General features: G+C 39.3%; 1 long non-coding RNA gene across 1 annotated transcript; it reads right to left on the bottom strand.

The window, feature by feature from the left end:
• Positions 1-3835: 3835 nt before the first annotated feature.
• On the bottom strand, positions 3836-98304 carry LOC118674269. The gene is made up of 5 exons (XR_004973610.1): positions 98261-98304; positions 17645-17748; positions 14245-14323; positions 5345-5393; positions 3836-3888 (listed from the first exon to the last, which is right to left on the bottom strand). It is a non-coding gene; the product is annotated as an uncharacterized LOC118674269 (long non-coding RNA).
• Between the last annotated feature and the right edge of the window lie 45875 nt (positions 98305-144179).

A 144179-nucleotide genomic window follows, 5' to 3' on the forward strand; every position in this document is an offset into this window, starting at 1 on the left:
CCTTTCAAAATGAAAATACTATTGCTTCACTTTTAGTGTAAAACTCACTACAATTCCCACTCACAATGGAAAGCAATGGCATTTTTTACGGCATCAGCCAACTTGTATTGTCCTAACTTGGACAAGAAATATATTTTCCCACCTATCGCCTGAACTCTGGATATGATTGTGTTGTGGAATTGTGCACCTGAAACCTGTATAAATGTGTTAACCAGTGTCACCCCAATAACTTCAATTAAAATAAATAAATGAGCTCAACAACGAGGACAAAAACAATTTAAGCTCTAATAAAACCTGCCATAATTGTGAAAGTTTATGTATAAATAATGCTTTTATTTTTTCACAAGAATCCTAAAAGCTGTGTAATACTTTTTTCATTTTAATATTGAAAATGTTACTACTAATTAAATATTAGGATTTGAACCCAAAACTATCACTTTCAGAATTTCAATGTGTGTGTGTGGTTTTTTTGTTTGTTTGTTTGTTTGTTTTTTGCAGCATCACTCTCTTCAGCAGAAGGCCAATATGCATACATTACAAGAAATGTATGCAGCTTCATTAGAGATATACATCTTGAGACATATTCATAGACTCGAACACACATCCTATATAATGAAAGGCTAATATGCAAATCGACTGAATAAAAGAACGACCAGTCCCTATGATGCACACTGACCACCAGGGGCAGACACTCAACGCAGGAGCTGCCCCCTGGTGGTCAGTGCGCTCCATTGGGGGAGTGCTGCTTAACCAGAAGCCGGGCTCACAACTGGTGAGCACAGCAGCGGTGAAGGAACTGCAAGAGGGCGCAGGCCAGGCTGAGGGACGCCCCCCACCCCCAAGTGTACAAATTTCGTGCACCGGGCCTCTAGTATGAAAATAAAAATCACCTTATTTAGGAAAACTGCCTTGTATTTAAAAAGAATGTTTTTTGTGTCCGTGCCAAAGGATGGGACTTTGCCACATCCAGAGAACTGAAGGCAGGTCTAGGAGCTTATTTTCCTCAATCTGGAAATTCTGACTACTTCAGGAAGGCCCCGTACCCATTTCTCACTTTGGCTTAATGCGCCTCTTAGAATGCTTTGAAAGATATACAGGGCTTTCAATTGCAACCTTGGTCCTTTTTACATCTTCATAGTAGAAATAAACCTTAGCAATTTTTCTTTCTGTCTGCCTCTTCCTGTTACCTGAGAGCTCCTCTTGTCCAAGGCTATTCTATTCTCACCTAAAGAATAGTCCCTATTACTTCCTCAAATGGCTCTGGTAAGGGGCAAATCTGAAAGATATACAGGAACAATTCCAACCAACAGTGCATGTATAGACGAGTAGATAAACAGATATATACCTACATGCCTACATACATACACGGGGTAGGCTGTTTGTGTGTGCCTGGGTTTGTGTATTTGCATAACGTTAAAAATCTTAAACTCCAAGGTAAGATGAACTGAAATTAGAATCGCAACTCTGCTCTCATTTTAGCAGCGTGGACATCAGCAAGCTCCTTAAAACTCAGTCTTCATATCAGTAAAACAGAAATAATGTTGCCATCTGCCATCTTTAGAAGTTATTGCAAGGGTATAATGATACTATAAAATTAAAAGCAGTAGTGGAAGCTGATAGTACTCATTGAATACTAGTAGCTCTGTAGCACTTAATGTCTAACTAGAACCTATGTGTTAATATCTAGTATGTTCATGTATAACTTGCATGAACTCCAGTAAGCTTGAAAACATAGGAAGGGGTCAATATCAGATCAGTTTTCATGATGTAGCACTGTAATACAATCATGTATGCCAACAGGGTGCAGAATTCTTTTGTTTTATAAAATCTCTGCTATAATCTGAAAGTCCACAAGCACTGTATGGCCATTTTAAGAGAACTTGCTTTCTCCACCACCCCTCTTGGCAGCTGACTATTCTTTCCAATTTCCTGTGATTCACACGTCTGTCCACTGTGATGGGAAGCCATGCCCATAGGTGGGCAGAGGTGGGCCAGGCATCGATCTCTGTGACATGCCATTACCCATCTTCTTTCACTTAATACTATCTGACGAGTCTTGACCAGTTCAATTTTCCCACTGAAGACACTGTGCTTAATAGAATTAGAACTCTTCGGCTCGCATGGCATGTTTTATGCTGAGGCAGATTCAGACTCTTCCTCACTCTATTTTAGGTCATTTTAGCAAATTCCCACTTCCTTTTTTAAAAAATATATTTTATTGATTTTTTACAGAGAGGAAGGGAGAGGGATAGAGAGCTAGAAACATCAATCAGCTGCCTCCTGCACACCCCCTACTGGGGATGTGCCCACAACCAAGGTACATGCCCTTGACCGGAATTGAACCTGGGACCCTTCGGTCTGCAGGCCAATGCTCTATCTACTTAGCCAAACCAGTTAGGGCCTCACTTCCTTTTTAATCCATAAATGTAATGGAAAGCAAAACATCCCCACTAGCCTGGATAAATGTATCAGTCATTCTTTTGGAAAAGTCAGAGTGCTCACTAAACCATTGTGTAGAATTTCTCAGAACTATAGCTTTGGAACTTTGAGCTTCGTTGTTTGCAACAGAATTATGAATTTATATTTTAAAAAATCACTCTAGTTCCATCAATGGGGAAACAATTCTGTTCATTTTGAACTTTTTATTTTTCTCCAAAATCAATATATGTCAGGGAGAAGGAAGTTGTAAGGACCTGGGATCAACTCTTTCCAACAGAAAAACTGCAACTTTTTGTTTCCATTGGCTCTTTTCTGCTTACTAAAATAGTGTTTCGGTCATAACATTAAACATGCATTTATAAATATATATCAACAAGCCACTAACCGCCCATTTTGTCATTTTTCAGAACTTCTGAGTAGAAAGTTTATTAGGGATATAGGAGATTAATTTTATCAAAAATATATGCCATTGAGAAATAAACACAGCATAACTCATAGCATTAATAGATATCTAATAAATACTAGAATTTTATTTTTTTCACTCTTTCTTCGTCCCTCTTCTTTTCCCCCCTAGGTATTATGAGTGCACTGGTGCTTTAAAACTTTTTTTACTTATTGATTGACGAGAGAGAGAGAGAGAGAGAGAGAGAGAGAGAGAGAGAGAGAGAGAGAGAGAGAGAGAGATTATTCCACTTATTTATGAAAGCATATCTGGACAATGCTTTAACCATGTGAGCTACCCAGCCAGGACCTGCACTTTATTTTGTATTGTCAACAATAAGCATTGGAGGTAGCATTTCCTAGCACATTCTATTCATGAGGAAAATAAGGCAGAAAACAACAGCAACAAATAACTTAGCAATGCTATATACATAAAATAGTTTGACTTTTGCCTGTTTCCTTCCCATAAGGCCCCAGGATATTGAAAGAAATTGTTAGAATTTGGTTCATCATTTTCAGGTGCCTTTTGTTATCATTGCCTAAAAGGGCTCATTTGCAAAATGAGCAATGGAACCCATAACAACAAGAAAATAACCAGCAGTGCTGAGTGACTTATAAGCACACCAAGGGAGATCTATGCCATTAATTAGGTTATGTGACAATTTGCCTATGTGTGTGTGGTGGTGGGGGTTAGTGTGGGTGTGTGGGTGTGTCTATTTGTGTGTAAGTGTGTACGTCCTAGTCTACAATGGCTTTCTATTGAATAAGTGGAAGTGAAAACATTTTGAACCCTAGACACTGCCCTAGAAATTCCTCTCAGTCTTTACCACCATTCACATTGTACTGTCTGGGACTGATTAAACATCTCTTCCTTCGGTATCAACAATGATGGTCCTCTCCAACCCTTGTGGCAGACCTTCCCCAGCATCCTACCCATGGGAAACTTACCCTAAACTCCACGTTCTCTTTGAAGTTTCTCTTGAATTGTGTATTCATTTCCTCTTGCTGCTGCAACAAATGAACACAAATTTACTGGCTCAGAACCATGTAAATTGATTATCTGAGAGTTCTGCAGGTCAGAAGTCTCACTGGGCTAAAATCAAGGTGGTGGGGCTGCATTCCTTCTGGGAGTTTTAAGGGAGAATTTGTTTCCGGGACTTTTTACGTACTCTCAGAGTGTGCCTGCATCCCGTGACCTGTGTCCATTTCCTCCCTGTTCACTCTCAGCTGGGCAGCATCTTCAGCTCTCTCTCTGACTCTGACCCTCTTAGAAAACCCACTGTAATTAGGTTAGAGCTTCCAAAATAGGCATGGCTTCTCTTCCCATCTCAATATCCTTGGTTTAATCATATCTGCCAAGTGCAAAGTCCTTTTTGACATGTAAGGTAATATATTCACAGGTACTGCGGATTAGGAAGTAAACATTTTTTTTTTGGGGGGGGGTCAGTATTCTACCTAGCACAGATGGAAATCAATCTCCTCTCATATTTCCTTAAGTATTCAAATTGCTTTTATGTAATACAGATGTATGCATTTTTTAATATTTTTATTCATTTCAGAGTGTAAGGGAGAGAAAGAGGTAGAAACATAAATGATGAGAGAGAATCATTGATCAGCCACCACCTGAGCCTGCAACCCAGGCATATGCCCTGACCAGGAATCGAACTGTGACCTCCTGGTTCATAGGTCAAGGCTCGACCGACCAGTGGGCCACACTGGGCAATTTATGCATTTTTTAAATGATATCATTTCAACTCTCCCCTTAGCAGTTAGAATCCCAGAGGACATTGAAATCTTATTACTTCAATTCTGTTGGACACCTTTGGATTCCTACAACAGTCAACATGGGTTCAGTTTATTAAATTAAACTTAAAGGTTGTGAGAGAGACTCTCAGGCAGAGCAGTAGAAGCAACTGATAACGGAGTTACTTTGTTAAGTGATGTTTGTTTTTGTTGTTACCAGGAAGGGCAAGGTTGGCAATTACATGAGCCTAATCCGTGGTCTTTCACCAAAATTAGGTCCACAAAACAAGTTTTGGGGGTTGGAATCTTTTCTAGAATGGGTGATTTTCTAGAATAAGATGCATTCAAATTTTGACAGGCAAGTGCCTATCATAGTTGTTGAGAAAAAATTAGAAAGGAGTAATTTAAATCCCCTATCTTTAGTCCTGCTTGTCTTCAAAGGTCATTCCTGTGATTAGAGGGGGATAATTGTGCTTCTGTTAGATTTAAACTATCTTTAGACTATAGTTCAAACCATAGACAACAATAAACTTGTTTGATGTCTATCTTTAGAATTAAAGGGGGGATTAACCATTATGATAATAATATCCCTGTTATTAATCACTGGAAGGGTGGAGAGTTGTATTCACTCAGAGACTATGGCTGGGAGAGATAACACAGAATACAGTAAATGGTTTGTGCAAATTCAGAAAAAAAATAGACATTGAGTTTTTCCACTGACCCTGATTATCACCATGAGCATTTCAAAGACATACATAAATATCTTGGATCTGAAAAAACAAAGCCAAAAAAAATAAATAAATAAATATATCCTGTTTTGAGGAAATAAGACACAACATTTTGGGGTCTAAAGCCTTGTACTATTTGTTTCAAAGACTAACCCTCATAACCTCCCTAAGAGATATCCATGAATATCCTGAATTTTCAAATAGAGGTATTAGAAAACAGAGGTTAATAACATGGTAAATGCACAGAAACAAATTAAATATTTATTTAAATGTTAAAAAACACAACACTATGAAAACGCATTGATTTTTTAAGTAAATAAATAAATTGTTGAATTAGCTATCACAAAATACCCAGGACATCGAAGACATATTGTAGGTTAAGGTTTTCGATCTTGCAGTAACTGTTAAATGGGCACTCTGTTTGCTAAGAAGGCATACTTGATTTTAAAGAACTTAACCATAGCCAAATTATTCAAAAATCAAACTACAAAGTCTTCCATTTTTATGTAAAAACTGGTGTTTTAAAGTTTTTTAAATATGTGATATGATGTATATTTAGACCTCTGAAAATAAAGTGTCTGACTAGTGCCTTTAAAGATGAAGGGATTAAGAAAAAAGAAGGAAAAGAAGAATAACCCAACCAACCAACCAAAACACCTCATAGACAGACAACATTATGGTGATTACCAGAGGGAAAGGGGGTGGGAGGAGGTAGAAGAGGGTATAGGGTAAAGAGGGAATAAATGGTGATGGAAGTAGACTTGACTTGAGGCGGTAAACACACAATACAATATACAGATGATGTAGTATTAAAGAATTATACACTTGGTATATAATTTTATTAGTCAGTGTCCCCAAATAAATGCAATAACAAATACAATAATAATAGCCCTGGCTGGGTGGCTCAGATGGTTGGAATGTCATCCAGTATACCAGAGGTGGCAGTTTCTATTCCCAGTCAGGGCACATGCCTAGGTTGTGCAGTCAATCCTCAGTTGGGACATCTACAGGAGACAGCTGCATCTCTTTCTCTCTCTCTCCCTTCCTCTCTCTTTCAAATCAATAAAAACATATCCTGGGGTGAAGGTGAAAAAATTACAATAATAATAATAAAAAAGTACATACTGAGAAAAATAAAACCGACCTCTTTCCTAGTAAATGTGTTTCTTCTCATATTATTCTTTAATGACTACTTTATAATCTGATATTCATCAGTTAACAAAATCTAGGAAGGTTGATGCTCAATTGCCAAGGAGTAGAATTCTGGACAAAGAACAATGCTTGCCCAGGAGGCACAAGGATAGGTGTCTTTATAAAAAGGTGTGACAGTGAAGTTTACCTGTCAACTTGGCTGGGCTATGATACCAGGTATTTAGTAAAACATTATGCTCAATGTTTCTGTGAGGTGTTTCCAGATGAGATTAACACTAAATGGTGGACTCTGAGTAAAGGAGATTATCTTCTAATGTGGTGGGCCTTATCCAATCAGTTCACAGCCTTAAGTACGCAGAGAATGGTCTCCCTTGAGCAAGAGATTATTCTGCCAGCAGACAACCTTTGGGTTTGAACTGCAGATTTTGAATTTACCAGCCTTTATAATCGTGTGAGCCAGTTTCTTAGAATAAATCTCCAAAACATATATACATATTGTATTGTTTCTATTTCTCTAAAGAATTCTGATTAGTACAAAGGGAGAAGGGAATGACTCATGTTCCAGAAATAAATGGAACAGAAGAGAAAATACTGAGTCACAAATAAGACATACTATCAAGTGGTGAAGGCCTGGGGAGGGGGGGCGGGAGTAAGGTGGAGGGGGTCAAAGAGAGGGGGTGGAGAAAAGGGGCCTTTTGCAATACTTTCAACAATAAAGATCAATTTAAAAAAAACAATAAAGATAATCAGACTCCAAAAAAAAAAACAAAAAAAACACACAACAAAAAACACAAGGAGACATACTATCAAGAATAGTCTGTGTCATGAGGGTGAAAAGTCACCTGTGTGAGGGAGGCAAGGAAACCAACATCTCTTAGCTACCAAGGGTGGTGTTATTTGTTTCAAAACTTAATCCCATAGCCTCCCTAGGCAACAGTCATTATCCTCCTCAATTTTCAAGTAATGATATTGAAGCCTAAAAAGTTAAGTAACATACAGTCTCGAGCAAACCCAACAGGTTTGGGAAATGAATACCTTGGAAGTCTAGTGTTCCAGGCTTTTAGCACCTCAGACCTAATTTGATTACACCTCACTCACCCACCTAAAGCTACCATTACCAGCCAACCAGATAAACAGGTACGAAACTCGTATGTCATGGACAAACCGTTACATTAAACTCATGCGTATGTTTCACAGTTGACGGCCCCTAATGGATTTACACATCACCACTAGTTTATGTCATATAATTCATGTCAGGTGTCATAAATATAAGTGGTGAATATAACATGCAGGCATAATTTATATGTAGTTCTAAATCACTGCACATAACAAAGTTAGGTATTGAAGATTAACATTCTGGGGGTATTTCATAAGTACAGTCATCATGCTGGGCTCTTGTAATGAAGAGAAACCTCTGTGACTGTGGTTTATTACCTCGATGATTTTGTTGCTTGTTGTAACCCAATATATATGTTAGTATACCTTAAGGAATAAGTTGTCGTTCGATTTATTAGTTGGAGTATCTTACATCTTTCAATGGTAGGGAAAATTTTATATTGACATATCCAGAGTTTTTATTGAAGTTATATTAGTCCTATCTATCAGAGATATGCTAGAAAATCTATAACTTCCACCAGAATGTTGCCCATGTGAGCAATTCAGTTTATGAAGTGCAATCTTCTAAGGCAGGCTTAGGGCCTCGTGAATCATTTTTCAACCTATGTGATGTTTAATGATTTTGTCAAAATAAAAACTAATACACAGTTCTATGTCCATCATCAAATTACGCCATTCAATTTATAGTTTATGCTATGAAAAAAGACATCCAGATATGGAGGTCGAGGAGCAGAAAATTGCTCCAGTTTATACAATTCTCCCTCTTTTGATACAGATATTTGTAGCGGGTAACAAGTTATTTGGTTTATTATTACACTGGGAGTTTTTTATTTAAAAAAAAACACAGAGTAATGACATTGTTTCATTATGTCAAACATGTAGATATCTATCTAGGGTATACTGTTGGGCCAAAAGCATGATTATTAAAAAAATGAAAGCATATCAAACAAGAGGGAAAAGGGCTGAAAGGTCTTTATTACCTTGTTTAAACCAATTTTACATCCCATTTTCTAGATTACTAAACAGTAATTCCCAAAGACATTCATTTTCCGTAACCATCACAGTCCGAATATTAAGGAGCATTCTTGCAAATTACATATGTGTGTGTTTGTGTATGTGTCTGGTGTAAGAGATAAAAACTTAGTAAGAAAAACAAGAAAGATAATAAGGCCTTTTGTTTGGGGGATATGCTTTCTGCAAATAAAGTTTACCTTGGTTACCCAGATAGCACTCCACATGAAACAGCTCTTAGGATAAGTCAATTTCAGAATTGATGAAAAGCAACTTCACTTTTCATGTAGGGTTAATCTTCTGAGATTCCTTCATTTCCTCTTCACACAGGTTGAGGCACTGAATAGTTGCCAATAATCCTTCCAAGGTCCTTTCTGTCAGTCTTTTTGTATATCCCCCTGACATATACAGGGTTTTAGACCTACTATGTAACCTCCTATAGGTATTAAACAAGGGTCACTTGAAAGGCATTGAGATGCCTCACGACCAGGCAGGAAGACATTTTTATTTTAATATTCTGAGACAGCAAATATAGCTCGGAATGATTCGAAGACTAGCCCACAACCACACAGTTCATTAGTCAGGAGTTTAGACTCATACTCAGGCTTGTCAGAAGCATAGACCTATGTTCTTTATGGAATATCCCTCAGCCCCTGGAAGTTGCAGAATGCCAACTACAATGGGGTAAAATCACAGACACGTGCCAGATTTAGCATTTATCACTAGAATGTTCAGCACAGGGAATTGACCTCTTTCTGCATGCAAGACCCTGCCATTAATCATTTTGCCTTCTTCTCACGCACAGCACAATGACTCAAAAAACGTGGCTCACATAAGAATGGATTCCACATTTTCAATGATGGGTCTGTTCCTAAATTGTATAGACGATTCATTCCCAATGCCATCCTAACCAAATCTTGTCATTACCTGTCAAGAGTTTATCTAGAGAGAGGAGATAAGTATTAAAAACAGAATCTCAGGATTCTGTCATTGATAGTGTGTCTTAATGGAATGAAATGTTGGGGACTCTGGAATATAAAAGCTTCCACACAGCCCTGGCCAGTTTGGTTCAGTGGTTGAAGTGTTGGCTTGTGGAACTAAGGGTATAGTCAAGGGCATGTACCTTGGTTGCAGATTCATCCCTGGCCCCAGCCAGGGTGCACTCGGGAGGCAACCAATCAATGTGTCTCTCCCGCATCAATGTTTCTCTCTCTATCCTCCTCCTCCTCCCTCCCTTTACTGTCCCTGAAAAATCAATGGAAAAGATAACCTCAGTGAGGATTTTTTTAAAAAGCAGCCGCAAAAATTAATTAATGGGCTGACAGAAGAAAAAGCAAAACAAACAAACAAACAAAAAAAAGAATCACCAGTTCAAGTGAAATACTATTACAGTCAGAGGCATGAGGCAAATGGATGCTAATATACTAGTATAGTAGGCAGAGGATAATACCAGAGGAGTTTGGTATGAAATGGAAAGGCTACAGAATGTAAGTTAGAGCAAAACTTCTGCACTAGACCTCAATCCAAAAATTTCAGCTCAATGTATTTCAAAGACATACTCAATATAGATCATTCCACTGGAAGTGTAATAGTCACAATTATTTTAGGTGAGCCCGGCCAGCATGGCTCCGTGGTTGAGCGTCCACCTATGAACCAGGAGGTCACAGTTTAATTCCTGGTCAGGGTACATGCCTGGGTTGCAGGCTCAGCCCCTAGTGTGGGGCATACAGGAAGCAGCCAATCAATGATTCTCTCTCATCATTGAAGTTTTTATCTCTCTCTTCCTCTCTGAAATCAATAAAAATATATTGTAAAAAATTATTTTAGATGGTAGACAGATACTGAAAGCAAATGCTATTGAACTGTGGAGAAAGTGACTTCGTTTCCCATTCTTTCTCACAGATCCTCATTACATTAATAAAGAAGTCTCAGTTTTATATTAATGTGTCTTTAGCACTTTATTATACTTGTTAATTTATCTTGTATAGTAATATACAGTTACTTTTCAAGATACATTTATTTACATTAAAAAGGAAGTCAGTTTAAAGGAAAATAAGTAGAGACTTTATGCAGATACAGGAAAATCATGATAGTGTAATGTAATTATTTAACTTGAGAAGTGGTGCACATTGAGAGAAAGGGAAGGTACAATAGTGAGCAGAGTCCATTAGCGAAATTTAAAGACTAGTCTGTCTCTAGTCATCTCTGAGATCTGTGAGAGGAAATGATACTGGAGAGACAAACAGAAGGGCAGGTCAGGCAAGACAGAACAGGTTTGCATTTGCATTTGCAAAATCCCCTTCGAGGAAGAGCAAGCCCTGGACACAGAGATAAATGAGACTGGGTTCCTAACTAATTCTCTCCCCAGCATCCCAGTATGTTGGTTCTTGTGTCTTTGTCTCCCACTGAAACTTTCTGCAGCAAGAAACTTCCTTGGATAGTTCTAATTATTAGCCAGATTTCTTTTATTCGACAAAAGAAGCCACGGGCATGAGTCTGCAGGAGCTGAGCAGGGCTGTGAGGACAGGGCACTGTGGAAGTCACTCATTCATAGGGTCACCAGGAGTCAGAGCCAACTCAAAGGCATGTCACACACTTAGAGCTCCAGGAATACAGGGGACCCCCCATGCTGTGGGTGAAATGCTGTGGAAGTGCAAACCTCAGCAGGCAAAGGGTGGTCCTAGTATCAGAGGGCCACGTTAGAAAGAGGAAAGGAGAGACACAGAAGAGGTCCTGTCATCAGAACAGGGAAATAGAACACTTGGCTCTCAGATTCTTCCGAGAGTCCAGTTGCTGACCTACCAAGTCACCAGCTTGAGGATCCCGACTTGGACCCAGGATCTGAGGAAATAGGATCTAAGGCAGTGGTTCTCAACTTTGGGTGCGCATTAGAATCACCTGGGAATCTTTTTAAAATCCTGCTTTCTGGGCCTCATCATGATCTAAGGGGAGGAATGAATAGTGAAGGAATCTGGCCCAAGCTGCAGTGCTCAATAGTTATGCAAACTGACTATTTGAATAAAGAAGCACCTACTTGTTGCCTGCTTGCATGAGACATGCTCTCATTTTAGGGGTTATTAAAATGCCATAGTGTTTAGATTATGGGGAGAGAAATATGTGGTCAGACCAAAGCAAGGGAAGATAATGTAAGAAGATGAGTCAAAAGCAATGTCCACTTATTATTTCAGAGCAAAGTTAGAAATATCGGTCTGGGGACAAGAGCTGTGATAACTTCACATAATTCTGAAATCATTGTTACTTGTCCATCTGGATGGCCACAGCAAGAGAGAGCTGAGGACTGTTTTGATGTAAGACCAGACTCGAAGGGTAGGAAGAGATGATGCAAGTGTGAACGACCAAAAGAACAGATAGGTAAACTTTAGGGGGAAATCATCAATCATGTTAAACGCTTGAAGACAGTAGGGAGAAACCCAGAAGTCATCTTTGTCCAGAGAAAGGACTTAGCCGGAGAGAACCTTCATTGTTTTGAAATCTGCTTTACTGAGGAGCTTGATGCATTAGCAATAAGAAGGCCAAGCATTTTTGACAACAGCAACCTGAATTCCACAAGCTAGACTAGGAAAGATGAATTTGTCAGAAGAATGAACTTCGGTTCTCTTCCCCATTTGCCTTTCTTTTTCTTTTAGAATATATTTTTATTGACTTTAGAGAGGGAGAGAGAGATAGAAACATCAATGATGAGAGAGAATCATTAATCAACTGCCTCCTGCACGCCCCACACTGGGGATTGAGCCTGCAACCTGGGCATGTGCCCTGACTGGGAATCGAACTGTGACCTCCTGGTTCATAGGTGGACACTCAACCACTGAGCCACGGCGGCCAGGCCCATTTGCCTTTCTGATTGGACAGTTGAATACTGCACAGGAGGAGTGGAGGAGACTGTGCCCACTTGGTAAAATGGCAGAGCACGTGGCAACTCTTCCTACTTGAAGAGTGCTTCTCCCCCAGGCTCATTAATCCTGCACTACACTGCATTATCTTGTGTCCACTGGTGTTTGGGAAACTTCCACATTACTCCTTTCTGATAATCATCCAAAGTAAATCACTGTTCCCTACTGTGACCTTTCCCTGTTTTCTTTTCCTGCAACCAACATGAAGTGGGTGGAAAAATGGAAAAGGCGGCTCTGAAATATTTTTGGACTCTTCTGAAAATGTCATGTCCTCAGTTGGAAATATCAGAGGTCATTTTGCTTCCTACCTCCATACACTATACCACATCCATCTTTTTATTTTTTAATATCTGCCTTTTTTCAGGGTTTCATTTGGACTTGATCCAAGCGGAGGGAGAGACATTGCCTTCATAGTGAATGGAGGTCCAGAGAAGACATGCGAATAGATAAAACGAGGTCCAGTAAAGACATGTAAATTGCTCCATGGAATGCACTAAACACACTCTGTAAGAACTGCCTCTCTTTCCTTCCTCAGTGTTTACAATCTACATTTTTAAAGCACCACCAAAGAAAATGTCACCCTCATTATAAAACAGAAAGGGACCATCTAGCTAGGATGCCTGAAATGCAACTACATTAATGCATAAACAACTGTGTTTTATTTCTTTTACTGCCTGCACTTTAAAATTTTATTTCTGTCCTCCAGGCAGATTCTCTCTGAAAGAGGTAAAAAATACAGTAGGAGTGACCTAGTGGCTCACCTGGGCTCTATAATCACAACCTATGGGAACAAAATGTCAAAGTCAGGAACAACTTCTTCCATCAGGAATTTGGTTCATTTTGATTGACTTCACAAATTCAAAACTCCTTTTTCTATCTTTTCAGCCCTCTCAATGACGGACACACAAGCCCAAATCTTCACTGATATTTCTAACATTTATACTCATAAACTTAATAGCCATAATGTGTTATCGATTTAAAACATGATAATTATTGTTTCTAGAGAAGATAGTGGAAAATGACAGGAAACTGTTTTTGAGGGGATTTTTGTATAAGATATGAGAATTACCATTTTTTGATTATGCATCTAGTTGTGTTAACGCCATTTGTTGAAAACTATCTTTTCCATATTGTGTGTTTTAGCACCCTTGTTGAGAATCAGCTGACTTTAAATGTATAGATTTATTTCTGGGTTTTTAATTGTTTCATTGGTCTATTTATCTATTTTTATGCCAGTACCATACATTTTTGATTACTGTAGTTTTGTAATATAATTTAAAGTGGTTCCTCCAGCTTTGATCTTCTTGATTAAGGTTGCTTTTGGCTATTTAGGTTCATATAAATTTTAAAGTTTTTCTTTTTCAATTTATGTAAAAAAACTGAAGCTTTTTTAAAAAAGAGACATGAAACTTTTTGTAATAAACAACAACACACCCATATGAATATGTAGCTTTTTGGGCTTAGACCTTGCCTGTGACTTCCAGTCACCATAGTTTAAACAAAACGTTTTTTATTTAAGTTTCTGGTTCTTTTTCTTTTTAAGCAAATGGTTCTTTTCCTTTTTTTCTTCCTTTTTATTCTGTTTTTTTTTTTCTCCCCATCACCATTTATCCTTGTTTTAAACTTAATTCCGTCTATTTTCCTTCTGATGCTAACATTCTAAGACTGGGCAATTAATAAGGTTTATAGTTGCTTAAACTTACCAGGTCATTTCACGTAGGTATCAGATCTTTGTTCATGGTGCTCCTTACCTATTTGATGTCTTTCTCCCACTTAGTACACCTAAAAAAAATGAGGATATATTGAAAGTCTAGCTTAGCATTCAAATGTTCTGTAAATAGACTGTCTACCCACCAAAAATATTATATTCTTTTTCTATAATACCAATCGATTTTTTGAACTCATTGTCATATTGCCTCTATTTTCCCATACAAGCTTTCCCCTATATTAAAATTTTTTTAGGGGCATCAACCATATACATTCTGTGTTCATAGTGTTAACATTGAGCTTCATCCACAGTCAGTGCACATTTAATGCTAACTGACTTATACTCTGCTAATAGGATATTTTTAGCAGCCATCTCCCTGTGCCTGAAGGACCAGATAGCTCATTGTAAAAAGTTTTTCATAACAAACTTTATACAAATGCATCAGACAAGCCATATTTTAAACAATTGAACAGGGAAACAAGTAAATGTCTCTGACTATAGGCCATTTTGATGTTGGAATTCTCTTGCCAGCAATGTTCCCAATTAATGTTCAAGAAAAGCCATTTGTTTTGGACAATCATGTCAATGATATGGTTTGTTTTGTAAAATAATAACATTTGACTCTGAAGAGATAGAAGAAGACAGACAGAAGACAGCAGAATGAAAGCTGTTTTTTCTGTCTAGTTTTGAATATGAAATATACATCAAGGGTAGTTTTTGAGGTCGGTTTGTTTTCCTGAATAGCTATGCCTCTTAGGCAACTGTGGAAACAAACAGGATAGACAACCAAAACATTGCAGAGAAAAGGACAAGACCAAGTCCAAGAATCTAGCAAACCTATGTTACTTAAATAATATATACTAGTACTATTATTAATATATTTTATAAATATGAATATATTTATACACACACACACACACACACACACACACACGTTTCCATGCGACAGGCATGAGATTAATTAGTGTGAATATAAAAGCTCAGTTATTTCTTGCAACAATCCTGTATGGTTGACATTATTATTTTACAGCTGTAAAATTTCAAACTCAGAGAGAGACAAAAAAGATTTAAATGTTGATTTTCTTGATTCCAAAGCCCATGTTATTGGTCTACTAATAACCACAATGGTAATATCAAAAACAATCATGAAGCACAACAGCAATCATTACTGTAACTTCAAAAGCTTCTACCCATTGGCCTCTCATCATACACTCAATTCTTAGGGCCATGGATATGAAATATAATTAAATCCTCACCTCTGTCCTATAAACTTGTATTCCCATTGGATAGAGGCCCAGAGAACACATGGACAGTACCTAACTTCCTTTACATCATGGAATTGGGGTTGCAAGAACTCTAGCACTTAATATCTATGTTTCAGTGTAATTTGTTCTGTGTGATAGCACACATGTAACATATATAAGCTTACATATACCCAGGTAAATATCAATTAACACTTAAATTTAAGTTACTACTATGACAAAAAAGCAGGACAGGACATCAGTCGTACAAAGTTTCACTAGATCCCTCTAACAACCTACAATGCCTTTACTCCATAATGTCATGTCCCCAGTGCCATGTTCTCTTTGAAAGTGAGAAGTTCCACATACTTTTTTGACATGAGGTTACATGGATTTCCTTATCTTTTAAAATAAGACCTTCTTTCTTGGCATGATGTCAGTACATATATGGATGTGGTTGAGTGGATGTGTGTAGGGAGTAGCAGGAGGGATGTTATAGCTGGGTTTGAACTTGATTTACTATACTAGGCACATTATATGCATTATGGCTTTATTTCTTGAAGACTGTGTCAATGAGTTAGAAATGAGTATTCCCATTTTAAAGATAAAGAGCTCAATTCTTGGTAAGGTTAATTAACTTCCAAGATCAGTCAGCTATTGAGCTCTACAGATTAAAAAGAACAGAAATATATAACTCTCATATCTCTGCTCATAACTAGCAGGCTATATTATCCATCTTCCTTCCTGTGTATCTGACATACGAGGGTCATTTGTTCATATGAATGCACCCAGAACAGTACTGGGCCAAAATACAAATAATGTCAGGCAAGTGTAGGAGATGATGTATTATATCTGTAACTCTTTCCCCAAAATGAATGTTATTTGTATCTTAGATAAGAAAAAGCCACAAGGAGAATTTCCTGGTGTTGATGGTGCCATTAGAATCAGAACAATTCATTTTGGGATTATTAACAACATTCAATTTTTATTTCTATACTTGTGTTTATTAAGATGTGACTGCAATTTTGATGCTGAAATAAATGATATCTCTCTTAAAAAAGAAAACATATCCAACCCGACACTGGATAACTAAGTTGGACATAATCATCTCTTTGAAGCTATACTGTCCTCTTGCTAATTATCATTCATACCTGATGGTAGGTTTTTTTTTGTGGGGGAAAAAGATAATGTCAATGAATAGCTGAGGGATAAAATTGAGAGAATAAGTGATTGAATTAGTTCAAGCACTTTGGTATGGAACAAAAACTATTACTGAGGAATGATTTGGGGTTTGTATCAAACACCTTTTCCTATGTTTGAAAGAGACACTAAACATAGTTCTTGCATCATCATTTGCTTAATTTTCCCTGCCCAAAAGTAGTTTAGAAAATAGATACCTCTTTCTCTCTGTGTCGGTGCACACACACACACACACAAACACATGCACACACACAACTTTTACAAAGACCTTAACTGTTTGTCCCATATTCTGCTTGTCTACCATGATGAGTGATACACAAAATGAATTAAGGGAAGACTTAATCACGCACAGCTATTTATTCCTATGACTGTAAGGCTAAAGGCTTCAGTTACACATTCCTGTTTGATTTCTACTTTTGTTATTTTGGATCTCAAGTTAGCTCTTTTCTGGTTTGCCTAGCTGTTTCCTTCCCATCAGCCATCTTCCTCATCATTAAAAAATATGATAAGAGTCTATCAATGTTCTCTTGGATTAGCTCTAGGTTTGGAAATCAGAAAATCAATCCTGCCCTTTTAACCTATTGAAGAGATACTTACTGTATAGTTCCCATGTGACAACATACAGGAGACCTAATGTAGACCTAAAAGCAACAGGTCATAGTTCTATCCCCATCAGGGCACATGCCCCAGCTACTGGCTTGAACCCCTGTAGGGGGTGTTCAGGAGACAGCTAAACAATGATTCTCTCTCATCATTGATGCTTCTATCTCTCTGAAATCAATAAACATATATTTTAAAAAACACATCATGTGGTCTCAAGGGAACAGAAATACTGTCAATGTAGACGACTCTCCAACAAATGGCCTTTTTTCATAGGATACAGATTCCCAACGCTTCCGAATTACATGCACAGAAAGCTGCAAAGGAAAAGATTTGATTGTGAAACGTATTTACCTGGGAGATTTGAGCACGTGCCTTTGTTTTGGGTTTCCTCACTTTGCAATCTGCATTGTTTGTGCTGACAATTCCTTCTGAGAGGGGCTGTAAGTGACTTCCAGCTGGAAGAGAAAGACAAACAAACTGCTTGCAAGCAAATGCACACAGAGATCTGGGCATCTTCTTAATTGGTGTGCACATGCTTGGGACTATTTTAAGTCTTGACGTCTCAATGTGAAAGTCTTCCCTGCTATCAATAATAGATTTTTTAATCACAAAAATCTAATCTTTGTTTATTAGAATCTATGTTCTCTAGTCTCTATTATAAAAACCTCAGAGATGGAATGGACCTCATAAGACAGTGAAGTCCAAAATTTTTTTAAGTAATTGTGCATTCTAGATATACCACATATATCAATGATGTAAGGAAGCAAATTCTTGAGAAATAAAATAGAGAAGAAGCAAGAAGGAGGAAAGGCCAACCATGTCCAGACTAGATCAGCAAATGACCAGGCAATCTACAGACTGAAGAGAAAGAATAAATAATTGTAGTTTTAAACTACCTATGTTGGCGGGAGTTGATTACACAGCAAAGGGAACCAAAACACCTCAAAATTCTTTGGGCCATTTATCACAGTTAGCAGATTGCTTCTCATCAAGTAACAAGGCAAGTATGTCTTGTCCTTTTCCATTTTGTACTTTGAATTTTGGGCAATTTCCACTCAGGCACAAACTCCTGGCCTATCTTACATCATGTGTGTGCTGCAGTCCTAGAAAGTCTTTCTTATAGTTGACTTAAGTTCTGAAATAGAATCAATGTCTACAGAGTATAGATTTGGGGGTAACTGGAATAACTTAAGAGCAGGCGTCCTTTCATATCTCCCATTGTACTTCTAGTCTCCTCCTTTATACACTTAATGTTAAATAAGTTATCTTACAATAATATCTCAAATTCTTTTTTTTTAAAATATATTTTATTGATTTTTCACAGAGAGGAAGGGAGAGAGATAGAAAGTTAGAAACATCGATGAGAGAGAAACATCGATCAGCTGCCTCCTGCACATCTCCCATTGGGGATGTGCCTGCAACCCAGGTACATGCCCTTGACCGGAATCGAACCTGGGACCTTTCAGTCCACAGGCCGACACTCTATCCACTGAGCCAAACCGGTTTCGGCATATCTCAAATTCTTTAAGCACTCTTTTATAAGCCTTCACTGTGCTTCCCTTTAAAGGAAAAGGCTTCCCGGCAAGTGTTGCCCAGTGGTTGAGTGTCAACCTATGAACCAGGAGCTCATGGTTCAATTCCCGGTCAGGTCACATGCCAGGTTGCAGGCTCCATCCCCAGTAGGGGGTATGTAGGAGACAGCTAATGGATGATTCTCTCTCATCATTGATGTTTCTCTCCCTCTTCCTTCCTCTCTCTGAAATCAGTAAAAAAACATATATTTTTAAAAATAAAGGCAAAGGCTATCTTTCTCCCAATGACATCCTGTTCACTTAAGCCAAAATATGTACAGATGCACAGCATGGTTCTAAATGCACCCATCCCCCCCACGATGGGAGCATTGCAGGATTATTTCCCCTGCCATCTGTTCCTCAGAAAATGATGGAGACTACAAAGTTCAGGCTCTACACACATGTGGGCTGATGGCATCACTATTTCTTGCTCACATACAGCCCCCCAAAGCTCAAAATCACATTTGCCAGTAAATTCCAACTGCATATGCCAGATGGAGAACTGAAATGTGATGGAGCAAGATGGTTAATTCCATTTCAAATGTTTAATGACTTGCCATTTGTATATAAGAGATTAGAAAATTAACGTAAGGTACAGAAGTCAGAATATATGGGAACATTAGGCTAGAATCAGTAGAATAAAATTTTATAAATGCCTAGAGCATCTGAAAGAAATATCACCAACATGATAAAATGGAAATCCTGGAGAAGATCTTTAGGAATACCTATTGAGTTTTATAGATGATGAAACAGACTCAACGTTTAAATGCTGCATAGCTCTATTCAGTTCCACCGTGTGGCAAAGGTAGGGCTTGATCTGAAGTCGACATCGTCTGACTTTTGTTTCTAAATTCCTCTAGTAAGAGGTGAAAAGAAAAAGAAAAAGAAGAAGGAGTGGTATAGACAGCAGAAAAGAGGATAGTGATGAATAAAGTGGAAAAAGAATACTGTCAATCAAAGGAGAAAAGAAAATGGACGAGGGGCCCTCTCCCTTAAGAGAAGGAGTGCAGGAGCCAAAAGAACTGAACTTTAAAATGCATATATATTTTTATTGATTTCAGAGAGAAAGGGAGAGGGAGAGGAAGAGAGAAACATCAATGATGAGAGAGAGCCATTGATCAGCTCTCTCCTGTACACCCCAACCAGGGGATCGAGCTCGAAAACCAGTCATGTGCCCAGATTGAGAGGGAATAGAACCATGACGGCCTGGTTCATAGGTCGACACTCAACAACTGAGCCAGGCCGGCTGGGCTGAACTTTTTTCTCCTCTAAAGAGTTTCCACATCAATTTACATACTTTTTTTTTTTTTTTTTTTTGCCTGACGCCTGGGTGTCTCATTTTATTCTCCAAGAATTTCCTACAAATGAAGATGATTAACTTAAGCTACCATGGGTATGGAATCCTGTAAGACATAAATTACTTTTCCAGAATCTTAATTGCCGGGGTCCAACCCCAGCAGGTCCAGGGGTCCCCAAAGGTGTGGACGGAGTCGGCGAAGAAGAAGGAATGACACGGAGACAGTGTTCAGTTGATCAGCAGCCTAGCCAGGATCTCCAGCCAAGTTCTGGTCTGGATCTCCAGAGAGGTTCTGCTTAGGATCTCCAGCCAGGTTCTGTGTCCATGTTCTCTTGCTAGGATCTCCAGGTTCTCCAGCCAGGTTCTGTAGCCATGTTCCCTCGCTAGTTTCTCCAGCCAGGTTCTGTCCAGGTTCTCCAGCCAGGTTCAGTCACCAGGTTCTAGTCAGGTTCTCTTGCCAATTTCTGTAGTCAGGTTCAGTCCAGGATCTTTGGCCATGTTCTCTCCAGCGAAGTTCTTCTGTCTCTAGGTTCTGTGTAGGTTCTGTCTTCTAAGTTCTGTGTTCTAAGTTCTGTGTTCTAAGTTCTGAGTCTTGCTGTCTTGTTGCATCTGTATTTATACCAGTTGATTCAATCCTATCAATCTCTATTACAAAGGTTAGGGCGTTTCTTATCTCCATTCCAGGGAGTAAAGATTATGTAGCTTAAGCATGATTGTTCGTAGTTAAAGTGATTAATTACCCACCTGGCACTAGTTAAGAGGTTTTATTCCCTCCCTAACTTCAGGGGAAAATCCCTACCTCGGGAAACAACCTTTCTCAGAGACCTTGGTTAAAACACATAGTGCCAAGAAGGTGAGCAAACATATTAAGAACAGTATGCCATGTCCTTTGAAACAGCAAGGATGGACCGGCTCCCGGCACTTAATTCTAAACTAGACCACTCAGATGCTAAAATTCATGGTTTTCTCTTTTCTGTGCCATACCAGCACTAGAGAACAGAAAAAGGGCAAGGGAGGGCCTGGTGGAATTGTGTTAAAAGCATACTAGTACATATGCAGGTCAACAAAGCGGAATTCAATGTTGTGCTTTACCATGTACCCGCTGTTTTTCCTTGAGCAACTTATTTCACTACTCTGTGCCTCAGAAGCGTTACTGTAAGGACTGAAAGGTGTAATTTTGTTAAAGCAACTGGCATGTCTTAAATACTTTTTAGATGTATATATGCTTGGATAATTTTAAATGTTAAACAAGAGTAGAATGGAAACAGAGAAAGCTTTGCTCAAAAGCAGAAAAAGTCAACCAACTAACCAAACAAAAAGAATATTTTTTAAAGCACCCGTTGCCCTAGTACCACTAGCAATTCCTAAAAAACCCACCTGTGGTGCTGACGCTAGCATCTGTGGCAGTTATAGAAAGCTTTGATTCTTCTATAATTCTGTAATTGTTCTATAAATCCCAAAGCTTGTTATGCCACAGCTAGGGAACTTTGGGCCCGGTAGTTAATAGAGGCTTTATTCTTGCCTGCATGATGCCAGGCTGCTGCAGTCCCAGAGAATAACACTTAAAACAAAACGGGCTTTATGCAATAGAGTTCCTCACACCATGGAACTCTATGTATGCAAAATGCAAGAGTGTTTAAGAAAATCTCAGTCATTTGTGGGTATGGTCAACTGGGATTTCACTACTTGGCATTCATGAGAATATTTGCATCTGCAATTTGTAAGTTTCGACACTTCTTAGTGTCTAGAAGAGGACATGACACATAACAGGGGGTAGATGCATCCTTTTTTGAAAGGTTCTACTGCTTGTGGTATTCCTTTACTAACTTCACGACTGAACAGGCTAATAGCGAAGGAAATGTGGGGAGAAGAACAATAAGATTTGAGGTTTGTATTTAGCGTGGTCTCTCCTCCTAATGAGTTAGCTACAGACTCTGAATTTCTGACTCTTCTGAAGCTGCTACTTCATGGGCTGGGGTCCAGGGACTTACATACTCCAGTCCCTATGTGAGGCAACGCGAGTATCATCATCTGATTGCCTGCCTTTGGAACTGGTCTACTTGGTTTCCAATACCAACTCCGCCACTGTATTGAGTGCATGATCTTGAGAAAGTTGTCCGGCCCCTCATCTAAATCACGTGTCATGGTCAGGGGAGGTGAGAATAACGCTGCCTCATGAGATTGCTTAGAGAATTAAAAGAGGTAATCTACACCACCAAATGGAACCACGTCTGGCACAAAGTAAAGCACTCAATATATGTTAGGCGTTCTTGGTCTTATTCTAAGAAAAATGGGAAGCCATCGAAGAGTTTTAGGTACAGTGGGGGTGAAAGAGGTGTGACATGATTTGTAAGTAAAACAACATGGGTGTCTGGAGAGAAGCTTGTTAATCGTGCAGTGTGTGGACAGCCCAAGAGCATGGTTACCGTAGGGGGCAAATAATGGCAGGAAACTGACTTCCACTAGAGAGATGGCTCATATCATTTCATGAAGTGGAGACCCCCAATGGAGACCCTACAGAGTTTATGTGCATGGAGACCAATCCACCCCATAAGAATACTCTCTCCCACAGAGATCCAAATCCAAAATAGGAAGGTGAGCTCTCATTAAGTTGACTCCTCTGTGTGAAGTCGTTTTGCATTAAATAGGAGCAGAAGCCTCCTGAATACACGAAAGAAGACAGTACAAGCACACAGCAGGCATGCAGGAAGAACAGTATGTGTAGAGGGAGGGAGAGTACTACGGAAAGTCTACAGCAGCACTGACGGATACAACTTTCTGTGATTATATAAATGTCCTAGATCTGCACATGGGACTAGTCAGCACTTGAAATGCAACTTGAGTATGTGAAGAACTAAATTTTAAATGTAACATAATTTAATTAAAAATGTAATTGTCTATGTGGCGAAGGGCTACTATATTGGGCAGTGCAAGTTTATAGAATGTGGATAAAGGGCTATGATACCTCCACATCTAAGCAAAGTAGGATGTATCAATGTTTTCTCGTTTTATGACTTAACTAGTCATTGGCATTTCTGCAAATGATGTTAAGAGACTTGAAATTCACACCTGCTATAAGTATAGAAGCATGTTGGTGCTCCTAACTCTATCAGGCACCTTCTTTGCCAGCATCAGGATAGAACAGAGGATAAAGTGTTGCTATAAACTCCCTTCCTGAAGTTATAAGCAGTGACTGCTGCTCTTTCCTCCTGGGGTCTCCATTACTTGTACAGCAGGCCCAATAGATTGCAAGAGTTGCAAATCTGTTATAAAAAATGCCTGAGTTCTTATCTGAAATCACCCAGAACCAGCGCACCCATTAAACTCATAAAAATACTGCCTTTCATTGGAAGCCACAGTTGAGAAAGAACATGGTAATATGGTAAAATAATGACAGTTGCTACTTATTTTTCAGATGCAACATACTTCAGCTATTATAGTGCCCTTATTCCTGCTCTTAAAGAATCTCAGCCAGAAGATAAAACAAAACCAATGTCACCCCAATAAATTCAATAAAAAAAAACACAAAGAAAATGAGCCAGTTTGTGTTTAGAAGTGAATGCACAATTTGGATTTCTGCAAAAAGAGCAGTAATCAGGCATCCCACACTTTAGGTATCCAATGTTTTAAAGTCATCGTTTTCCAGACAATTCTTACACTTAAAACGTGTTGTCAAATCTCAACCAAGGTGTCCCATGACACTTGATTCCCTTCTCCAAGCTTGAGAATTAGTACGTTCTTTTGTCTTTCCTTGGATTTCTCTTCCTGAAACTCGCTGGACTGTTCCCCTCCCACGAAAATATAAAAAGCCTCCAATTTACTTAAGTTACTATTGCGACTGTCACAAAATCCTAATCTAGTCAGAAGATGATTATGCTCTATTTCCAAGTAATGTGAGTTGAAAATCAGTTCCAAACTCTATTATATGGTATGAGGACCCAGGCCATATCTCCTCCTATAACTGATGGAATTTTCTTTCTTTCCACCACCAATAACAGCTAACTTCCACTAAATCCATACTATATGTCATGCACTGTTCTAAGTGCTTCCACAATAAATTCATGAAACCTTCACAAGAACAACACTATGGGTTAGTTATAATCTGCTCCCAATGTACATTAGAAAGTCCTAATCACAGAGAATTTAACTGGTTTTCCAAAGGTCAAGGGCTATTAAACATTGAGACTGGTGTGAACCATGTGGATTCATGAGGCGACAGCCCATCCTCTTCACCAGGAATACCTACTGGTTAAAACATGACAAGTATGACACTACTTATGCGGGACAGTGGGTTCAGAGAGGCATTGAGCTCTGCTCAATAAAGTCGGATTCTGCTGGATTTCTGTCCTTCAAAGCCAAGTTTTCAATACCCGTGCATCTCAAAATTTATTTTTAATATAGTTCAGTCTTTTAATTTATTGCATTTATACATTCATGGACTTTCCATGTGTCCTATCTGAATCTGCTATTTGCATATCTACTGACTACTTGTTTGGACTTTGTTAGAACTATCATTGTCAACATCATGGTATGTATTCAGCACTTCCCATGTATCAGATCCTAATTTAAAACTTTATAATAATTACCATATTTAATATTATTACAACCTGAATTGATAGGTACAATTATTCATACTTTACAAATGAAGGAATTGAAGCTCAGAGGGATAGTATATATACCCTTTCTTAAATTGTCACAGTTGCCAAGGAACAACCAGTGAATTAGCCCGGATCTGCCTTAGTCCCCTAATTCTAGTGAGGAACCACACACGTAGAGCCCAGGATGCAATTTTGCCTGCAGAAAAGGCTGATCACTCTGTTCAACTCTGGTTCTCAACCTGCCAACATGCAATTTCCTGTTTGTCATAATAAGTATGCCCGCTATGCAGAACACATGGCATTCGCTCCCTGTCTCCAAGTGTGTTTACTGCATTTTCCTCTAGGCAGGTAAGAGCCACGCATTTAACTCTCCTTCTGCCAGATGAGTCATAAAGCAGCACTGAGTCCTGCTTTCCCTGCGCCCCTCACATAAACAGCTGCAGTGAACGAGGGAAGTAGCAACAGACTACAGACCGGCGCTGAATAAAGAGAGAGGAAAATGAGAGTGAGGAATAGTCTTTGCGAGTGATGGCAATTGCAAAGGCTAAATCGGAATTTAAACTCCCTCTTCCCTCCCAGTGAACAAATGCACCACTTTTATCACTCTTCCTTAACATCTTAAATCTTAGAAGCTTGGTATCATTAAGGGACCCCGTGCAATAGTCCTTCAAGAGAAATGATACGCTATCTACGAAATAGTGACAAACACCAGATATAGTACTCTCGGCCTCGTCACCCCAGCGCCTGGGAAAGCAATAACATGGCCCGCTTGGACTCCGGCTGTGTTTCTCTGCATCACACGAGCAGATTGTTTATCTTCCTCAATGGCAGCTCAGTATAAGACGGAGAGCTATAAAGAATTTATTCTACACGTCCTCCCCCAAATCTTTCCTGGTAAAAACGTTAGCGCCTTGTTTTATTTAACTTCAGGACTCCTGCTCTGTCTCGCTGCTCATTCCTCTTGTCTGATGACTGTTCTATTTCCTCCATGCTGAGGAAGGAAAGGATTTCCAAGGTGACAGCCATTGGGGAGAAAGTCCAAGATGGAAATGTCTTAATAATCATCCCTTAAATTACTATAAAATTGTGATCGATTCATAGCAAGTATGTATTCTCTTCTAGTAGGAATTATTGACCTAACCATAGTCATTTGCCTTCCTCTTCCTTCCTTTCTGGCAGAAACTGACTCCCACCCTTGAGACTAAAATGTTGAATACCTCCGTTAGAAGCTGTTTCTGCAGTTAAGAGCCATCAGGCATCAAAAGTCTGCTGAGGCTTTGGGTGGAAGAGTTCCTCCCCTAATAAAGACGTAGCTCCAGGAAGTATCCCACCACCTCCCTTCCTGTCCCGGGAGGAGATGTGTATGGCTGTGAGGCAGCCACCTTGTCACCAGGAGTTTATGAGACTGAGAATGAGCCACCCACAGTGGAGCTTTAATAGAGACCAAAGGAGAGAAACGTAAAACCTGATGGCATTAGGGAGCCACTGCTCCAATGCTAGAGTTGCCTCTCTCCAGACGTCTCACTGGGGGAATAATTAGCCATCTTTCCTATAAGCCATTTCCAGCAATGTTTTCCCCTTTCCAGGTAAGAGCATGGGAAACTGAGGCACGTGTATGTTCCAGGTGCTGTAACTGCATCAGGAAGATGATGGAAATATCCTCTCAGTCATGAAGTTCCAGGCATATCATTCTGTTCAGAAAGACAAGTGGTCAATAAGCCTTAATCAACATTAATCTTTGATCATGACCATTTTGGCTTCCAAAAATTAAATATATGGAAAAAAGGGAACAGTAATAATTAGCTCTTGGGTTGGCACATGCATAGGTTTTGGAGATCAGACTGTGGCCATCTTTTGGGACTATCATTCTTCCTACTATAATCATTTATGCCCAAATAATAACAGTATACTTTTACATAAATTATAAACTTATAAATGATAGACAATAAATAAGTTATAAACAATACAAATAAAACAATAAAATGTATTCCAATTGCAACAAATAAATGACAGTCCTTCCATTGTTTTAATGAGAACTCGCTTGGATTTGCAAGTAGCTGGGTTATAACTGAGAATTACAGCAAGTGGTTCCTCGTTATGCTGTCACTTATCTATGGAATGAGATAACGATTATTCAAATGTCAAGATAAAATGGGTGTAAATAAAGGAAGCCGGAGGCAATGGACCCCTTCAAGTAATTGCCTGTGGGACCCAGACATACAAGGGCATTTTGATTTTGTGCATCCCTGTTCCAATACTTGGTTTGTTCCTGTCTTGGGGCTTAGCCCACTACCCCCAAGTTCAGCTGTCATTATGCTCACACTGAAGAAGAATATTGATGAGGGCCCTGGGAGACAGAGATTCAGTCCCACTTCTACCGCCGGTCCATTGCAATCTCCGGTGCAGTTTCCTCTCCATGAGACTCAGTCTCTTCCTATGTTAGAATCGATTAATGAGACAAGACCAGCCTCTTAGCAAATAAGAACCGCAGTGGTAGATGCAGGACATGACACACGTCTAAAACAGAGGTTCATCTTCAATAATTCTATAATTGCTATCTCTATTTTAAAGATAAAGATCTGAGGCTCAGAAAAGGTAGAGAGCATAAGCCAGCTTGTACATAATCAAAGAACCCAATATATTACCTTCTATATAAAATACTGCCATGTAATACATAAAGCATAAAATTCTTTCATTTAATAACCATCGTGTCATTCCGCCATTCAAATGAAAATAGGTGTGCATATTTATAAACATAAACTTACACACAATACATAATTCATGTCCCTGCAATAAAGTCATTCTAATGCCATAAATTCCGAATGCTGTGTTCACAAGGGAGGGGAGCAGAAGGCTCCATTCCCACGCTGCTGAGCCCTGGCTGCAGGCAAACTGTAGCTCTGGTTAAATTCATATCTGCCCAAATGCAGGAGCAGAGGCAACCTGAGATTCAATGTCAGTTAAAGTGTTCAGCTCTTTGGGTAACTTTTATTTTTTTTTTTCACAAAGAATACAGTAGAGTTCTTTTCATCTCTGTAGAAAGTTAATAGGAGCACTTGGATCAAACACATCCATGGTAAAGACTAAAGTGTTCAGAAAATGTAGCTACAAGAATAAAAGAATCTGAAGAAAACCACTTCTGAACGTCTACATCACAAGTTGCTGGTTACAATTAAATTACTAAAGGCACAGCGCCGGCCAGTGTGGCTCAGTGGGTTGGAGCATGGTCCCCTGCATTGAAGGGTCATGGGTTCCATTCTCAGTCAGGGCACATTACTCCGGTTGTGTGTTCGAATTCCAGACAGGGTGTGTGCAGGAGGCAACCAATCTATGTTTCACTCTCACATTTATGTTTCTCTCTCCCTCTCCCTTCCTCTCTCTCTAAAATCAATTTAAAAAATAGATAAATTACTAGAGGCACAACTGGGCATTCTTAGCTCTTGCAGGCTTTCTGTTCATGCTTATCTCATTCTACCATGCCCATATCACTTCACCTGGGTCAGAGCCCATTTGTCTGTTATTTAAATACTAATCAGAGCTAATAATTACAGAGCATTGTGGGTACCAGACACTACGTTAAGTGGGTCTATATTGGCTTTCTCATTTTTCTTAACAAGCTTATAAAGTAGGTACTATTAGTAAACAAAGTTTGCCTGTGAAGGGACAGAGGCTGAGAGAAGGTAAGTCACTTCCCATCATTGCACAGCTACCAAGATGTGGGGTAGCCATTTGAAAGCTCATGCTGTGTATAGCTTCACGTTAGCAGGAATATGTCATGCCACTGAATGGAAATGTACTGTTTTCTTTATTATTTCTTTCTCCAGCACAGTGAGTCCTTTGCGAAAACGACACCATTTCTTTATCTCTTTCTCCCCACTTCATCTTTCACTGACCATGGCAGAAACTTTTTTATAGCAGGCGATCAATAAGCCATTTTAAAATTAATAAATCATTCTAGATGGAAAAGGAAATTCCATCTGGAGACTTATCTCAGCATGTTTGCCATCATCGTCATTGATTATCAGCATCACCCCCTCCCAGCAAGTAACAATCCTAACAGTGCACAGCATATTCTCACACTTATTAACACACAATTTGAAACAGGTAAGAGAGCAATTCTATTTGCAAGACTTGCCATGTTTTTCCTAGCCAAATATTGATTTTCAAAATCCACTGGCTAAGTATTTAATTCCTGTGTGTGTGTGTGTGTTGTTGTTTTTTTTTAAAGGAACATACCTTTGACTTTTCCCATGTCTACACAGCCCAAATATCTGGATCATGGGGCACAGCCAGGGTTCTACATTTTTTGAAATGTGTTTTTATTGATTTTAGAGTGAAGTGAAGGAAGAGGAAGAGAGAGACAGAAACATCAATGAGACAGAAACATTGACCGGCTGCCTCCTGCACGCTCCCACACTGGGAATCGAGCCTGCAGCCCAGGGATGTGCCCTGACCCGAAATTGAACCGGTGACCTCCTGGTTCATAGGTTGGTGCTCAACCATGAGCAACACTGCCTGGGCTGTCTGCAGTATCTTAGTCACAGGAATGACTGCTGCCCTTCCTTCAACAGTTTTCCATTAATCAGGTTTCCAATACGCTTGGTCCTTCCAAGGAGTTGTTGTTTTACTGGAAGTCTGAGAAGATGGCACCCTAAGATGTAACATTTACCACTTTAGGACATATTTAGGAGATCTTTTTATAAACTGCTAAAATGCTTTGATTTAAACATGAGTCTCTCATATAAAGATGACATCCAAAGTATTCTGAACTCACGATAAATACAGCAGCTAAATCTCTTCAGACAGGCCTGGAGAAATGAATATAAATGCGTAAGGACAGGAAGATCAGCAGGAGGGTGGTCAATAAAAGTTCTTAATAGTGATGGGAATAGAAAGAAATTTCTCAGACTTCAATGAAAACTGAAGTTGGGCGTTTTTGTGTGTGATATTTCTCTATTAGCTATTCCTCCCTGAATAGGCAGTAAAGCTAATCAGCTACAGCTTTGAATTTAACTCTTTGTTACTCAGGTGACAAAAGAAGACTATGGTTTTGTGGGGAAATACTAATATGAATCCCTCCTTTTCTGATTGGCAATCAGTAGCAAAACGAAAAATTATGAATTTCTAAGTCACCGCACATTAATTTGATTATGAGTATTGCTTTTAATCAGTGTTGTCATTATTAGTCCCCATGGCGTCAAGAACTTTCCATGCATTATTCATTTAGTTTGGGAACGCACAAAAGATTTGCCATGACTATTTCCATTTGACTTTTGGGGCTACTAAGTTTAAAAGAGGTAAAATAATTCACCTAAGGTCACATAGTTCATTTATACCTCTTTCTAACTACACCCTAGATTGCTGTCTCTTTTGCCACTGGCTCTACCTTTGATATTTTGAGTTAGGGGAAAATGGGTGGATGAGCTCAAATCTTGAATCTGTTGCTCCCCATCAGTTTGGAAAAATAACATAGCCTCTCAGAACCTCATTTTTGTTCCCTTAAAAATAATGTTAACACTGGATTTAAGATGTCTGTGAAGTTAATTTTTTAAGACATGTAACAATAATCTCTAATCAAGAAGTCCCAGCCCGGCTGACATGGCTCAGTGGTTGAGCATCAACCTATGAACCAGGAGATCAGGATTCGATTCCCAACCAGGGCACATGCCTGGGTTGGGGGCTCGATCCCCAGTGTGAGGCATGCAGGAGGCAGCGGGTCAATGATTCTCTCTCATCATTGATGTTTCTATCTGTCTCTCCCTTTCCATTCCTTTCTGAAATCATATAAAAATAAAAGTCCCAAACACAGTAAATGAACAGAAGCAATAGTTCATTATTTCTTCATCTACATGTTCAGCAAAAATTTATTTAATTGGTCATCCATTCACCTGTACTAATTAATATCAGGTGTACATGTATTGCAAACTAATCTATGCTAAGCACAGAGCATATACTGATACATAAAACAGAAAATGGTGCTGCCTGGTAGAACTTGAATCTCATTGATAGATTAATTAATGTTACGTATAGAAAATTCAAAGAAGAAACTAACCAGACTCGATGGCAAGAGTTAAAGAAACTGGCTCCTATGTGATAAACAGAGCCAGGGTCATTGAGGAAGAAGAATAAAACAGAATTTTTGGTTGATGAGCTTTAGGATTTCCTGCTCTTCTCTGAGTCTATCCACTTAGATTTTATTTCCATAACATCAAATAATTCTGTGGCATGAGCCAATTTAATTCAAAAGTCTTTCATATTGTTTATGTTGCCTTGCATACTATTTGAATAAATCTCCCCAGAAAAATAAAATAGTCTCAGACCTGGCCAATGTATTTTGCACTAAAAAAAAAGAAAAGTCCATTTTAACTTTTCTTCTTCCAAATATTGTTCCATTTTCTCTGCTTTAAAGTCAATGCCATAGATATTGACATTTGTCCTTTCAAACTAACCATCAGATATATGTTCTCACCATGATGGCCCTGGCTTTGCTTTTATTTATTGGCTTCCAGATTCCACTTGACTGATTATAGATTGTTTGTCCCCTACCGGTTATTTAAAAGCACATATTTCTACATAGTAGATTTCCTAAGTGACAGTTGATTTCAATCAATTTTATTTAGCTCACTTTTAATTTCCTTCATGCTTAGCATTTAAAAAAAATCCAATACAATATTTTGTGCTGTGTCGCTTGAAAACTTGCACACTGATTAAGCTGTGACCACACAGCCACGTGCACAATTTCCACTTTCCTTCAGGCATAGGATAGTAAGGGGACAGTACACGTTGCTAGTTCTAAAGTGGAGACGCTCTTTATATATAAAAGCCCAGTGACCAGAACAGCAGAATGACCAGAGCGACCGGAATGACTGGTGGCTACGATGCGCACTGCGGCAGCCAACTGGCCTGATCTGGGGCCCTGATGAGCCCCCACCCCTGGCCAACCCAGCCCCCGATTGGCCCCCCAACACCCCAATCGGGGGTGGGACTGGCTGGCCAACCACCCGCGGCCCTCCCCCCTGCCAGCCCAGCCCGATGGGCCCCCATCAGGGAGGGCTGGCTGGACCCCACTCGTGCACGAATTCGTGCACCCTACCTCTAGTATGATATATTAAAAGGAGAAAAGGACAAGGAACTCAAATGATCCAGATGCACCCTAATCATGCCACTTCTCAGCCAATACCCTTCCAAGACTTCACTATGGACCACCAAGTAAAGCCCTACCTCCTTAGTAGTGCAGATAAGACCATCAGGAGCTCTATTTCAGGACCATCTTCCCTGGCTCTCAATCTTGGCAATCTTCCTCCAGCCACACTGCAGGTCTTCATGTTCACTCACCCTGTCCCTTTTATACTTGCTCCTACCTCTCTGGAAATCTCCTCCCAGGATAATTCATACTCAGTCTTTAAGCTTTCCTTTAGCAGTCATTTTCCTCTTAGTGACTTATGTCCACCACAGGATTTCCCAAACTCGTGTGAAAAAAATACCTTGAGAAAACTGTAAACCACCTGACCGGTGTGACTCAGTGGTTGAATGTCCACCTATGAACCAGGAGGTCACAGTTCAATTCCCGGTCAGGGCAGGTTGCAGGCTCGATCCCCAGGGTGGGGGGTGTAGGAGGCAGCCGATCAATGATACTCTCTCATCAATGATGTTTCTCTCTTTCTCTCCCTCTCCCTTTCTCTCTGAAATCAATAATTTTTTTTTTTTAAATAAAGAAAAGGGAAGGGAAGGAAGGAAAGGAAGGGAAGGAAAGGGAAGGGAAAGGAAGGGAAGGGAAGGGAAGGGAAGGGAAGGGAAGGGAAGGGAAGGGAAGGGAAGGGAAAAGAAAATTGTAAACCTACAGATTTTCAGGTCTACTAAATGAGTATTTAAAGCATGCCCAAGATTTGTTTGAATCACGTATGGTAAGACATGCTGGTATGGAAATGACTGGCATTAAGGAAGAGTCTTTATACTCACAGATTCCCCAGAAAGAGAAGGCAGGGCCACGTCACCCAGTGTCAGATAGGGAGGCACCAGAGTCATGCAGGAGGTAGATGGAATTAAGGGAATATGGGAGCAAGAGTCTTTGTTGTGACTCTCATGGGAAGGAATGGGACAGGCAGGTTCATCAGGTTGAGGACTGGCTGGTTTGAACAGTTGTAGTGAGTGCTGAAGGTATAGGGCCTGTCTCTAGTTGTCTGGCATCTGGCCTCCTGTGATTAGCAGGGGGAATAGTGACCAGGAGTGAGAGCTTCATAGAGGAGCTGGCTAGGAGTGTATGTTTTGGGTTGGTTATTTTGCATTTGAAAGGTATGCTCTAGGCGAGCTGATGGTTATCTCTGGGAATTAGCTAACCTTGGGAGGGGCAGTCCCTCTAGTGCCAGCAAACCTCCAAGATGTCAAAACAACCGGAACTAAGGGCAAGAAGCATGATTAGTACAATCAGTTTCTTTAGAGAAAATAATTGAGCATGCAGGCAGAGTTCCAGTTCTAGTAAAGGTTGGTGAAGTGGTTCTATGGGAATCATCTTTGTCCAGATTACAGTGATAAACCAGACAAGAACAGAGAAAACTGGATGAAATATGATTCTTGAGAGAAGGAACAAAAGAATCACAGAACAAAATCTATGTCTTTCTCCTCAATGTTCTCCTGGTTGACATTGTGTGGGGCAGCTATAATCCAACAACATGTACAAGATTGTCAATGGTGCTGAGTCTATGAATACGCATTGCTAGTAACACAGCAAGGCAATTGATTTTATGTGTTTACCTTTTATCCTGTGACCTTGCTAAACTCACTCATTAATTCTAGGACATAATTTTTGATTTTAGATTCCTTGGGGTTTTCTATATAGACAATTAGATCATCTTCCAAAAAGGACATGTTTATTTCTTCCTTCTCTCTCTGTAGGCTTATATTGTTTTCACCTTATTGCAGTGGCTAGACGAGTCAAGTACTGTGCTGAAAACAGATGAGGGTGGACAAACGTGTTGTTTCTCATCTTCAAGGAAAAGTCTTCAGTTTTTCACTGTTCAGAATAATGTTAGTTGTACATTTTAACTGTAAGGTTTTTTTTATAGGTTCTCTTTATCAACTTGAGGTAGTTCTATCCCTAACTCCTAACTACAGAAAGTGTTTTGTTTTGTTTTATCATAAGTGTGCATAAGATTTGGTTAATTGATATATTATTTTTATCTTTAGGCTGTTGATATGGTGGATTATATTGATTGATTTTGGAATGTTGAACCAGCTGTGCATATCTGAAATAAATCCCACTTGGTCATGGTGTATAATTGTTTTTATACAGTTTTATACACAATTTGCTACTAATATGCTGACAATTTCTGTATCTATGTTTATGGGAAATATTGGGCTTATTTATAGTTTTCTTTCTTTTGTTCTTTTCCCCCTTTTAATACTATCTTAGGCTTTATTATCAAGGTAATACTGATCTCATAAAATGACTTGAGGAATGTTCTTGTCCTCAGATTTTTCTTCTTGCTCTTCATCGCAGGACTTGATTTTTCCCTTTACATATTTGTCTACGACTATTAGGAATCAAAGTAAGAACCAGCTCAGTTGGTGTAGATCCATGGTTGAGCATAGACCTATGAACTAGGACGTCATAGTTCGATTCCTTGTCAGGGCACATGCCTAGGTTATGGGCTCAATCCCCAGTAGGAGGCAAGCAAGAGGCAACCGATCAATGACTTCTTTCATCACTGATGTTTCTATCTCTCTCTCTCTCTCTCCCTTCCTCTCTGAAATCAAATTTCTAATAACAGTATAGGGTCATGCTCATGACCATATTCAGCAGTTTCCTAAATGATATTAAGAAACCTCAAGAGTGTGCAATTCTGTGAGCAAGTCTGACTTTTTACTTAAGGTATAACACTGCATGCTTGCTCCTCACTGCACCTAGGATATGTAGTGTGGTGTGGTGCTTAGGTAACTTGCCCAAGTGTTGTCTTGGAAAAGCAAAAGTTCCTGTCTTCTCTAGGGTCCTTACAAATGACCTCATCCTCAACTAGCAATTCCTACATCCTAAGCACCTGGGCTGCCAGTGACCAGGCGGTTGTGTCTGAGTCTGTTAGGTGGTTAAATGGATAATGACTGTCTGGGCTGCCTGAGTCTTTTGAATGTCAATTTCTCCTGCCTCAAATTTTCGAGTAATTTATTCATCTCTTGCCATTGTTGACAGCGTTTCTGCTGCAGTCCCCTCACATGACTCTAATCTATTTAAGGTGAGGGAGTGAGGGCTTCATATTCTGATTTATTTCTGGAGAAGGGTCTGAATTTAAAAGGTGTCTGTGCTTGTAATTTACTTGGTAAAGGAGCAATAAAATAGATGCCTCTCTGTTTTGATTTTTCTCATTTTCCTTTTCTGCATTTCAAACTGTTGCAATGACGGTGCTAAAGTATGTTTTTATGAGCTAGAAAGGACATCCGCTCTTAGCTAAATTGTTCTAATATGCCAAGAAAACAACGCCCCTATTTTGAAAGCATTAAACACATTGAAAAGGTATATTTATTGGAAATCAAGACTCAAGCAGGTTTTAGCCCAAGTGTATCCCCCAGTCAGAGGTGTAGTTTCAATAGTGGCCACAAATGTGGACAGAAATCATTCTTATTTATTGTATGATAGAAATTTCTGATTACTATCCTGTCTCTGCATGAAATCAATTTCCTTAGAAAGATTATTTGAATCTGGGAAATAGAGGGCAAGTGTAAATACGAGTGGAAGTTAAAACTGTTGCTATGAGTATGAAGTCATAAATTATGCAGCCTGAAAATTCATTATGTTGTTTTTGTCACCAATCTCCTGAGTTGTATTACAAAAAAAAAATTCTAGAAAAATAAAAGAAAATGAGATTTAAAACAGTGAAAATTTGTCTACAAGAAAATTGGGTTTATGGTAGCATTTTCTAAGGAGATTGCCTCAATGGAAAATACACTTCTCGCACAGTAACTTTAAGATGGCTATAGCCGAAAAACATGTTTTGTATTTGTATTTTTAGCTTATAACTTGTTTGACTTTCAAAGGACTTATTCTTTCCTCACTTATCAGAAATTGTGATGATAGTTTAAGGGAAACAACCTATTATAGAAATAGCAAGTATTACTTTCAAATATACAAAGATCTGAATCACACTGGATGTCTTTTTAAGCTAGTCAACAGATATGGTAGCTTAAGGTGTGTCTTAAAGATTTGAGTTAACATTTAAACATATTTTTAATTGACACATGTATACATTGATTGATTCACTCATTAATTCACAAAGCTGCATAAGCCTTTTGCAGGCAATTTCAGTTACAGCCATATGCTTGGGAGTAAGTTCCTTTAGTTCTCAGAATTTCACTATTCTCAACTGAAAATTGGGAATAATGTCCCCTGAACTTCTCAACCTATAAAGTTTTGTGAGGACCAATTTGACTCAGGGTTTGAATTTGTTTCTTAACTTTAAAGGTACCATCAAAGTATGGTGGTGATGAGAAGAGGAGGATGGAATACTCCCAGATTTTTTTTTTTTTTTTGGCTTTCTCTTTTCTGGATATAATTATCATGTCAGACTTTTAGTTTATAGTTAGAATATTAAAATTTGTTATGATTAAAGAGCATAAGGATTATTTTAAGTGAAAAATGTTCAGTAGTGCTAAATGCAGCTTTATCTTCCTTTTGTATTGTACAGAACCAGGAACAAGCCCTGCATATGAAGCTCCAATCACAGTTTTGCTAATGTCAAAAGAAAGCAGAAGCTTATTTAAGTCACAAGATCTATGTTTGGAATGAGATTATTAAATTAAATTTTCCTTGGGCATGATTTCTTTTTTAATCTTCACCCAAGGATATGTTTTCACTGAGTTGAGAGAGAGAGAGAGAGAGAGAAAGGTTGAACGGTATGCACCTACTTCTCACAGTCACCTGAGAAATAATCACCAGGCACCTCCTTTGCCCCTGAGCTCATCTGTGTTCTACTGAGGTTTCTAACTTCTTTTGTATGTTTAGTATGCTATATTGATTCATATTTGAAATACAAGCAAAGGTTCTGTGATTTTAAACCAACTCTTTTTTCCCATGGGTGGCGGCTCTTTATAATAACAAAGTCATTTTGGAATGGTCAATAAATAAGTTCAAATGTGTTTATTATTTATATATTGTATTTATGCAATGGTTTTATTCTAATTTCTTTGCAGTTGTTTAATGTTTGAAATCCTAAGTATTCTAATCGTATTTTTGAAACCCTAAAGAATATATCATGCCAATTTAATATGAGACCATTCTAATTTCCATGCAGAAAAAAATAATTTTGAACCTCCTGTGATAGAAGTTCATTTATCCTGCCCCCTTGTTAGAAAAAACAAAACAAAACTGCGATGTCTAAAGCCGTGAAGAAGATTATTTCCACGTGAAATTAGAATGGAATAAAAGAGCATTACTGTCAACAGTAGCTTCATTTCAATTTATGAGAAATAATAAATCAATCATTAAAAAGAAAACTATGCATGCATAAAATCAAGAGACAAGAACTGTGACAACATTCTAAGTAAACTTTGTATCAATCCTCAAAGTCCCAATACTTATTGCTTATGCAGTCGGTGTTTTTATACAACCTTGTACTGAGCCTCCCTAATTATACCATAGTTGAATCACAATTAATATGTAAATAGAAACATAAAACTGGGCTTATCGCATGTAGCGATCTGTACCAGCAAACATCCTTCATAGTCCTGCCGCTGCGGAGTCCCCTGGGTGGCTCAGGCATTCTCTCTTGCTTATCCTTGAGCTCTGCAATCTGGTTGGCAAAGCTAATTCCGAGTAGGATATGCTGTTTCCGGAACCTGTTTACAAATCTTTAACATCTGGAAAATATGGAGCTTCACTGTTGGTCTTCCTGTCCCCCTGACTGGATGGCATGCGTGCATCTATCATTACCTCAGGCAGACAAGATTACGTGTAGAGTCTGTTAATCTCATAGACATGCTATATGCTTGTTGTTTGCCTTTGTTTCCAAAAATTACAGTGCTTCATTATTTTAGGCAGGCCATAAATACATATTCTGGCCTGAAGTTCCAAAGCTTAAAACACAGCCTATGGATTATACACTAGTCATGTGAGGGATACACAATTCCGGGCTGCATTTAAGTATTGCACCCTCTTAAAATGTATTTCTTCTGATTGTTCTCTTCTTTTAGGAACATTTAAGCCTAAAAAAGTGGCTTTTTTTTCCATCATGCCAATCTACCAGATATTTGGAATCACCTAAAAACTCGTTTAATTTTATTTTGAGTTGTGTGAGGCAAATGCATAATAAAATGAGCAATGTTAGAATCAATTAGAAAGTAACAGATTAAATGAGGCCTCTCTGTCCTTGGCTGCCCAGCAAATGCATATCCTTTTTTTTTTTTTTTGGCAATAGATCCTGATCCCCTGACCACAGGATTTGGCACATTTCTCTACAATGAACCAATTACAGTACCATTTGTCCTGTTTATGGACCTTGGTAGAAATGTGAGATAGAAATGTGGCTGGAGCATGGCCAGGTAGAATTTTTCTAATATTAGTTACAAATATTAGTTATAAAGTTTCACAGTATTATTTTTACCATGAAACAAGAAAAATGTGCATGTCTGGTATATATGGGATGAACTGAATGTACGAATGACTTAAAGCCACTTGTCACCCCCACTATGAAGAGCTCCTTTTAATGACAACAGACTCATCATGAGCATCTTTGGATATCAAACACATTGCTATACAAATTTCCTACCCACATAGCTCTTGGTTCCTAAAAAAGAAACCTTCTATGACCTGGGACCAAAGGGTAAACTACAGCTTTATGTGATGGATTATCAAGAAGAGTTGCAGGATTTGCAAGAGTTTGGAATGGCATTTGGAAATTGAGATTTCATGCACATATCTCACACTGGTATAGCCACTATGGAAAAAAGTCTGGTGATTCCTCAAAAAGTTAAGATCAGAGTTACCATAATACCCAGCAATCTCTCTTCTGGGTATCTACCAGAAAAACTCAAAAGCACTTACTTGCAAAGATATGTGCACTGCAGCATTATTCATGGTGGCCAAGACATGGAAACAACCAACATGGGAAATTCTTAGTTCATCTAATTTTTATGAACAGCTATAAGTATTAAAATATATTTTCTTAGATTCATAGTTTTTAAAAATAGCCACTAAGCTTTTTTTTGATATTCTTCATGTACCTAATTTACAGTATATGCTATAAAGAATTCATTAGGCATACCAACCAATTAATCCAATGAAATTCTGGTTTTATTCTTAAATCTGCATTTATTAGTCTGCTTTTTTTTGCAATTACCTTCACTTCTACATTTTAAGAAAAAATATTGAAATTGAAGCTAATTAATTATAAAGAGGAAATAAACACTAATTTTTAGACTTACTCATAGAGGGAGGATATATGAGAGTAAAAGACGATTACCCCCATAACTAAGAAAAATAGACAGACTTACTAAGCAATTATTCTCTGGAGTCAATTATCCACTTGCAGTACCCATATTAAACAGACTAACTGGTCACTGCCAAATAACCATATAGACTTACGATTTCAGTGGCATACCTTAAAAGAAGAAAATTTCAGAAAGTTTAAACTATACTGTATCAAACTAAAAAGCTTCTGCACAGCAAAAGAAACAGACAATAAAACAAAAAGGCAACCAATCAAATGGGAGATACTATTTGCAAACAACAGTTCTGACAAGGGTTTAATATCTAAAATATATAAAGAACTCATACAACTCAACACCAAACAAATAATTCAATCAAAAATTGGGCAGAGGACCTGAACAGACATCTCTCCCAAGGAGACAAACAAATGGCCAATAGGTACATGAAAGATGTTCAACTTCATTAGCTACTAGGGAAATGCATACCAAAACTACAATGAGATACCATCTACATCTGTTAGAGCGGCTCTTATCAACAAGGCAGGTAATAACAAGTGCTGGAGAGGCTGTGGAGAAAAAGGAACCCACATTCACTGCTGGTATAAATGTAAACTGGTACAGCCACTATGGAAAATAATCTGGTGATTCCTCAAAAAATTAAGAACATAGTTACCAAAAGATAAAGTAATCGCTCTTCTGGGTATCTGCCAGAAAAACTCAAAAGCACTTACTTGAAAAATATGTGAACCCCTATGTTCACTGCAGCCTTATTCATGGTGGCCAAGACATGGAAACATTCAAAGTGTCTTTCAAAAGAGGACCGGATAAAGAATATATGGCACATACTAGTATATACTATGGAATACTATTCAGCCATAAGAAAAAGTGAAATACTGCCATTTGTGACAATCTGGGTGGACCCTGAGAATATACTATGGTAAGCAAAATAAGTCAGTCAGAAAAGTGAAGAACTGTATGATTTCACTCATATCTATACATATAAAAGCCTAAGCAACCGTTTGACCAGTAGCTATGATGCTCACTGACCACCAGGGGGTAGATGCTCAATGCACAGGCATGGAAACATGGAACATACTGATGAATCTCAGAGGGAAGGGGGGAGGGCAGGAAGAGACTAACCAAAGACCTTACATACATACTAGAGGCCTAGTGCACAAATTCATGCACCACTGGGGTTCCTCGGCCTGGCCTGCAAGGATCAGGCCGAAACTAGCAGTCTGACATCCCCTGAGGGGTCTTGGATTGTGAGAGGGTGCAGGCTAAATTTGTGTACCGGGCCTCTAGTATGGAATATAAAATTGAAACTCATAGACACAGACAACAGTATGGTGATTACTAGAGAGAATGGGGATGGGAGGTAGTAAAAGGTAAAGAGGGCCAAATATACAGTGATGGCAGATGATTTGACTTTGGGTGGTGGGCACACAATGCAATAAATATATAGATCAGGGGTCCTCAAACTTTTTAAACAGGGGGCCAGTTCACTGTCCCTCAGACCGTCGGAGGGCCGGACTATAGTTTTTTTAAAAAAAAAACTATGAACAAATTCCTATGTACACTGCACATATCTTATTTTGAAGTAAAAAAACAAAACAGGAACAAATACAATATTTGTATTTGCATGTGGCCCATGGGCCGTAGTTTGAGGACCCCTGATATAGATGATGTGTCACAGAAATGTACACTTGAAACATAGATGACCCTATTGACCAGTGTCACCCAATACATTTAATAGAATAAATTTATAAAGAAAGCTTAAGCTGTAGAGAAATACTTGTTATCATTTTTTTGAAGTTGTAGTGCAAATAATATGGACAGAGGTTTTCTGTTAAGAAATAGAGAGCAGCTGAAAATTTCTAAGTCTGAAAGACAAAAATATTACATTTTTTTGCATGTGCTTAATAAAACTCAAAGAACCAGCACACTAAATATTTGGACTTAAATATTTAAACACAAACAAAATAAAAGCATTGTTAATGCTTTTAGACAAATTCCTGAATATGATTCACAAACAAAACTTACAATAAATAATCGCTCTGTAGTTTATTGCCCAGGCAGTGAAAGTGATGTCTCTTACACAATTGTACTTCAAATCCTAGGCAATTAATGTGCCTTGCTATAGAAATATAATATGTAATATATTGTCCTAGAAAAAGTCATCCTACAATATGTAAGGAATTTATACAATGTTAGAAATATAAACCCCTCATACATCTCAATGAATTATACAATTTACATTTTACTTATGGAATCAGCAGACTTTGTTGCATCATCTCTGATAAAATATACACACTAAAGGGTGATGGGTGTAAAACACCTCTGGCTTGAACTACAAAGTATAAGGGAGAAAAGGGGGGCTTGAGGGAAGGATAGAAAGAAGAGAACAATAGGTTTTCAGAATAATTGTTTAGTTATTTTTTAATCATTATAAAGAGCAGAATTTCCTGTTGCTTTCATAGAAATGGGACAAATGCGTAGATCCTTATGTGTCCATAGTAGAGTTGCTTTCAGGTCTGCAGCTCTGCTCTTGACAACAGATTGGCCCACGTCTACTGAGGAGCATGAATCTTGAGTCTCTAAGGGCTTTGCAGCTCCAAACGGAACTGATTATAAGCTCCAACTCATTATAAGAAAAGGAAGTTTATAGCTGTTTATCTGTGTAATGAGAATCCCCTTCATCATTGTAGAAGTTAAGCAAAAAAGCAAATCATGGTCTACCACATGCCCTCAGTCCTCACCATTCCCTGAAATACAGAAAGACAAGTAGATCAGCTCTATTCCCAGCCAAGACAATACTGAAGAAGCTTAATCTGTATCATGATGCCTTTCTTCATGTAAAGAAAATTATGTTTGCCAAGCTTGAAGAGACTGTATCAGTCTTTTGTCATTGTATTTCTAGGGATGACAGGACACACAGAATGTGTTCAAATTATATATGTGAAAAATAACATGGTAAAATAGTCTGAAGTTAAAAAAAGAAAAATTAACATATTTAAATAATACACACACGCATATATAATTTACTCTGCTCTTTTTCATTCATTTATTTATTTTCCATCATTCATTATTAACTTCAATACTTGACAATTTTAAGTCATGCAAGAACATCCAATTATTATTTTCCATGACAATCTGGTTCACCTAGATTCTGGCTATGTCTCCTAGGGAGGGTATATTTTCTTCTTTTCAAAGGTATTTATATAAGTCAAACAGAAACATCAAACCAATTCAATTTTCTTTTATTTAGTATTCAGGTCTAAGTGAAATGTGTCTCGATTTCCTTTTTAATGTCTTCCTTTTTATGCAGTCATCTCTATGTTATCTTTTCAGAACAATATTCCAAGGGCAATATTTTTTAAAGTACGAGTACACCAAAGAGAAAAACATGCATGAATTCTTAACTTGAAGATTTGTGACATATTTAATTTATGAGAACATTATAGGTGGAATTACAAAACCCCATGCCCCTAAAGAATCACTACAGTTTTCAGCACAGGATGTTATTTTAGTAATGACTAATTACATTAATAGTACTCAATTATTTCGTTGAACCGTGAAAGTATAAATCTCTTTCCTTCCCTTAGCCTCTTTGACCAGAATGGTTGAATAGTCTGATAATTTTACAAATCCTGTATCAGCAACATTCAGAATTTATAAATTATCTTAATTGAATCAAATCAATAAATATAATATAATTCTAGTCAATAATATTTTGCATCAGCACTTCATACTCTTCAGTATGTTTAAATAATTGATTTTTTAAAAGAATGCCATCTGGCATTGATAGTCTGTATTGGTGTTGGTGATCTATATAGTTGTGAAGAAACTATGTATTTTCCTATTGAAATGTTTCAAAGCTCCTTTTAATTACTTCAGTATTTTATATACTCACTAGAGGCCCAGTGCACGAATTCATGCACAGGTGGGGTCTCTCGGCCTAACCGGTGATCGGGCCGATCGGGGCTGATTGGGGCCATCTTACCCAGTCCCAATTGGGGCTGGCTGGCTGGGGGGAGGGGCAGTGGGAGGTTGGCCAGCCATGAGAGGTTAGCTGTGGGAGCACACTGACCACCGGGGGAAGCTCCTGCATTGAGCATCTGTCCCCTGGTGGTCAGTGTGTGCCATAGCAACCGGTCGTAACAGTCGCTTAGGCTTTTATATATATATATGTAGACAATATGTAAAAATCCCCATACCTCCTTCTTTTCTCTCTAAGATTTTACCTTTAAGAACTTTATCCAGTAATATTTCTTCTACCACTGTGAAGATGACTCCCACTTTTGGTCCTCTGCTAGATATTTCTAGTTTCAATTCTCTTCCAGTAATTTCTAACTGGATAAGCCATTGCAAGAACAAAGTTAACATATACAAAACACACACCTTATTTTCCCACAAATCCTGTCTTCCTCCTGGCTTCCTAAGACTAATCGCCCAAGGTTGAAATCCTTGTGTAGCCATCGATTCTTTTCTCTTTTTCTGTTCCCTCCTTTCATCATTCTGTTGTGGTACTATAAACATACACACATTCAAACACTTGCCAAACTTTATATATATATAATTGATTTCAGAGAGGAAGGGGGAGGGAGAGAGAAATAGAAACATTAATAATGACAGAGAATCATTGATTGGCTGCCTCTTGCATGTCCCCTACTGGGGATCGAGCCTGCAACCTAGGCATATGCCCTGACTGGGAATTGAACTGTGACCCTCTGGTTCAGAGGTCAACACTCAACCACTGAGCAACACCAGCCAGGGAAGAAGAGATTATTAACAGTAAGATACTCATGGCCTTACTTTCTGATAAGTCACATGCAAAATACTTTCTTTCTTTTTTTAAAAAAGGCAGCCAAAAAACCAAGGAAATAGTATATCTCAAAAAAAACACCAGCATTATCTTTTACTTCATAACTTCAGGTTTGCTCTCAGAGTGTGTATTACAACATCGTGGAGTTTTACAATGCAAATCCACAGCAACTCTACAAGGTCCTTCCTGTGTAAATGTCTTCAGACGCATAATCAAGCACAGAGAATAAAAAATATGCCCTGTTTGGTACACAGAACAGGAAAGAAGTGTTTGCTCACATAGATTCTGAGCACCATCTGGGAGGCAAGTGCCTGGTTTTGCAACAGATTGCATAATTTCCCCGTAGAATTTGGAGGAAAGCCCTAACTGCTTTAATAGAGAGTTGATTTCACATGCCTTTCATCTTCATTTCGGTTTGTCTTAAAGGTAATCCATATGGTTGAATGGCAGAAGTACTCATTAGCTTAACACAGTATTCAGGTTTCCATCTTTCTGTGGGAGACATGCAATATTTCACCTTATAGAGAGCTAGTTTTCATTGCACACGGCAATTAATCTTTTTACCAGCCAAGCATCTACTGCATATGTATGTTATTTGATTGATTAGATTAGAAATTTAATGTTACAGTTCATACATTAGCAATACTTCAATATAACACATACCAAGGACTCCACTATCCATAATACGAGTGGATCAAGAGCAGCACACATTAGCACCTGGGGCAGGGAGGATGACCTTGGCAGGGAGGAAATCCTTCATCCACAACACAGAAATCCTAGAGCAAAGTTCATCTTATGGAGCTTGTGGCTGGAGGGCACAAGGATTCCTAACAGGCAACACATAAAAGGACAGGGAGACACAACTCCCAAACAAAAGAGACAGCTGGGCTACCCGTTTATGTACCTGTCCCTACACACCTTTCTTGGCAGATGCTAGAAAGGAAAGCACTTTGCCATTGCGTAGTCATAGATATAATTAAAAAAAACAAAACATTAGCAGAGTTGGATATTAAATGGAAAGCATTGCTCATAATTGCATCCTGAAGTGGAAGAAAAGTCGAACAGCTCTGTTGCATTGAGCTGTATTCATTTTAGGCATGAGACTTGCACACCTGCTAGAAAAAATACCCTATATGATTCGATCTATACAAAGGAAGAGAGTTGAGAAAAGATTTTTCCCATTATTTATCACACATGAAGCCAGATGCTAACCTTGAAATTTCAAATTTGCTATCAAATATAATCTCCCTAATCTCCAAGCTAAGAATGGCAGGCTTTCACTGCACACTGGAAGAAACTTGAGATGGATGTATGTAAGCACATTCCTAAGCTCATCAAACACTAAGTGGAACGTACAAGATCTCAAAAATAGAAATTCACAGTCCTGACGTCTTTTCCTATAGTCCTCTTCTCTATTCCACCTTGGTTTTCTTGGCAAAGCAAATATCATTTTCTGCACAAAGCATGCACTCAGGTGGCCCCAAGGATAAGCAGAATGTACACATGAGGTAGCTTATTAAAGGGTACAGAATAGTGTTGAGTGAGACTCCTTCCACGACCCGCATGGAGTAGGGTTCGGTATCTGAAAGAGGAGCCGCACAACAAATGAGAGAAAAAAGACACGAGATAACTTTGCAATATTGGGGGACCAGGCGGCAAGTCCCAAAGGACTTCCTCCGTGCTCAGGCTGCTCCAAACTTTTATTGATCTGGGATGCACCCATAGCATAGCCCTTAGGCAGGTGACCCCCTAGTAACAAGCAGACTAGCCCATCAGCAAGGATTTACATAATAATAAATGGGGGAGTAGTTTCAGCTACCACTGTCTGGACAAACAGAGGTGGCGCCTAGCTCCTAGCTTTGCTAGGGCTTCAAAGGCACCCAGCCTTCGGGGCGTTTCGGGGAGTTCTCTGTCTACGCTTATCAGATAGTGAAGGCAATAAACAGTTTCCCACAAATAGTAACCATAAATGAAGAATCGCTTATATAAAAGGCCCATGGCCATCACGCCATAACGCCGTCACGGCCAAACGAGCAGCGGCTCTTGCGGCGGGTGAGGCGGGGTGCAAGGTACTAGTGGCAGAGAGCTATGAGCGGTGGAGGGCGGGGCAGCCAGTTGAGGCAAGCTGAAGCAAGCTACTCGCTGGGCCTCTAGTAGAAAATATAAAATAGAAGATTGTGACTGAGGAATTAAAATGAGACAAAACTGAGGTCACTGTAGCAATAGAATTTTTTTTGTAATGCAGCCTTTTAAAAATAAAGTACATTGTAGATTATAATGATGGTCCAAATTCTTAAAAACTTCTTTTATACCCTTATCTACACTAATAAAAGAGAAACATGCAAATTGGTGTCACTCCCTTACGCCCACCAGCCAATCAGGATGAGTATACAAATTAACCCAACAAAGATGGTGGTTAATTTGCGTATGCAGGCGCAGAGCGAAGACTGAAGACGAATGAAGACTGAAGAGGCTTGGCTTCTCTGCTGAGGCTGGAGCGGAGAAGCCTCCAGGCTTGGCTTCTCCCCTGCGGCCAGAGCGAAGGCCTGGGTCCTGGGTGCCAGAGGAAAATTGGTGTCGGCAGCCAGGGGAAGGAAGGCCTATTGCACGAATCTCTTCGTGCAACAGGCCTCTAGTAATTTTATAATATAGTATCCTCCCTCCCTGACCCCAAGTTTAGCCATATGGCTTGCTTTGGGTCATCTGAATCTGAGCAAGCAGCGTACAAAGGGAAGAGTGGAAGGAATGATTATTGGGTTTGCTCACTCTTTCCTTTGCTATCACCATGAGAAGGAAATGCCCAGGCTAGACTCATGATCCCAGGAGGAAGATGAGAGACACCTAGGTCAAAGGTGAGCCATCCCAATCATTCCAATCAAGGCCATTTTAACTCAGCTAACAGCTAGCCAACCCCCCAGATATCTGAGCAAACCAGAGAACACGATAGCTGCCTAGTTGACATCCCCAGTACCTAAGCAACAATACTTACTAAGGCCCTGAGTTTTGGGGATGTTATGCCACATTATTGTTACAAAATATGTCTGATAATAAAATAAAATGACAAATGGCAGTATTTATTAACATCAATTGCTATTATTGTAGTCTGTTTTGTTTATGGTAGTTCTGTTCTCTCTCCTTGTTTATCTCTAGAACTTTCTGCTTTCTGAAGATGAGTTATGTAACTCTGGATATAGAGATACTAATGGCTATTGCTTCACCATTGTGAATTGTGACCTTTAACAAATTTGGGCCAAGCTTATCTAGGGGGCCAAGATGACACTTATTTTGATTAACTTAAGCTACTCAGAACCCATACCTAGAAATGAGGGTGTGCAAAATTGCTTAACTAGAAAATATACATTACGGATAAGGAAAAAAAAGGGAATGAATACAAAAGAGATATTAATGAATGGGTAGCAAAGTCTAGCAGAGAGTTGAATAAATGAATAATAGACAAATGATGAAATAAATGAATGAATATTTTAAAGCTTACATAATATTAGTTTTGTCCTTAAAGAATAATTTGAGTCCTAGTTAGTTTGGCTCAGTGGATAGAATATTGGCCTGCGGACTGAAGGGTCCTGGGTTTGATTCCTATCAAGGGCACATGCCCTAGTTGTGGGCTCAGTCCCCAATGTGGGGAATGCAGGAGGCAGCCAATCAATGATTCTCTCTCATTATTGATGTTTCTATCTCTCTCTCCTCCCTTCTGCTCTGAAATCATCAATATAAATATATTAAAATTAGTTTAAAAAGAACAATTTGAGTATGATCTGCTGAATACTGGTCATAATCACTGAAGGATGATCAGCTAAACAAGTTTTTACTTTGATGCTTTAAATAGTCATGGTATGCAGGGATATGGTATGCAGTTAACTTAGTATGTTTTATGTAAACTTTATGTTTTTTAAAGGGTGGACATCAGAACTTGGGAGTCTAGAATATGGTGGTCCCTCTGCCCAAAGGGTGATGTGCATTGACTTGGGTATTTACTGGGGAGTCAGTCTGCTGAGGAAAGCTTCTGTAGTCTATTTAAGCTTGTTTTAATTTGAATCTGAAGCCATCCTTTGTGCATATAATGTGGAACTGCTTCATAATCTGTAGCAACAAAGCAAAGATTTGGGGACAGATTGCTTTCCAAAGCACATCCTGAATGCGGGCACAGTTCCTACGAGTAAATGCAAGAGAATGATGGATGGGAATCACTTAGCATGTATCATTCAAATGAGCAGTGTAACAGCAAACTTTCTATAAGTGTCGAGCCCAAATAGTAAAATCTAATTGTTAACAGTCAAACCTTATTAATCAATCCTGTGCCTAATTATTAAATAATTTGCCAGCCCTATTAATAGTCAAACAAAAGGATCTACTGAAATATAGTATCAGACTGACATAATTAAATGGATTTCTGCTCAATGATACATCACTAATATTAACTGCAGAGAAAGAAGATGAGTTAAATCAGGGATTGATTTGAAAGCTGCATTCAGATTCCCTAATAACTATAGATGGGGGGATGCTGCCCACAGTGTGAGAGTGTGGAAAGAGAACAGCATTCCTCACATTGAAAATGCTCTCTTCTGCCTGGCCGGCATGGCTCAGTAGTTGAGCATCGACCTATGAACCAGGATTCCTGGTCAGGGTACATGCCCGGGTTGTGGGCTCAGTACCCAGTGTGGGGCGTGCAGGAGGCAGCCGATCAATAATATCATTGATGTTTCTATCTCTCTCTCTCCCTGTCTCTTCCTCTCTGAAATCAATAAAAAAATATTTTTAAAAAATAAAATGCTTTCTTCTTCTCTTCAGAGAAAACCCTGCTCCAAGCTGCCTGGAACAGGGGAACCAAGAAATCTCTGGAGGTTAAATTAAAAAGTGGCTACATGGCCTAATTACCAAGAGTCTAAACCAGTGATGGCGAACCTTTTGAGCTCGGCATTGAGTGTCAGCATTTTGAAAAACCCTAACTTAACTCTGGTGCCGTGTCACATACAGAAATTTTTTGATATTTGCAACCATAGTAAAACAAAGACTTATATTTTTGATATTTATTTAATATATTTAAATGCCATTTAACAAAGAAAAATCAACCAACAAAATGAGTTCGCGTGTCACCTCTGACACGCGTGTCATAGGTTCGCCATCACTGGTCTACACTACATGACATTGAACTGATGGAAGCTGTTAGCAGAGCCCAGCAAGGACCCAAGATTGAGAGTCAGAATGATGGACTTGACTATAAGCTAAGTGAGTGGGAGACACTGCCATTCACAGGATGCTCAGTGGTGAAAGGAACAAGAAATCAAGCCCACAGCATCTACTAAATGCAAAAAGATTTACTCATGCACCTTTTAGATAGCAGGCACACGGAACTCCCAATGGCGTGAGGTTCTCAGAAATCTTCCAAATGTAAATGAATAAAATGTGTGTTAGCTTATGTTTTTTGTACAGGTCAAATCTTCAAACTATTTTTCATGTATTAATTTGTTGCTATTTCACAGCTAGGTTATGAATTGAGAAATACTCTTGTCATATTTTACAGGTGAAAATCCATGACACAGAGAGTTTAGGTAGCACGTCCAATGTCAAATTACAGTTAGTAAACTAAGTTGCTGGGATTAAATTCCAAGCAATTTAGCATCAGCGTCCATCCTTTCACAGTGGAAGTTCATCCTTATGGTCCACAATTCAATAAGTCGCACTTTGCAATATTGAAACTCCCTTTCTCAGTTGGGAAGCTAAGACTGGCTTATATGTACAAAGTCCTTCACCGTAAATGATGCTTTTACATGTGATTTACTGAAAACCAGTGGGGAAGAGAGAACAGGAAGAACCACACAGCTTACATGAGTTGTCCAAGGCAAAATAGCTTGTTTCCCTCTAGTCAGTCAATCTCTCTCTCTCTCTCTCTCTCTCTCTCTCTCTCTCTCTCTCTCTCTCCCTCCCTCCCCCTCTCTCTCTGTCTCTCTCTCCACCCTCTCTCTCTAACTCTCATCTCTGTGTGCTGTGTGTGTGTGTGTGTGTGTGTGTGTGTGTGTGTGTTGATGGTTTACTTACTTATGTCTGACTTTGTTCTAGACCTATTTTTAAAAAAAATATTTTTATTGATTTCAGAGATGAAGTGAGAGGAAGAGAGAGATAGAAACATCAATGATGAGAGAGATTCGTTGATTGGCTGCCTCCTGCATGCCCCCGACAGGAGATCGAGCCCACAACCTGGGAATGTGCCCTGACCTGGAATTGAACCTTGACCTCATGGTTCATAGGTCAACACTCAACCACTGACCCACGCCGGCCTATTTACGGTTTTACACATACACAGGACTTGGTACATAAGACAAAGCTGCAGTATAGAACTCATGTGAAGTATCCACAACACAACACAATAAGTTCTATTTCAGCTAGGATATTGGAAATATCCATACCCCTCTGCCCAAGTACAAGCCAGCACATCGTTTTCACTTCTTCTTTTTTATTTATTTTGTTTAATTTATTTTTTTAAATATACTTTATTGATTTTTTTACAGAGAGGAAGGGAAAGGGATAGAGAGTCAGAAACATCAATGAGACAGAAACATCGATCAGCTGCCTCCTGCACACTCCCCACTGGGGATGTGCCCGCAACCAAGGTACATGCCCTTGACCGAACTTGAACCTGGAACCCTTGAGTCCGCAGGCTGACGCTCTATCCACTGAGCCAAACCAGTTAGGGCAACTTCTTCTTTTTCAAATGAACTTTAGGCTCCATCTGTGTAAACTCAAAGGGCATATTAGGATGATTTTTAGACACTCCAGATTCTAACATCTTAAGTGTTTATAAATGCATTTCCTTATCTGCAAGAAGAAACTCGGTGGTAAGTATTCAGTGTGTACTGAAAGGCAAAATAAGTGAAGATGCTCTTTTCATAGGATGTGTTCAAGTCCATTTGGTATAACAAAAAACTTGACAGAGAAAATGTGTGTCAACATCAATGCTACAACACTATGTCAGTTCTGGCTATTTTTTCCTAATATACATCATCCTCCACACTCCATGCTTGATCATTCTTCTTAAATATGTATTTTCTAAGCCAGTGTTTAAAAGCTCTAATGTTTGTCTTTTGTTGAGAAATGGCACAACAAAATAAAAAACCATTTTAGGAGACATTGGAAACATATCCTAAAGATAAAACCCATAACAAAAATATAAATCAGTAAACGTATACCTGGTATATACATTAAATTCAACCAGTAAGAATATTCAGACTGTGTGTGTGTGTGTGTGTGTGTGTGTGTGTGTGCGCGCGCACATGCTTTCTAAGGCCAATTTAGAATGAAATTTGCTAATGAAAGTGGAATTGGGGATTAGACTCCTCCATGGCTTATCAGTGTAATGCCAACAGTAGTTCCAGCTACTACTAGGGTTCCAACGGGAAAATCGTCAATCCAAGTAAGCAAAGTCCACTACAAATTTTAGTTATTTCATAATGCAAATGCAGGTACAGATTGATCTTTTAGCAAGCTGAGACTAAAGGACACAGGATTAAGTTGCAATTTCATTTCAAAGGTCTGGAAAGAGCACCATGATCTACTGTGGATAGTCACAAATCACTGAGGACCATAATGATGGCTGTTTGATCGTTTTAATATGTAGGGGCACACAATGAAAAGCTAAGGGCCACCCTGAGTATTTCTGAAGCTAACTTAACCTTTATTGAGTCATTCTTGGTGCCAGGCTCTGGACTGGGTTGCTATGTAGATGATATCCTACTTAATCCCCGGGACAACTTTGGAAGGTAGGTTTCATTAGCTAGGAAAAGGTTTATATTTTAGTGAATCGAACGTAAGACTTGGAGGCAGATGGATTTGGATTCAAAATGCCCATGCCTGATTTTTTTGTTGAGTAACTTTCTTAGGTAGAAGGGGCCTGCAAATTGGACAGATGCTTTCTCGATTTAAATTCAGGTATATATTTGAGGGGGTGTGTGTCTTTTTCAAAATATATATCCTATTATTCTACTAGAATGTCTTCACATTTAAAAAAGAGATACTAAAACTGACAGAAAAGCAGTAGATGAAATATAGAATATACGGGGGGAAATATAGAAATCTGGGGGGAGTGATAAATATATAGAATTTAATTTAAAATGTATTTAAAAAAGAGTGTCTTTTTCCCATTAAAATTTCTGGCATTTTGAAGCCCCAATTGCAAAGTATCATGTTGAAATTGTTCTGCTGTGAAGGGCACTATCATTCAGGGTAGGCTCAATTGTGATGAGGTAACAGCCTACCCAAAATTTTAGAGGCGCAAGACAATAAAGCTGTATTGCCTTTTCATGAAGAAGTAGTTGTGGGTTGAAAGGTTCTCCAGGGCAACTCTTCTCTGTGATGGCTCAGCATTCAAACCAACTCATTCCCATGTTAAGAAGAGCATTGGGGCCTGCCCAGCATGACTCAGTGGTTGAGCATCCACCTATGAACCAGGAGGTCAAGGTTCAATTCCCAATCAGGGCACATGCCCGGGTTGCAGGCCTGATCTCCTGTAGGGGGGCATGCAGGAGGCAGCCGATCAATGATCCTATCTCATCATTGATGTTTCTTTTCTTTTCTTTTTTAAATATATTTTATTGATTTTTTACAGAGAGGAAGAGAAAGGGATAGAGAGTTAGAAACATCGATGAGCGAGAAACATTGATCAGCTGCCTCCTGCACACTCCCCACTGGGGATGTGCCCGCAACCAAGGTACATGCCCTTGACCGGAATCGAACCTGGGACCCTTGAGTCCACAGGCTGAAGCTCTATCCACTGAGCCAAACCAGTTAGGGCTCATCATTGATGTTTCTATGGCTCTCTTCCTCTTTGAAATTAATAAAAATATATTAAAAAAGAAAAAGAGCAGTGGGAAGAGAGAGGTAGGGCATGAAATTCCAGTGATTAAGGGCTTCTACCAAGAAGCTGCACATACGACTACATTCACATTTCACTGAGCAAAGAGATAACTTCCAAATGGCCAAGAAACACAAACTTTCTCTCTGGGAGAAATCTGGGGGAACTGAGAAATCAGGTATCATCGAGCAGTTGCAGGCTAGACATTTCTACCTCTTCTTATGAATTTGTCATTTTTCTGAGAAAAAATTGTCTGAGATATACTAGCTTTCTATAGAAGATTTCATCTTTTCACTAACACACGGAGCAAGTTATCTAGAACTAAAATATCAAATTTTGAAAAAAAAAAATGTACAGAGGTTGCCCGCTAGCTCATTAAGTAAAATAATAAAATAAAAAAGTCTGGCTGGCACTGCCTAAATTCTGAAGACATGAATTTCCTATGAATATGAAAGTCTTCCTGGAAGTTATAAGGTGGACTCACCAACAGATTGCTGATAATGGGCAGGCAAAACTCACTGAGATAACACCTGCCTGTATGTAGAATTTACTGCCAGGGATAAGTATGACATTTAAATTGCAATGCTCTTTCCCCCATGCATTTCTGTCAGGATACTTTCCACGAGAAACTGGAATGATTTAAAAAGACTTTAAAATGCACAATATTTGGTATAACATTATATGGAAGATCCTTCCATGAAATGTTAAGTGGAAAAAGCTGCTTGATTATTAACATGAATGTCAAACGTATGCACTGTGGTATTTAATCCAGTTCCGTGATTGATGAGTTGGTAACATCATATTCCCTCAGAGGAAAGAAATAGGACACCAGGACATTCAAAAAAAGGATCATCATTTCCAATAACATTATATTCAAGCATAAAACAGAGCAAATAGGTATGAATCTAAATGTAGATAGATATTTTTGCCTCTAATATAAATCTCTCTTGGAAAATAAATTGAAAAGTCAAGAAGATAGTACTTGACAAAATAATGCAGAACATTCAGAAATACAAAAATGGAAACCAATTTTTCCTTGTCTTTCTTAAAACATAAATGTTTGATCATGAACAAAACTGTAATTAATAATCAGCACTTATATTTAAACATTTTCTTTACCTTAAAAATAATCATGACAATACAACCTCATAAAGGTATTATGAGGATTAAAAGGCACAAAGGGTGATTCAATAAAGGGTTTCTGAAGTGTGTTAAGCACTGAAATTTTCCCCTTTGCATTGAATTTATTGGGGCATGTACCTGTATGATAAATTCCCCCAAATCTGCGCATGGTGTGTGTGTGTGTGTGTGTGTGTGTGTGTGTGTGTGTGTGTGTGTACACGTGTAAGTTCAGAGGTTCCACCTAAGCAACTTCCATGGATCTTCAGTAATCCCTACCCTTCAGGTCAAGGACCACTGTATTCTTTTATGAAATAACTTTGCCTTTCTTCTTCAATAAAGATTGTTATGAGCTATACGATTGTCTTTAAGTATTTTCCATATAATAGTCATAAAAAAAATACAGATTGTTGGTATAGAATAAATCAGAATTCTGTTCAGTGGAGTGGCTATGTGAATATTTCAACAAGGCACATTTTTATTCTAGCACTTTGAAATGCATTAAATATAGTACAGGTACTATCAATTAAAGTGTCTGAAAATTAATTACAACAAGGAGCAGAATCATTCAACTAATCACAGCCAGGTCTAAATAAATTAGTTCTTAATCATAGCTTTGAAAGGAGAGAAAAAGAAAGCAATGTCAGGATGTCAAATTGCCTTCCCTTGAGCAAAGACGTAACAAAACATACAGTAAGTCAAGAGTTGAACTCCAATTTGTTGATAAGATCATCATAAAGTTTTAATAATAATATTATAGCCCGGCCAGTGTGGCTCAGTGGTTGGATGTCGACCTATGAACCAGGCAGGAGGTCCTGGTTTGATTCCCAGTCAGGGCACATGCCTGGCTGTAGGCTCGGTCCCCAGTGAGGAGAGTGCAGGAGGCAGTGGATCAATGGTTCTCTCTCATCATTGATGTTTCTATCTCTCTCTCCCTCTCCCTTCCTCTCTGAAATCAATAAAAACATATATTTTTTAAATTATATACTCCCCCAATCTAATTCAATATAACTGCTCATTGTTAGAGAGAAGGACATATTTGCCAAAGCTACTGTGAAAGCTGCTCAAAGGTACCAGTAATTAGGGGACAATGGTGAAATATATGCTCTCTAGCTTCATAGACACTTTTATTCCCAGACTGAGTTGGGGTTGAGGGTTCCTTTTCAACAGGTTCATATATGGGGGTGCTCCTCTGCATTCTGTCTTTACAGAGAGAGATTGAAAAAAAAAAAAAAGCTGTTCCGATATCTTTTCACTCTTAAGGAATTGAGACATATCAGAAATTTGTTTCTCTAATTTCCACAAAAGAAAGACAATTGCTGCCTTTTAAAGTAAAAGAATAACAAATTTGAAATTATCTAGCCCTGTTTTGAATCCTGGCCTTTCCATTTACTAGCTTTATGACTGATCCAATCACGTAAGTTCTCTGAATTTGTTTACTCAATAAGTGAGTGAAAAAAAACACTGTAAAAAACAAAAACAAAAAAAACTGTATCTCATAGGATTGATGAAATGATTAAATAAGACAATCCTCATAGCACCTCAATAATATTTATTGTTAAATCATTTTGTTCATTATATTTCTCGCAGCGGTTCTCAACCTGTGGGTCGCAAACAATGAAAATACATCCTGCATATCAGATATTTACATTACGATTCATAACAGTAGCAAAATTACAGTTATGAAGTAGCAACAAAAATAATTTTATGGTTGGGGGTCACCACAACATGAGGAACTATAGTAAAGGGTCGTGGCATTAGGAAGGTTGAGAACCACTGTGTGAGTGAAATAATATGGTACTTGTATTTTCCTAACTGGCTTATTTCACTTAGCATATGCTCTCCAGGTCCATCCATGCAATTGCAAAGGGTAAGATTCTCTTCTTTTTCACAGCTGCGTAGTATTCCATTGTATAAATGTACCAGAGCTTGTATCCACTCATTTACAGTTGGATGCTTGGGCTGCTTCCAAACGTTGGATATTGTAAATAATGTTGCAATGAACACAGAGGTACATATATGCTTTAGAATTAGTATTTCTGAATATTCTTCAGATATATTCCCAGAAGTGGAATCACTGAGTCATAAGGCAGTTCCATTTTAATTTTTTGAGGTAACTCCATATTGCTTTCCACAATGGCTGCACCAGTCTGCGTCCCCACCAACAGTGCATGAAGGTTGTCTTTTCTACACATCCCCTACAAAACCTATTGTTTGTTGATTTATTAGAGAGGGAAATGGGAGTGAGGGGAGGTATAGGGGAATAAATGGTGATGGATGGAGACTTGACTTGTGGCATAAGCAAACAATATACATATGGTATATTATAGAATTGTACACCTGAAACATATTTGTATTAACCAATGTCACCTATATATACTCAATAAAAAGTAAAAAATAATATTCAATGTTATTAATAGTTTATGATTGCTGGCATTTGAACACTTACTTATTGAAACATTTATGATTATTGTTTTAATTGTGTCAGGCATATATTGAACAATAATGAGTTAAGGTTCCTTAGACACTTAGGACACAGAGAATAATGAAACTACCAAGTTACCCTCTACTAACCCATATTAAGTAGTTCATAGACACTCAAGGCAAGAATGAACGAAGAAATACTAATGACAACCTACTTAATAGCCTTTCTCATAACTGCCTCAACTTTGAATTATCTGAATTACCATATCATGATTATTTTTTACTATTAGAGATGCAGAGATATTTAATCCCTCACCCATTAATTAGTCATGTGTTTCTTCTTTTTAAAGAAAAAGTAAAACAAATGGTCTTTACTAACTATAGGTTAACAAAGAAGGGCACATTTTTTGAGATTGTGTGTGTGTGGAAAGTATTGTTCCACTCCAATATCCAGGCTAATTTCAAAATACCCCAATGGGTTGCTTGGCATTCGCTAAGAAATTATAATCAAAGTATATTTTTAAATGATTCATCTTTGTAATCTCAAGAAATGAATTGCGATGATGTTCCCTTATATTTGTGTAGTGCATTAATCTCCATCATACCTAGTTAATTGTATACATTTTTGGCTCCTGAACAAGAAACATTTCAGGAAGAAAAATGGCTTCTCTCTCTGGAGAATATTATATATAGATCATTTCTTTAAAAAAATCTTGCTAGTTTTTATTGAGTGCATGTGATTATAGAAAATTGTTACTTTAGGACAAAATGGATCTATGTCTGAGCTGGAGGTTGAAGAAGAAATGGAAGTGAAGGAGCAGGTCTCAGGTCTCTTTTAGGAATCAATGAACAATGAATAAACAAACAAACAAACATCAACTTAATCCTATCTAATAAAGAGGGAACATGCTAATTGACCCTCACACCATCGCAAAGATGGTGGTGCCCACAGCCACAAGATGGCAGCACCCAGTCCCCTCAGCCCCGCCGGCATGCCTGCCTCTGGAGTCCCCCAGTCCCCTCAGCCCTCCAGCTGCCCAGGGCTGCCCAAGGCTCAGGTAACCAGGGCCAGCCAAGGCTTGTGCTACCGGCAGTGGCAGCAGCAGAGGTGTGATGGGGGCGTCGCCTTCCCCTGATCACCAGGTCGCCTCCCACCCCTGAGGGTTCCCAGACGGTGAGAGGGGGCAGGCCAGGCTGAGGGACACCCCCTCCAGTGCATGAATTTTCATGCACCGGGCCTCTAGTTAATAACAATCCAATACTGCAACAACATGGGAAGATAGTTCTTGGCTCTAAATACTGGTAATCTAACAAGAAGTCTAGGTTGGGGCACATCTGAATCAAGAGAAAACTACTTCATCAATACTCAACTGAGCAGCACCCTCTTGAGGTAACTTTATTATCAGGAAGCTTCACTCCATCTAAGCTACTCCTAAGCCTAACACTGGATCCAAAAAAAGGATGGCTATCTCTTCCCTAGAATTTGAATGCCAAATCTCAATGAGGATGTTTTCTATTTCGCTGTCATTCCAAAAGGCAAAAGAGATGGTACAATGTGATGGGCCAGTCTAGGTTGTTATGCTGATGGAAGGAAGTAGGTAAATGGTTGATAACCTGATCATAGATACATGAATTCAGGTATAGATAATTCTTAAAAGAAAAATTAGTGATTTTATAAATATAAGGAGTAATTTTTATTAGATTAGCTAAAATCACAGATTATATAATCCACTAGAGCAGTGGTTCTCAACCTTCCTAATGCTGCGACCCTTTAATTCAGTTCCTCATGTTGTGGTGGCCCCCAATTTCATTGTTACAAATTGAACATAATTAAAGCATAGTGATTAATCACAAAAACAATATGTAATTATATATGTGTTTTCCGATGGTCTTAGGTGACCCCTGCGAAAGGGTCATTCGACCCCCAAAGGGGTCGCGATCCACAGGTTGAGAACCACTGCACTAGAGGGTTAGTGAGTAGAACACCAGACTCATCCAACTTCAAACAGAGCAACTTCGTTTTCATCTATTTTAGGAATTGGGTAGCTTCATGAGACTTTTATCAGAGAAGTTGATGTATTTTTTTAAAAAAAAACAGCTTGGAAGCTTCTAACATTGATTAGCTCAAGGTTCACTACCAGTCTGAGGATTTTGTTTCTGAGAGGTGAGGACAGTGTCAACAACATTCAAGAAAGAAAGCTCATAGAAAGGTTATAAGATGATCTCCCTAAAATGAAATTATACTCATTTTGGGAGATAATTATTACTAATAAGTAGATCAAAGTGACAAGATAGTAAAAAAAAAGATCAGAGATTAAATAGCTAGCACCCACACTGACTAACCTTTTCAAATTATAATTAATTGCCCAAGAGCAAAAAATAGCCATGCATTTGTAATCCTTTGTTTGCTTAATGTTGCCTTTGGGGAATCCAGAATCAAGTATTAAATGAGTTCCTCAGAAATGAGAAGTTAAATTTTTATTGTTTCAAGAAACTGCATGTTCTCAAAAGACACTGTCTGGTCCTGAGTTACTGTTGGAAAGCTGTATTTCAGAAGGTAAAATGATCATCAAGACTATAACCCCTGCCCCCCATCAATTCTCATCTTCATTTGTAAGCATCATAAATGGTTTCACCTTCAATATATGTCCTATTAGTTCCCAAGGAGTGAGTAATTCCATCTCAATATGCCATACATGATGATAATATTGATAATAGAGATTATTTCCAAGCACCTATTAGAAAATAATAACTAGCACTGTATTAATCATTCATCAACCCAAATATTCTTTTTATCTTTTTTAACCTAGAAAGTTTGGGGTAAGTAGGTTAAGCACCTTGACTAAATTCAAATGGCTAATGAAATTCATTTTATGCCAAAGTTGATACTTCTTTCCTTCAGAACACAGGATTTTCTACTCAATTATTTGTTTTTTATGTCCAGAATGATTCCTACATATAATAAAAGACTAGAGTAATGAAGTTTCCATTTTATAGTCTTACTCATTCTCTTCTTCTTAACTGATTTTTTCACACGATCAAATAGGATTCTTAGAGGGCTAGAGTAATTTCAAGTATTTCTCTCCAATACTTCTGAGACACCACTTGCCAAAAATAGTCTAGGCCAGCGATTTTCAACTGGTGTTGAAAATTCCCTCTTAGGCTAATGACAATGCCATCTAGTCTTATACTATAAGTTATCTTTAGGAAAGTGCTTCATTGGACTTTGTCATTATAAGGACATTTGAAATGAATACAAACCTGTTTTAATGGTGGTGAACAAAATCAAAATACAAAGCTACTTCCTCTACTTTAAATATACTTTTAGAGAGAGTACTTTTCCACGGTAATTTTTCTGAATATGGAAAGGCAAATTCTAAATTTGAACTGTAGGTGCCTCAGGGACTAAATAGCTGAGACTCCTTTGTCTTAAGCTCAAATAGCGGGACAGTGACAACAGAAAGGAAGCTCTGTCCATGCTGTGACTCGTGGACAGAGTTTTTGATGACAAGAACATTTGGTATTAGATTCTAAATTGATGCTGAGTGACAGAACATCTCCCATATCTCTGTCGCTTGCAGACAACTATCACAAGCTCAATTTGCTTAATAGGAACATTTAATGTGCCATCCCACAGAAAAACAGGTGCCTTCCAATGAGCAGTGGCCAATATTGCTTTCGAGAAATACAAAAACGTGTCTGCCTTCACCGAACCAATTATTCGGCCAACTATACATTGGGGAAATTAATTCTTGAAGCAAAAGATTTCATTACATTCATAACCACAAATATTGTTCTTTGATATAAAATGCCTGGCTCTCTTGACTCAGTGACCTTTTATTTTGGTATATCTAATAGATTTATAATATGTTCTCGGAAGAAGCTTTTTTTTTCCTCTCTCACAAATTGCTCTTTCAACTTCTTGAATATCAGATGAATGTTAAGTCCTTCCAGAGATATCTGAAAAGTCAAGAACTCTAAATATTTTGTAAATTTGGCTTCCAATTTGCTTCATAGGTGCAGAATATCATAGAATTTCAATGTTGGAAGGGATCATAGTAATGATTCAGTCTAATCTAATAATGTGTCTTTCTTTCCTACTGGATCACAACAAAAGAACCAAAGTGATATCCAATTAATCTTTATATTCCCAGTTCCTGGTAAAGAGTCTTATATGTAAAGTCATAACTATACAATAACTAAGTGTGTGTGTGTGGGGAAGACAATAATAAGATAATTTAGCTCAGAGTCTTCCAAAAAGTGGTGCATTTACCACCAAAGGTGCAAGACTTAACTGGACAAGTATCAGTATGTTATTTCCTATATTTAGATATACCTTTAATATTTATTATTGAAATTAAGAAATAATAAGCATAAAATTATAAACTTAAAATAAGTAGTAAATTTAAAGAAAGTGTAATAAACAAAACTATAGGTGATATCATTGACAGTAAAAATTGTGAAGGGAAGAACTAAAGAATGATAGAAATATCTTCTACCCAATGCTTGGTCCTCTCATTCTATCTCTTTGTTATAACACCTGGGTTATTACAATATTATTATTATCATAGTTGTGGATATTATCTTATAGAAAAATATAATATGGTTTTGTTATAAAACCTAGGTTATTATACTAGTAATATTACTAGAGGCCCAGTGCACAAAATTTGTGCACAGGTAGGGTCCCTAGCAGCTGCCAGCTGCCAGCCAGGGCCTCCCTTCATTCCAAGCCGCCCCTTGGTGATCAGCACATGTCATGAGGAGCGATTGAACTCCCGGCTGGTCGAACTCCTAGTCAGTCGAACCTCCAAGGGGACACTTTGCATATTAGGCTTTTATATCTATGTAGATTATTATCATTATCATAGTTGTGGATATCATCTTATAGAAAAATAAAGGATTTTATGATGCATTGAAATGTAGGTTTATAGTTGACTGAAAGAAGGTGTATAGCATTTGAAATGGAGCTAAAATCAGACTTCTAGAAAGTGTTAATTTTCTTGATCCTTTTTACATTACAGTAGCAAATACATGTATTTCTGTATCTATTATTGTCTAAGACATATTTAAAGAGCTCCCCATATTTTTATCTTTTATTATAAACGAGGCCTGTATGTGGTGCTTTGGAACAAATAATGAGAAATTATTAGAGATGCAGTTTTACTCTTGTTAAAATTGGACTTGCAGGCTGTGAAACCCTCTCCCATCATTGTTTCTGACATTCATTTTCATTTTCATTTTGGAATGTTATTACAATGGCGCTCATTCCACTGTCAGGTTTTCTGAGCAGAGAAGTGGTAGGAAGGCATTAAACCTTGCACTGAGCAGGAATTAGGCAGTTGGTGCCTGTCTGAAATGAGTACCAGGAGAAGAACTTGTCACTGTTTTCCCAGAGCAAATGATTTAACAGGGGGTGATTTTTTTTCTTCTACTTTTTTTTTTTTTTAATGAATGAGAACAATGGCTATGCACATAAGTTTACTCCACTGGTCACATAAAACATCTCAACAGCCTCAGCCCTGTGTTCCTCCTGGCCCTCTCTGGAGGCGACAGGTATTTAAAGAGAGACAGAGGTTCTTTTGGGGATATAGAACGCAGGCTGATCACCTGACTCTTCCTATGTTTAGATATTGGAAACAATGTGTGAATTCTGCACACGTTTCCTTTGGAGTCACCTTAACGTAATGCTGTCCAAGTTCACATCCATGTAATGCTAACAAATGACCGGAGAAAGATTGTTAAGATGGGTTACACTATATATGAAATGTCTCCAAAATTTTTAAAAATATTTTTAATATATTTTTATTGATTTCAGAGAGGAAGGGAGAGGGAACGAGAGATAGAAACATCGATTATGAGAGAGAATCATTGATCGGCTGCCTCCTGCATGTCCCCTCCTAGGGATTGAGCCCACAACCCAGGCATGTGCCCTTGACCAGAACAGAATGTGAGACTTTTAAGTCAGCAGGCTGATGCTCTACCTACCAGCTAGGGCTCTGAAGATTTTTTAAAAAATAACTTTTCCCCACAAATTATTTGCTCTCCTTTTTTAACTTCTTAGTTGGGGATATTCTGAGTGACTAATTCAAATGACTATGTCCAGTCAAGTATTCCTAAATTCCTTTCTTGGTGTACTCATAGGAGGCTACCGACTGGTCATAAGATATTGGATTATGTAATGTTCACAAAACAATTCACTGATTAACATTACCTTCTGATTAGCTTTCTGCAATGTAATTTCAGATTACTGTGAGGTATTTTACAATAAAGCCAAGGGCTTAATCATTTTGGTGTAGTTAAATGACCTTGACTAAAAGGAGAATGGTAAGATGTGGGTAAAATACAGACCTTGATTGTGCTGGTGGTTACACAACTGTGTATATCTGTCAAAATGTATACAATTGTATACAGAAAGTGTTGGATTTTCCTGTATATGAATTATATCTTAATAAACTACTAGCTTACTAAGAAGATAAAATGACCACTGTAGTTTCAAAATAATATCACCAATGTTTTATCTCATCTTCTCTATGCATTTTTTCTTTAGCTGATCTTATTAAACTTTCCTCCCCACCACTCCATGGGAGAACTCAGCAAGAATGTTTTCAATGACCTGCACTTTTCAAAATCAGTGGTCATTTAGCAATTCTCATCTTATTTGACATCTCATCATCATTTACGTGATATTCCAAAACAACAACAATCAAGTTTCTTCACTTTATTTCTGGGATACTGTTACTCCCCTGCCCCCCACCCCTCAATATTCCTTCTATCTTACTCACTGTTTTTCCAGGAACTAACTTCCTCTTTTTCACCCCAATCTCATGACTTGAAAAGCATTAGTATATTCTCTCTCCCCCCACCCCCCGCCTCTCTCTCTCTCACACACACACACACACACACACACACACACACACACACACAGAGGTAGAGAGAGATGGATATAACTTGGTGTTTTATTAACTTCCTGGACCTGTGTTTTGATGCCTGACATTAATTTGGGGAAGATTCTGTCATTGTTGTTTCAAATAATTCTTTCGGTTCCCCTTTCTCATTCTTTTTTTATGTTTTCCCCCCAATACATGTATGTTACACCTTTTGTAGTTGTCCCATGCCTCTTGGATATTCTGTTCTGTTGTTTTTATTTTTTTCCATCTTTTTAATGTTTGCTTTTCAGCTTTGGAGGTTTCAAAGGAGACATCCTCAAGCTCAGAGATTTCTTCCTCAGCCGTGTCCAGTCTGCTCACAAGCCCATCAAAGGCATTCCTCTTTTCTGTTAGTGTTTTGATCTCCAGCATTTCTTTCTGGTTCTCCCTCAGAATTTCCAACTCTGCTTCATTGCCCATCTGTTATTCCATGCTGTCTCCTCCCTCCATTGAGCCCTTCATCGTGATTGTTTTAAATTCCTGTCCCCATAATTCCAACCTCCCTGCCACATCCGAGTCTGATTCTGATGTTTCCTCTCTCCTCAGTGAAAGCGTTAACTGGAGAACACAAGGCTTGAGCCTTACAAAATCTAACAAATGTCAGAGGGAAAGCTCGTTCTGTTAGCCTAAGCCTTGCACAAACATGATCCCTTGCGTGGTTATTTTACAGAGATTCCTGAAGACAATCACCCCTGCACAGGCCCTCGAGAAAGGATGTCTGGCGCCAGCAGGACAAAGGACAAGGCCATAAAAGTATGACGGGGGCACGGTCCTGATACCTGGGTCAAGCCGAAGCCCCGTCTGCAGCTGTCCCTGAGCCCATAAAAAGCCTGCTCCCTCCCAGTTCACCGCTGGCTCTTTCTCGAGTCAGACCACCTGCACCCGGGTGCCTGGAATAAATGATCATTTTGATTACACTGAGCCTTGAGTCCGTTTTGTGTGACCCCAGCCCAACCCTGAACCTTTCATTCAGGGTGTTTTTATTTTTTATTGTACTTTTTAGCATAAATTTTAATTATTTCTTGAGACCTAGACATGATGAACTGGGCGCAATGAGCAGTTGTCACTGTCAACAGGACTTTCACCATGTAGTGGTAAGTGGTTGGGGAAGAAGAAGCTGTCTATGGTCCTACGGTTAGGTCTCTGTCTATTAGTGAGCCTTCTATTTCTTAACGAAAGATATCTTCCGTTCCCTGCTCCCAATAGGAAGGTCTGGGTCAATTAGTTTTCTCTGCTTCATCACAAGCAGGGTTTGTGACCATTTCTTCTCTTTGTTGATTACCTGACAGTCTTTTCTACAAGAATATGCCATCTTTTACCTTTAAGTCCTACATAATTCCTTGTCCCTAGAGATTCACCATTTTTCTCATTTCCAAGTTTAACATCTGTGTGACTATCTGCTTCACTGAAAATGCAACCAGGTTATTTGCTGCTGAGTACTGTTTATTACCCCAGCCCCAGTCCAGAGACTCCAAAGAGATATGCATTATGATGGTGGCTCAAGTGGGAGACTGGGAGCAAGATGATATGTGTCCTGATGCTTAGGAGTCCCTAATTACAACTCGAAAACATCCCTTTTCTCCCCCTTTAAGTAGCTTACCACTTTAAACTGCCTCAAAAGATTTCTTTGCCATAATAATTCTTCATTAATAAGATGGCAGCATAATGGAATACAACAAACTGCAGGGCTACTTACAGGGAAATAGACCACAAATGTGACGTCTCATATTCACCATGCAGAATTCAGTGCGGCACGTGGGTGAAAAGCGCTTGCATCAACTCTCCTCTTAAAGAAATACTGCTGTTAATCACCGGCAGACCATTTCCTCCTGTTGTGTTTTACTCTGCATTCGTGAATTTCTTGGTACAGTTGCAAGTGCACTGCCCTAGCAAGCAGGCGACCTGGCATCATCCCTGGTTATACATTTCTCTGTCTGGTTGTGAGAATCAATACAATTAGTACGTCAACTCTACCAACTAAGTTGACTCTTAATGATCATCATTTTCGTTTCCTATGGTCTTTATTTTTAATTTCCATCTCAATATTCTATTATTTCATGAAAGTCTCCTTATTTTAAATCCACTCAAGTTCTTTATGGGTCAAATTTTGGAAACATTATTAGATAGGAGCGGCTGCTGTCCTTAAATTTATTTGAGGTTCTAATGTGGAAGAGGAACTAGATATTTTATATATATTGTAGTACAAAGTTTTATGTCCATCACAACGATATGAAGTAGATGTCTCTGAACCATTTACAGATGAGAAATCAGAGACAAAGCAGTGATTTTTCCAGGTTGACAGCTCTAGTGACTCATTAAACCAGGTCTGACTAAGTACAGAGCTCATGTACTTTTAATTGTGCTGAAGTTAACAAAGTAGCTAAATCTAGTCTAAACCCTTAATCTCTCTGTTCCATGGTCATGTGGATTAGAAGCTTCATAACTCCACTCTTCTCTAATTCTTTAATTATAAACACAAGTGTCCTTGGTCTAATGTTCCATTCCACTGACTCATGAAGTTCTGCTATGATACTTGTCATCAGTATTGCCAAAAATTAATGACATTTCCCCCCTTTTTGCTATGCAAAGTGACTGGATGAACTACTCCAGAAAAGACTAGTGGTTAATAAGTCAATTTCCTTGTGTTTCTTAACCCACTGACCCATATTCCTTTCCTCTCCTGCACTGTTCATGCTCCATCAGTCAAGTACTGTGTCCATTCTCCCACCTGCTCTTGACTCACCAGGCTCAAGCCTATTGCTGCAGGCTCCCGGCCAGTTCCCCTACCCGGAGCCTCTTCCCCCCCTCATGCCTACTGGTACGACTCTTCTAACGCAGTGCATCTGGTCTCTGTAATTTCAATTACTTCTGGGCCAAGTAATTCAGTGAGTCTTTACTACCCTCAGAGGAAGAAAAACAAATAAACACACAACACACGCCGCTCCATTTTCTGATGCGTGGCTGTTTCTGCAGCCTCATCACTGAGACTTCCTCCCACTCCCCACAGTCTCATTGCTCTGGCTGGTTTGCTGTGTTGCTCAGTATAGAACACCGTGCCTGGAATCCTCTCAGCCCTTTTCTTCATCCACTCCTACTCCCTCTTCCAAATGAAAATCGAGCATCCGTTTTCCTTGAAGCCTTCCTTAGTCTTCTCACACCTCCCGTTCCCCCTGCATTAGGTGTTACGATGTGTTACTTCTATGAAGGTTTCATTTTTAATAACACACCATTCATACAATATACTCATTTGGTGGTCTTTTCTCACCCTAACATTATGAGCAACATGAAGATAAATGTGCCAATCATATTGCTGCTTTTAAAACTTATATAGCATTTCTTATGGGCTAGGCAGTGTTTTAAAACATTTTACAAGTATTAACTTGTTGACTCCTTCTTACAATCTTATGAAGTAGGTACTATTATTATCCACATCACACATGTTAACACATTGAGGTAAAAATAAAGTAGGCAACTTGCCCAAGGTCCCTCAGATAATTCGTGGTAATCCTGGACAGTCTGGTTTCAGATTCCATTCTCCTAACTCTACTGTATGCCACAGAGCTGTGCTCTCAGTATCGGACTTTGTGCTGGGAAAGAGTAGGTGTTCAATGAGTATTTCTCTAGTGAGTAAATAAACTCTATTTCTGTTCAAAAATGCAACATTCAATATTTAACTGTATAATCAGAATGTTAGAATTAAACAACAAAATCACCCTTCAATTGAGCATGGCTTTCTTCGTAATGCACTTCAAATTCTGGAAAATCACTCTATGGGGGGGGGGGGGGGAGAGAGAGAGAGAGAGAGAGAGAGAGAGAGAGAGAGAGAGAGAGAGAGAGAGAGAGAGAGAATATGGCAATATTATCTCTAAACATAATAAAAGCAGCTTAACCTTGGAGATATACATCAATGAGTGAAACACTGAGTGTCCCCTATTTCAAGTGCTTTTAGTGTTAAAACAGCAGAGAGGTCCCCCCTTTAGTTTTTATTTTATGAAAAGAACTTACTGATTTACTGATGCTGCTTGTTGCAACTGTGTCCCTTGGCTTATCCTCTGTAGGGACCCCACATCTGGGTGAGGCCACGCAGGAGAAGAAACTGCTCATGACTCAATCAACATGAGCGCTCGCGGCAGGAAAAACTAACCCAGATGCCTCCACACGACACATTCACTGACATCCACACCTCCACAGTATTCCCTATATCCTGTGATGGGCAGGGTTTGATATCCACCCAGAATAAACTAAGCAGAGGAGAAGTAAAAATGAAATGCTAGGAAGTACTAAATACAACACTCTCTCTTTTTTAAGTTACCATCCTGTGGTCATCTAGAAACAGAAAAGTTTAATTTAAGAAGAACAAACAGGCCTATTTGTCTTTTTCGCCTGTTTAAAAAAGTGAAATGACATAGCACATTTCATATTTCTTAAGGGTTCCAGGTTGGAAATTTTCAACATGAGTCGTTTTGATAAGTGGTGTGATAAATTATGGTAGATCTGTATGAATAACAATAGGCATAATTCATCTGGAAGTCACTACAGGGTGATTTAATTCTACCACCACCCTGCATGGCAGTCCACATCAATGTGCCCTTATTATATGTAAGGAAGTGGAGGATCCCTGAAGTAAACAGCCTAGTACCACCAGGATGTACCTGCAGTTTTGTCTGATTTCACCCCATATATCAAATGATCACCTCTCTCCCTTTAAGAATTTACTTGGGGGAAAAAATATATATATTTAGTGAAGAAAAATGGGTACATATAGAAGCCCTGTCTTAGTCACTCAAGAAATCACATTCCAAAGAAGGAAAGAGGAAGAAAATCTTCCAGAAATTTGTGTGGAACCAAGAGGGTGTTTGGTTTCTTTAGGCAGATAACCACCTTAAAGTGAGGAAAAGGGGAAAACATGAATGTAAATGATATGCCATCTGCCACTGACCATACAGACTTCTACGTAAGGGATGGGGTAGCAGAGATTCTGGCGTGGTAGCAGCAGTACTAATAGTGTAACAGCACTGGTATTTTTAAAGAGATTTCACATGCCAGTGACCACCGCAATCACTCTACATGGCTCATCTCATCTATTTATCAAAGCAACCTAAAGACACGGCACCGTGACCATCCTTTATCTCAGAGAAGGAATCGATGGCTTGACGTGTTGACAAAGTGTGGTCTGGAGAAGTCTAAAATGGCCCCCAAAGTCTGCCACTCCCTTCAAATGAGGGTGTGCGTTCTGAACATGATGGGATGGTCACTCTAGTCAAGAGGGTGTCATATAGCACCACGGAATTCAAGAGAGGCTACTGGCTAGGCATGACCTCATGATACAAACCCTTAAAAAGAACAAGGCTGTTCCTCAAGAGGATATTTCAAGCATGAGAAGGATCCAACACGAGGGAAATTCTGTTTCTGACTTTGCAGATGAATGGGGCGATGTGGGAAGGAATGCAGGCGGTGTCCGAAGTAGAAAACAGCCTCTAGCTGACAGCCAGTAAGGAAACGGGACCTCAGGACCAAGCAGCTAAGAGCTGAATTCTGCCACAATCACGGGGGATTGGAAGACCACCGTGACCTCAGGATGAATGCCTGACAGACCTGGATTTCGGGTTTGTGAAACCCTGGTCTGAGATTATATTCACACTGTGCCAGACTTCCAACAGAAGTGTGAGCTAATAAATGGGTGTTATTTTAAGCCACTAAGTTTATGTTTGATTGTTTTAAATGTAACATTGAAAAATGTACAGTAAGCCCTCGCTTAATATCCCTGACAGGTTCTTGGAAATTGTGGCATTAAGTGAAACAACATATAAGGAAACCAATTTTACTATAGCATATTGATACAAAAAAGATTTACGTCCCTTTGGCATATTTCTGGTCACAAAAACATCACCAAATGTCTAAATAAAGACCCCAAACATTTCTAATATTAGATATTGAAGTAACTGTGAGATATACACATACACACATACACACACACACACACACACACACACATTTCAGAAAGGTTAACAAAAACAAGTAAAGTCATTATTTTCCAACCCACTTATTCCTGTTTAGAATGATGGGTGGCCAGAGCCATTCCAAGCAGCTCAGGGCACAGGTAGGACCCCACCCTGGACAGGACATCATTCCATTGCAGGGCCACTCACACACCCACCCACACTCACTGGGACTGAGAGGATTCAGACACAGCAATGAACTTAATGTGCACAGCTTCGGGGTATAGGAGGAAACCATAGTACATGGAGAAAATCCACCCAGACATGGGGTAGAACATGCAAACTCCACACAGATAGTGGTCCCAGCTAGGAATTGATTTTTTTTCTCATCAACATTATAATGAAATGACTTTGAACAAAACAACATTTTTCTAGGACCTGCTATATATAAAAGGCCATATAGTAATTAAGTTGCAAAGAGTACACATCTTAATATGACTATAGAATTTCTTAGTCATCTGACGAGAACATGTCTCTAAAAATGAATCTAAAAGAACCGATTCAGTAAAACTTCTATAAAACATCTCAAACGTAAAGAGGCACAGCTGTGGCTTTGTGGCACCATGTAAATTTTTCAGATAAAATAAGACATAATGAGGCAGGTTGGTGAGAAACTAGGAGAATTCCCTGGCAAGTGGAATGAGGAAACTGAAACAAAGGGGTGAACAAACGACCGGAACCGCTAAGCCATTAACAGGCAGCTAATAAATCACAAGACCTATCCTCCCCAACTGGAGAAGCCTACAAGCAGATGGTCTGAATCACCACTGTCAAGGAGGCAGAGCACAAAAAACAGTAGATCTAGACTAATCCAAGATGCAGGTAAAACTTCCCAGAAGAGGACCCAGGCCCCATTATACACTCATTTTAATACATCAGCATACTAAATACACCCTGAGATCTGATGAGTATTCTGTTTGGATTTTCTCCTGGGACATTCCCTAAAATTCCCTCCTATAGAAAATAGATAAAACCCCTTAGGACACCCCCCTTTTCCTCAGGAATGTACTTTGCTTCTTCTATTCTAAGCTTCTTAAAATACCTGAAATTGTGGAAGAGAACATACCTTTGTATAGGTACTCTCTCAGATACTATAGTCTCACCATTTGACACTTGAAGAAATTGAGATACAGAGACAGACTATGCAATTTGCACACGTTCAGAGAGCTGGTGAGTGACGAAGCTAAGATTAAATTTAGGGAACTTGATGCTACCTAATGGAAACCTACCCATCTTTAAAAAAAGAATGTGTCACAATTCTTGGGGGTTGAAAAAAATTGCTAGGCAGATGAAGCCAACACACACAGACAAATTAAGAAGACATGTTTGGGGAGCTGTAATGAGTTCAGTATGTCTAGGTTCTATAGTGTGAAGTTATAAATGAATGATGAGAAACGAGAATGAAGAATCAGGAAATAGCCTTGGGATGCTCCGTTACAGACCATGAAACTTGTCTTCATGATGGAGAGCTGAAAACGTGTGTTTAGCATCCAGCTCAGGGTCATCACGGTCCAAAAGAAACTATATGTTCCACTTTCATAATAGCCTAGAATATGTCATGTGCAAATTTAAGGTGAGACGAGAATTGTGAGTTCTTATCTATAATAATAAAAGGGTAATATGCTAATTAGACTGGACAGCCCTCCGGACAAAGATGGGGCAGGAGAAATGGCAGCCTGGGTCCTGGGTGCCAGAGGGAAGCCGGTGCCAGCAGTCAGGGAAAGGAAGGCTAACTCTTGCACGAATTTCGTGCATTGGGCCTCTAGTATGTAATAAAGTTTTGTCTAGGAGGTAGGTTAAATATTTGGTCTTCTTATTCTGTTTTCCTGAATGGTTAAAATAGCTGCAACATTGAACTTTTGGCACAGAAGAAAATATAAATTCACCCAAATGTAATTCCATTTCAAAATAAAGTGTATGAATCTAGAGATCTTTTTGTGCTTAAAAGTTAGCTTGAATTTACCAACAGTGATTTTTATCTAATAAACTATAAGTAGAATCGTGTCTATTCCTGCCAATGCCAAGAAAAACACATTGTACTAAGCTGTTTTAATGTATACTCTTCTTGAATCTTCTCTCAATGGCATAATTATAACAACAGAAGTATTGCTCTATATTTTTCCCAGATGCTTTTCAACATAAATCTAGTTTTCACATAAATATATTTTAAATATTCTTCCCTGAAACCCATTTGGATAATGAAATTATGGAAGGTTATACAAAGGTGCCATATACGTATAATTCTGTATGAGTACTTGTGTTACTAAACCTGGAATCAAATGACCCATTAGAATGACCACTGCTAACCCATGTAAGCCTTTCTTGTTATTATCCTCTGTGTTTAATTGGGGGAGGGGAAAAAGGAAATAAACTACAATACAAAACTCATGCTAAAAATTAAATTGTGGAGCATGAAACAATGTGAATTAAGCAGAACAATATTGAGAAGTGGAACATTTTGATATCTTACATTGCACACTTTTCTTTTTAAAAGGCAAATTAATCTTGAGTGTCATTTAATTATGAGATTATAATAAAATACCCAAAAGAAGAGCAGAGAAACATGAGAGCAGGCTGACAGTTGGGGAGGAAGAGGTAGCGGGGAGGGGGAGATTGAGCAAAAAGGAAAAATAAGAGAAAGAAACCATGGACACAGACAACAGTGTGGTGATTATGCGGGAGGGTTAGGCTTCAGGTTAGGGAGCGGGAGGATATGTGAGGATAAATGGCAATGGAAAATATTAATTGATTAAAATAAGTAAAATAAGGAAAAAAGTATTTCTGATGAAGCATTTCTACAGAAAGTGGGTATAAGACTGCAAGAGAAAAAGATGGAAATTGACCAAAACTTTGCATATAATGGAGCAGGGAAGCATCTGCCCCAAGAGTCAGAGTCATTATTTTGTTGAAGTGCATTTACTAGCTGTTTCCTCCTGGGTAGTGAAGTTCAGTCACATTTCAGACTAATGAACAGGCTGTGGAGAGCTAGCTCATTGCAGAGCAGCCCTTGCAGGACGTTTTCCTCCGTGTCTAGAATTCGGGTCACCAGCCAGTGGTGAACAAGCCCTTCTGAATGGTGGTGATGAATAAGGGGTTCAGAGGTCATTTCCTTATACTCCCGTGCAGGGACATGTTTTACTCTCAAACTTCTAAATTTATACAAGTAAGACATATGAATGATACTATACCATATTTTCCCAAAGCTGGGATCATATTGTATATTCCATGTTTAGCCTTTTCCCCCTTATATATCTCTACACACACACACACACGAAAATATAACTTGAAGTAGAACTGACATATAGCATTATATTAGTTTCAGATGTATAGCATAATGATTTGATATTTATGTATACAGGCTATGGCAAAAATGGGTTCACTGTTGTTCATATGGAAAATAATACGATAATTAATAATAATAATATAAGAATAAACTATTTGTTTCACATACTCCCAACTGTAAACAAATAAACTATTTGTTTCACATACTCCCTACTTTTGTCCCACCCAGGACTACACAATGACCACTGCAATGTCTAGTTAACGTCCACTACCATTCATGGTTCCAAAATTTTTTTCTTGTGATGAGAGCTTTTAATATTTACTCTCTTGGCAACTTAAATATGCAATGCACTATTTTCTTGCTTTATTATGATTATTTCTGTCCAATATTAGGAGGGGCATCTGGAGGAGTACCCTTTCCAAGGTTTATATGACTTCAAACACTTACTAAGAATCTAATGATTGACATTAAAGTGCTGGGTTCTAGTGATGGAGGTTAAAAACGTAATGTTGCTCTTCACAGACGTGCACAACAGCAGTGAAAATTCATGTGCAAAAAATGCACAGCAACTCAATGAGTGTGGCTCAGTGGTTGAGTATCGACCTATGAACCAGGAGGTGATGGTTCGATTCCTGGTCAGGGCACATGCCCAGGTTGTGGAGCCCCAGTGGGGGGCATGTAGAAGGCAGCCAATCAATGACTCTCTCTCTCATCACTGATGTTTCTATCTGTCTCTTCCTCTCCCTTCCTCTATGAAATCAATTTAAAAAATGCACTGCAATGAGACATGACATTATAGAAGTATGAACATGAAATAGAATAAATGGTAGAGAAAATGGAGTCATTTGGTCTGGGATTCCTTCTAGCTCAAATTTAACAATTCCATGGGAAGGATTCTCAATGGTCCAGGCTTGATCAGGTATACACCTTGAACTCTGATGTAGGCATGAGCTTGGGCTATGTCTTCACTCCCTGTATCATATTAGAAGGCCGCAGCTTCTATTCTTATCCCATCACTATAGATGGGAAAGAGTGACTTTCAAAATGGCAAGAGTGTTGTTTCCAGGAAAAATAGGGCGGGTTCACTGACAAACAAATTTTATATGCACTGTTACGTCGCTAAAAAGGGATCTTACCGGATGCAGTTAAATTTTATCTTTACTGACAGCAGAAAAGTGAAAATCAATTAAAATACTTTGTTTATAGCCTCCCATTTCTATTGGACCATGTATGGCTATTTTAAAGCAACAGCGGCTAAATTTGTCTTGTAAGGAGTGGTACTGTATCTAAGACAGCTATAATATGTTGTGTCCATACTCTTTTCTTCCCAGACCCGATATCTCACGAGAAAATAAAAATCTCTATATCATGTTTGTACTTGCTCATTTTTGGTTCTTCAACTGAGAAAAAATTTCAAAATAGATCTTATTTCTTATTCAACTCCTTGTGGAGGAGCTATATTGAAGGACTTCTAGAAGTGAAATATTTCCCAGAATTTATGTTAGCCTTGGTGATCAATAAGTATGGTGCAGCTAATACAGACATCATGGGGAATGAGGTCAAAAGACAGATCTGAGTTCAAGTACAAAAGTAGAGGTTACACTGTAAAAACCATGATTCTTGTTCTCTCTCAAGTGAACTGCTCCATGCTTTCCTTCATCCCCCACTGCCACCATTTGTTTGGCCATAGTTTTCTTCATCTGCCCTACTCTTCCAACAGGTACATGAATATGCTGAGGACCAAATATGTTCCTAGCACACTTCTAGGTGATGATAAACATGGGTGGCAGAGGGATGACATCTTTGTGCAGATTTGACATTAGTACAGAAATAAGAGCTACAAAGAATAGGAATAAAGCAAGGAGAGCAGCTAGCAGGGGTGGGGAACGTCCAGCCCATGGGCTGTATAAGGCCCTCAAAATCATTTGGTTTGGCCCTGCCAAGGCATTAGGGATGCGTTATTAAATGTTTGACCAAATGTAGCAGGTTCATTTAAGTTGGTCATTTTGTATGACCCACAAATGATGTTATAAATATCCAAATGGCCCTTGGCAGAAAAAAGGTTCCCCACCCCTGAGCTAAGGCAATAAGGCTAATGGGTGGGAAGTGGATATAACAGAGGTCGTTCCAAACTTTTCTAAAGAAGTAATTTTGGAGCAGGAACTTGAAGTAGGGAACCCACCATGCAAATAAGTGAAAGAAAAGACACGCTAGGATAACTGAATGAGTACCACAGATTAAATGTGCTGGATATGTTAAAGAAAAGGTAGGCAGGTCCCTGCAGCTGGAGCACAGTGGGAAAAGGTAGAGATAGGTGCCAGAGAAAAAAAAACATACCATGTCTAACTTAATCATCCAAGATATGATCGCAATGTTGGCTGGCGATTCCTAGGTTAAGTCTGCTGGAGAGGAAATGGTATAAGGCATCCATCCCTTCCTGCTTTTGAGAAACTTGTGTATCTTCGGGAAGATAAAAGTTAAACATATATGAAACAAGGGCAAACAATTTTAGAGACGATGATGCGCAATACAAAAGTTAAGTACTGCTCAGAAAGATTAATCAGTGAGGCTAGGGGACCTAGCTTCATTGCAAAAGTGGAACCTGAGGTGTATGAAATTACAGAATCTGCAGGAAAAGCATTTGCACCGGAGGACCTCTTGGAATAATAACGCACAAAATACTCTTCAGTGAGAAATAGGGTTTGTGTACAAGATAGGGCAGTTAGGGTCAGACCTGTCACTTATTCAGCTAAATGCAGGAGGATCATAAGTCCTTGCAGAATAGGACTTGTTTGTTTCAGCATGATTATTAATAGTACTGTCTTTCACTCTCAAAGTATTCTGGTTTAGATGATAAATTATACAGTTGCCCTCGCAAGAGATAACATCTTGCATATATAGACTGGAAACCATGCATGCAAATATAGGAACTTTTACCCAAGCTGAGCTTAGATTCTAACCACAGAAGGTGGAGATAGATATGAGACAAGTTTAATCACCAGTTCATTCAAGTATCAGTGAATAAACTTGCAAACTTCTATCTTCTACTAATGAGACCCCCACCATAAGAAATACCCAAAGGAAAGTTTCCAAAAGATCTTTCACTTCTTTATTAAGTTGGTATTTTGCATCATGACTGGATTGTGGTAGTAATAAATGATATAAACATAGGAATATTAAATGGCAACATGTTTTTTTAATCTACAATCATTTATTAAATACTTTGATGTATAGGAGATTTCATTCACCAAGTAAGGTACTTTGGAATGTAAATTTCCTCCAAAATTTCCTTTGGAAAAGAGCATAATGGTGACTGGTGTACACTTGGTGAAACATAGAAACAGACAGGCTCTTTTGCTTTTATTGCTGTGATAGGTTAGTAGGAAAAATAAGCTTATGAATAAATAAATGTATCTGACAACCGAGTTAATAGCTCTCAGATCTTATTTTGATCAATGAGTCATGTAAGAAAGCTTTGTTTAGACCTTGGCTAATCAATGAGCTATTTTGTAAAACAAGAAACACAGATTTGAGGGAATTGGATTAATTTTTAAATGTGACACATCAGGTAAAGAAAAATCTGTGAAGATGTTAGGGTTTTCAGTTGAAGCTCTTTAGAAGAGTAAGCAGTGATGACAGTGGGTGTTCCACAAGCATGTCAAACTCAAAGGCTAACACAGACCAAATAAACAAGGTTTAAGTTTATGTGGGCCACAAAAAAAAACAAGCTTCAATTTTCATAGAAACGTAGGTTTATTTTGATAGAGACATGCTGAATACAAAGGGCTGAAATAAATGAGTAATCGTCAACGTAAAATAATAGAACATTTTAATAAAAATTAGTATTTTTTCTTGAACATTAACTTACCAGACACTGAATAACTGCAAATTAATAAGCATAACGCAAATAAGCCTATTGTTCTTGTTTTCCGAAAGCGAAATATTTCCTGTTGTGCACACCAAACAAGTCAGTACAAGACTAATGACGTGGCAATTAGCCGCTAAAATATTCGCTGCTAGTATTAGTGGAGAGAAATGGTGTGCCTGTGCGTAAGGCGCGTAAGGGAAATGAATGCAACATGATTATAGTAATCAATCATTAGCGAACGCTGCAGGCCGTTATTAATAATTATGTATAACAGGATATTATAAAAATTAAGTTATGAAATTTTTATTAAAACATTTCTTACACACTGTTATAGTGGCTGGGCTGCAAAAATATTTGCTGTGGGCCGCGAGTTTGACATGCTTGGTGTACCAGCTTTAGGAAACTCCAGCATGCTTTATTTCCATTCACCCAAATATAATATTTGACCTCTGTCCCATTGACATTAAAATCCTCTTGTAATTTTGTTGCCAAAATGAGTAAGACTAAATGAACCTTAGGTTGCAATGAACAAGATCAGACTCTGATTGTTTTTTACCATCGGGCTCTCAGTCTGTTCAGTTTTACAATGAGGGCATCTAGTTATTGTTCTCACATCCTTCAATTCTCTGCTCAAAAGCCATCTTCTCAATAGAGACCATTTGATCATAGCTGAACTCACAGAGACGAAGTACAATGGTGACTGCCAGGGACTGGGGTGGGGGAAATGGGGAGATGGGAAGATGTTAGTCAAAACATACAAACTTACAGACATAGAATAAATTCCTGAAATCTATGATACAGTATATAAAACTGTATTATATACTTGAATGTTGTTAAAAGAATACATTTTAAATGTTATTAACACACACACACACACACACACACACACACACACACACAGTAATACTGTGAAATGAGGGGGGTTGTGAACTAACCTTTGTAGGAGAGGAAAGATAATTTTCCCTCTACCCTTCTAGGTTATTGTCTGAGACTCCCCTGCAATAAAAGACAGATTAAGAGGGGGAAAACAAAGAGAAATTTAATCTCATGTATGCCTCCTCTATTCATGGGAGATACCCAGGAAAACTGAGTAAGTTTCAAAATGGCCCAAGCCACCACCTTAAATACCATCTCCCGCTAAAGAAAAAAGAAAGATGTTGGGGGCAAAGAGGGTAGGAGGAGGCTATGGGAGGCTACCAGGAAAAGCACAGAACATAAAGGCATGGTTGTTACGCAGGTCTAAGTACTAGCCTTCTCCCTTGGTAAGAGTTTCAAGAGATGTAGATTGACCCATCTGCAGGTACAGAAAGGGAGAGTCCCTTACAATTGGAGAGCTTCTCCTACATGTACTATTTATTAAAAGTAATCAGCTCAAGATAAACCTAATGCCACAGAGGCATATTTTGGATGTTATATTATTTTGCAATATAGACGTGTGTCAAACCATCTCGTTGTAAACCTTAAACGTACACAATGTTATATGATATATTTAACACATGTAAAGCTGGAAACTATAACTGAGTCTCCTCAGTCCAGATCTTCCATACTCTCAATTTTTATTTCTTATTTTTCTATGAACTCCTTATCAAAACACCCACTTCTGACATGAAATTCCTCCTGAATTTTTACCTTGTCATTGCCTTTACATAAATGCTAGACATTTTCTTCATATATATTAAATTTTGAAGTCAGCTCTGCCTAATCACAGGGATAATGGAGTAAGGATCAAAAGAGTTTGATTCGAATTCTAGCTCTCTGTTTTACAAATTGGATTCAGCGCCAATTCTGAGCCTCAATTTTCCATCTCAGAAAGATAGAAGTCAATAATCACACAATAGCATATGACATTTTGAGCATCAAGCATACTCAGTCACACTAAAAACAATTACTTTTCTTAAGTGCTTGGTTGTTAGACATACAAAAAGTCAAGCGAGGTTTATTCATGCTTTTGGAATTCTCAGAATTTTTTCAAAAAAGCTTCTGACCTAGTATAAGTTTATCCCACTAAGTTATTCACTGTTCCTATAAATCTATGAATAGATTATTACCTCAGGACCCTGTGCACTATTAGATCTCCAGAAACGTAAAGCAAGGACATCAGACGTTTCTTTCAGGTTTAAATTAAGCATTTGAAACTAGGAGTATATCCAGGCAACAAAAGGAGGGGAGACTAACCTTCCTGCCAAAGTGATTTTACTTTCAAATGGTCTGCACTCTCACCATCGTTTTCAGGTAAAGACTGAAAGTCAGGTAGAGGACACAGCGTTTGAAGGGCCCACCAGGGATGTTTTCAGGCTTGGAGAGTTAATAATCAGAAGCTTAAAAATGCATCTGCATGAACTCTCACATTGCCTTCAAAATAGTCACAGATGATGCCCAAATTTCAGGCTCAAAAAACAAATGGCACACTAGTTGGTTTGGCTCAGTGGTTGTGAGTTCGATTCCAATCAAGGGCACCTGCCTCAGTTGCAGGTTCAATCCCCCTTGGTGTGCATGCAGAAGGCAACCAATCGAAGTGTCTCTCTCACATCAATGTTTCTCTCTCTGTCTGACTCTCCTACTCCCTTTCACTCTAAATCAATGGAAAAAATATCTTCGGGTGAAGATTAACAGCCATAAAAAAGATGAATGGCATTTAGGTTTTTGTTAAGACTGGCATAGCATTTTCTGATTGCTATAGCTGGTGCGGCATTATTATTGCTGCTGTTGTTGTACTTATTGTTATATTAAAAGTAATTGGGGAGAAAGAAGTCCCAAAAGAAAGAGACGGTGTGTGATAAATTTAAAAGTGAACAATTCTTACAAATGGATCTCCCACCTCAAAATAGAAGTTTCTAGAATATTTAGAAGAATTCTTTCTTCAAGGACATCTAGCTGGAAATTTTATGAAACCTTTTTTGGAAGTCTTTTAGTAAGTGCTTCTAAATAAAATCCTAACTGGGGAACATGATGATGTAGAAAATCTCTTTCCCACACAGCCCTTCCAGTTAATTACTGAGACTTCAGCTGAGGATATTTACCTTTGGATAAGTCTTTGAAAAAACTCTATATTATTATGACAAAGCCCCAAGTATCAGAAAGAAAGTCCTATGTTGAACATAGATCAGGTACCATGTAAAGTCATTCAACTATTCATTTATTTTACACATATTGAGCAATGGGCTAGATGCTAGGACTATTTTAAAAAGAAGAGAAGGCACATATTCTACCTTTAAGGAGCTCAGAATTTATTGGGGACAACAGAAAAACAAATATCCTATATAATAAAAAGGAAATATGCTAATTGACCCTCACACCATCACAAAGATGGCAGCACCCACAGCCAATAAGGAGGGAATATGCTAATTGACTGCCTGCCCTCAAAGATGGTGGGGAATATGCTAATTGACTGCCTTGCCCTCAAAGATGGTGGCGCCCACAGCCAATAAGAAGGGAATATGCTAATTGACTGCCCTGCCCTCAAAGATGGTGGCACCCACATCAATAAGGAAGGAATATGCTAATTGACTGCCACGCCCTCAAAGATGGTGACACCTGAGCCACAAGATGGTGGTGCCCAGTCCCCTCAGCCCCGCCTGGGCGGCAGGCGTTCAGTCTGTGTGTCTACCTCTGGAGTTCCCCAGTCCCCTCAGCCCCCCAGCCCCCCAGGGGCGGCCTAAGGCACAGGCAAGCCTCAGATGTCAGCTGCCCAGCCGCCCAGGGCCGCCCGAGGCTCAGGTAACCAGGGCCAGCTGTGGCTTGCGCTCCCAGCACTGGCAGCAGCAGAGGTGTGACTGGGCGTCGCCTTCGCCTGATCGCCAGGTCGCCTCCCACCCCTGAGGGCTCCCGGACTGTGAGAGGGGGCAGGCCAGGCTGAGGGCCCCTCTCCAGTGCATGAATTTTCATGCACCAGGCCTCTAGTGTATTAATAACAGAATGTGATTAAGAAGCTAATTAAATGGATATTTTTTAGCTGAATTAGAGGTGAAAAGGTGGGAAACATGAATTACCACCTTGAGTACAGAGAAAGAGTAACATGTTTCAAAATTCAGATTTAAACAAACATATTAAAACTCATATTTTTAACCCTACAACCTTATATAAAATAATAATAATTATTATTAATAATAATAAAACACTTGGGAGAGATTTTACCAGCAGAAAGAGAGACAGAGAGCCTAATGTAGTAACACTCAACAACTGGTACCTGGGGAAAGGAAGAAAAAAACCTAGAGTAAAGTGGAGGGTTCAGATATCACCTATAAGACAAAGTGGTGAGTTGACAGTATTCAGGGAATTTCTCACTAATTAGTAGGCAGTCTTATCTTTTCTTCCTAACTTAGAAGCCATAGAAACCATCACTAAGGCAAAAAGAGTGAAATAGGAAAAGTGAACACATTGAAGAAGAAAATGACCAAAATGAGTTGAACTGTACATTCTTAACCCCATATATTAAAGCTGATTTAGGATCTAAATACTATTGCATCATAATAGTCTCCCAAAAGAACAGAACTCATGCATTGCAACATAGTCTATACCAGTGATGGCGAACCTTTTGAGCTTGGCGTGTCAGCATTTTGAAAAACCCTAACTTAACTCTGGTGCCGTGTCACATATAGAAATTTTTTGATATTTGCAACCATAGTAAAACAAAGACTTATATTTTTGATATTTATTTTATACTAGAGGCCCGGTGCACAAAAATTTGTACACTCGGGGGGAGGGAGGTCCCTCAGCCCAGCCTGTGCCCTCTCACAGTCTGGGACCCCTTAGGGGATGACCACCTACTGGCTTAGGCCCACTCCCCGGGGGATTGGGCCTAATGGCAATCAGACATCCCTCTGGCAGCCCAGCAGCCCTTGGGAGATGTCCATTTGCCAGTGGGGAGCAGGCCTAAACTGCAGTCGGACATCCTTAGTGCTGCTGAGGAGGCGGGAGAGGCTCCCACCACCACTGCTGTACTGGCAGCCATCAGCCTGGCTTGTGGCTGAGCAGAGCTCCCCCCATGTGAGAGCACCTTGACCACCAGAAGACAGCTCCTGCATTGAGCGTTTGCCCACTGGTGGTCAGTGTGTGTCATAGTGACCAGTCATTCCCAGTCATTCTGCTGTTAGGGTCAGTTTGCATATTACCCTTTTATTATATAGGATAGAGGCCTGGTGCACGGGTGGGGGCCGGCTGGTTTGCCCTGAAGGGTGTCCTGGATCAGGGTGGGCATCCCACTTGGGTGCTTGTCCAGCCTGGATGAGGGGATGATGGCTGTTTACAGATGGTCAAACCCCCTTCAGGGTGGGGGTCCCGCTTGGGTGCCTGGCCAGCCTGGATGAGGGGATGATGGCTGTTTGCAGCTGGTCACACCCCCTTCAGGGTAGAGGTCCCCACTGGGGTGCCTGGCAGTCTGGGTGAGTGGCTGAGGGCCGTTTTCAGGCTGGCAGGTGACTGAAGCTCCCAATCTCTCCTTTTTTTCTTTTTCTTTTTTATTCTGGGATGTATTTACCTTCTATGGCTATCACTGGAACTGAGAGCCAGCTTTAGCTCTGAGGCCCGGCTCCAGCTCTGAGACCTCGGCTGCTGAAAGCAGAAATCTGGGGTGTTTGGCTTCTATAATTGAAACACTGTTTTAGCTCCAGCTCTGACAGCTGAAAGCAGGTTTCTGGGGATTGTTTAGCTTCTATAATTGCAACATAGTTGCTTAGAGTGCAAGCTCAGAGCCCAGCAGCAGCAGGCGGGGAACCGTGGCTTCCTCCTTCACTGGAGCAAGCAAGCCTCCTGTTCACTTCAGTTGCCTGGCTGCCAGCTGCCATCTTGGTTGTCAGTTAATTTGCATATCTCGCTGATTAGCCAATGGGAAGGGTAGCGAAGTTACAGTTAATTACCATGTTTGTATATTATTAGATAGGATATTTAAATGCCATTCAACAAAGAAAAATCAACCAAAAAAATGAGTTCGAGTGTCACCTCTGACACGGGTGTCATAGGTTCGCCATCACTGGTCTATACTTTGCCCTTGTCTATGCCCCCCCAATGCTGCTGGCCCACCATCAGCCCACTTAGATTAGGTATAGAAAATCTGATAACCCTTCCCCCCAAAAAAGTTCTCATGAGCTGTTAAAAATACTGTTATTATTATTATTATATGTAGGGTATGTAATGACTCTCTGTTTTTTCAAAATATATGGAATGTCTACAAAGAGTCATTCCAAAGTAATAAGGTGAAAAATAAACTATATGACAAATCTACACCCAAAATTAAATCAAATCATAGAATTGGGGAGGGGGGGGAATGTGCCATGTAAATAATTGTGCAAGAGCACAATCTAAAATAAAACCTTACTCACAATTCCTTAAAATTCCTTTATAGCATAGAATCACTTGTTAAGAACTTGAATTCAATAAAGTGTTACAATAATCAAACAAAACAAAAAGGAAAGTTGCAGCTTGAAGGGAACACACAAGAGAACAAATGTTTTCATTATGCAACCAATAAATTTTAAAATATGCACACAGCAGAACAGAGAGTCTAAACCTAAATTACTGACACTGGAATAATCACGGTGAATGCAGATGAAAATAACAGAGTAAAACAATTAGAGATAAGTTAATAGATTTGGCAGATGTCATGATTCAACATAAAGTAATTGGTATTTCTGAAGTGAAATATCTACATAGGAGTGGAGAATATAGCTAATCATATACTACAAGATGCATGGCTGAAAAGAAAGGCTAATTGAACGTACAGATCCAATGAACACATGGTATTTTTTGTTTTTTGTTTTTTGTTTTTATTGATGATAGGCATTCTGACAGATGTGTGGTGATATCTCCTTGTGGTTTTGGCATCTCTCTGATGATTATATGCTGCACATCTTTTTATATGTCTATTGGCTAACCTAAAAAAAAAATTAGAAATGGAACTACCTTATGACACAGTGATTCTACTTCTGGGAACATACCTGAAGAAACTCAAAACAGTGATTCAAAAGAATATTTGCATCCCTGTGTTCACTGCAGCAATATTTACAATAGCCAATATTTGGAAGCAGCCCAAGTGCCCATCAGTATATGAATGGATAAAAAAAGCTGTGGTACATTTACACAATGAAATACTACCCGGCCGTAAAAAATGAAGGAAATCACCTTTTTCGACAGCATGGATGGACCTGGAGAGTATTGTGCTAAGAGAAATAATCCAGTCAGAGAAAGACAAGTACCATATGATTTCTCTTATATGTGGAATCTAATAAATAAGATAAACAAAATAAAAACAGACTCGTAGATACAGAGAATAGATGGATAGCTATTAGGGGTGATGTTTCTCTCTCACTCTCTCCTCCCCCACCCCTCTCAAAATCAATGGAAAATATATCCTTCTGTGCATATTAACCAAAAAATAAAGTAAAATTAAATAAACTCTACTTTGTGCTTATTATATGTGGAAACTTGGGCAAGCTACCTAAAACTCTCACAAGTTCATTTGCTTACTCTATTTGAGGACAAATAAAATAAAAACAATAATCCAATGCCTGGCATATAGTGAGCCCATAGTAAGTGACATCTTTTCTCTTCTGTTCCATTTTTCTTTTACACTAAATTTATGGCATCTAAATTGCGTAATTATGCTCATTTGCATAATTACAGTGAAGCCATTGTATAAAAAACCTTACATGATATAGCTAAAGTAATTCACTGAACTTTAGGCCTAGAAATAAAATTGATGGCACTTCCTTCCTGAAATTCCACAATTTGTAGCAGGAAGTTATATGATTTTATTAAAGTACAGAGCATGAACGTGGGCACTGAACAGGAGGAAATCTATGGTACTTTTAGAATCTTTTTTATTGTTTTATTGCTTAAAGTATTACAAAGGGTATTACATATGGTACTTTTAGAATTAAGATGTCCTATATCATCTTCTCCCTCTACCTCCAACCCCACTGCAAAGCCCCATCCATATATATATCATTAATAAACAGTTAAAGGGGAAATGAAGAAACACTAACCTGTAGCTAGACACATAAAAATCAATAACCCAGGAAATCCTAGTTCAGAGTGTTGACCCTTACCACACAGATCTGGATTCAAATCCTTACTCACTTACTAGTCGTTTGACCTTGACAAATAGACTTAAAAATCTCAAGTTTTGGTTTCTTAATTGGATAAAACAGCACTTCACTTAGAAGGTAATTTTGAAAAATTGATGACATAAAACACAGTAAGTCATTAGCAACAGTATTTGGCACATAGCAAAAAATGTTAATTATTGCTTTAGTGTTGTGGGAAAAATTTGGTAGGGAAAGATCAAGGGGGTCAAATATATAGTAAAAGAAGGAGATTTGACCTTGGGTGATAAGTACCCAATGCAATATACAGATGATATATTATAGAAATTGTACACTTGAAACTTATAATTTTAGTAGAGGCCCGGTGCACAACATTTGTGCACGGGGCGGGGGGGGGGGGGTCCCCTCAGCCTGGCCGGTGCCCTCTCACAGTCCAGGTCCCCTCAGGAGATGTCCACCTGCTGGCTTAAAGTCGGAAGTCCCCTGAGGGGTCCTTAGTGCTGCTGGGGAGATGGGAGAGGCTCCTGCCACCGCTGCTCCACTCTCCAGCCATGAGCCCGGCTTCTGTGGGAGCGCACTGACCACCAGGGGGCAGCTCCTGTGTTGAGCGTCTGCCCCCTGGTGGTCAGTGCATGTCACAGCGACCAGTTGTTCCACCGCTAGGTCGATTTGCATATTAGGATTTTATTATATAGGATTAGACAATGCCATCCCAATAAATTTAATTTTAAAAAATTTAAAAACCTTGGAGATCAATTCATTTTGACAATTCTTCACATTGACTGGTCCCTATCAATTTATTTAACTTCCTGAGACTCAGTTTTTCACTTCTCAAAGGCATTATTACCTCCAAATATGACTGGCTCCTTGTGGAGATTAAGCTAATTTACATAGATAAAATGTTTGCTATCCTGATGTACACCTAATAGGAACTTTATAATGTTATGTAATGACTCATTCACTCATTTAACAAATACTTATTCAGTGCCACTTTCTATAGCAAGAGGTGAACAAAAACTTGCACGCTGTTTGGATTCCTATCACAGAGGATTCAGACATTCATTAGTGTAATTACATGATTTATATTATTTACCAACATAGATCATTCCTTTGGAAGGAAGAAGCCTGGCTTAGAATGGGAGGGCCAAGCAAGACTGCCCTTAGGAATTCACATCCCCTTCTCTCTTCCAACCAGTTTTCTCATCTGAAACTCAAGTAACGATAACATCAAAGATATTTTAAAATGTCAGTGGCAGAGTTGGTTATACAACTGTTTCCTGATTCCCAGCTTTCAGCTTTTTCATAACCCAGTGAGGTGGTTCCCAGGCCTCTGTTCCTACCTGGGAAATGAGGACGGTGTGTGTCTGGTGGGGGAGGGGGGGGCGTAGAAGACAATCTCTATAGCAACCTGGAGTCTATAAATCTTTGAGCCTATCAGTGTTACAAAACGAAATTTGTAGGGAAACCTCACGAGAGGAATTTACTTATTTCATCCCAAAGCATCTTTGGTCTGAACACATATGCCACCATATGGGACACATTTAGAACATTCATTAAAAGAAGAATAATTAGTCTCCCGTCATAGAGGAAAGAGAATAGACCCAGAGGATAAATACTTTAAACCTGAAGTGAAAGACTTTTGAAATAAATCTGCCAGAGACAAATTGAGGGGAAATAAACTGGAGCTCATTTGAAGAAAATCAAATGAAACGAACAATTAATTCACCTGTAAAGCTGCCTAGGCACTTGTGTATCAGGGGAAGAGGCTGCACTGAATCTCAGACGGATGGGAGGAAGAATGCAATCGTACATATTAACAGAAGTACCCAAGGAGGATTTCTTCTTTATTATAACAAGGAAAAGAATCGCAGATTGGAAGAACTCAGACCCCTGCAAATGGTGATGCGTTCTCAATTCTGTTGAGTTTTGCCATTAAGGATCAGATGCACATAAAAATCTTACAGGGACTGGGATATTTGGCGAGTTTTAGGGGGCTGTAGAACAATGAGAGAAAAGCGAGAAGGATTAGGAATGCAGAAAAAAAAAAAGGGCATCGGGAGGAGAAAAGGGAGAAGTGTTGAGATATCAGACCACTAGGTCACTTTCATTAATTCTGCCAATCCCATAGGCTCTATCTTGTGAAGTGATACAGCGGAACAGATTGTCAAGCCTCAGAGGGAAGGCGGTGGTGGGTGGGAAGAGATCAGCCAAAGAACCTGTATGCATATGTGCGTAACCCATGGACACAGACGATAGGGTGGAGGCCTGGGATGAGGAGGGGGCGTGGGCTGGAAAGGGTCAATGGGAGGAAAAAGGGGGACATTCAACAACAAAGTTTTTTGTGTGTGTTTTTAAAAGAGATCCAGCAGCTACACACCTTTCGGCACTATTAACCTCAGAGACAAGCCACCAGCGTCTCTGGTCTTCCCCACTGGCACAGCCTCCAATTTGTTTGCTTGCTTTCCTTCCACCCAACAAAGGATATTTTCCACACAGAAACTTAAAGCATCAATACATAATATCAGGCCCCCTATTCAAAACCCGTCAGTATCCCATCACACTTAGGGGGGAAAAAATCCAAAGAATCTTCCATGGAATAAAACCACCAATAAGAGCCTGCCACCGCTGATCACTCACCTTCTCTCTGGCCACTCCGACCCACATTCCCTTTGTTTTCACAGGTTGAATCTGCTCCTAGTCTGTGTTGGGTTTTCCCCTTTCCTGGAATACATCTTTGCTCAGATCGCTAGTCAAAAATGATCACAGTCAGTCCTATCAAAATATTCACCCCATCCTCCACCTCCTCCTCTTTCTCGTCCATTCCTGTTTTGTTTTTCTCCATAGCATGTATGACTACATGGAATTATTCTTTTCTCTCTGCCCCACGACAATGAAGGCCAGGACTGGTCTTCCTGATTCACAGTACCCAGAGCGTGGCATAAGACATAGGAATTAGATGTATTTGAATAATCACTAAATTATTTCCATCATCAATTTGACAAATACTTTGAAGCATTTCTCTTCACTGAGACCTCTTGGAACAGTTGCCTGGTCTTTGAATAGCTATTTTGTTTTAGGTTTTGGTAACCTCTTCCATCCCCAACCCATAATCCAGGGCACGATTCCCAGGTTCTTCTAGTGTCCCTCAAAACTACTCAGCTCTGTCATTGTCATGTAAAAAGCAGCCATAGACAAGAAGTAAATAACTGGGTAGGATTGTGTTCTGATAAAGTTTTTTTTTTTTAAATATATTTTATTGATTTTTCACAGAGAGGAAGGGAGAGAGATAGAGAGTTAGAAACATCAATGAGAGAGAAACATCGATCTGCTGCCTCCTGCACATCTCCCACCGGGGATGTGCCCGCAACCAAGTTACATGCCCTTGACCAGAATCGAACCTGGGACCCTTGAGTCCGGAGGCCGACGCTCTATCCACTGAGCCAAACCGGTTACGGCAGGTAAAGTTTTATTTTCCAAAACAGATGGCTAGTTCAACTTGGCCCATGGGCCACATTTCTCCCCCTTCTTGTGTACTCGATAACCAAATCTATCAGTACAGATTGTTCGTTTTTTCATAATAGTGTTCTGCTCATCTATGTATATCTCATCTATGTATATCTAAGTAAAAAGGCCCATCATACCGCTGACAAACACACAACAATATACAAAGCAATGTGCACTAATACAATGGATACTTTGAAGTTTCTCAAAATGAGTTAGGATTTGGACTGCTTTAAATATATGAATATTTCTGAGCTTCAGACTAATAATGCATACAATTCAGGCTAGGAGTTATGACAAAAATTGTTGTAAGGATTAGATTTAGTACAGGTAAACTAACCCTGTGGAATACTAGGTTAAGATTTTTTGATTGATAGTTAATAAGTATATTCTTATAACAGTAACAGGATTTTCAATTACCTGAACAGATAAGATGATGAATATGTGCATGTGTGCGCATGTATATTTTCCTCTCCAGATAACTATATCTTTATAGACATATGGAATATAGTTCAAGAATTAGATTAAGAATTAAGGACATTAACCAACTATAAATGAAAAATAAATTTAAAAAAATAAGGATGTTGTATGTTAATAGGAGGCAACATATCAAGGAAAAAATCATATCTACTAGTGAATCTATAGATTGCAGGACACATTCTCTGGTTGTTCCTTTTTATTATAATTTCTCTTTGATCACTCTCCTCAGCCAACTCAAGTCTTCTCTGAGTAGTAAATAGCCAGTTCCAGGGATAAATACTATGCTACATTGAGTATGTTAGGAAATATAAATATATGAAAGACAACTTCAATAATGAAAGGACTCAATTCTCACTGCACAAGAAATGTTCAAATAGTTTGAATCTCTTGCACCAAGAAATATGAGTCTCTTGCCCTGGCTTGTTTGGCTCAGTGGATAGAGCGCTGGCCTGCAGACTGAAGGGTCCCAGGTTCGATTCCATTCAAGGGCACATGCCTGGATTGCAGGCTTGATCCCCAGTGTGGGGCATGCAGGAGGCAGCCAATCAGTGATTCTCTCTCATCATTGATGTTTCTAGCTCTCTCTCGTGCGCTCCCTTCCTCTCTCAAATCAATAAAAATATATTTTTTTTTAAAAAGAAATATGAATCTCTTTAAAAAAATTTAAAAAGCTGTTCATTGACACCATGGTCAAATGATAAGGGTTTTATGGCAGGATCTCTTTGCTGATACAGACAGGAAAAGGAGCTTCATACAGCTGTAGTTGGAACTGCTGGAGAGGTTTATGACTCCTTTAAACATGCAGAAGAAGCTGTTATTCTACAGTTGTATTTATAGGATGCCAGCTGCTTAAAATAAGGTGACTCACCTCAGAATATACAGGGTAATTACCTGGCTCCCCACTACTACAGTAAGGTGTTAATTATAGAAGCGAATCAGCGACCTGTTTGAAGATCTAATCACATGGGTTTTCATTTATGCGCGCTTCTGTTCTCCATAGACCCTGTGGAAAGAACCTTCTAGCAACTGTGATTATTACCATTATATTATTGTTATTGCTTTTCCCATTCAAAGGAAGAGCACAGAAAGTCAACAATGTAGTTCATTTGCTCTAGCAAACTGGAAAATGCAAGACAATATTATTTCCTTACGAGTTAGAAACTACTGAAGACTATAACTACAGGTTCTAAAAGTTTAGTAGGGCATCTAAATAGCAATCCCTGTTTTGCACATCTCAACTTCTCCATTTCCCGTGAAAACACATATTAAATTGATAACAGAGTCAAAAATTAAGGCAGATAGTATAAAATTCTTTCAAACCAGATCCTTGTAAACTTTGTATAACATCTCAACAGTTCACTTTGGAATTTGAGTGAATGGCCAATACTATTTCCTGGCTTGCTACTGGAGGAAAATACCCAAGTTTATAAGGAAATGAGATACATTAGTCCTCTCTCACTCACTCTTTTTTCCCTGAGTCAGAAACCCCGATTTTTAACTAATCAGAGTGTTTTTCTAAGTGTCTCTTTTTGACATAATTATTAGTTTTGATATGACTACAGTATATTATTTCTCTCTAGACTGACTCTATCACTACCTCTTTTTATATGTTTTTTATTGATTTCAGAAAGGAAGGGAGAGGGAGAGAGAGATAGAAACACCAATGATTTGAGAGAATCATTTATCAGCTACCTCTTGCACACCCCCTACTGGGGCTCAAGCTCCCAACCTAGGCATGTGCACTGACTGGAAATTGAACCATGACCTCCTGGTTCATGGGTCGATGCACTCAACCACTGAGCCACACTGGCCTGGCATGTTTACTTATTTATAGACCCTTTTCCCCATGAGAATTTCAGCTCCATGAGGTAAGCAACCATGTCAAACTTGTTAACTGCCGAATCTCAATGTTTATAAAGTTATGAAGTTAGCACTCTATTTATTGAATGAATGAATGGATGGATGCATAAATTGATCAAAAATGAATAGCTGGTGATATTTGCATATGGGACTAATATAATCGGGCATATGGCATCTCTTGATAATATAAAACTTACAATCTTTCAGGGTTAGTAGCTAAAAGGCAGTATATGTGGGAGGAACAGCTCAAGCAGGTGTTCCAAATTCTGTTACCCTTAGTATCTTCTTCCCTTCAGGCAGGTACTCATCTTATTTCCTACTTCGTGTATCACCACTATCACCTGGTATATTCTGTGTGCTTTTTAAAGATAGGCATGAAGAGTAGGAACAATGCCCATGTGTTATTTACTCTTTAATGGCATTGATAGCTCTGCTCAGATAGACTGGAAATTAGGTTAAGTCTATGAATAAGGTTAATGAAAGAGATATGTATAGAGTGAACACAACATAAAACTGTGTACCTTTGACATGGCATTACCATGAACACTAACTTTTGTAGTTCATTGGCCTTATTCAGCATGAGGTTTCAGGGAGAGAGGAATGGAGAGAGAGAGAGAGAGAGAGAGAGAGAGAGAGAGAGAGAGAGAGAGAGAGAGAGAGAGAGAGAGAGAGAGAACACTACCAGTATGAATTCCCCTCCTTTAATGGTTAGTTTTTTCCTCTTTCATTAGGGTCTAAGGCGTGGTCAGCCACATGCAGCTCTTTGGCCCCTTGAGTGTGGTTCTTCCTAAGCCTTAGGAGTACCCTAATTAAGTTAATAACAACGTACCTACCTATATAGTTTAGTTTAAAAAATTTGGCTCTCAAAAGAAATTTCAATCACTGCACTGTTGATATTTGGCTCTGTTGACTAATGAGTTTGCCGACCACTGGTCTAAGGAATACACCTCTTAGATGTATTGGAATTTTTTTAAAACAATGACTGCATGTAGTAATTGAAACAGGCATTGAATAGTCTTAAATAAAATACTTGCACATCTCTGATTGTGACAGACTAGATAATTATCTAAGTGCTACGCATGATGGAAATGTGTATGAACTAAACAAACAAGATCTTCATGGAATTTCAAGTCTGACAGAATGGCAGATAGTTAACAAATAATAATCACGATTTAACAATAAGTTTGGGTCAGTTCAAACCATATTACTGGGCTAAAATTATTTGTTCATGGTGCTTGGTCACATGTCCTGTTTGTATCAATGGCTGAGTGAGAAAGATGAGCTAGTCTGTTGGACAGGGAACTGAATTGATAACTTCACCAGCAGGACCATATAGTTGCAGAAAGGCCAATTCTCCAAAGAAGAGACACGGACAGGCAGAGACCATAACTCCACCTCCCCTAACCCGGCTTGTTTTCTGAGAAATTAATATTTGATCATTAATGCCCAAGTATCTGCTTTAAAATATTCAAGGTCCAAGAAGACACTATATCTAGAATGTGCCTGGGCTTTTGTTTTTGTTTTTTTTGTTGTTGATATTGTCGATACTTGACTAATTCTTCTCTGCGGGACCCTTTCCTGGGGTATCTGTTAACAGCTTAATAAACTGAAGGTTTTTTGAGACTAGTTCACTTTCTCTCCTTCAGTTTTGAGATGTAATGGAGCCACGGCTTTTGTCAACCATCAATTTTCACACCTTAAGTCCTTAACCCTACTGGCTGATAATTAATTTGGCAGCTACAGCGTGGCTCTGTCTGCTTCCGATGAAAGAATTGGGATATCTCCAACACGAAGTTGACATGGGTAAGGAAACAGTAATCATTGCTTCACAGGTGTTTGTATTTTTCTATTTTCTTGAGCCTCGTGAATATATTTACATGACAATTTGAAAATTATGTCTGCGCCATCCTGGCTCTTAGACTGCAAAATACAGGAGGGGCCTGGGGACTTGCAGAGCTGGTAATGGGAAACCCGGCTGAGTTAACATTTTGACACCCGGCTCCTTCTCAGGAGAGACAAACAAGAGACAAGGAATTGAAAGGAAGCTGTCACTAGGAAACAGAACCAACAAGCAGACAAAAAAATAAAGAAGTAAGTTTACAAAAAGGTGACATCCGAATACTTGCAAACACAAATGGGCAGAACTGTATCAAGGAGTAGGAGGATTGAATAAGCAGGCAAACTTGGAAATCACATTCTAAAAGTGCCAAAAATGAGACAATTTTATCATCAGTGAGAACTGTCAAGGAAAAATTCATTAGCCAACGCTATCTCTGCTCCAAACCTATCGTGGCTGTAAAATATGCACTGGTCATTACAGACTTTTCTTCAACCTTTCAGTAAGACCCAACCCTTTCTCTTTGTCTGGCCTCCTATATATTAAAATCGTGCCTAGCACATCTGCCTTAAAGCAATAGAGATATTAGAGGCTTTTAGCTCTATTCGTCGTAGCCTACTCTTATTTTGTGGAAGTTTCTCTTCAGAATGACATCAAGGATAATTTTAAATGAGATGTCATATTGAAGTAATCTTATGCCTCTGAGAAGAGGAACCACTTTTAATAATGCAATAGAATAAGAAGTCATTCACTGAGAGAAGAATATAGTCTGATTCTAATATCTTCAACACTTTTTATTTCTGATGCTTTACTTACAGAACACACTGGCAGAATAACCTAGCTCCTGAACCCCTTGCATGTCCGTCTATAAATCATCATAATATATGACCAACAGCATGCACCATTTTAAACCAAACAAGATGGTGACTGGCCAGTGTTCCTTTTCATTTACAGCATGGTTTCTCAGCTCAGTACTACTGTCATCTTGGGCCAGATAATGCTTTTTGAAAAATTTATATTGGAGTAGGGGTTGGGGAACTATATTTGTCTCTCCCACTTAGATGCCAGTAACACCTCCCCAGCTGTAAAAACCAAAAATGACATTAAACAGTGACCCCAAGGAAAGTTTGATAAACTTTCATGGTGTTTTACTATAGACTCTTGTATTTTTTTCTATGTTTTATTAAACTCTTCCATCTGAGGACACATGTACATCATTAAGATGAAAGATTTTACTGTCATTCTTTTGGAAGAATGACATTGCCGTACACTGTCCAACCATTGGCTTGTCATATGACTTTGTGCAAGTCCTTTAAACTATCTGGACTTTAAATTCTTTATTTGTTTGCAGCAAAAAAAAAGTGACTATAAGATTCCTGAAACCATACTGAACGCAGAAGTTAACAGAAGACTTCTTTCTCCAGGTGTCCTTCCAACCCCAGAGTGATGACTTTCCATGATGAGGGAGTTGCTTCCAGATGAGGTGACTTAATACGGGTTTTGAAAGTTCTAGTTATCCTAGTGCTCTATCATATATTGAGATAACGTGTGTCTACACATCACTTTAAATCATGACTTCTGAAAACAGACTCTAAGCTGCTACTTCCATGCTTAAGTGTGGTCTCCTTGTGTTCTGTTCCCTCTGTGCCTGTCACAACAGTCTAACCCTTTACCAAGAAGCAAACAAAACAAAACAAAAACTTGCCCCTTGATTACTGCAGTGCTTTCTGAACAGGTTCCATTGACTTGATTCTTTCCACCTCCCAACTTATTTTCCACCCACATGTCTAATTCATCTTTTATTAAAATACATTTTTACTGATTTCAGAGAGGAAGGGAGAGGGAGAGAGAGAAACATCAATGATGACAGAGAATCATTGATCATCTGCCTCTTGTACATCCCACACCAGAGATCAAGCCTGCAACCCAGGCATGTGCCTTGACCAGGAATCACACCATGGCTTCCTGGTTCATAGGTCTGTACTCAACCACTGAGTCACACCAGGGGGGCAAATTCATCTTTTTAATGATATAATTTTCATCCCCTGCTAAAATCGTCCTAAAGCCCTTTCTCACTCTTCAGAGAGCAGCTCACACTCTCAATTAGAATAATAAGAAATCTGAGACAGACTTGTAGGACTTCAGCGGGCCATTTTCAGCTCTCTGGCCCACCTCATAGGGTCAATTTCCTCCCTTCTCATTGCCCTCTTGCTTAGCATCTGTACCCTTCTCTTTGTCTTTGTCATTCTGAGCACTCTACACGGACAACTCTATTCTGATGCTCAGTCTATTCTTACAAAATTGTGCTAAGTGGAAGTCTAACCACATCCACTTCATAAATATTCCCTATACTATAGTCCCTAACATCTATTCTGATTTATCATTTTTCTCCAGCAACCATATAACCTTGATGCCTCCATTTTGTGCATGCACAATTCTTGTCTTTCACATTTTCTTTTCCCTCCCTTCCTCCTTTCATTCCTTTACTCAAAACCAGTTAGGCAGTAATTGCAGAATCAACGCTGCCTGATTTAAAATCACCATACCGTTCAAATGCCTGGACCTGATGGAAGTCAGAGAGAGGAACAGCATTTGCTTTTCTTGAATACGGGAAGTGGAAAATTATAACTTGAAGACAGTTGTTATTTTTAAGGCCCCTTCGAGAATTCTAGCTGTTCATTCATGTGTACAAACTTATATAGCTGTTGCTTTATCAACATAAACATATGTTGAAAAATGGGTTGCTTTGTTTATTTATATGCACATTTGTTTGTATGAGGGCTTTTGGAAGAATGACATTATACTGTTCAACCATTGGCTCATCATATGACCTTGTACAAGTTCTGTAAACTATCTGGACTTTAAATTCTTTATTTGCTTGGAGCAATAAAGTGACTATAAGATTGCTGAAACCACATTAATTAAGCTGGACAGCTCTACTTTTTATTGGTCTCACAAAATAACTGTTTAGCAAGCAGTGGTGACCTTCTATCCATCCTCCCTCTTCTCCCTTCAAAAGAGAACTCTAGATTTGTTCAAGCATCTGTCCGTTACTTCTGTGACTTGGGGGTCATGACCCAGGACCAGCTCAGCAGTTAAAATTGACTATTCTAAATAATGACCATGCTCTGATTCTCTTTATGGATCCATTAATGGTCATGTGACCCTGTGAGCATTTGCTGAGGATTTCTGGGTAAGACTAAGTCACTCCTGATATAAAACCATAGAAAAAATAATAGTCCCTTTTGCCCCAGATATCTCATATCTAGACGAGGAACTTGGATCATCTGTGGCTTTCTTGGGACAGTGAAGGGAAGTGACATAAGGGAAAATTCACACATTGTTGATGGTAGAAAAGAGCAAAGGAATAAAGTTGACATAACTGAGCTGCTGAGTCAACTTCATGAAATTTCACTGTGGTTGGTGCTGTTAATTCTCCTGATCACCCCTCCCCACCAGTATCTCCTCTTCCCTCTTCCTTTTAGTAGTAACATTTACTTCAATTTCATCAAGTACTTTCACATCTAGGTATGACCTTGAGAAAGAACCCTTGAAAAACACAGTATGAACAGTCAACTGACCTATTTCCAACTCTCATGTTACCTCTTTAAAAGGAAATTACCTGTTTTGTACTTTCTGTTGCCCTCACCAATGGGCTAGAACATATATGTCTGTCCAATAAGCCAGAAACGAACAGAAGAATGATAATAACATTATATCAAATGCTGCAAGACAGAAAAAACTTTTGTGGATGCCTTTATAGAGCAAAGTCATATACCTGCTTTGATTGGCCCACCTACATATGGTCCATCTATGTCTTGAGAAACAGATCTCTGACCTTGTTTAACCATTGTATTATGGGGTCTCACTTTTACAACAGCTTAACTTATATCCACCTAATATACTATGCTTCAACAAAACTCTTTGCTTTGTGGGGTAATATATTCCTTTTTCATTGAAGTCCATTTGAATACTGAACTGTTTCTAGCTGCCAAAGTCTTTTTAATTGGTACAACCAAAGTTCACATCTGTGGCCTGACTGTGAACAAATGCAAAATACAGCCTTTACAAGACAACTATTGGAAATTAATCTCTAGAGGGCATTTCAAGGTGAACTTAATGCAAATACATTCAGGAATTGAGAGTTGTTTTTTTAAAAAATGCATTGGGTTCACATTGAGATTTTCTAACTGCTTGCATGCCTTCATGAATAATGGAAATAAGTGTGAGTATAAATGTAGTAGAAAAATCTAAGAAGAATTTAGAAAAACTTGAACAGCTCTTCAAAGGGGTAAGTACTGTCGGGAAGGCATTATGATTTAGAATTCAAGATCCAGGAAGATTACAGGAGTCCTTTGATTCACTGTTGAGACAGCCCAATGAGACACATGAAATAACCAAATTAAATTGTCGAGATAAGGGCTCAATGGCTCTGTCAAGTGATGGAGGTGACTATCTATGCGCTGTTACTTGGCCTGATGAGTAGAACAACCTCAGCGACTCCATTTCATCCCCTGGAAAGTAAGACAGCTTCTGTGTTGCTCTCCAGCTGATCATCCAGGGCTCCCTGGCCCACTTTGTGCTGCCCATTTGGCAAATTGAAGAAGTTCAGGGTTGACTGTTCTCCAGAGCAGAGAACTTACTGCTTGTGAAAAGAGAGTCTTTAGCAGTTGGTCAATCTGTCCACATGGCATGTGGTGAGAGAGTTAACTGATGTAATATCTCCACATATGGACACAAAAAATGAACTATATTTAGAATATAAATATGAATGCCTGCTGGTACAGTTAATTATCGCTATAGATTTTATGAACGACAGTACAGAAAAGAAGGAAAGTTCCTGATTTGCGGCTGAACCAATGTTCAGAAACTGAGAAAACAGATAAAATCATGTTGTAGCAAGAAAACACCCACCACTCCTCTACATACACAACGTAATTCTGCTCTAAATGTCCAGAGTCTAACTTGTTTAATTTGATGAGTCATAAAATTCCAGAAAGGAAAGAACATCACCTGGTTTGTGATGTTAGTTCTCTAAATCTTTTGGCAAATGATAATGCAGATAACATTCTCAAACCAAAATACGGATAAAACTGAGCATACCGACTTATTTGAAATTTTGAACATTAAAAATGGTAAACATCAGCCCAGGTGGGTGTGGCTCAGCAGTTGAGCATTGACCCAGGAACCCAGAAGTCATCGGTTTGATTCCCAGTCAGGGCATATGCCAGAGTTGCAGGCTCAATCCCCAGGATGGGGCGTGCAGGAGGCAGCCAATAGATGATTCTCTCTCATCGATGTTTCTATCTCTCTCTCCCTCTCCCTTCTGCTCTAAAATCAATAAAAATGTTTCAAAATACATAAATAAAAATGCTAAACATCAGCGTGTTGAACATGTTCCAGAAATATATGTGCTTTATATGTATTATCTAATGTAACAAGCCCTAACTGTTATTATCCTTTTTTAACACATGATTTCTAAACAGTTTGAGGAAGTTGCCCTGGTATAAATAGTGATCTGGAAATCTAACACAGATTAACTATCTTCAAAGCATTAGCTCCTAACTTGAGCCTACCAGATAATGCAATATTATGCACTCATTAATACATATTGGCAGTAAATCAATTGAGATAACATTACTAAATGAACATTTACCCAGGCTAGCAAAAGAGAAAGAAAAATATATCACTTTATGCTTAACAGCTTCATCATAAAAGCTAATAAAGAAACCCTCCAAGATGCCAAAATATTATGAGTTTTTTCTATTTATTACTCTAATTTCCTAAAATACGCTTATATCAATTTTGATATTCCAAAAAAATAGATCAATGTCAAAAATTATTAATTGTTTGCCAGTAAAAAATTATGAGCCATACAATATGCCTCATCTTGTGGAAGAAGAGTTAATATAGTCGTAAAGAGATAAGGACAAAATTAAGGTAAAATAAAAAATATCAGTTATTTAATAGAACTCATTATTTTGCTTTTGTATTGTTTTTGTAAATAACCTATGAATATCAAGTAAGAGGAAACTTCACAGAATGTGATCATAGGCGAAAATACTTACAAAAATAGTGGTCAGAAAGAGAAGAGTGAGCAGTCAATAAAAACAGCAGCATAGCCAGAGAGGTCATCCTGATCATCCCTCCTGAAATAACCTAAATGTTGGAATAAAAAAAGAAATCATCCTAAGAAATTTATAGATCTGAAAAGATAGTGAGAAAGCAGAAGGAAAGAGATTACAGGTAAGAAAGAATGAAGAAGAAAGTATGTTACAAATATGTGAGTAAGTGTAAGCAACATAAAACAGTAATAACAATCTGGAAACCAGTTAACCAATCAAAGAACAAGAATAATAAATTAGCCCTAGTTGGTTTGGCTCCGTGTTTAGAATGTCGGCCAGTGGATTGAAGGTTCCCAGGTTAGATTCTGGTCAAGGGCATGCGTGGGAGGCAACCAATCAATGCATCTCTCTCACATCAATATTTCCCTCCTCTCTCTCTCTCCCTCTTATTTCCAGTCTCTCTAAAAATAAATGGGAAAATATCCTTGGGTGAGGATTAACAAAAACAACAACAACAAAAGAATAATAAATTAAAATAATATATTTTATATTATAGAAATGATGCTAAAGTTTTCTAACCTTACAATGTTAGCTCGGGGAAGTGGCTCATTCACTTCCCATTTCTGGCATGTTCAGGTGAGGGTTCAATTTACACCCAGTGCCTTTGTTAATATTATTCCCCCAGTTAGTTATATTTCCCTCCTTCCAATCACCAGTAATTAAAGTAATAACTCGAGGATTTATTGAGATGACATCTCCTTCCAAATTGTCCAAAATGCCCTCTTTCCCACTTTCATAATCCAATGTATTAAACTTGATTTTAACCTAGATTGGTCGTTTTATACTGTTTGCAGGGACTTTTAAATTCATGTTAATATGTCTCAAAATGCTTAGTATTTCTCATGGGAGTGAATACATCCATGTACCAGTACAGATGGTTCGATGTGCATTTATAAATAAATCCTTAGTCCAAATATATTTCAATGGCATAAACATGTATCACGGATGCCTGCTAGAGAACATGTTGTTATCTCATCAAATAAATTCACATACATAAAGATTCCATACTTGGAATCTTGGAACCCAGGTGTCCAAAGCTTTTATAAATGTATTCACTGCAAAAAACAAAAAACAACAAAACATGTAGCAGGAAATAATATGGCATTCCAGCTGTGTGTGTGTGTGTGTGTGTGTGTGTGTGTGTGTGTGTGTGTGTGTTTTATATAGGGGTTCTAAAAACAAAGAAATTTTATGGCTTCTAAAATGCAAATCAGGAAATACAGAAGAGATCAAGCCTACCATCCTCTCAGTAAACTTTTTGGAATCACAAACATTAGGTTTGATTTTGCATTTGCTTTCAAGTGAGTGCTCAGGCCAGCTTTTATATAATTCAATGTTCTTATTTATTCCTAATGGGAATTTTTTAAATGTCCATTTTTGTCTGTGTAATATCTTAGTCTTTTTAATTTTTGAATAGAGGCTAAAGAGATTAACACTAAAATCTCAAAACCATAAACAATAGTTCGCATTACAAGTCAAATGTAATTATTCTAAACACTGAATCCCAACTAATGAGGTCATATGAAATAATACAGTAGGTTCTTTCAATCTAATGCTTCAAAAAGACTGTTAATAAGAAAAATACAATAAAAATTAACCAAAGTGAAAGAGTGACTCAAGGATATCCTGCAGAAAAGGTCTGAAATCTGATGAATGGAGAATGACAAAAGAAGGAAGCCTATCAAAGGTAAAAATTATTATGGAAGTTGTTGGCAAAAGAGAAGATGGAAGATCACGACCAAGTCAGTAGAATATAATGCAACTAAGGTTTAAAAAGGCACGTCATGAAAGAATGTTTTCTCTTGATTTCATTGGACATACTTCCTGCCTGGGCCATATTTGGAGAGCAGTCACCAGAGAGAGTTGTTCAGAAGATTCAAATATTAATTGGGTTATTACTTAGCTCAAAAAAATATATATATAACACAGTACACTTAGCACTACAAGATAATGATTCAAGATGATTCTCTTCAGAACAGTTTCCTTTCCAATTAAACCTCTGAATACTTACAATAAGTATTTCATTTGTAAATTGCTACTTTTCAGACATGCCCTATTAAAATATGTCTTGAACCTCTTCCAAATTGCTCAGCATATGTGAAGGCATCAGGAAAAGCTAACCTGTTGAGTCATAGAGGGTCTCTTAATTAATCAATGTTGAAAATAAAGTAGTATTTTATTCTTCATTTTAGTTCCTTTTTCTGCCTGCCTATAATATATAGGACTCAAGGCCCGGTGCATTAATTGTGCATGGCTGGGGTCCGGCTGGCCGAACCGATTGGGGTGGGTGGGCCAATTGGGGCCTGGGCAGGCTGGGGGGAGGGGCACGGGAGGTTGGCCAGCCAGCCCCGCCCCCACCAGGCTGGTTGGCCGGCCACAGTGTGCATCATAGCGACCAGTCATTCGGGTCATTCTGGTTGTTCCAGTTGTTTGGCTTTTATATATATAGATTGTCTGAGAAGCATGAATTGACTGCTATCAAATATGTCCCCGATTAACATTCTCAATTTACAAAACAACATAATGTATGTGTATGTATATGTATGTGTGTGTATGTGTGTATATATATATATATATATATATATATAAATAGCTAATATGCTAAGTGTCTGTTTGGTAGCTATGATGTGCACTGACCACCAGGGGACAGATGCTCAACACAGGAGCTGCCAAGCTGCAGCGACTTGGCAGTGGCAGTTCTAGGGTGATGCATCCTGAAACCGGAGAGGAGGGAGCCCGATTCCACGCGGGGCTGCACAATTCCACCTTCGGCCGTGGGTTATGTTGCTGCTGGGGCACTATTGGCCCCAAATCTGGTTTACTGTACACTAGCTGTTGCATTCCACACTCTGTGCGACAGCAATTTTGCAGAGTGCCCTCTCGCACTCAAGGACCCCTCAGAGGATGTCGGAGAGCCAGTTTTGGCCCGATCCCTGCAGGCCAGGCTGAGGGACCTGCTGGAAGGACCCCACTCGCTCCACAGATGCCCTTCAAGCCATGACACCACCCCCAATGTGCGGCCAACTGGGGAAGGACTGTGGGAGGTTGACTCCAGTGCAGGTCTAGCCCGTCTCGCCCAATCCTGCCCCGCCAGCCACCTTCTAATTAATTTCCTTTCAATGTGCACAAATCCGTGCACTGGGTCACTAGTAATAACAATAATATATTAACAATGATTTAATTATCTTTTAATAGTAATTATCATCATCGTTATTATGTTAAGATCAGATTATTACTGACTGGATTCTAATTCTATCATCTTATTATACCTTCTATAAATTACTTTTTTTTTTTTTTGCCATAAATCTACTGCTGCCTTATTCATGGGTAAATGATGAAAAATTTATGTGTAGTAAGACAATGTTAGAAATTTCTTCATTCAACTCACATAGTGACAACTAAAAGATTACTGGTCAATATATGGGCTCAAAAGACAAATGAATTTGAAATTTCTCCAGGGATGAAAAAAACTAAAACAATTCCTTAATACTTGGATATTAAGAGATCTTTCTCTAAACCAAAACACCACAATAATCTCATATATATTTATAATACATAGACCATGAAATGCTTAAAGGAAAACAAAAGAAATGATTAAGGGAAACAAATATAGTTTGAAATTTTCATAGTCAAAGGGTTATATGTTGACTTTAATGGTTCAGAAAACCTAGGTTCTGCAAATTAATTTTCTTCTTCAAATTTCAGGTATTAGTTTTCCCCTAGAGCTTCTCATGATGTTGCCCACGACACTAGTAAATGGGTAACAGCTAAACGGTAAATATGGCATTAGCTCTTTCTAGAAATTTCCTAGGAACAATTGATGTCCAAACCAAATCTGAAGACTTACTTTGCTGTCTCCTGAAGAATGAGTCTACACAATGGTCTCAAGAGGCAAACAACTCTCATTCATTACGCATTAACTATATAAACTCTACACAAAGATTTTCCTATTGAATTTGTAATTTTTTTTCTTTCTATAACTTTCCTCCCACCCCCTTTTTCCTTCATTCTACAACCAAAGATCTAAGACTAAGAATATGGTGATGAGCAACGGCCACTGCTCTCATGTAACTTGCATTCCTCTGTGAAAAGGGAGAGAGGTATGACAGCAGAAAAAAAAGAAATCAATAAACACAGCGAAAAAGTAACATACAAATCAATACATACATACATGTAGTGTATAAGGGCTGTTAAAGCAACACAACTTGGAAATTTATTAGTAAGCACCTATGTGTATGAAGGAGGTGGTTCTTTAGATAGGATTGCTTAGAAATGTCTTTCTGAGGACACATCATTTGAGAAGCACCATATATTTGGCAAAGGATCAAACCATCTAGAGAAAGAACCTTCCAGGAAGAAGGAACAGCAAATGAGAGGCTTTGAGGTGGGACTAAGCCTGGCCTAAGCCTGGCATGTTAAGGAGAATGCACCATCAGTGTGACAAGATCAATGTGTTGGGAGTAATCGTCAGGAGCCATATTGTATAAATATTGAGGACCATGGGTCAAAGTTTACATTTCACTGCCAGGATGGCATACAAATCTATAATCTTTTAAATCAAATCTACTAAGTTTACTTCTGCATTAACTATAATATTTATTGTAATAATATTCCTAATGATATGTTAAAATTTATAATATTTAGGCATAAATGTTACATCATTTGGTCTTCAAAACAGACCTGGAAATAATATCTAATCTGCATATCGAGAAACAGAGTTTGAAAGACTAGGCAAAATTTAGGAAGGTAGTAAAGCTTAAACCTAGGACAAAATCCTGGGTTTTTAGAAGCCTTACATCCTTTCCACTACACAAAGCTGATATTTTACTTTGCATTCCAGATCAACCTTAAAAAAAGAAGAAGAAAATATGTGTTTGGATTTGATTTAAACTCAGGGGACTAAAATATAACATTTTCTCGATTTTACAAATATGAATGTTTATGACATTGATTCAAAACCGATGATCAATGTCTAGAATTTTTTTATCTCCACAGCCTGCACACTCAATATAAATTATGGATAAAAACTGTTATTGAGATAAAACACTGTATGAGTCCTTTTTTAAAACACACACACACACACACACACACACACACACACACACACACACACATATTGTAATTCCAAAAATGATGCCAGATTGCTTGGAAATTTGAGTATTGATGTTTTAATGAGTACATAGACTGTTTTCTCTAGTGGAGCACATCCAATTAAATTTAGCATTCCGTCATTTGCTAAGGGGCCAGTCTGCAGCTTCCAAATGATTGCACTTCTCCTTTGCTTTCCAAACCCCTACCCCCCACCCCCTCCCACCCCCAATACAGATGCCAGTTTGAACACTTGTTTGTTTTTCTAAGAAGCACTGACTATCTCACTGGAATACATATTCATGGAAGAGAAATGAAGGGTCGACCTTATTTAGTAACTCTCCTGGTTTTTCTCCGATTTTCCTTGCTTTTCCTTTGTATTGCCTCTCTTCCTCAGGTTTTAAAAATTCAAATTCCTTAGGACTCAGCCTTCACCAATTTTTGTTTCATTCAGTCATTAAGTTATTAATCAAATGACCAAATCCTTATTGAGTGCCTATCATGTGCCAGACACTATGCTAGGAACTAGTGAACATCAGAGAATGGGGCAAAAATCCCCATATTCCTGGAATTCTATAATTTATTATGGGGAAATAAGGATAAAAATATAAATTAAATATACATAAAGAAGTGATTGCTAAAGTGAAAAAAAATATGCATAACTCATGAAATGCTCAAAGGAAACAAATACCTTTTGGAACTTTCAATGTCAAGGGTAATATGTTGACTTTAATGATTCAGAAATCCTAGATTTTAAAATTAATTTTCTTCTTCCCATTTCAGATATTAGGAAATATGGTAAAGAAAGTGGGAAGGGGGCAGTCATTTGGATAAGGTGATTACAAAAGGCATTTGTGAGAAGATACCATCTGCACAGAGACCTGAATGAACAGGAAGCAAGACATAATAAGTTGTTGAGAAATAATATTCCAAGGAGGCGTTACAGAAAGCATATGTTGCTATGACACAGACGAGGTGAGCAAGCTCTGGCAAGGACAAGAAGCCCTAGTGTTTCTGCGGAAGAATAAGCAAAGAGAAGCGTTGAGGATGAAGCCAGAAAGGCAGCAAGGTGGGCAAGAAGACCATGGAGGAGAGCAGGCACCAGGGCAAGGCCTGGGATTTATCCCATCTCCCCACCCTACTAGAGGGTTTTGAATAGGATATTAATATGATCTGACTTTTATTTTTAAAAGATTGCTCTGACTTCCAGGTGGAGAATATACTACAAACATACAAGACTGGAGGTAGGATTACAAACTAGAAAAGAAGTTGTTTCAGTAATCTGGGAGAGAAATGATTGTTGTTTGGATTGTTGTTTTTAGTCTGAAACGGAAATAGTCGGTCCGCTTGAGATAGATTTTTAAATTACAGCGTAGATGACTGGGTTTTGGACTGGATGAGAGAGTGATGGAAGATGTCTTGTGTGTTCTCGGCCAAAGAAATGGTGATGTTATTCACTGAGATGGTTCAAAACCTCACAGGAAATATGATTCTGGGTTATGGAGGGAGGGACAGTCCTTTGTGCAGAAATCAAGATATTTTTATCCCTTTTGAACTGGTTGAAATCCAGATGTGTATTTGATATTTACACAGAAATATGGGATAGGCAATGGATAGACAAAGTTGGTGCTCAGTGGAGAGGACCCTTTTCTCTCAAATTCTACACTGCCTCACTATAAGTCTTCTTCAGGCTCACTTCCTTTTGAATGAAACACTGGCCAGAGGTTTGGGCCCTTATAGTCAGACATTCTAAGAGTCTGGTTTTACATTTAAGAAAATTTTATGGGCCATTAAAATATTCATGACAGCCTCCTAAAGTGAAAAAGAATAGGGGGGGAACTCTTTTCGGGTTTTGAATCCCCCAAATCATAATCTGATGGCAGACACAGATGACCCATGAAATCCAATCAGGTAACTTCTTGATCAAAGATGTCTGTTCACATTATCTTTTCTCATTTCCTCAGAAATCATAGCTCAACCTACAGAGAAATTAATCAGAAGTCACACCCACATCTCGGTCATCCAAACACTCATGAGAATGCTTCTACATCCTAAAAAATGTCTTATTCAAAATGTCAGAGGCAAGGATAAAAAAATAATGCAATAAAATGAACTAAACTTGCTACTCATTTCCTTCCCCCCTCTTATTTAACTTTGCTTGTTTTGTATGAACATTTATAGACTTGGGTTTGGAGGGTCTTTCCAGGATATTTACTACAGCCACGTTAATGCCCTTGAAGCCTAAAGATGATGAGAACAATGATAAGAGTTGGAAGGTGGGGGAGCTAAGTGGGGGCCGATTCTCAGTAACTGCAAGTGGGACCCCAAAAAAGCAGCTTTTGTAGATCAAAAGCACTTCCGGAGTTTGATGTGTTTTGAAAGCTTCCTGCAAAGCAGTTTCATACAATCCGTCAGTAGTATAATTACAGGAGACTGCAGCACAGTAAAATAAACCTATAAACCTTCATCCATTTCCATACCAATACCCTCACTAATGAAATCACGGGAGATGAATAAAGACTGTGTACAATGGCAGGCTATGCTCAGAAAAAGGTTTCAGTTCCACACAAGTGCTCCAGAGGTCTCTCAAATATTATGCCATTTATGCAATTACAATCAGCTACTATTCTTAGGGGTTAAAGGCCCCGGGAAAATAAATGGAGATGCCGCTTCCGGAAAGATTGCTCAATCAATCTGGAAATGTTTCTGCTTGTTCACGGGGATGGCATTCTCTCATCTGTATCGCAGACAATGGAGTTTCATCAGAAATCCTGACTCTACCACTCATTATGTGATTGTCACATGGACGCACCCTGTCCTGATCTTGAGGCTGTGAGCTTTGTATTTCTCCTGGGTAGTAGACACTGTATTGCACCAGAAAAGGGAGGCAGAACCAGCCTTTCATGTTCATTCTTAGAGGAATGATTGGGCATAGTGTAAAGAATACAACTTTTCTGATCAAAATGACAGTTCTTTGGGGAAGTAATAGCATTTAAAAGCAGGGCCAACAGGAGTAGATGGATGCATAGGTGTTTCTCCCTAGAAACACCAATACAAATAATGACGGCCCAGTCTTGATTTCATTGTCTATCATTACAAATATCACTTAAAAAAATCATTGCATCCCTTCTTAAAGGTGTCAGAGTTGCCATGTCCGGCTCCAACCAAGGCCCAAAGCCACTTATATACTAGCTTGGTCAAGGCCAAAATAATTTCCTTCCCTACAGAGGTTGATAGTCAATAAAAACATCCATCCATGGTTTCTAATATCAAATGGCTCCCCATGAAAATTGTTTGGATCCCTGAATAGTTATGTCTTTGGCAGCCGCCCAATACCTACTTATTGTAAGGCTAGATGAAATGGAGAGAGAAAGTAAGCAAGAGGCCCGCTAGAAATAAACCCCGACACTTTCGGAGGGCTGCCGAGGTTGTATACAGCTGGGAAAACAGTATTAAATAACAGGGTGAATACTGAGGCAGTTAAAACAATGTTCCGTAAGGAGAAATGGACAAAGACAGGGTGGGATGTAATATAGAAATGAATTCCAGCGAAGTATTCAGACCCCGTGCTATGGTTTCCTGTTTATGCCGCTGAGAGTGAGACAGAGATAATGACTGAGGGTCATTATGCAGAATGCGTCCGCAGTTGGAAAAGAGTCTAAACACAAGACAACCCCCACGGTGAAAGCAGCTCTCACGGTATTTACATAAATGGCCTGCCTGAATGAAACCAGGATATTGATGTGTCGTTTTCTCCTCAGTAAGATTTTCAACCTCTGAGGTTCTTGATGGCATAGCTTCTCCATTGGATTGTAAGGGATCTTGGCAGTGAGAACCTCCCCTCCTATGGAATACTCTGGAAGTTAACAATTAGGCACTCATATCACCAATCACATCTATAAGAGGAGGTGCCCAGTATCAGACAGCTCTGCTGGGCATTTGGGAAGATTTAGTTGTCAAACTCATGTGCTTACGATCGGCATGGAAGATGCAAGTCTGGAAAGATGGAAACGATGGCTTAGAAGCAGGACATTTCAGGATAAGAAAGAAGCAGGGATGAAAGACCTAAGCCCAGAAATTAAGGTTAAGGAAAGAGGTTTACAGGTGGATCTCTGTATTCATTCTGATAACCTCTCTTTATCTTTATCTTTTAATAATTGCCTGGATACCTGAAGGTCTATTTTGCTATGCAATGTCCATGATATCAAGGACATTCTCTCCCATCTTGCTTCACATGGAATATTTCCCCTCTTAAAAATTATTCCAGCATTAGCTCTCCCCCTCCCTGACTTCCATGGGGGAAAAATCGTGCTTTTAGAGTGGCTGCTGTTTATAATGTATATCTTGAGATGCTTATTATGGTGGTATCTTCACCAAACTGAGTTGCCCCTTACTCTGGCTTCTATCTTATCTTTGTCTGCTCAGCACTTAGCATTGTTCCTGAACATTACAGGATTCTCAGGAATCTTACATAAAATGCATTTTGAGTTGGATCACATGGTACACACACTGATCACTTTAAAATCCCACTTCTTTTTCTTTAATGTTTCTATTGATTTTAGAGAGAGAGGAAGGGAATTGGGGAGAGAAACAAACATTGATTGAGAGAAAAACATCTATTGGCTGCCTCCTACACAACCCCCACTAGAGATGGAGCCAGCAACCTGGGCATGTGCCCTGACTGGGAATGTGTGAGCCTAGGACCCTTCAGTCTGCAGGCCGATGCTCTACCCACTGAGACAAACCAGCTAGAACAACATAGTCTCACTATAAATACACGATCATATACACAGTCACTCACACATATAAAAACATCAATTGAGAACTGATTATATTCCTGACACAGTACTGAGTTTTACAGATACATCAGTAAGAATGATGCAATATTTTTCCTCACAGAATGTACTTAATTGATAGCGTTCATTGAAAACACATTGTTTGCATGTGTGTGTGTGTGTGTGCACGCACATGTTTCCTAAGGGTGCATTACTACTGTGTAATGATGCAGTGGAAGGTTTTGCAGTCATTTGATCTCAGTTTGGTTCCACAACTCCATCCTTCAAAGCTAAATATTCTAAGTAATAAACTTTGCAACCTGGAAAGACACGTAGAATATAAGGATGGCTAACCAGTGTTGTTTTGCCTGGGAAAAGTTCTTTATGTAACTTGTGATGCTTCACGGTTTACACTTATGATTGGAATAAACTATCTTTAATATCACCAATGTGCATGTGCTTTCCTTTTTATCATCTTTCTCTGTGAAACTTCTTGCAAACCTTTAGATACCTCCCCTATTGCAGCAGGTACATGTTGTCTAGTCACAACTCTGCTCTGGCAGAAATGAAATCTTGTGATTGGCCAACCAGGGTCACCAAAAACAGTTCCTTCTGCCATATCAAAGTGTTCTTGGTCAATCTAGGGAGCTTTGTAACAAGTGCCTAGAAATTGAAGAACATCTGATTGATGCCAGCGAGACAGCCAGCTGCCCATTTCTCACTCCACAATAAGCATAATGCAGAATATCCAGGAAAACAACTTGAACAACAAAAGCAGGGAAACTCATAGTCCTCAGTAGTTTACAATATTTTAAAAGAGATTGCTAAGGCTCTTACCCAAGAGTAGACACTTTTTGATGAGGGCAGCCTAGATCTGCTTAAAATCAATAATGTCTGCTACTTTACTCTCTGAGTATGAAGTTTGTAAATGTAGAACGATCACCAAAAGTTGCATCAATTACGAATGAATGTAGAGTAGGTGATGCACTGAACCTACCCCTCCCAAGTCCCTGAAATAACTCACTTGAGCATGAAAGTCAATTTACTTTTTTTTTTCCAATTCAAGAAATGGAATTTTCATTTTGTGTCATAGTCACACAAAAAACTCATATGTATCTCAGCAGGGTACTCACATGTGCTTAGAAACAATATTAGGTATGGGAATTACCTTTTGTACTATAAAGACAAAATTACTCACTGAGAAATAAGATTTTAAAGGATCTTCAGGAAGCAAAGGAGAAAAAAATGATGCAGAATTTCGTTGGAGACTGAAACTGTCGGATTGCTCAACTGCGGGTCCCTCATCCCTCCTGCATCAACGTTACATCTCTGCTTAGATTCTCTTCTCTCCCAAGAGCAGGAAAGGCTGTTAGATTTTAATGAAGATGTGCTTCGGAGGGAGCCTGGGGCTACAAATGTGAGTTCGAATCCTGCAAACTGTTTCTTGGGAACAAAAGTATGAAAAGTGGGTATACAGGGATTATGGATACAGGTGCAGTTAAAGCAGAGTAAATTTACTTAATAGGACACCATCAGCTTTTTCTATGCTAGTATTATATCTTCAAAATTATAATTTGGATGACTGCATAATATTTTATACAGCAGATGCACCACAGGCTGCTTAACTAATTCCCAGCTAAAGACATTCCCATTTTCTCCCCTACTCTCTACTGTAGTAAAACATGTTACAATAAACCCCCCTGCACTTCATTGTTTCCCCTTTTCCCACACCCTTTATGTATTCAGAATATTTTTCTTGGTTTATATTCACATAATTGTATTTATGTGAAATACAGTACAGTGTGGGGCAAAAAGTAGGTTTATAGTTGTGAGTATGTGGGACACAGAGTTTATTCTTGTATAATTATTTTCCATACAAACTGTAAACTTATTTTTTGTATTACCCTGTTTTTAAGTTCTTGATTATATTGCCAAATTGCTTACCAAATAGATGATAAGAATGTAGCTTTATAAAAGGGGGATGATTTCACTGTGTCTTCACAAGCACTGCCTACAGTTTTTAAGCTGAAGTTAAACTACATTGTCAACATGACTGGTAGTTATGGGTGGTGATTCTGTGGGAATAGAACTAACAGCTGGACTTCTAAGTGATTTATTCACCTCTACTGAAATGGTCAGAGCACAAAATATAATCTTTTTAAAAATGTATTTTTTAATTTATTTTCCCTCTTCACTTTCATTTTTTTAAAAACTGAATTTATTGGGGTGACATTGGTTAATAAAATTATATAAATTTCAGCTATACAATTCTACAATATATCATCTGTATATTATATTGTGTTTACCACCCCAAGTTAAATCTCCTTCCATCACCAATCATGTCCCCTTTACCTTCTTCTACCTCCCTCCACCCTCCTTCCCTCTGGCAATCACCATACTGTTGTCCGTGCCCATAAGCCTTATTTTTTCTTTGCTTAATCCCTTCATCCTTCTCATCTATCCCCCAACCTCCTCCCCTTGTACAGCTGTCAGTCGGTTCCCTGTATCTACGAGTCTGCTTCTATTTTACTTGTTAATTAGTTCACAAGAGCCCACATGGAAGTGAAATCATATCGTATTTGTCTTTCTCTGACCGGCTTATTTCACTTAGCATAATACTCTCCAGGTCCATCTATGCTGTCCCCAAAAGTAACATTTCCTTCTTTTTTACAGCTGAGTAGTATTCCATTGTGTAAATATATCACAGCTTGAAAAAGATAATCTTGAAAGAGAGTCAAGAAAACTTCTAGGACATTTTCCCTTTGCTTTATTGAGATATAACTGACAAACTATAATATGTTTAAAATGCACATGATAATTTGATATACTTATGCATTGTGAAACAACTTCCAGAATCCTTTTTCATTATAGCTTAGCTAGAGGCCTGGTGCACAGATTCGTGTACCAATGGAGTCCCTTGGCCTGGCCTGCACCCTCTCGCAATACAGGACCCCTCGGGGGATGTCGGACTGCCAGTGTCGGCCAGATCCCTGCAGGTCAGGCTGAGGGACCCCACTGGTGTGCGAATCCATGCACTGGGCTTCTAGTATGCATGTAAGATCTTTGGTTAATCCCTTCCCGCCCCCCCTTCCCTCTGAGATTCATCAGTCTATTCCATGTTCCCATGCCTATGTGTTGAGTATCTGCCCCCTGGTGGTCAGTGCACATCATAGCTACCAGTCGAATGGTCGAATGGTCACTTAGGCTTTTATATATATAAATACTGAGGCACATAATGAGGCCAAATTTATATGGGATCATTTGATCATTTGTGACTGCCTTTGCCTTTTAAATTCTTTCTTTCTAACCCAAGGAAGCAGTACCATAAAGAATATTAGAAATTGAATACAATGCAAGAAGCATCTATGCGTTTGTCAGGGAGCAATGGAATATGCACATACTTGATTAAATAAAAAAAAACCTTTAAAATTAGTTATCTGTAAAATTGTCATGTGCTTATACAGTATTGTACTTCATATAGTCCCTAAAGGTTTGTCCTACGTGGCTATGAAGTGCCAAACCATGACAATAAAATATCCGCTTAAACATCAATATTACACACATACCCAAAGTCAGCACAATTTGGTGGGATAAACACAAGCTTGGGCGTTTATACAAGTCTGAATTCAAAATATGGTCCTGCTGCCTACTAGCTTCCTCATTTTAACAACATTCTTTAACCCTTCTAAAACTATGGGTGAATATTGCTAGGATATGGTAGGTGCACAATAAAGATGAAGCCAAAACCGGTTTGGCTCAGTGGATAGAGCGTCGGCCTGCGGACTGAAAGGTCCCAGGTTGGATTCCGGTCAAGGGCATGTACCTGGGTTGTGGGCACATCCCCAGTAGGGGGTGTGCAGGAGGCGGCTGATCGATGTTTCTTTCTCATCCATGTTTCTAACTATCTCTCTCCCTTCCTCTCTGTAAAAAATCAATAAAATATATTTTTAAAAAAAGAAAAAAAGAAGATGAAGCATGAAGAGTGGGCTAGATAACCTACCAGCACGTCTTACGGTTACTGAGTGACCACTGTGCTCCAAATCAAGGGAGAACTCTACCGCTGAGTCAGTACAGTTGTAGCTACAGGATGAGATTCAACACAGTGGTCATGATGTCCCTCTGAACGTATACATCACAAATGTAGGAAATGCCAATGTGAACAGCCCTGGAATTAACATGTAATTGGAGGCTACTAAGAAACTAAGCAGGATAATTAGCAGCTCTTCCAAATAGAGTTCTAGCTGCCATGCCACATACTTCTGGGGACTCCTTCAGCTACGAACAATGAGATCACTGAAGCAGTCTTCGGACAAACTGGCAGGTGAGTCTGACAAATATAATTACATTGAGAAAGTAAGGTCTCAATTCTCAAGAAAGGTAATTCAGAGCGTTTCATGCTAGGAGAAGAGAAAGCGGTTCAGCTAAAGGGAGTGATGGGGAAATGAATTAATGTGGTGAAGATGTCATTCATTCATATACCCTGTCATTTTCAAAATCTAGGGATTGATTGGGTCCAGAAATCTCTTGAGCTGTCGTATGTGAGTTTGATATGTTTCACCCACAAACTTCTTTCTTTCTAGAAGAAAAGACATAATTATAAGTAGCAAGGCATTGTTTTCTTATAGGATGGAGATAAAAGGAAATATATAGATAGAAGATGAAAGTCTTTATCTGCAAGCCTAAATACCCTACCTAAAATTAAAAAGTAGCAATAAAGAGAAATTGAAAATGAACTATCCATGTGTACTCATCTGATGACTCCAAAAGATTAAAGGATATTCATTCATTCATTCATTCATTCATTCATTCATTCATTCATTTAACCTTCATTGAAGGAATACTATGTGTCTGGTGTTAATAATTCAGAGACAATATCTGACCCTCAAGGAATCTGATGGTCTGGTGTGGAAGACCAACAAGTAAAAAAGAAGCTCTATGCAGTGAAATAAATGCTAAAATGATGGTTTTACAAAATGTCAATGGAAGTAGTTGGGTAACCCTCACTGGACTTTCATTTTATGTTCAACTAAGAAAATATTTTAATCAACATTCATTGAGCCCCAATAATATGTAAGAAAGAAATGATCTTTCTGCTGCAGATAGAAACCATCCCCATACTCAAGAAGGCTGACTGTACACATGAAGTAATCAGTTCATTATTAAAACATTTTTACATTATATTGCTTGGATACATGCAAACCATGTATTCAAGGAACAGAACTCCTTCCACTTTTCTTCATTGGACATCGTGGGCCATCATGTCATAATTCTGCTCTCTCGCTGCTAACCTAGGCTCTATTTGCCAATGACATTGTTCCAATGTTGTGTCCAGAACCGACAGTGATATTCTATAGGAGACCCTGATGTCCCTACATGCATAGGAGATACCATGGAATAGAAACAATGATAACAGGTTGAAACAACCCAGCATAAGATGATCCAGACTATGCTGTATTTTTTACCTTTTGGATATGTTGTCTGTAAGTAAAGAGAGAAGAAGAGTCTTCCTCTAAGACTCAAATGGCTTTAGGGAACATTTTAAAAATGCAATTAATTTCACAGATTCTGAAGACATGTGCAAGCAAGGCTCTCACTGTCTTTCTCTCTCTGATAGGAATTAAACTCACAATATGAAACTTCACCTGTCTATTTTTTCCTCTTCTGAAAACCTCAGCAAACCACAGAGGCTCCGTAGGACGCCTCCCGTGGATGTTGCCCCACTAACCTCTCCTCGCCTCTCTGCTCTCGCATCGCTCAGATGCCATCCTCACTGGCACTGCTTCTAGAACTGCCCTCAAATCTCCAGCCTAGAAAGTGCTGTTGATGTCCTGAGGCTTTTGCGAGGATTGTTTCTCAATTTAAATAAAACATTATTGTATTTCTGTCCACAGGTACTCTTGGGCCTGTACGGATAATGCTATCCTGGTACGTGGCTCGGAAAGAGAAAAAGAATCCTACAGCGTTCCTTGCAGCCTTGGGTGAGGCTTCATTTCACTGGTTGCTCTCTCTGGTTCGGCAGAAATAAACTGGTTTCCATAGCACACACTGTTATATGGTCCCTCACGCCCCCTTGTCTTTGCTATGATCAGATGGATTAGAAACATCACAGGTCTCCAAAGCCAGTTAGACGAGGAAAATTCCATTTTTATGAGCTCTTGGTAGGGTTAACATGGGATTTGTTGGCTATAATAGTATAATGTGCCAGCTGCAGAGAATGGCAATGCTAGAGGCATAGCCATGAGCAGGTATCTGAGTGGTCACTGCAACAGTTAGGTCAACAGGATTACATCAGGGTTTTGTACAATTGTGTCCTGGTCAAACAGTGGCAGAAAAAAAACACCTAATATAATCTTATTAGTGACTGAACTTTTGGTTGTGCAATGTACAGAAGAGAGGTGGGAATCCTACTCTACTCTGAAGCAATTAGTATCCTCCCTGGGCTACTTTTCATATACACTATGGGAACCACAGAGGAACACCGGGTCACTGATGTCATGTCCATCATTGAGATACTAGGAATTTGAGAATTTACTTCAGCCTGGCCAGCATGGCTCAGTGGTTGAGCATCGACCTGAGAACCAGGAGGTCACAGTTCATCCCTAGTCAGGGCACATGTCCAGGTTTCAGGCTCAATCCCCAGTAGGGGGCATGCAGGAGGCAGCTGTCAATGATTTTTTCTTATCATTCATGTTTTTTTCTCCCCCTCTCCCTTCCTCTTTGAAGCAAATGCTATATATATATATATATATATATATATATATATATATATATATATATATATGGAAGTGACTTCACAAAATATTGTCTAAAGATAAACTGAAAGAATTGAAAATCAGCCTGGAGAAGATACGTCTCAGAGAAGATGTAGTGATGAGATGTAGTGATGCAGTGGTTTTCTTCAAATATGGGAAGGTTTGAGATTGGCAAAAAAAACACCCCAATAACAACAAAAAAACAAAAACAAAAACAAAAAACCCACAATGACTTATTTGATGTCCTCACTGGAAGGCAGAAGAATCTTATTCTTTCTCCAAATAAAAAAAGTTTTCTGACAAGGATTTCTATATTTACTTTATTATGGTCTTGCAAATTCTTTTTATTCCATGGGTTTTAATTTCTCCTTTAATGGAATGCTGAAATTCAGATTTGGCCAGTAGGGCCCCCTTTAAGCTAGTGTCTGTGTTATTTTTATATGCCTTGATCACTCGTACTTTCTGACATACTGTCTGGCTTATTTGTCCCTACTTCAGCCTTGAATTTGCCATTTTTTTTCCAAAGGACCCTAACTCCATTTAGCAGAAAGTTACTAGTATATTTAGAATCCATGACCTTGGCAGTAGATAAGCTCTTTGCTATTGAGTATCATAGCACACAGGACTTTTCAGTGGGTAGGGCTAGAAATACACTTATTTATACATACACACAGACACACAAATTTCACACTCATATTTATATCCAGTCTCTATCTCTATCTATCTCCCTATTGAAAACTGTTAAGTTCATATCAATATCTCATTTTCCAATTCAAGAGCAAAGTTGACCACAGTTTTCTCCCTTTTTGCATTTGAAATAGCCTTGACAGTGTGAAACCAGGTTCCCATTATACATAATATATTACTGATTGATCAGTACTCTACAAGTAACTGACCTCTCCTCAGCTCTCCTCATCACCCATGTGTATGGTGGAGACCTTGCTCACCTCATTCCGACACTATGCGCATGCCTTTCTACTCTCCCTCTCGGACTCTTCCACCCGCGTCAAGTGGCCTCCCTACCCCTCGCTTCACTTCGCTGTGGCTCTGGTCGATGTGCTGCATCACTGGGAGCCTCCTCCCTCCACAGGATGTCTGTCTTGCTTGGCCTCACATAATGATTTTAAAGAATCATTCAGGAAAGAAAGAGAAAGGAAGAGGAAGAGCTAAAGAACTCTTAATTGCAGTTGCCACTAGAGAGGTGAGCTGAATATTCAAAGACTATAAAGTGCTTTTATTTACTTTACTGTATACCCTTATTATTTGCTATGGTTAACATGAGTGATACCCTATATTATTTTTCCAATTTAAAAGATACATGAAAAGATTTTGATGGGCGAATTAATATAATCTAAACATGTTAATTGATAAACGAATCATTTTGTTCTGAATATATAGTTACAGACATATGCTCTTACATTCTTGCTTTTAAGCAACTATGAATGGTTCGGCTCGTTCAAAAAGAGAAAGAAAAGAAAGCCTGCAAATGGTACCTCTAAAAACTTAGTAGCAAAATAGCGTAGCTTCTAAGTCAGTCTCATTTGACATTGATGCAAAAGCCTGTGGTACATTGTACAGAGCTGTACAAATACAAGGTATTGTTTCTATTCAATAAAGATTACCTACTAAACCATCTGGCTCACGTGGTCCTCACCATAATGGTGCAAAGTAGGTTGCAGAGATTATTCAATTCTCAGCTTTTCAAGTCAATTGGGCTCCAGAATCCAAATACAGTTACTAAGAAATGACACTCTACACGGCTCTTTAGAGTAAAAAGCAGTCTCACCCTGCAGTATTTTAAACCTCAGCAAGCTACCCAGCCCTGCTTATGTTATAAGCTTTCTGTAAGAATTGAAAACCTCGCGGTAAATAAGAAACTGTCAATATAAAAAAAAATAAAACGCCTGAGAGATATCTGCCATGTAAAAAAAATACATAAATATTCATATTTCATAGAGCAATCAAGATGTTGATGTTAATATTAGAGCAATAACTTTAATTGTATTTCAGCAAACGGATGCCAATTAAGAAACAAATTATCTCATAGAAGCATATCTTGCACACAGTTTTGCCCTGAAGGTAAGCCGAGGGCTATGCCAGCTTCCTGAATTTTAATGCACAAGGGAACACCTCCAAAATTATTAAAATTAAAAATAATCATTTAAAGGGCTTTAAATTATGCCCGAAAAGTACATGACAGCTGCCTGCTTGCTGGTATAGGTGGAGAACTTGCTCCCGCAGATGGGGGGAAAAAATCAGTTCTAAGAAAAAGTTGGGGAGGGCTATTTAGGCTGTTCTTTTAGTGACAGATTTGCGACCCACATGTCATTTCTGATAAAGCACTCGGAATTTTAAATTTCCATGCAAACCTCATTTGAACTTTCTACACTCTTTAAAACTCCACAATCTCGAGAATAAGAAGCTTTTACTTCAGATTTCTCAGTGCCTATCTGGAAATGTTCTGCGGTAAAGATCCAACAGGATAAGAGACAGGCATCAAAAGTTGACTGTTCAAAGGGATCCCTGATAGGCTGGGGAAGAGCTGACTGTTCATGGTCTCCCCAAACCCTAATGCATCTCTTTCTGCTGTAATATCTCTCGGAAGTGAAGGCTCAGAGGCTAGAGCAGACTCTGGTCTCTGAACGCACCCTGTAGAATTCGCCTACATCAGGGAACCTTTGAGCATTCCAGGAAGGAGTCCACAGTTTGAGCTCTCTCTTTATTGCCATGGCAAGCTGTACACATTTAAAAAAATACAGTTTTATTGATTTCAGAAAGGAAAGGAGAGGGAGAGAGTTAGAAACATCAATGATGAGAGAGAATCAATTGGCTGCCTCCTGCATGCCTCCTACTGGGGACTGAGCCCACAACCCGGGCATGTGCCCTGACCAGAAATTGAACTGTGACCTCCTGGTTCATAGGTGCTCAACCACTGAGCCATGTCGGCCGGGCAAGCTGTACATTCTTGATACTGCATAGATCAGGTTGCAATGTCAGTGTTTGGCTCCCTTACTAAGGATGGTCTCCCTTACTAAGAATGGAAGCATGTCACAGGAATGCCTTACGGTCATAAGCATTTCTGTGTGTATAGAGAAAGGCAGTAGAGTATATAACTCAGATGTTAGCAGGGATCTCTTTGGCTCCTTGGTTTTTATGAAGGTTACCTGGAACACCCATGCTCACGACGTGGAGAAGTCTATGGCCATCCCTCCGTACAGGGAAGTTCCCAGGAAATTATTTTTCCATGGACCCTGTGTTTCTGAGTTCATACCTCTGATGAACATGTTATATATACCCCGACTTAATACACTGGCTTCAACAAGCTTTTTTCTGGGAATAGAGTATGTCTTACTGGGGTAACATTGTGTGTGGATACCTAACTGAATTAAAATCTCATCTTAGACATTCCTGCCAAAATAACCTTGCCAAAATTCCAATCAAGGGTTGTACTTACATACTCTCCTGGTCTCTCTCCATTTCTTTCTTTTTCTGTTGTCCCCTCTACCCCCCATATCCTGCAACATAAAATACATGAAGGCCCTGGTCCTATGCCTGTCTGCCATGACTGCAGACATACCAACCAGGAAGGCAATCCCATGAACTACTCAGACAAAATGTAACCTCGTGCCTCTACTGATATTTGCTTTAACTGTAGCCTGCCTGTAACTCATCCAGATTTTATGTTCTTCAAACGGACTAAGATAGTCACCAGGTTTATGATTTGTGCCAACTGGAAACTATTTGGAAGCTTTAAAATTAGACTTACAATTCCAAGTCTGAGTTGTTTTCCTTGAAGACAGCCAACTCCTCTTTCACACAGGCTCCCTTTGAGGCATAAAATTGAATGGACTGAGATGCTTGGTGCTTATATTTAGTTAATTGTGGGCGCAATCAGCCAATTGAGGATACAATTAGACACTGCAATTAGCTGCTGTGGTCCAAATTATTAGAGGGAGAGAGAGAAAAACAGAAGGCCCAGTCAAAGCCTCTTTAAAGATGCAGGTCTGTGGGTGAAATCCTGATGACAGTCATTCGGATGCAAAGAGAAAATGGGAAAATAGCATATGCTAAATCTTATAGAACAATAATAGTAACATTTCACATGCATACAGATATACTTTATAGCAGTGGTTCTCACCCTTCCTAGTGCCACGACCCTTTAATACAGTTCGTCATGTTGTGGTGACCCCCAACCATAAAATTATTTTTGTTGCTACTTCATAACTGTAATTTTGCTACTGTTATGAATCGTAATGTAAATATCTGATATGCAGGATGTATTTTCATTGTTACAAATTGAACATAATTAAAGCATAGTGATTAGTCACAAAAACAATATGTAATTATATATGTGTTTTCCGATGGTCTTAGGCGACCTCTGTGAAAGGGTCGTTCGACCCCCAAAGGGGTCGCGGCCCACAGGTTGAGAACCGCTGCTTTATAGCTTATAAATCTGCTATCAAAGTCATTTTATCATGGGCTTATTTTACATAAAAGATATCCAGTGAGCCCAGCCAGCATGACTCAGTGGTTGAGCATCGACCTATGAACCAGGAGGTTACGGTTCGACTCCTGGTCAGAGCACATGTCCGAGTGCGGGCTCGGTCGCCAGTGTGGGGCGTGCAGGAGGCAGCCGATCCATGGTGCTCTCTCATCACTGATGTTTCTATCTCTCTCTCTCCCTCTCATTTCCTCTCTGAAATCAATAAAAATATACTCCGTATTTTTTAAAAAAGATATCCAATGACACTATGAGAAATTGCAGTGTACAATTTTGCAGCAAAGGTAGACATTAGTCTCTCCCCCAGCATGTATCATGTAGAGGTCAAATGTTTCCTCTCCTATGCCAATCCCATGACTTCACAAGGCAAAAAGAGCAAATATTTACCAGTCACCTGTAATGTTCCAAGGCCTCCAGTGGACAGTTGCCAAGTGATATTACATGTAATCCTCAACACAACTCCATGTGAGAGACGAAGAAATGGAACCTCAGTAGAGGTATTTGACAAAGCTCAACACTATTGGTAACAGGAAAGTTGGAAGTCCATCCGACCTCAAAAGACTCTATCCTCAAAATGATGACCTTCCCAATGTGTGGTTTAGTGTCTGTAAGATTTGAGTAACACCCAATCTAACGCTGGAAAACATAGTTTGAATTGGTGTCTAAACCTTGGGAAAATGTCTACCACCTGAAAAGTGTTGGTCTAAGACATTTAGACAAAGATCCCTCTACTTGGTGAGAGAACACATAGATAATCAAAGACACTCAAATAACTGTGATTCTATGGTACACATTGTCATAATTTTATATATATTTCACATTTTTATGTTCCTGAAGATGGTGGGGGGTGGTTGCCACATTAATGATTTGCTAGTGAGTTCTTTTAAAGAATTTTAATTTTGAATTATGTCTTTGTTTCAGCATTTAATTAAATTCTGCTTAGGAAATTCACCAAAATGGTTAAAAGAGGGGGAAAGATAAATGGTCCTATGGAATTCAATGCTTTTTAATTACAGGAATCCATTCACTTTGTAATATCAGTGTACCAATTCCTTAATGAAATCGAATTATTTCTTTTAAAATTGACTTAATTAATGATTTAATTTCTATTAGATTGTTTTTATATCCAATTTTAACTATAATAATAAAGTTTAGAGTTTCTTTAAAAAGAGAATTTTAAGAACTATTATAATCTGAACTTCTTTGAAATAGAAGTTTATATTCTATAAATAAATGGGTTTAGTTAAGACACTCAGAATTTTACTACTCTATTTTGTTTAAGGAAAAACGCAATAATTTTATATTATAATTAATTTCAGGGTTTTTAAAAATCCAATTATTTCCTGAATAAGCTCCTAAATGCATTTTCTTATGTAAGAAGGGAGCTGAATGGCTTAGAGAAGAATGGCTCCGAGATATTTAATGGGGTTTTAGTTTGTTAATGAATCCCAACATTTGCAACCTGCCAGGCTCTCAAACTGCTCACTTTAAACCCACCTTCCACTCTGCCTTAGCCCAGGCCGAGGCCTCTGTGTTTAAGACCTTGCTCATAATAACAGTTCACTAAATTGTTATGGAGAAGATTAAAGGGGTTAATTCTCTTTCCCAGTCTCTCATTTTGTCTCCCCAAGGAAGCTTGTATTGCCTATTGGCTGGCCATAATCTTCCAGAAACTTCAAAGGCTTGGAATACATCTGGAAATCTCTCAATAAGAAGAAAAAAGAGTGGCAAATGGCCCATATATTTTATAATGGTCTCACATTTAGGAAAATCCTGCATTTACAAATAGAAAGTATATTTTAGTTTGTGACAAGTATGTGGAAATCAGAATAACTGTATAACATTGATTCACTTACCATGTATCATTAATTATCCCGGTATTAATTTCCAATTACTGCTGTAACAAGTTACCACAAATTCAGAGGCTTAAAACAACACAAATTTATTCTCTTACAGTTCTGGAGTTCAGACGTCTACACTGAGTGGGCAAGGCTCATTTCTTTTTTTTGTTTGTTTGTTTAAATATATTTTTATTGATTTTAGAGAGAGGAAGGAAGAGGGAAAGATAAAAAAAAGATCAGTGATGAGAGAGAATCATTGATTGGTTGTCTCCTGCATGCCCCCTACTGGGGATTGAGCCCCCAACCTGGACATGTGCCCTGACCAGGAATCAAACCGTGACCTCCTGGTTCATAGGTCGACCATGGCGTCACACCAGCCCAGCAAGGCTCATTTCTTATGGGAGCTTTAGGGAAGAATCGGTCTCCTCATCTCTTCCAGCTTCAAGAGGCTGCCCACATTCTGTGTACAAATGTGAGCATGGAAAACATTGGCTGAAGGTCCCTAGGGCAACACAGACACCAGCCAGAGTCCACCTCCTCCTGCAGGATATGTTTGCCGCTAGCTGCCTGAGACTTCAAGGGTGAGCTCCTGGCCTACTGGACAGCCAGCCCGGTGTCCACTGGAGCCCACGCATTCTCGAGAAGAAAAGGCATAATGACCCCATCCCCAAAGGCCAGAAAACACAGAGCTCTCTTGAGGAAGAAAGAAGAAATTGTACCTCCAAGTGAAGAATGTATTAAAAGCTACAGAAACCCTCCTTTTTAAAGACATTTTTTGATTTCAGAGAGGAAGGGAGAGACAGAAACATCAATGATGAGAGAGAATCATTCATTGGCCGCCTCCTGCACGCCCCACACTGGGGATGGAGCCCACAACCTGGGCATGTGAGCCACTGAACCACACTGGCTGGGCAGTAAGCCTCTTTTTCAGCTGTTCATATTTGGATGCTACCCATGTGTAATCGGCAATGTTTAAACTAAGTTTCAGGCTGATATTTTTACACACCCACTTCTGAATCCTGACTTATATAAAACTGCCTTCCATTAACTGTATATGACAAATTTTGTTTGCCCTGGACATTTTTGGTAACTTTAGCAACATTATTAAAATAAATTCCCTATAAAAAATAAAAGGTTGCCCACATCTTTCTAACCTCTGCTTCCAGGGTCCCATATCTGACCCTGACCATCTCATCTCCTTCTTATAAGGACACATGATTTTATAGGGCCCACCCCCAAAACACAAGATCACCTGCTCATCTCAAGATCCCTCATTTATTCACATCTGCAAAACCAACATTGAGAGGTTTCAGGGATTAGGGTGTGGACATCTTTGGGGAGTGATTATTCAGCCCATCAAAATTTCATATAGAATCCATTTCAGCTTATCAACCGTTTCCATATGTGGAAAAGAGAAGAGGATGGGAAACAATTTTTCCTACCTCCTTTTTTTTAATGGTGTCCCTATCCTCAAATACCTAAGGCTATATGTGCTTTTGCTTGTAAACACACACACACACACACACACACACACACACACACACACACACAGTGGAACATACATACCCACACATTCACATACACATATTTACATAAAGTCCCCAATTACATCCTGGGAAAGTGACAGTTTTATTATATTTTGAAAATATTTTTATTGGTACTTACAAAGAGAGAGGGAAAGGGAGAGGGAGAGAGGGGAAGTGGGGGAAAGGGGGAGAGAGAAAGAGAGGGAGAGGGAGAGGGAGTGGGAGAGGGAGAGGGAGAGAGAGAGGGAGAGAGAGAGAGAAAGAAACACCCATCAAATGCCTCCTGCAGGCTTCCTACTGGGGACCAAGCCAGCAACCTGGGCATGTGCCTTGACCAGGAATCGAACTGGCAACCTTTCAGTACATGGCACAACACCCAACCAACTGAGCCCACCTGCCAGGGCAAGTGACCATTAATTTGAAAGACTCGAGTTTTCTCCTGATCTATAAGGCAGCATAGACATATTTGGAGGGGAATAAAGATATCGATAGTATTTTATATAGATCAAAGCCCCTCCCCCCATACACCTTCCAAATGGTAAAAGATTGAGAAAAAAGGAGAGAAAACAGTGAAAGTAAAATCCCACCCTGCCATGCCCTGTCATCTGAAGCTCCCCAGAACGACTTCAATCCTCTATTAGTTACAGGATTAAAGTTTTGAAGCCCCGATTTAATTTATTTTGTGGATCGCCTGCTCCCCTTCTTTTCCCTGTTACTCCCGTGGCTTTTGAAAGAAGCAAGAAAAGCAAGAGCCAACGTGTGTATTGGATCGCTTACCTTGCTAACCAGAAAGACACTGTTTCTGGGGCCATTCAGCAGAAATGGTTCTCTTGGCCTTGAGAAAAATAGATCCATTCCTAGTCAAATAGCACTACTACACAGACGTGTTGTCCTTCCCGATCCCTCTCCCCTGCCCCCAAATTCCCCTTCCTCCCCTCCCCAAGTCTGGAGCAACTGATAGATCAATAGACAGATGGTGGTCAAAACCTAAACTTGGCTTCCAAAAAAAGCAGATTAGAAAATGTGGTTTATTTTAAATCAGGGATGCTACACCTCACTTCTGAACTGAAACTTAAAGCCAGCCCACACACAGCAGGCTGCTCCACTTTCTGCCCAGTTTACTATGAATATCAGCACAACAAAAGGGAGAGAAGAGGCTGACGGAGGGCCGGTTTCTCCTCTCAAGGTCGCCAGTCAGATGGAGTTTTCTCTTCCCCAAGGGCACAGTGAGTGGTAATTTGTGAGGAGCTGGAATTACTTTCAGGTTCATGGGAAATTAAATGGACTTAGCCCTCATTCTGGAAACAATACAGGTAGGGGAAAAGTATTTTCCCTCTTAAAATGAAGGAGGTTTTCTTTCCAAAGGGGATGAGGTGAAAGCCGACTACTCTCAACCAGACCTATTAGCAAAAATGTCTTTCAAAGTCAATTATAAGGAAACGATTTTAAGTTGTTGTATTGCCAAGTAGGGGAAGAATAGTGAAATAAGGTAACAAAAGGGTGACAAAGTAGAATTTGGAAATATTTAGAAGATTAACGTGTTTGGCAAAGGGATCAGCATGTTTTAGGTTAGTCAAGAGAACTTAAAAAAAAAAAAAGAAGGAGGCCTAGCCGGTTTGGCTCAGTGGATAGAGCATCAGCCCTTGAAGGATCCCTGGTTTGATTCTGGTCAAAGGCACATGCCTTGGTTGCAGGCTTGATCCCCACCCCGGTCACCCTGGTCACCCTGGTCCGGGGTGTTCGGGAGGCAAACAATCTGTGTCTCTCACACATCAATGTTTCTCTGATTTCGCCCCTTCCTTCCACTCTCTCTAAAAATCAATGGAAAAATGTAATTGGGTAAGAATTAACCCCCCCCGCGCCCCCCAAAAAGAATTAACTTTTATCAGGTTGACTGGTAGATCCTAGCTGGGCTGTAAGTTCTTTAAGGGGAGATAGTAAGGGTTACTCCATTTGTGTATCTGACTCTTGGCAGACCGGACACACAGTAGGCACTTCAGACCTGTCAATTATGTGAGAAAAAAATTCAAACAGCTTCACTTGACATGAATATTTTATTGAGAGAGAAACAAACGGTTTGCAAAGAGGGGGACTTCAAATCTAAACCTGACATGACCACTGCAGATGGCTCAGGAAGGGAAAATGAGGAGCTAGCCTAACCTTTACAATGATAGGTTTTTAAAATCCAGAATGGGGCAGGGGACTAGCTAAAAATGATTCTCTTATACTATCTTAGGAAGATGGCACAGGTTTGTTTATGATTATCAGAAGCAAAAAATAGCATGAGTTCAGTTTCACTTACATTCCTTAAATAAGCTAGATTTAGTTTTGCTTATATGGCTTAAATGGTTTTGACTGTTCAGGGGATTTTCAAGTCTGATCTTAGTTTTATGCTATTTGAACAGTTGTCAGGCCTTAAATATTGCCTTCACTTTCTGAGGCCCCAGTTTCCTCTTTTGTATATAGTGCATAAATTCCCAAAAGCCTAAACATCTCTAAAAAATTTATATTTTATTTTAAGTGACTCTTCCCTTTTCTCTCCCCGACAAACAATTTTGTCTTCTTCTGGATAGTATTTTGACGCAATATTTTTAAATGGCTCTAACCTCATTAACCAGCTCCCAATGAGCCCTTTAATATACCGCTTTGCTGCCCAAATTCACCGGGTTCCAGGAGAGAAAATGCTTCCGAAGAAAACCCGGGGCTGGGTTTCAGGTATTCTTTAGCCTGCCTACATGAGAAGCAATAGTTAGATAATTTCAAAAGCATACGCCTTGAGGTTTCAAGCTGTTAATGTTTGCACACCAGACAACCACCCTTAATACCACTGCTGGTTTATTGACAAAAACTCTTCACTTCCCACGGCTTCTAATTGAATCCCCCCACTGCTTAATTGGAACCAGAATGATTCCACAACCAGATTCGAAACATCTTCTGAAGCTGGTGGGAACATCAGCACCGCCTTTTAAAAATAAAAATTATATCATTAACTGTGTTAAGTGAAGATTGGTGTTCTGTTGACTATCAGGAAATGCATGCACTTCGGGACTGTCGGAATTCAGGGCAATTAGGGCGCCTTTGGTTTTACAGTGTATGCACACGAGGCCTCCCTCCTCGCCAAAGCATAAAGGCTAAAGCTGGATTACTTTGTCCCTTGCAAAAGTCCTAGTATTTGCACTATTCCGATCCCTTTAGTAAAACATTTTCTCTTACTCATATCCTTCTACCAGAAATTCCATCTGAGATCTCATTTAACAAATAATTATTGAGCTCTTGTGACAAGCCAGATACTGATCTATGCACGGGAGACAAATAGTGTAGGAAAGAGAGTAAAAAGAAAAAACAAACGAGAAGGTAAATTATATGTTGTTTCTATACTATAAATGAACATATACATATATTGCAATAATATCAAACTACATAGAGAAAAGGAATTAATCTTTGATGAATAATAAAAGACTAAATACAAAAGGAAATGGGCAAAATAAATTATGATTATGGTAAAGTATTGAGCAGACAATAAAATAATAATTTCAAAGAATATTTAATGCCATGGGAGGATGTAAGTAGAGGAGTATAGTACAACTTGAATATTTCCTTTTAAATATATGTTAATACAGCACAGAAAGATTATGGAAATTTTACATCAGTATGTTCAGAGGGTTTAGCTATATCTAAAAGCATTGGGATTTTATATAGCATTTCCTCTACTAATTTGCCTTAAATGATTATTTTCATATTTTTGAGAAAATATTTTTAAATATACTTTTATTGATTTCAGAGAGGAAGGGAGAAAGAGAGAGGGATAGACATCAATCATGAGAGAGAATCATTGATCGGCTGCCTCCAGCACGCCCCCTACTGAGGATTGAGCCTGCAACCCATGCATGTGCTGACTGGGAATCTAACTGTGACCTCCTGGTTCATAGGTGGACACTCAACCACTGAGCCACGCTGGCTGGGTGAGAAACTACTTTTATGATAGAATTTGTTAATATCCTATGTTAACACGTGCATGCAGCAGGCGCCCACTAGCTCGCCCCAGCACCTTACACCCCCTCCTCCATTCTTCACTAAGGGTATCGCCTGGTGGAACTGGTTATGAGCCTGGGCTCCACAGTCAGCCCGCTGGGTTTCATATTCTGCCTCAGGCACTTACTAACTGTATAAAGGAGGGGACACTATTTAATATGCATGACCTAACTACTCCATTAGCGAGCAAACGTTATCTCCATGATACACATATGGAAAATAGATGTGCCCGGCCTTTTCATAATCAGAACTAGCCTGTACTGAGCACTTACCATGTCCTGGCTTCTCTCCTCTCCACAAGTCCCGCCCCTCCTCACATCAAAGTCTCCTCCCTCACGGGCCTCCTTACTCAGACACTTGGGTTGGGTGCCCTCTCCTGTCCTAACAATGTCAATGTCCAGTCCCGGATGTTCTGCACTAACACCCCGCATGCTATGTCTGCAGATGAGGTGAAGGGGAGGCACCAACTTCTCGCCATCAGAGGTCTAGAGCGCACTCCGGTGTCCACGTGGCTCTCCAACAGCCTTTGCCCTGCCCCTCCCTCTGTGCACAGACTCCAGCCCCAGGACCCTCCCTCCCGGAGGCACACCTGCAGAACCCTTCCGGCCTCTCCGCCTTTCCCACTGCTGTGCCTCCCGGTGTCTGAGGGGCCCCTCCTTCTGTACTCACAGGTGCCAGATCTAATGTTACTTCCTGGGGGATGACTTCTGTGAACACTAGTCAACAAAAGGGGGGGCGGGGCCTCATTACCATGTTTTACTTCCATGACAGCCCTAATTGCTAATTAAAATGAGAGTATTTGGGGAGGCAGGCACTGCACAGGCTCAATCAATGCAAGTTAATTAATTAACCAGTTAATTGGGGTTGACACCCCACATGCTTAAGAAGAGTGACCACAAAATCAGAAAAAGAGATAAAGCAAGGTAACCCCCAGGAATCTGCGGAAATTCTGTCAGACACACAGTGAAGGGAGAACTTTGCTCAAAGACCCTCTCTCTGCCACAGCGTTGAGCAAGCAATGCAGCCAGCGCCCCGAGGGAACGGCTGTCCTCTCAGAGACAGTCTGCCTCAGTCCTAAGGCTCTGCACTAACAGGAAGAGAATCTGCCTTCTGCCGACACTCGGGAAGGAGCCACTGGGCTCAGGGAAGTACTGCACAAGGCCAGATGCCCAGGATGCTAAGCACAGAAAACAATCATTTGCTGTGAGACCTTCGAGTACATTTGCAACAACTATGGTGGGATGGCTCGTGTGGCTGGAGGAGCATCACATTAGGGCCAAGTGCCTGTGAAAGAGACCTGGCAAGTGGTCCCCGAGGAGCAGGCTGCTGAGCTGAGGTCTGAAGGGTGAGAAAGAGTCAACTAGGCATGTGGAAGGAGTGGAAGGAGGCCCCAGCTTCCAGGGAAGGCGCAGCGTGGGCACACTTCCTGGGCAGGAGGAATAGGGGTGGGTAAGCATCGGATTGCTCTTAGGTGTGACTAAGAGGGACCCTGCCTTGGGCCCTGTGAGTGTGACCAGCTTGTTCCAGTTCGGGCCTGGTTTTTAATCCTTAAATTTCCTAAATCTGGGGAAGCCCTTAATCTTGGGCCACTAGAGCCTTAGTTCTTCTTACTGGAGTTTAGAGGATTTCCACTCGGGTCCTCTACCAGCTGTACCTTTCTCAACAGAGTTAGGTGTGTCCAGGGCCACCTGAAGATGCCCCCTGCTAGACCTTGCTGCAGGTAAGAATTCCTTTCCCCAAAGGTCCCAAGCTTGCTATGAGATCCTCTCTGTGCCTCTTGCCCAAGCCTGCCTTTCTGAAGATGAATTACATCCCCAGTAAATGCATCCCTTAGCCTGAGGGACAGCAAAAGTGCAGCTATTTGTGGGTGCTATGGACAGTGCTTAACTGCAGGCTAGAATTTTACACAATTCATATGAGTTCCGTATGGTGTAGAACAAAGCCAGGGGCAGGATGGGTAAGTGAGCTGGTCATGGCCCGGCACCTGGGGCCTGGCTTTCCCCACCCCACTGCGGGACAGTACAAATTTCTAAGGAGCCTGAAATTTCTAAATTCCCACCTAGCCTTCGATCGTTATAAAGGTATATCTTGCATAAGATACAGCACACATACACAATGAATTGTTGGTAACCTGCTGTATGCCTTTCACATATTTAGATATGTAGTCAACTGTGAGACTTGTGCATTTGCAGGAGCTGTGATGGGATGGCTCGTGTGGCTGGAGACATAAGGTCAAACAGTATCGTTGGTACTGCCCTGGGTTCCACAATATTAATGTTTTTGTATGTGTGCATGTAAGGAATTAGAAGATAAAAGAATATAGTTTAAGATAAACAAAAGAACCAAAGATTCATGAAAGCAATAATAATACGCAATCATTATCAAATGCTTTAGTAATCCTTGACTGTGCCTCCCAAACCTGCCTTCATAACCAAAGGACTCACTCTCACAGCTGCTCAGAGCAGCCCTCACTGGGAATTGCTGTCTCGGAAAGAAAACAGCCTCACCCAGAAGATAGAACCTCGCCCCAATTCAGGACAATTTGGGAGGTCCTGGAGCTCTGAGCCGCCTGTGGGCTTGGCAGAGACCTTCTCATGACCGCTCTGTAGCCCTACGTCCCACGCTGCCCAACCCGGTTTCCTGGCCTCACTCCCCACCTGCAGATCCGGAGGTCGTTTCCTGATAGTCCCCCTTCACGCTGCTCTCTGTCTCAGAGCCAGCCTTCCTGCACACCCACGAGTCATGCTGCCTATTATCATCATTTCCTCATTAGCAGGGCTCTTCCTGGCCATTTTCCGTAAATTATTTCATTTAATGCACAATCCTCTGATGAAGGAGGTGCTCTTATTAATGCTCACTTTAGAAGTGATGGAACGGAAGAAAGGGACTGAGGGTCAGACAGTTAAAGGGGCAGCAAGAACTTCCAGGATTTGCTGGCTTTTAGACCTTTGAACAGCTGTGAAAGGCACTCTTTCTAATTTGAAATTCTATTTTCATTTGCTACTGATTCACCTATCATTTTTATGGCAATTAATTTGGGGGGTCTTAATCAGGTAATTTGATGGTAATGTCTAATCAATGCTTTTAGTCTATAAAAGTTCACATGGCTATCATTTCTGTGGTGGTTACATTGGAAAATGAAGCAGGACAGGATGCTGATGGTCTCTAGAAGAAAGAAGGAATACTGAGGCGTGGTGTTTAAAAGGCAGAAAACGGATTTATTGGGTCAGAGCTTGTGTCAAGTTTTACAATGCAAGAGTCCTTGACTCCCAAGAGCTACCAGTTGGCAGAACGTTGACAATAAGAGCCCAAAGCTCTGATAAAACAAAGAGCCACGGATTCTCACAACCAGCAGCCCTATTCTCAGTCTGATGTTATTCCTAAATGAACTATGTTGTTTAATTTAATTTTATTTTTTAATTGAGTTTATTGGGTGACATTGGTTAAAAAAACCACACAGGCTCAAGTGTACAACTCAACACAAGATCATCTGCACACTGTGTCATGTGCCCATTGCCCAAGCAAAGTCTCGTTCTGTCCCCGTTAACCTCCCCCCTTTGCCCACCTCTACTTAGCCCCAACCCTTCCCTCTGGCTAGCACCACACTGTTGTCTGTGTCTATATGTTCTGTATATATGGTTTTTGGCTAATTCCTTCACCTTCTTTTAACTTCTTAATCATCTCTTTAACCATAAACTATTCCATTTCTTCTTCTTCTTTTCTTTTTCTTTTTGGTGGGGAAATATTAGGTTGATAACTTATGAAAGTTTCCAGTGGAATGTGGCATTTAACATGTGTTTTTATGAATTAGAAGAGGTGAGTGAATTTTGTTTTGTTTAATTAACTCCTGTGTGTATCATGACCTCTCATTCTCGCCTCTTGGCCCAAGCCTGAGATATGCCCTCTGCAAGCATCTTTAATCTCATGCTGATGATGTCAACTCTTCCTAGAAAGGGGTGATGTTAAGCTAATTCTTCAAGGGGATCTTCCTTGACAACTCCCTCCAAGACCTGTTAGATGACTCGTCCCTACCTTGTACAGACTGTGTTGCTGCCACTACACAAGTCACTGGAATAAAAGGGCCAACTCCCGTTTTCCCTACTTCACTCACGTTGTGAACCTCTCCAGGGGCTCAATCTCCTCATCTATAAAATGGGAATGCACAGTCCTATCCGGAAGGGGAGCTGTAATTGTTTTCTCACTTTTGTACATTCCTGGTCCTAGTAGATGCTTGTGAAATAGTAATTCTTTCCCTTCTGCACATACTAGTAAGCCAAAACCCTTATTTATAGACTTAGGTAAGGGTGGGAAGAAGGATCCATCCTTCACAGTCCAACTTCTGCTCCTGGATCACACAAGGAAGGCAGCCAAACTGATTCTGTTCTGCCAAAAACCTGAATCACATCCCTGTTTCTTTACAGACAAAAGAGCAGCCTGAGGGATACCACCTGGTTAATAATAGTGTTTTTCTGGTAGAGAGTCAATGAAGGCATAGCCTATTGTTGTTTTTGATAAGAAGTCTGAGTTTTTACTGCCTTAAAAATTTGGAGAGAGAGAGAGAGAGAGAGAGAGAGAGAGAGAGAGAGAGAGAGAGAGAGAGAGAGAGAGAGAGAACGAAACAGAGAGACAGACACTAAAAATGAAGAATACAGGTTCATCCAACCAGGTCTTTCTCATCCAAGAAAGATGCCTGGGCAGGCTGCTCCAACCACCTGGCACCTCTCTGACTGACTCCGGAAAATTTCTCACAGGTCCAAGATGTGCTGCTACTGCGTTCATGTCCAACACTTTGTCTTAAACCTACAGGCCTTGCAGAGAGGGCTCACTGCACTTTGATGCCCTCGTGACTACCCTGTATAGCTTTAGACACCAGGGAAAATGATGGACTACGCAACAACAGTTCCTGTCATCTGCTTTGTGATTGGAAATGAGGTGGGGAGCAGTTTCCCAAATACTGTATATTACTGAGCAGATGTATAAGAATCAAAGGGAAAATGGTTGCCAGGGAGACAGGACACTCATGCCAACTCTGTCGCAGACTAATCAGAAAATGTCTCCAGGGGGCATTGTATAGCCACGAGCGCAGACAGGAACACAGCCAAGCCAGGAACCCAGATGTTGCCCTTGGAACCAGGCACCCATTTCAGGGGACCGCATCTGCCTTCTGCCAAACAGAATGTGTGTGGCCACATCTGCTCACGAGAGAAAGTTAACACACACTAAAAGCAGAGGAAAGGTTGCTATAAAATAGTGATTTGGCACCATGCGTGGCAGAGATATTAAATATTAGATACCTCTTCTGTGAACCCTAAGCACATTTCTGCATTGCTGTTTGCTAACTCACAACTCACCCATATCCTATCTCTCGGCAATTTCCATTCTGCTCATCTGAGAGCAATCTTGTTTGCAAATACTACCTGAATAATTTACAGCCTACCTAAGTGCATATGCCAGCAAAGGAGGACAGTTGGAATGGACTGGCTTCTCCAACTGATCCAACAAAATACAGCTTTTACTTTACAGCTCCTAAAGAATACATAAGATACATTCATATTTGAGACTCTGCTATTCAATTACGGTCTCCAGAAAAAAAAAAAGAGTGGATGACATCAAGGTATGTTTTTAAGTGTTTGTGTTCACTTTCATCTATTCTCATTTGGAATGATGAGACTTTTGAACAATATGTTAAAATCTCCAGAACTTTTTAAATCTCCAGAACTTTTTTTTTATGACCCAAGTTCAATGAGGCATAATTGAAACCTGTGTTTTTTCTGATTTTGCATGTGTGTCTAGCATTTTCACAGTTTGCAAAACTTCTTCACTTATTTTGTATGCTATTCTTTTTTAAAAACATGTTTTTATTGATTTCAGAGGAAGGGAGAGGGAGAGACAGAAACATCAATGATGAGAGAATCATTGAACGGCTGCCTCCTGTACACCCCACACTGGGGATGAAGCTCACAATCTGGGCATGTGCCCTGACCGGGAATTGAACCCTGACGTCTTGGTTCATAGGTTGACACTCAACCACTGAGCCACACCAGTGGGCTTGTATACTATTCTTAACTCATCTTTACCAGTTGGTTAGAACATGCAATACTATTAATCTTTTTTTAAATTTGAGGACACTGAGGCCCAGAGAGATTTAAAGATTTCTTCATAGTCAAAGCCATAATAAAAGATGAGACGACTACACATGCATTGCTAACTGGAAATTCTTTATTCTCTGCATTAAAAAGACTACCCTTAGGTTTTGAGAAACAATGATCAAAACTTCTTTCTTACCCACCCATGAATGAAAAGATTTTAGTTGGTTGCACTGAATTAGAACTTTCCTACTTGTATTAATTCCCTGTTGCTGCGTAATAATTACCACCAATTCAGTAGTTTAAAACACTCATTTATTATTGCACAATTTCTGTGGGTCATGAGTCCGGGCACAGCATGGCTGAGCTGGGTTCTTAGACTCTACTTAGACTCTCACCTGCCAGAAATCTCACCTGTCAGCCATGCTTCATTCTGGAGGCTCCAGACATAAACTCCCTTCCAAGTTCAATGTTGGTGGAATCCGGTTCTCCAAAGGTGTAGGTTGAGTTGGAAGACTCCACGTCCTTGCTGGCTGTCAATTGAGGGCCACCCTTTTGACTTTGAGGCTGACACAGTCCTTCTCACATGCTCCCTCCATACTCCAAGCAGCAACTGCATGTCCAACCACTCTTAAGCTTCTAAGATTTTTGACTCCTCTTATGCCTCCCTAGTCTGCCTTTTAAAAGTCTCATGAGATTATCAGCAGTCACCAACTGGTCTGAAAGGTTGGAGATCACTGGATTAGATCAGGTTCAACTGAAGAACCTTCATATCTTTTTTAAAAAATATATTTTTATCGATTTCAAGAGGAAGGGAGAAGGAGAGAGAGATAGAAACATCAATGATGAGAGAGAATCACTGACTGGCTGCCTCCTGCACACCCGCTACTGGGGATCAAGCCAGAAATCTGGGCATGTGCCTTGTCCAGGAATCAAACCGTGACCTCCTGGTTCATAGGTCAATGAGCCACACTGGCTGGGTGAACCTTCATACCTTAAGGTCAACTGATAGGGAGCTTTAATTATAACGGCAAACTCTCAACCCAGAGGTACCTACATTGGTGTTTGATTGAATAACCAGTATCCAAGAATCTTGGCTCGAGAGGGACATCTTTCAAATTCTGCCTAATACACAATTCAAAGTATGGTCATTATTCCTGCTATAGAGTAGGTATGCAGCATCAGCATCGCCTGAGAGCTTGCTGAAATGCAGAATGTCAGGTTTCACCCCAGATCTACTGAAGCAGAAATTTATCAAATCACCAGATTCATATGCATATTAATAAGAAGCCCTTGCTTAGAAGGTAGTTATTGCTTTATGTCTTTTCCTTCTTTTTCCCTTTTCGTAGCAGACACTGGGTAGGCAGAAACCAGAAGCAGAGCATTCCATTCTTTATTCTATCTTGTGAGGGCTTCTTCTCTCTCTTTTTGACACGGAAAAAGGGGTCAGAAAAGGCCAAAGGCAACTATCTGGATCATGACCTGAAAGTATGAGCAGGGCTGTGTCCTGCTGAGCTGGGCTGAAGGAAAAGGATTTCTTCAGAGCATTTGCAATGGAGCTTTTGATGGTTTCTGACTTCTTAGCCTTTAGCATCCTTTGGTGACATGTGTTCGCTGCTGAGAGTGGACAATCTTGAGAATATGATGGAATTTTGTAGTGTTTGTTTGTGGTGCATGGCTGAGAAGTTTGAAACTTTAAATGAAAATAGATCCCTCTGCAGAGCAGGGAAAACAGAAGACCAAAATCAATTTTGTTTTAGAGGAAATAATGCACCCTCCGATGGGTACGATACGCTGCATTATTTAGAATGCATCGCACAGGGGCCAGCTTTGCAAGAGTGCATATTGATTTCATGTCCACTTAGCTATAGACAGAGATGGGACCATGAGGAAATCCAAGTACGGTTGGTCAAGAGTTTTAAACACAGGCTCAGCTGCCAGTGCTACTCAATCTTACCAGGAGTGTGTGGAAACAACTGGTTGCACCTCCACTTGGTGCCAGCATGCTCACAATGTGACAACGCCTCGATCCTGGGAACCACGTGGGGTAATTAATGTAAAGTAGGTGGTAATGGAAGAATGGTGAGATCAACGTTCTACTGGACTTTCGCAGCTAATGACAAAAATGAACGGTTGCTGAGAAAAAAGGAAGTGTTTACATCAGGGAGTGTTTAAATTTAGGATGTGACTGTATGTCTATCTGGAGTAGAGGGAGTCGTTGAATGCAGGAAGAAACCACTGACCCTTTTCACAGTTTAGGTCGAGAGATTCTAGAATACATTTTGGAGAAGGGATGACCCTGACTCATTATATATGCTATGAAAGACTCTATATTGCATTCTACTAACACTGCACCATTATTCCTGTTATGGAGTAGGTATGCTAGAATTTATTCTCATGCTTTCTATGAAGCATAATAGAAATATCTTCTTTATTGCTGATATTCTCCCTAATGACAATGTGTCCAAAACTCAAATAGGAATGCTTCTCTAGTATTAATAGTACTAATGTCAATGGGCTGATATCATTACATTTAACAAGCATGTGCTGAGCGTCATCTCTTTGCCAGATGGATGCCAGGTGCTAGGATTACAAAAATAAAGAAGCCCTTACAAGAAGCTGGCTGCCTGCAGATGCAGACAGAAATGCAGACAATTACAAGATAACCTGATGTGGGTCCTAAGAGGCACTTAGAATCGCTGTATGACTACAGGAGAGGGAAGACCCAAAGGGAGAGGCAGGATGGTGGAATGAGACGGGCTTCACAGAGAACAGGACATTTTGATGTGTCTTAAAGGAGAACAATAGCTCATCCAACAAAGTAGGAAAGGGACTCTGCGAAGTAAAATGAGAAGGTTTAAAAAATAAGACATTCAAAAAATGAACTTGGGTAATGGCATGGATGAGCTATAGCAACCTTATAGATTACTGAGCAGATGGAAATACCTGTATTATAAGGAGACAAATCGGCGGGGAGGGGCGGGGGCAGAAAAAATTAAAAGTACTGAATTATAATGTCTGAAAAATACTTTATAAATTCTAACATTATAAAAATAATCTTCTGTTTTGGTGTGGGGTTTTTTTTGTTGTTGTTAAACCTCATCTGAGGATATTTTTCTATGATTTTTAGAGAGAGTGGAAGGGAGGGGAGAGAGAGAAAAACAAACATTGATGTCACATCAATTGGTCACTTCCCACACGATTGAGCTTACAACTGAGGTAAATGCCCTTGACCAGAATCAAACCCTTCAGTCCACAAGCCAATGCTCTATCCAAACTGGCTAGGACCAAAGAGTCTTCTCATTGTCTCAGGAATGTACCCCACCCTCATCCTGTTGGGATACAGCAAGCGGTAATATCCACATTTTGCAGATGTAAAAGTGAAAGTCCATTCAGATGGAATGACTCACTCAAGCTTGTAGAGCCAGTCAGTGTTAGGAACTCTGCCTGCTATTTCTACTCTAATAAATCACCTTCCACCGAATAAAATTCTTCAGTCCATTTTCTTGGCTATTACTTTCTGGTTAAGTCCCAAGGTTTCAAACCTGGATGCATCAATTAATAAATGTGGAGTACAGAGCACAGTGCTTGCTCCTAGAAATCAATTAATTGACATAAGGTCTCTTTTCTTCTTTCTTCTAAGCAGTTATATTGCCACCACTCCCAACAAACTCCCTGCTTGTTAAGCTGAGATACCATCAAAACCGCCACTCTATTCTCCTTGGCCAGCTCCCTCCAAGCTAGGTCTTTAAATACTCATCCTTAGAAATGTCTTCTACAGTCCTTTGTTCTGAAATCTATAATGGTTTATTCATAATAATGATGAACACTTATGAGAATAGAATATGTGGCAACCTCCTGGCTAACTGTTTTGCATATGTAATCTTGTTTAATATTAAAAAACAATCTCTATGAGGTAGGCAATCTTATCATTCCTCTTTTTAGGTAATGGAGTAAAAGTGAAAGAGTGACAAGGTCAAGTTTATTTACATAATCAAAAGAGGCAAGTCCTACCTCATTCCTATCTATTTGTAGTACACCTGCTTTGCCACCCTAAACTCATGCTACCTCCTGCAGCAAGCCCATGGCCAAAATGATAGGAACAAAAAAGTATTTATTGAATATGCAGAATAGATATGACACAAACAGCTACAAATGTTGCCTTTCTTGATTTTGATTTGTGCCAAGAAAGATAGAGTTACATCAACTGAAAATGAAACGTTTTGCATTTTGTCAAAGCCATAGAACATTTCCTGAATAAAATAATTTCTTTATTTTATTTTATTTTTTCTGTTTGTTTTTTTCCTTTTCTTTTTTTTTTTTTTTCACTTTGGAAGCTCGGAATCAATTGCTTGGCTACAGTCATTTTAGGGAATGGGCATGATCTTCTCCATCATCAGCAGCAAATATGATCATTAGGCTTAAACTGCCCTTACCTTCTTGGTCTTTTCCTAGTGCAATCGGATTTAAACTTGGTTATGACATTACAAAATGGAATGTGTTAAGTTTGCTCAAGTTTAGCTCTGGAGTTTACATCTGGAGTTTACATGTATAATGCTGCGATTATACAATATTTAGACTGAAGCCAAATTGACATTTTCTTAGAATATATAAAGGTTAGATTAAACTACTTCCCAAAATAAACAAAGACTAAGCAAATCCCAATCAGCTTAAAGTCTGAAAATAGACCTTTGAGGTCTCAGGCAAAACTCATTATGCATGTAGCAGCTCCAATCCCCAGTGCACAGCCACAGCAAATGCTGCCCAGTGATAAAATTTGGGGCCCAAATCTATCAGTCTGGAGTCCTTGGAAATGGCCACAGCTGGTGGGCACTCATTAGAATGGACCTGCGAGCTGTTTAACGTAAATACAAGGAGTATTCCCTGTATTTCCTACAGCAATCATCGGGTCCTGTTTTGCCCTTTCTTACCTTTCCCTATGTTGACTTTATATGTAACTTTAAAATTCCATCAACTGCAATTTTTCTTCCATAACACTATGATGTGGTGTAGTGGTTCTCAAACGCTAGTCATTCAGATGCAGATTCCTGGGTCCCACCCTCAGAGATTCCATAGTTCTGGGAGAGGGAGGGCAGGCAGGGATGTCCCATGAGTGGCACTCCCTAACAAGTCTGCACAAATGTGTCACGACTCAGGAATCTGCATGCACAGGCGAGTCTGCCATACCTGACCCATACGCTACCTGACCCATGCGCTACATTTTGAGAAAACGTACAAAGCAAAGATCCTCCCTGTGAGAGAATACTCACCTTTCCACTTAACGGAAGCATGTTATAACTTCTCTTTGGCATATCTTAAATGCCAGCATCACTACTCTTACGCTTTGGGGTCATTATTCAGTAAAATAAGGGTGACTTGAACACAAGGGCTGTGGTACCAGGAGTCCATCTGGTAACCAAGATGGCTACTAAGTGACTGACGGGCCCTGAACATCTACATCCATGTCGTGGAGATGCTGGACAAAGGTATGACTCACATCCCGGGCAGGATGGAGCCGGACATCATGAGATTTCATCATGCTACTCAGACCAGCATGCAATTGAAAACTTAAGAATTTTTGTGTCTGGAATTTTCTATGTAATATTTTTGTACCTGGGTTGACTTGTGGGTAGATGAATCTACGGAAAACTTAACCACAGAGAAGGCGGATGACTCTAGTGTCACGTGTGCTCTTCCAGTTTAACTTAAGGCCTTTGGAGGCTTAATGTTGCTGCCTACATGTGGGGACTTTCTCGCATTTGGATCCTGTAAAATATAATTTATCCTGTATTTTCTTTTGCTGTTTGGCAACTGAAGATCTCATTTTTTAAACTGATTTCAGAGAGAGGAAGGGAGAGGGATAGAAATATCAATGATGAGGGAGAATCATTGATCGGCTGCGATCCTGCATGCCCCGTACTGGGGATCAAGCCTGCAACCTGGGCATCGAACCGTGACCTCCTGGTTCATAGCTCAACCACTGTGCTACCCCAGCTGGGCTGAAGATCTCATTTTTGAGCTTGAGTCCACATCAGTCTTCATTCACTACAATTATCTACAGAGCCCAGGTTTCTCACGGAGGAACACAAGTGCTCCCACAAATGAAACCCAACCCCCTGCAGCACTACTGACCCTGTGTGCACCTGTGGGCATGTCTGCATGGACATGCTGCTCCTACAGCATCATCTGTAGCTTTTCATTTATGCCATGACCTTCCGGATGCCCAGTCTGTGGACATGGGCCTCCCTGTGCCGGGACTGCCATTCCCCATCCTTTACTGGCCCAGAGAATTCCACAGCAGGTTCAAAACTGAGCTTAGGTCTTCACTCCTCCACACCTGCCCCTTCTCTCCTCCGGACTCTCAGGGTTAAGAACTCTCTGGGTCAACTCTGTCCTAAATAAATATTTCTATCTCTATGTGTCCATCTTGCCTGCTCAGGGCTGGCTTCATGGGTATGAACAGTCACCCCTCACCACCTCCAGAAGGGTTTTGCTTGGGGAATAATGCTCTGCAGTTGCCATCTTCAAATATTTAACAATGTTTTTCTTTGAATTTGGGCTTTGTAAGATGGGTCCATGGAGCTCATGTGCCTGGGGCTTGGAGCCTTGGTACACAAGTGGTTCCACTTCCCACCCCCCGCCCCCCGAAACAGATTCACAGCTGTGCTTCCTTTTCCCTTCGGGTGCCAGCACAGCCCCACAGCCCCTCCCATCACTGCCGTGGGGGAAAGTTGGGTGCATATGCCCTACAGCTTATTGAACAGGGACACTGTGGCAGTCATCCTGCACAGATGACAGCACACCAGGGCATCTGGCAGGTGGCTGGCCAGAAGAAAGCTGCCTCTTTGTGGGCGCAAGCCTCTGTAATTTCTTGCCAGGTTCATGCACACAGGTTAAGAGATCTGGGGGAGTTCTCCCAGCAGCCATGGTTTGGGGGCAATAGACTCATGAGAAAGGGGAAATGCCTTACTCAACTTCCCAGAACCCCTCCCTGACTAGGACACTGGGAATAGGCCTGGCAGCTGACAGGACACAACACACCTGGGACAGTCCTCACTTGCTCAATGAGCACCTTTCTGCTCCAGAAGCTCCCTCCTGCCTGAGGGACAGTGCCTCCCTCCTCCGAACCTTCTGGAGTCTGGCTTAAGTTTGCCTCCTCTCACAAGCTCCAGTCACCGCCCAGGGACAGCCATGCAATAAGAGTTCATAATGTCAGTAATTCTGTGGAAGGATTACAGGCTCTGCTACCTGCATTTAAAACTGCCATTGCACCATGTAACCATGAATGGTAAAATCCACGCATGCTGATAATTAAGATTTTAATTCTTCTGTACCTATTAAGGCACTCTCTAGAAAAAGAAGGTAGCTTGAGAGGGCAAAACCATGAAAATAAAATCTTTGTGTGTACCTTTAATGTCCTGTTTTCCTGCCTTTTGAACAAAGGACTCCACAGTTTTTATTTTTCACAAGGACCTGCAAATTATGTAGCCAGCCCTGTTCTGACTTGAAACTGACTTTCTTAAGGTCAGGGCCCTGGCTTTCTCATCTTGCTATGCTTTATCTAACATAACATATGGCATATATGAGGTATTCAAAATGCTTTTAGAGATCATCTATATTAATCTAATTTTATTTGTTATATGTGTGTGTGCACGTGCATGGACACGCATGTAACTATATATAAACACCTTAATATTTACATATTTATGCTTAAACATGTATATAGTATAAGTTAGTATTAACATATAATATAAACATAATGATATATTCAGTAGAATGCATAGGTACAAAATATTCAGAAAACTGGTTTTCAAACACTTTGGTGTTTCTGTTATCATTCAGTATTAGAGACTACTGCTTCAGTCTCTCTGAATTTAAAAGTTAATCCAAATACTAATGTAGTCAATACTATATTTTAAAAATGATAAAAAGTAAATTAATATCAGGTAAGCAAATTCATTGCACTGTAAGCTTTCAAAATGTGCCAAGTGATAGCACATTGCTCTGAGAAATGAATCCTGTTTATACCCACCAGAACTTATTTATGAAAATCTTGGACTGACTTCTCATCATTGTTTATAATTTGACTCATTGTGAAAGCTAAGATGAATATGAACACCGTTACAATTTTTGGTTTGTCTACTTTCCAAGTACTTATCATTTTTTAACACCTGTGGCTAAATGTAGACAAAACAGAATTTGGTATAGCCAGATGTCTTTTAATATGAATTTTTCTAAGACATTAGATGCTAAGCAGCTTATTTTTTCTGCAAGCAACGCTTTCATTTATTTAAAAAGTAGGCACTATGTTTAATGGTGAATGTATATACACAAACACAGTCACTTACACACACAGACACACAAACTCACACATGCAAACACACATACATAAAGGCACATATGGGGACAGAGGCATACATATATCTACACAGGCACACAAATGCATATGAATTAACAGATATACACATATAGATATGTATACACACATGACCTTAATACATACAGACACAGATTTGAATGCAGAGACACAAGCTTACACATACAGATGCATATATATGTATGCACATGCACAGCTCATATACACAAACTCATAAGTACACAGGAATATAGACACATACTTGCAGATATTTTATCTACAGACACAAACTCATGCATGAAGACACACAGACATATCACACACACACACACACACACACACACACACACACACATACACACCTGAACCCCTGCTATTTGCCTTTGCAGTTGAACAGAATTGTTGGGGAGGATAAAACTAGACAAGTGCTTCATCAAAGGAGAGAGATACAAAAGCAAATGAAGGAAAGAAAAGAAAACATACAAAATCATTATCTATGCAAAAGCAGCTACTACCCTTCCTCTCGGATAATTAAGTAACTTTACTTAAGTATTTAAACAAATGCTTCCAGTGCGTCTATGGGTCAGGTCCTGTCTAAATGCCACAGTTCACAGGGAGCATACATCATATGAACAAGGATATGCCCATGAGCCTTTTCTTCAGCCTCTGAATACACTGTACATTTACTGCAGAACTGCAGAAGTCCCAGGATGTGGCACGACAGTTCAGAGGGGCACTAATTAATAACTTTAAGGAAGACAGGCTATACCCCGTAAGCCCTTATTTCTCGACCACACTCCATGTGTGGCTTTGTCTCAAATATAAAGACAGACACATACTTTGAGAAACTGCAATGAAACTTCCTCTGACTGACCTCTTTCTGTGTTCCCTCTTCCTTGCCCTTTGAGTTGTTTGGTGATCTTGTTTGCTGTGGGTGGGGGTCTTTTGGTACATGTTTCTTTTTATTTTATTATCTTTGGTTTTGCATAGACCGTATTCAAGAAGAGAAGATTAATATAGTTTAGTAGATGGATGTCAAAGTCACAATATAAGTGCAGGTCACTAACAGTCGTCTAAAGAAGAAGACCGGTGAAAAGCATGGCAAAGGGTTCATTGTCATCTCTTGGTTCTTCCTTCTCCCCTGGCTTTGTAGATCAACAGGGTAGAATGGCACTGGGTTTTATAGAAGGCCATTACTATAATCATATGGATTATGGTTTCTGCTACTCAGCAGTGTAAACGCTGTTCAATTCTTTAACCACCCAAATGCATGCACACACACAATTCCCCGCTTGCAACATGGGGACAGTAATTAAGTCCTCACTGGAGTAAGACTAAATAGATTTATAAGTATATATATATATATAATAATGTGTATATATATATATATATATATATATATATATATATATATATATATATATAATGAAATAGAATTACTAATCTGAACTATTTACCAGCAATGCCTGGTATTTGAAGCTCTAAATAAAGCTTATTAAAAACTATAATTAATAAAATAAACAGTATTTTCCCTACTAAACCTCAATGGTTAAAAATTCTTCTAGAATACTCTTTGATTTTCCATCCTTAACTTTAAGGTAAAAAATCTAGGAGTAAAAGTACTTATGTTTTATTTTTTTCATACAGAAAGCATTGTCAAACTGAAGTTATACACACACACACACACACACACACACACAGTTTCTCTCTTGATAGGATTCTCATTCAAATAATATTAACTAAGTACTAACAATGTGTTAGATACTTCCTTTACTTTTTGTGGTTGTTCCTACCATTAGATGAGTAAAGATACATGCACTATCTTGCTGTCTCACAGGCAGGATAACTTAAATGCAAAGAAATTATATTGTGATATCTCCCTTCTACCTACCCATCTCCTTTCATCATAATTTAACCCTAATCCTGTCTCCTACCCAAGCTCACCCACACACACATACTCACACACTGTATCCACCTGCCCTTCCGACCTTCTCGCAGAGTCCCTAAGAGCATGTGGGGAAATGGTAAATGGCTATTTTCTCTGTCTTAAGTCTCCTGGTGCCTGAAAATCTCCCCCTAATAACTCATGGCTGAATTGCTTCTACTTCTGTGAAGTTCTCGCTGACTCACACAGGCAAGTTGGATTCTCTAGCTCACAATGGTATCTCGCCTTATTGTGATTTTGCCTATTATTCAAACATCTGCTCTTAGAAGAATCATCAGTATCCATCATCGTCCTCCCAAGCAGACGTAAGCTTCTTGAAACCAAGAGCACATCATGCTATGTATTTAATGTGTATTAGAAATAAACCTGTGGCCCACTCAGAGGCACACAAGTACAACTCAAGCTTGCACCCTTTTACAGTATTTTGTTGTTGTTGTTTAAATAACCATATCACAGTGACCTTAATATTGCACTTCTTACAATGGCTCCTTCCTTTTCGACTGATGCTTTCTCTCCACTAAAAGGGACCTGCTGGTAGGAGGAGAGCGAGTCTCTAGTCGCATACTAATTCTCCACATGCTGGGGAGCTGTGGCGAGGTCCTGGGATGTGTGTAATGTTGCTGGCCTTTCCTTACTCTATTCTGAATGTTAGGAATTAGAGCAACTCAAAACAGAATTCCATTCATGTAGTTCCAACATCCATTTTGAAAGGTGGTTAGCAGCAATATTTAACTTGCCATTTTCTTGCTTTCCTTCCTAAATAACCATTGCTTACACAGGTGAGTGTATAAATACATAACATCCTTAAAGGGTAAACTGACATCTCTTTCTGTTTCTTGCCCCAACACTCACAAATCCTAAATGATGGCTTGAAATGCAATCCATTGGTTTTGGCTAACATGGTATTCATATTGTATGGATTAACTGGAAGACATGAATTGGGGTCATTGATAAAGTCAC

The sequence above is a fragment of the Myotis myotis genome, unplaced genomic scaffold (assembly GCF_014108235.1).
Source record: "Myotis myotis isolate mMyoMyo1 unplaced genomic scaffold, mMyoMyo1.p scaffold_m19_p_19, whole genome shotgun sequence".
In the NCBI taxonomy this organism is placed as follows: Eukaryota; Metazoa; Chordata; class Mammalia; order Chiroptera; family Vespertilionidae; genus Myotis; species Myotis myotis.